The 144179-nt window shown below is 40.8% G+C and overlaps 1 protein-coding gene and 1 non-coding gene across 4 annotated transcripts; one reads left to right on the forward strand and one right to left on the reverse strand.

Moving 5' to 3' along the window:
* Positions 1 to 8867: 8867 nt before the first annotated feature.
* LOC124804632 lies at positions 8868 to 108883 on the reverse strand. Of its 3 annotated transcripts, XM_047264844.1 has the most exons (8): positions 108223 to 108883; positions 92620 to 93866; positions 73898 to 73981; positions 69824 to 69921; positions 58769 to 58795; positions 49742 to 50288; positions 18687 to 18868; positions 8868 to 12871 (listed from the first exon to the last, which is right to left on the reverse strand). In XM_047264844.1, exons 1-8 carry the CDS (start codon positions 108275 to 108277, stop codon positions 12694 to 12696), a joined length of 2418 nt encoding a protein of 805 aa, XP_047120800.1. In that variant the 5' UTR covers positions 108278 to 108883; the 3' UTR covers positions 8868 to 12693. The 3 variants fall into 3 exon arrangements, with proteins under 3 accessions (XP_047120800.1, XP_047120801.1, XP_047120799.1); XM_047264845.1 differs by lacking the exon at positions 58769 to 58795 and having other exon boundaries at positions 8869 to 12871; XM_047264843.1 differs by lacking the exon at positions 58769 to 58795 and having other exon boundaries at positions 8987 to 12871; positions 49742 to 50321; positions 108223 to 108882.
* A 23876-nt stretch (positions 108884 to 132759) lies between these two features.
* On the forward strand, positions 132760 to 132834 carry Trnas-cga. The gene has a single exon. It is a non-coding gene; the product is annotated as a tRNA-Ser (tRNA).
* The last annotated feature ends 11345 nt before the right edge of the window (positions 132835 to 144179 follow it).

Genomic DNA, 144179 nt, shown 5'->3' on the forward strand with positions numbered 1-144179 from the left:
GTTTCTACAGGTGTAGAATTTGTAAACTACTTTATCACTGTCAGATTGTTTTAGATATTCTTACAGAATATACTGTTGCTGATTAATTTCTCTTTGATGATTACTGCTGTGTTCAATAAACTAATGGAAAACTCAATTAAAATATTCACTGTACTATTAAAAGTTAAATTCAACTTATTACAGAAACATCACGACGGTAGTCTATCTTTATAAAGCATTAAGTGTCTGGAAGACCATTGTGCCTATTTTAACACGAATTAGTAGGATATTACCGACTTTTGACTTCGTAAAGGTCTGTATTTACGTCATGTCCAGTATCACACTCAAGTATCATGAAAATGTGGCAGTTCATAGATAAAATTATGTATTCACAACAACAAAAAATATGTCGGCAGAAAACAAAAGTGGCATTATGAATTTTGCAGTGCCATAAGGTTTTTGCTCTGACACTGAGGGGTACTGAAAGTAGCAAGACGAATTTTGCTGGAGTATTGTCTTACGATTCCCTTATTGAGTTTCTATCTGCCTGCTTGTAGCTCTGCCACAGAAGAATTAAAAATCTGGCTTTCAGCCAGTCTCAAAAGGCGGACGAAAGCAGCTTGCTGCTGTTAGGCAAGCACCTTACCTCGCAGCTAGCGAACAGGTGTGGCCTGTGTGAACTACTTGTTTGCCCAGTAGCCGCTATGACAGATGAATCACAACATCAGAGACAAGGTTAGTTTTATTTCCCGTGTGGAATGACTTCCGTGGATTCAAAAGCATTAACTGATATCCTTATATCAGATATGAGAAAATCACTCACATTATTCAACTTAAATGACACGATAATATCAAGTGAATTTAGCACGATAGTTCTTTGTCATCAAAGAAGTAACTCGTCAGTCACAGAGTGCCAAACATATTCTGCGTTGTTGCCGAATTCCTGTTATACTACCGGGAAGGATACCAGCTGATATGTTCTGTGAGTGACCTTGGAAGTGACCAACAAAGTTGTAGGTGGCAAAGGCCGGAAGATCCTCATTATGTGTCGACGTGTCTTATTCGCATTTCTGTAATTAGGTGTAGGGGCTGGAGTGAAATTACTTGCAATACATCGATGCACTGAGTGCAGACGAAGCGTCATCAATTAATAACTGCGACAATTTACTGTCTTAATCGGACCGAAACCTTGAAGACGCGATTCACAACTTTGGAGCTTCTCCCGTGGTTGAATTGGCAACGTGTCTTTGCTATACAATATTGTTATTGAGATCACTGTCATTAACACACCTGCCAGAGGACAGGCATGACCTGGCTTCTTGTCAGCTTTTTTAACGGATATTCTGTCGTTGCTCGAAACGTGAAGACTTAAGGTGAATTCGAATATTCCAAATGGCGAAAATCTGATGTTTCTATTCTGCCAGCTCTAACATTAAAAATAGTTACAATAAGCGGTATAGATGCGCGTGTGATCCAACAATTAATAATGCAGTAGTAATTGGTGGAATCTCTCAAACTACATCTGCCATATGATAATTGTGAAAAACTACTTTTTTCATCTGCATAGCTCCGCACTATAAATTCAAGGGTTTCGCAGCATTCATATACTTAATTTCGTTGTGATCGTTTTCAATGACAGTAGAGGAGGAACAAAACCATCTGACTTGAAATATACTTTTCCAGTGGGATCTGAATCCTTGGCTACAGTTGCAGTAGCACATCCAGTGAGGTTTCAAAAATGAAAGCATTCACTCATAGCTGTAGTATAGGCTAGGGCAGAAAGAAGCAGGTTTCCCACAAAATAAACGATGAGGGACACTAATTAACTTATGAAGTAACCATCCTGCAGACGTAAATTTTCCAAATCGCTGTCACTTATTAAACATGAATTGTTCCGAAAATTACAACTATATCTAGTGAAATGAGTAAGTTACTGCAGCTCCAGTCTGTCACTATCACTGAGTTGCCAAACATTCTCCGAATAGCACTTAAGATACAAATGTGTGTGTGTGTGGTCTGAAAGAAGAGACCCCACGATTCGAAACAGACAGCCTTCTTAATCGATTAAATATCGAAGGGCAGATGCCCAGGCTGTCACAGGGCGTTCAAATACAGCTACGCCGGCATATGAAAATTTGTGCCTGATTAGGTTCGAACCCGGATTCGTGATGTCTTTCCTTTCACACATGTCCAAAAGAACAGACACCACACATATATGTATATAAAGGGTGTTTCAGGAGGAATAATAGATATTTTAGCAGGTGATAGTATAGACGAATTGCATAAACAATTCCGTATAAATGTGTCCACATTTTATTGAGTACAGAGATACAGCTGTTAGTTTGTAACCCTAACAAACTCAAAGCAAAGGCAAATGAGGACGTTCAGAGTTGATTTTCAAAAATTCCCCCACCAACTTCAATGCGCTTCTGACTTCTCTTGATAACACCACGTGTAGCTATTCTGAGGTGGTCGTAGCGTTCTTTCATGAAGGCTGCGTTATTCATAATCCGAACGAACAAATCGGCTCTTGGATTTACTTTTTCTTCATAGACTTCGTCTTACAACCATCCCCACAGGCGAAAATCCAAAGGGATAAGGTCCGGGGACCTTGGTGGACAAGTAAAGTGCCCTTATCTACTGATGCATCTTCCAGGAAATGTTAGTTTTGGATTAGGTGTCACCTGACGACTAGAAAGTGCAGAAGCCACAGCATGATGGAGGAACATACGCATTCTTGTAGACAAAGGAACCTCTATCAATAATGCTGGAAGCTCATTTTCAAGCAAGTGTAGACAATGGAGTTCTGTAAGGGCCAACAAACTAAACGAAAATGCATTGAACCCAGTTGTATGTACTCAAAACTGGAGTATGTGGCAAAGATGGGAATTTGCGTCTGACGAGTAGGTACGTCCTCCAGGGCGTTTGGCCGTTGTGTCCCGATAGTGCTATGGTCAACGCGTCTGTCTTAGTAAGCAAGAGGTCCAAGTTCGAACCTCAGTTGGGCACAAATTTTCATCTGCCCCGTTGCTGTATTTCAAAGCCCTGTGACAGTATGGACGTCTGTCCTTCGATGTTTAAGATGCAGTTTTTTTTTTAGGCACTACAGGTGATTTGCAAACATTTGTCTTGCCATCAATGTAATGGGATTTCAACGGCATCCATTCCTTAGTCATTGCTTTATGATGGCGCTAACCCATGGCATATACATGTGAATCAGATTCTTTAGTCAAATAACATATGGTCAGTACATGCAGCAGTATGAAAGAGAAGATTCAAACTAACATCTAATTAAGCAGACCACAGAATGGATGGCAATGAGTAGAAATACTAATGATGTCAACGCCGACTGAAAAACATTGGGCTCTGAAAGTTAATTACGTCGAGCTCTTCAACTTCGTGTTACCTAGTGTTGACCTTTGATGTTTCACTTCATGACAGAAATCTACCAGGAACAGTACTTCTACTTACGGCACATATCGGTTAGAAAAATGCACCGATAATGACTGATATGTAGAAATCGATTTGCAAAGAGATAAATTATGTTTCCGCGACTGGTTGCTACATTCTTTATAATTTTATATTCCACGGTCGCTGCACAGAAAGGGAATCTTATGGTGCCCAACATTTTCTTTATTTGGCACATCTTCAATAACCTGATTTAGCGAAACTAGTACTCCATTCATGAGCTACTAATGGTACTGTATGACTACAGAGTTCATTGTGTGGGTATTACATTAATTCTGCAGTGAATTCCTTGACAAATATTACCGTCAGCTACGCAGCTGTAATAACTCATTATACAGGTACTCTTATGTTGCACTTGATTGAGTGATCAGCTCGCTGCACTCCTGCTTCTACTGTTCGTAAATACTTGGGTACTGACCATTCGTCACTCTGTGACTGACGAGTTACTTCCTTGATGGCACAGAACTATCCTGCTACATTCACTTGATATTATCGTGTCATTTCAGTTGAATAATGTGATTTTCTCTTGAAATGTGATATATCAGTTAATGCTTTTAGAGTCCACGAAAGTCATTCCATACGGGAAATATAATTAACCTTGTCTCTTATGTTGCGATTTATCTGTCATAGCGACTACTGGGCAATAAGTAAGACACATACGCCACACCTGTTCGCTAGCTGTGAGGTAACGAGCTTGCCTACCAACAGCAAGCTGCTTTCGTCGGCCTTTTGAGACTAGCTGAAGGCCAGATTTTTAATTCTTTTGTGGCAGAGCTACAAGGAGGCAGATAGAAACTCAATAAGGGAATCGTAAGACAACGCTCAAGCAAAATTCGTCTAGCTACTTTCAGTACCCCTTAGTGTCAGAGCGACAACCTCATGGTACTGCAAAATTCATAACAACACTTTTGTTTTCTGCCGCCATATTTTTTGTTATTGTGAATACAAAATTTTATCTTTGAACTGCCACATTTTCATAATATTTGAGGGTGATACTGTATGACGTAAATACAGACCTTTATAAAGTCAAAAGTCGGTAATATCATACGGTTAGGTTAGGTTATAGACACAATCGTCTTCCAGACACTTCATGCTTTGTAAAGATAGACTGCCTTCATGATGTTTCTGTAGTAAGTTGATTTTAACTTTTAATAGTACAGTGAATATTTTAATTGAGTTTTCCATTAGTTTATTGAACACAGCAGTTATCATCAAAGAGAAATTAATCAGCTACAGTATATTCTGTAACAATATCTAAAACAATCCGACAGTGCTAAGGTAGTTTACAAATTCTACGCCTGTAAAAACCTAATGGTTATAACGATGTCATTAAACCGGTGTAGTTTCAAGATCATTTACACTGTGACCGAACGGTGTCTCAATTGTTGGCAACAAATTCCAGCTGTGAAGGACACACCCTTGGGGAAGAATTCGTAGTGCAAAACACTTTTTTAGCCATCACATGGAAAATATTATGTTCAACTACTCTTTGCTCGAGTTTACATCTTTTGGTAGGGCCCAGGCTTTTCACTTCTACTTAGGAAGTTAACGATAAAGGCATCATAACTCGTCACCAGTAACAGTATTACATAGGAATGCTCAGTGAGCGACCTGATGACATTCAAGCAAAATTGCAGTAATAGTCACTCTATTAATTTTTGTTGTTTCGAACTTCAGCATGCAGTACTCCTACACCAGACTTCTGAACCTTGCCTGTTAAATGAAAATGTCATGATTGTTAAACGGTAACCCGTCACTTATATCAGTAGTCGAGACTTCCTTAATGTGGAAAATTGTTCATGCCAGAACAATCTTCATCGAAACAAGAATATCATTTTCTGGCGTATTTTTCCCAAAAGCACTCGCTACATACACTGATCACATCTATCGAGCTGACTCCTTTGCGTTCACCCCTCTAATACACTAAACATAAATATTGTGTTGCGGATGTTACACATTTTTCCACTTGCGACCCAATTTTACAATACTTAACCATAGTTCACGATTTTACAATGCTTAACCGCAAGATAATAACTAGAACATCGAAATCGAAATTGACAGTTGATATATACACTACAGCGTTGCACCACGTTCACCTGTTCGGCACCAGATTTCAGGTGGCGGGTGGCGTTTGGCTGCTGGCCACTGCAGCACGAGGAAACGCTCAATCGTAAGCTGTTCTGGTCACAAAGCAGCCACGAGCTGTCCTGCAGAATTGTGTCTGGAAGTATTTGTTGCTACTGGTGGGTAGAATGTAAAGCGATTTATCTTCGATGTTCAGTCAGATTCGTAACTTTAGACGAAGGATGAAATGTGGTAAAAAAAAAGACACAGTTTGATGCAAACAGGTGACTATATGTTTAGAATGCAAGACAACACTTCCTTCTGACACTTCTCTTACAGTGTTGCCAGATTGTGCAGATGAACTTAGCGATGTCACGGGTGGTTAGTTTTACTGGTCACTTTAAGTCGACTCGGACTTAAGTCCCTGTGGCAGCTGCCTGGCAGTCAATTTTTATGCCGAAGACTGTACATTCTACAGTTCCTCCACTGCAAGTGATACAAGTAAACTCACTCTCTTATATTACTGCTAAAATTACACTTTTGTTTTTGCATGATGAAACAGTACACATGAATCAGTACTACCAACAGTGCAAAACATGAACAATAAATAAACAAAGAATGTAGAGCAAGCTGTACTACTGGTACTATTGCGTTTATACACAGCGCAGTTTGAATTGCAAGCAAACACCCTGAACCCATGAAATAATTTAGCCAATCAGAATCACAATAAAGGACATTTCCTTGAGTGTCGACAGCTTTCAGGAAAGTGGAACATTTTGGACAGCAAAAAAGAAAACAGACTGTCCAAAGGAAAATGGGATGAATACACACTGGGGTTATGAAAGTCACGAGGTCTCATAAATGTTCAGTGGGATTCATGTTTTGCGATCTAGGTGGCATATCATTAATTTGAATCGTCCAGAATGTCTTCTACCAATAGCGAACGACTGTGGCCAGGTGACATGGTGCACTCTCATCCATAAAAATTCCATCATTGTTTGGGAACATGAATGACTCCAAATGGCCTCCTAATGGTTCAGCTGGACCAGAGGACCCAATCTATTTCACGTAAACACAGCCCACATCATTATGGAGCCACCACTGGCTTGCACAGTGCTTCGACGACTTGGGTCCATGGCTTCATGGAGTCTATGCCACACTCAAACCGTATCATCAGCTCTCACCAACTAAAATCAGGTTTTCCAGTCATCCAGGTTCCATCCAATATGGTCAAAAGGCTAGGAGAGGCACTGCAGGTGATGTCATGCTGTCAATAAAGGCACTCACGTCAATCGTCTGCTGCCATGGTCCACCAACACCAAATTTCGCCACACTGCCCTAATGGATACACTCATCATACGTCCCACATTGGTTTCTGTGTTTACTTCATGCAGTCTTGCTTGTCTGTTAGCACTGACAACTCTTCACAGACGATGCTGCTCTCAGTCGTTCAGTGAATGCAGTCAGCCAGTGTTGAGTGCGGTGAGAGGTAATGGCTGACATCTGGTTTTCTCAGCACATTCTTGACACTGCAGATCTCTGAATATCGAATTCTCTAACAATTTCTGAAATTCAAATGTTCCACGTGTCTACCTCCAACTGCCACTCTGCATTCAAAGTCTGTTAATTTCTGTTGAGCAGCCATTAACACATTGGAAACCTTTTCACATGAATCAACCGAGCACGTATGACAGCCCTGCCAATCCACTGCTCTTTTATGCCTTGTGTTTGGGATATTTCCGCCAACTGTATATGTGCGTATCGCCGTGCCACGAGTTTTGTCTCACTACTAATAATCTGACGCGTGTGTGTGTGTGTGTGACGGGGGCAGGGAGTGGGGAGGTAGGGGAGCACACACGACCTGTCACAGTATCCCTGTTGCTAAACCCAATCAGAACAGATTTCCATGTTTACAAGGGAAATGCCACTTAACATCGCATGGACTGTCAACCGTCATTGTTTAGCACCAGTACAGGAAGACAATAATTTTGCAAATGATAAGAACTTCTGTTAGATGAATTACACAATAAACATTCACAAAAAAATTAGAGTATTTTGTGAAAACATTGTGAACAAACTTTTCAGTTTTCTGCTGGTGAATTATATAATATATTCCCCAATGAATCTTTCACACTGTAGTGAGTGTGCACTGTTTCGTATCTCCAACAGATTAACTGTTGGCTTTGTGTGTACTGGGGATCACTGAAATCACACAATATTTATTTGTGGCTAAAAGATGTGCTAATGATGTATTTAATATTTAAAGTATCAATCATGAATATTTTGTACTTAACTATTTTTTGTCAGGCAATGTCCATTATGCTGGATCTTTTATTACACATCAAGACATTTTCATGTGAGGAGACTGTGTTTACGATGATCACAGAGGAGGAGTGTAAAATGGCTCTGAGCACTATGGGACTTAACATCTGTAGTCATCAGTCTCCTAGAACTTAGAACTACTTAAACCTAACTAACCTAAGGACATCACACACATCCATGCCCGAGGCAGGATTCGAACCTGCGACCGTAGCGGTCACGCGGTTCCAGACTCAAGCGCCTAGAACCACATGGCCACACCGGCCGGCTGAGGAGGAGTGTAGCTTTCACTATTAGGTGTGGATTACCTGGTCCTAAGTGGCAGTCACTCAATTGCAGGACTGACATACTCACTAAAGATAAAAGATGCTGCAAGTCTGGGGACACACACATGTGCATTGGTGGTAATTACAACCAAAAACCCTGGCAAGACAATGAAGTTGTCAATTTTCCTTTAGCAATAAAAAAGGAGCTTGTTTTTCTAGACACTAGCTTACACCCATCTCAAAATAGCAAACTTTGATTTCAAACACTCAAGGCTTTGCTTTCTCACACAATACCCTAAATATAGAAAGGCTGGAGTTTTCTCCTGGAATGTATAATTAACTGTCATTATAGGAGGGAAATTTAGTTCCCTTTGTATTGTTCAGTGTAAATACCATTATTGGAATGTATTCAATTCTGGAGACTTGTCAATGTGCACAACAGAGCTGTACTTTTTATGACTTGGTCCTGCTAACTGTCACGTTAAATATTGACATAAGATACCGTTAACCACATTCCTAAAATCTGAACACAAAATGAAAGACTGGTACAGGTAAACAAAATGTTTACCAATATTCATCACAATGGCAGTGCATGTATAAGAATCACTCTACACACAACTTTGCAGAGGAAACTACATTATGTAACACACATACTTCATTTTCCCTCCCACAACTTATTATTGCAACATAACAACTTATGTGACAAATAGAGCACAATGATCAATAAAGGAACAAGTAACACAATGCATTTTTCATAGCACTGTTTTTGGTGTGGTATCAGACTGAAAACAGTATTTCATTACCACCATAATAATATTCTTCATATTGTTACAAGTAACACAATTTTCTCAAGGATCGCCATATGATCCTGATAACTATTCTAATGGGTATAATTGAAATTAACAGTGTTCCAAATGAAATGAATTCACAATACAACTCCATACATTTGAATTCTTTTAATTATACAAAAAGGAATTTCACATGTAAGAGTTCTCCTACACTTACATCATTCTACTTTGTCTTGACAGTCCAAATATTTTGGTCATAATCAGGAACTTTACTTTCACTTTACAATACTTCTGTATAGTGAGAATGTTAATGGTTAAAATGAATTAAGCAGTCACTCATATTTATAAAGTAAACTACAAGTTTTATCTAGATTTTCCTCTGGCAGCAACTTTTACATTTGTTTTCCTGCTTCTCACTATGTGGGAAGAAGACTGGAGAGAGGAGAGGGGGAAGGGTTCTTTTCTCTTTCTTGTAACTATCCCGCAATTTCTCTGCAGAGCTGGAATGAACAATTTTCATAGAAAATTCAACTGTACATAAAAATCAGGAGGCCCACGCTCTACCCATACAAATGTAAAATTTTTCAATACATTAATATCCCTTGCTGCAGTTACAGGAAGCATCTAAGTTTTCACAATGATGCATTACAAAACACTTCAACAATAAAACAAAAACATTTTCTCTGAAGCACTCTGGCTTGATAATGGACTATCAGTTGGTGTTACTGTTACATATTCTGACAACAGACAACGAAATGCAATAAAGTGCTGTGACTTATAATAATGTACTGTTTTTATGACTACCATAGTAATCAACATCTAACAATCTGATTAGCATGCTATGTCAATTTATGTATTGAGCATAGCATCAGGAATTTTACAACACAAATGAAGTAACCTTTTCCTGTGGGGAGAAATGTGTCATCAGAAATAAACATATGGCAATGAGTTGTTTGCGTGTAATCAGTCCATAACTGATGTCATGAGAATATGAATACCATGTCTCACTTACAAGTAGCTACAACAAAAGATATTTCATAATATGTCAGAATTAATTATGTAAATGTTATTGGTGGGCAGACAGTTTTACACCCTATAAAATTATTTACTTTAACTGCAGGATAGTGGCCAGCATGCAAAAGTCACATCCGCAACAATGTTCTATCATAATTGATTATTTGGTACACACTTGCCTGAAAAAAATTAACAACACAGAAAAACAATAAAACAGCTGTTGATGTAGTACTGCAGAAAGTAACTTACTTCAGTGAATTATCCACACAAAATTCTAGCCCTGTAGCTTTTATAGAAACATGAGTAGGGTTATTAGCATACATCTCTTACTACTTACTGAAGTTGTTACATCTGACAAGAACTTTTTCCAATTTGTCCACGACTTTTGCTCACATTTTGTACTTTTTATCATCATTCTAGTTTGTAATTCTTCTCTTGCCATCATACGTTCATTACCATTCAGAGACTTTCAGGCCCCCATAATTTCAGTTGTCACTGTTTTTTTCGTATTCTACTTTTTTGATTCATTCACTATTAGCAATGACGTGGGTCAACTCTACAAATTTACCATTTTGCAAGTGAGGAAAGAGGGAAACAGAGACAGACAGACAAATAGCTCCAACATATTTCAATGGAGTGCATAATTAGCCAACACTCAAGTGCACAGGGGGAGAAAAATATGAAGTGTTTCATTATACAGGACAATTTTGGCTCCCTCCCTCCCACCACCATAAATGTATCAACCAACTAGCATTCTATATCTGTAAAAATTAATCTTTTGAGGCTTCACTGTACTTGCGAGTATGGGAAAAAATCTAGTACACTGGCACACTTACCACAACAAGGGCTACAAACTGATAAATGATGTGTTACATAAATTGACTGATGTTGCACTGTTTTATATAAATACATGGATCCAAACAGAAAGTAACTAAATTCTAAGCTGCATTGAGCCCATAAATGCTATCATTCCATGTTTTGGTTCGGTTCAAGTTTCTGTTTTTGGGGGCAAAGATAAACAGAACAAATAACCTTACTCTACAAGGTGCTAATGCTATCAGATCTTGCAAAACACATAACCAAATGAACATTTCAAGTAAATGTTGCGTCCCAACAGTATCCGGATGGAAACTGACCCTCTCCTCCTCTAACTGTGTGTGTGTGTGTGTGTGTGTGTGTGTGTGTGTGTGTGTGTGTGTGTGTGTGTGTGTGAGAGAGAGAGAGAGAGAGAGAGAGAGAGAGAGAGAGAGAGAGAGAGAGAGAAGAGGCGGGGGAAGGGAGGGGTTAGCAGGAGGAAAATCGTTAAAGAAACAAGGAGGACAAGGACAGAGCTACGGAAATATGATGTAATTAGCTTCCACATTACAATAAACTGTATCAGTGCTTGTGTCAGCTATACTTATTCGTGACCTGCTTCAGCTGCCTCGAGTCAGAATTACTGTTAGTAAAAAGTAAGCAATATTTACATTTTTGAAATTATTTATATATTCAATAAGAAGTATTGATTATCACATTTATGAATGATTTTGCATTTAATGCTGAATTAATTACATGTACTTATCTTGGTATGTACAAAGAATGAAAATAAATACATATATTACAAACAATGATTATCGGTTTTCTGTACAAGATAATATTACGCAATATGCAAAACAAAATGCAATTTTGTATTTGCACGGCCATAAGAATCAATCCGTATGGACATATATGTACAGAACGACCATATAAGTCGTCAACATTTTTTTCATGATGTGACATTTTCGCATTATGATGGCAGTAAATTAATGTGGAATGCACACGGTTTATCTACACCGCAATGTTACATTCCTCTGACTGTAAACAACAAGTCAGTCTATCACAGTAAAAAATACTCTACTACAGTAAACAAATCCACCAGTAACATCACCACCACATATGACTTACGATATACACTAGCCTGGCATCAGTACAAAAATTCAGTAATGAAATCAACATAGCTACATTTTCTGCAATTTGTGAAATTTGTCACTGTGATCAATGAAAAAGAAAGCTACAAATAGATAAAATACTCTTAACAGCTTCAGACAGCTATAAAAGCAAAAATGACTTCACACTAGCAACAAACAACAAACAATAATTCTATATGTTGTTACACTTCATTTCAAGTGTAACACATTTTCAGTCTTCGGTTATGTTTTATCCTCTGAAGTCATAGTGGTGGTTTATAGAAAATTGTGGCAGCTTTTCACGTAGGAAAATGTGATGCACATTATAAATGCAGGGAAGAGAAGTGATCCATAACTATTCTGACAGATGGGAAAGCTGGCTGGCAAACATTTAAAAAGCTATGCACCACATGTATCACTGCACCTCTGCATCAGGGAGAGAAGATATTGCACTTTGTAAGTCTCTCTGCCCACTGGAGAAGAACAAGGTGGTCGTATAGGTGTGTATCTGTAATGTCTCTTTAAATGAAGGACCAGCCCATTTTTCACTTCTCATTTTGCTTCAACTGTAGCGTCCACGTTCTCAGAAAAACAGACAGTGAAAACTTAACATTCATCTACAGACAAAAATCATCTTGTATCGTCAACGACAGGACACTTTTCAGTGGTGCTCAACTGCACATAACTTAAATGCCGAGTGTTAACAACGGACAACTGTACAGTCTAACACCACAGACGAATTGTACGGCATTTCCCACGTTGCGTGCAGGGCAGTGGGAACTAGAGGCCGTAGTGCTGAGGCCAGCCGAAGCCAGCAGCTGGCATCTGCCACGGCACTGACGGTGTGGCCACACAGGGCCACGCTGTGCCCTAGCTGGTGCGCTGCCGCTTGCTGGCGCTCTCCTCACTGCTGGGGTTGGCGTTCATGCGGCTGAACATGTACTTCATCTGGGGCATGTACTGTATCACGTCACGTAAATGCACCAGAGGCAGAATGTCGTTGACAGACTGGCACTTCCCAGCTTCACGAAGTATCATCATCTGTTGCCTGCAATTGAAATTGTGCTTTTGTCAATATACAATTAAAAAAATATTTTTTACGTGAAATGCAGAACATTTCTGATATTAATAAAATTTCACATTCTATTATCCCCACTACTCCCTCCCTTCACAGGTGAGGGATGACAGGAGAGAATAGGGGTAGGGACCTAGCAGCACTAACTAATCTTGATTCACCTCAGAAAGCCGTGTGCTGGACCGGGAATCGAATCTGCAGCCTTCCCCTAACATTTCAGAGACAATGTTCACCCACTGAATTTGGGTTTGAGGCTTGGATGGCCTAATGAGAATACCGAAGTTTCAACTCAGTTTTACTTTTAATTTTCATTCTACATGAATTACTTGTTTTAATTGAACTCTGTGTCATGTCTGACACATACTGAAAATTAAAAATAGCTGATTGGAATGATACAGGTCTGTTCCATTGTCAATAAAACTAAAATCGTCGAAGCTAATAACCAAAACATGGAGTTCAAGAAGGGAAACTACGAACTGGGACTGATACTTGTTTTACTGTAATCAGTTTTCTACATTCAAAATATGCAATATATGATATGGAGTGTTTCCTTTTACATAGTAATTGTGAAAATCAACAAGGGGCATAACTACAGACATTGCACGACACGTGCATTGAGAAACATGAACACTGGGAGGCAAAAACATTCTAAAAACCCTTCCAAAAGAAAGTCTACCAAGTTAAACACTGCATTAAAGAATTTGTTTTGTACTGATGTTTACTTTGTGCCCTCTTTCACAGCCATGTTGAAGTCTTTTTTAGAATTTTTTCTCAATCCTCTTTAATACATACAGTTATTCTAATTGTCCCACTTACTTCACTGACATTATTTGTTTAAGGGGTATCACACTGGCACTACAATTTACAGTTCAATAGTTATGCAACTTCTCACCAGTGCTTCAGCACCACATTGAATATACTTGTAATTGTATCTCCCTCATTGTAGATATCACTTACTGACCAAAAACATTCCAAATTTCATATCAATGTCCTCAAAATTACAACTCATTATGTCTCTGTGAAAGATAAATCTTTCCACAGCAAAAACGTTGGTTTGAACACAATACTTTACCAGGCATGGTTGTTCTATTGCTGGTGCTATGCCCTCATCTTACTCCAACGTTTGACTTTAATTATCCATCAGGTACAGGGGAACTGTACTTCAACGTGGACTCAAAACCCTGGTGGATTTGCACATTTTTCACACCTCTAGGACTGTTTGAAGATGCAACAACAGACCTTTGGATTTTGTCCGACATTTACCCACTTGGTCACAAACTACTGGTGAACAGTAACAGAAAACAACTGACATATACCACATAAGTTACATGAACTATAGAGAGTGCTTGTTGCAAAACACTTTTGAAAGTCACAACATGGAATTTCCTTCACAACATTTACTTCTATTTCTTCAAAAGTACATGTGGGCAGAGGAGGAGGAGGAGGAGGAGGAGGAGGAGATTGGTGTTTAACGTCCCGTCGACAACGAGGTCATTAGAGACGGAGCACAAGCTCGGGTTAGGGAAGGATGGGGAAGGAAATCGGCCGTGCCCTTTCAAAGGAACCATCCCGGCATTTGCCTGAAGTGATCTAGGGAAATCACGGAAAACCTAAATCAGGATGGCCGGACGCGGGATTGAACTGTCGTCCTCCCAAATGCGAGTCCAGTGATGTGGGCAGAGACAATCCATATTTTGACATGTATTATTTCAGAACTCCACTGAAAACTAGATTATACACCTGCAACTTGACATGTCTGTTGGGTCCTCTTTCAAAAAACGGAAAAACTTCAATTTCTCGAAGGAAGGAATATAGAGTTTGGAACCGCACTTGTCAACAAGGCCACTACAGACCGAGTATAAACTTGGACTGGAAAAGAATACTAGGTCCACCCTTTTCACAGGATTCTTCTTTTATTCTAGTTGTTAAGCAAATCCCCCCCCCCCCCCAATTTGATTCAGAACCTTCCCATTTGTTATTCAATCTGCTCATCCAATCTTCAGCATTCACCTATAGCACCACATTTAAAAACCTTCGGTTCTGTTGTCTGAACCGCTTATCATCCACATTTCACTTCCACTCTATCAGGCTACACCCCAATTACTTCAGGAAAGACTTCCAAACACTTAGTGATTCTTCTGTTTCAGCAATGCTTTTCTTCCTATTGCCAGTCTACATTTTACATCCCCTCTACTTCAACCCTCATTAGTTATTTTGCTCCCCAAATAGCAATACCTATCTACAGCTTTTAGTGTATCATTTCCTAAACTAATTCCCTCAGCACCATCTGATTTAATTCAACTATATTTCATTTCCATCGTTTTACTTTTGTTAAAGCTCATCTTATAATCTCTCCTCAAGACTTATTCCATCAAGACAATACTTATTTCATTGAACTGCTCTTCTGAATTCTTTCCTGTCCGACAGATTTACATCACTGGCAAATTTTAACCTTTTATTTCTTCTACTTGAACTTCAATTCCAGTTCCAAGTTCCTCCTTGGATTACATCATTGCTTCCTCGATGTACACACTGAATAATTCAGGGATACTCTACAATCATGTACCACTCCCTTCTCCACAAAGGCTTCCCTTTCATGTCCTTCAACTCTCAGAACTGGAGTGAGGCTCCTGTAGAAGTTATAAATAACCTTTTGCTCCCTCTGTTCATCCCTGCTTCCTTCCTAATGTCAAATAATGTTGTCCAGTCACATTTTCAAATCTTTATCTAAATTTACAAATGCAACGGATATAGGTTTGCCTTTCTTCAACTTATCTGCTACGATAGGTCACAGAGTCAGAACTGCCTTGTATATTCCTACATTTCTCTCGGGCCCAATCTGATCTTTCATAAAATTGGCATCTACCAGTTTTTCCATTCTGCTATAAACAATTCAATATTTCACAACAATGACTCAAACTAATGGTTCAGTAGTATTTAAACCTGTCAGTATCTGACTACTTTGAAAGTGTGATTATAATTCTTAATAAAGTTTGTGCATGTTTTGCTGTCTTCCACAGCTTCAACACCATGTGAAATAGTTTTGTCATGACCGACTCCCCCAATTATCTCAATAATCATCGAGGAATGTATTCTGTTCGATTGGGAGAAGAAAACATGAAGGACGGTGGAGCACAAAGAGATGAAATAGCACAAATGTGAGGTACTGGCATGGGCAAGGAAGAGAGTACCACAAGGGATAGGGGGCTTAGTATGGGGGAGAACAGTAGCACAGAGGCACGGAGAGTAGCAAAGGGGGGGAGGATGGAGCAATGGAGCAGCTTGGGGGAGAGGGAGGGTGAGAGAGAGAGAGAGAGAGAGAGCAGCAGGGGAGAGAGAGAGAGAGAGAGAGAGGGAGAGAGAGAGAGAGAGAGAGAGAGAGAGAGAGAGAGAGAGAGAGAGAGAGAGAGAGAGAGAGAGAGAGAGCAGCACGGGCGAGAGAGCAGCACGGGCGAGAGAGAGCATCACGGGCGAGAGAGAGCATCACGGGCGAGAGAGAGCAGCACGGGCGAGAGAGAGCAGCACGGGCGAGAGAGAGCAGCACGGGCGAGAGAGAGCAGCACGGGCGAGAGAGAGCAGCACGGGCGAGAGAGAGCAGCACGGGCGAGAGAGAGCAGCACGGGCGAGAGAGAGCAGCACGGGCGAGAGAGAGCAGCACGGGCGAGAGAGAGCAGCACGGGCGAGAGAGAGCAGCACGGGCGAGAGAGAGCAGCACGGGCGAGAGAGAGCAGCACAGGCGAGAGGGGGGGAGGCCGAGGGGGGGAGCGGGCCGAGGGGGGGTGGGCCGAGGGGGGGAGCGGGCCGAGGGGGGGTGGGCCGAGGGGGGGAGCGGGCCGAGGGGGGGAGCGGGCCGAGGGGGAAGCGGGCCGAGGGGGGGAGCGGGCCGAGGGGGAAGCGGGCCGAGGATGGGGGGGCGAGTGGGCCGAAGGGGGGGAGCGGGCCGAGGATGGGGGGGGCGAGTGGGCCGAAGGGGGGGGGAGCGCGCCGAAGGGGGGGCGGAGCGGGCCGAAGGGGGGGGGGGGGAGCGGGCCGAAGGGGGGGGAGCGGGCCGAAGGGGGGGGGAGCGGGCCGAAGGGGGGGGGAGCGGGCCGAGGGGTGGGGGGAGGAGAAGGCCGAGGGGTGGGGGGAGGAGCAGGCCGAGGGGCGGGGGGGAGCAGGCCGAGGGGCGGGGGGGAGCAGGCCGAGGGGCGGGGGGGAGCAGGCCGAGGGGGGTGGCGGGAGCAGGCCGAGGGGGGTGGCGGGAGCAGGCCGAGGGGGGGGGGAGCAGGCCGAGCGGTGGGTGGGGGGAGCAGGCCGAGCGGTGGGGGGGAGCAGGCCGAGCGGTGGGGGGGAGCAGGCCGAGCGGTGGGGGGGAGCAGGCCGAGCGGTGGGGGGGAGCAGGCCGAGCGGTGGGGGGGAGCAGGCCGAGCGGTGGGGGGGAGCAGGCCGAGCGGTGGGGGGGAGCAGGCCGAGCGGTGGGGGGGAGCAGGCCGAGCGGTGGGGGGGAGCAGGCCGAGCGGTGGGGGGGAGCAGGCCGAGCGGTGGGGGGAGCAGGCCGAGCGGGGGGTTGGAGCAGGCCGAGCGGTGGGGGGAGCAGGCCGAGCGGTGGGGGGAGCAGGCCGAGCGGTGGGGGGAGCAGGCCGAGCGGTGGGGGGAGCAGGCCGAGCGGTGGGGGGAGCAGGCCGATGGGGGGGGGGAGCAGGCCGATGTGGGGGGGGAGCAGGCCGATGGGGGGGGAGCAGGCCGATGGGGGGGGGAGCAGGCCGATGGGGGGGGAGCAGGCCGATGGGGGGTGGAGCAGGCCGATGGGGGGGGGGGGAGCAGGCCGATGGGGGGGGGGAGCAGGCCGATGGGGGGAGGAGCAGGCCGATGGGGGGGGGAGGAGCAGGCCGATGGGGGGGGGAGCAGGCCGATGGGGGGGGGAGCAGGCCGATGGGGGGGGGGAGCAGGCCGATGGGGGGGGGGAGCAGGCCGATGGGGGAGGAGCAGGCCGATGGGGGGGGAGCAAGCCGATGGGGGGAGAGCAGGCCGATGGGGGGAGAGCAGGCCGATGGGGGGGGGGAGCAGGCCGATGGGGGGGGGAGCAGGCCGATGGGGGGGGGAGCAGGCCGATGGGGGGGGAGCAGGCCGATGGGGGGGGAGCAGGCCGATGGGGGGGGGGAGCAGGCCGATGGGGGGGGGGAGCAGGCCGATGGGGGGGGGAGCAGGCCGAGGGGGATTGTTGGCCACAGTGGGGGGGAGTAGGCCAAGGTTGGTGTATATGATTCGGTGGAGGGAGTAGCTTGAATCAATGAAACTGGACCTAAACAAAGCAGTCAAAAATGCAAATAACAATAAAAACCTGAAAAACACAACACCGTTGGGTGTTAACACCTGACGTTCATAAGCAGACTGGTATACCATAGATTAAAATTACATAATACAGCACTACTGTAAACTGAACTGCAAGAAATGTGCTTGGCAATGTTGAACACAGTCATATCTTACAATGATGATAGTGGTGGTGATGTTACTGAACTGAAAGAGAAGAATTTGCTGAAAACATTATTTATGCTTCAGTATTCTCCGAAGTATATTTAATCTACGCACTGATTTACAATCATAAAGAAATTCATTTTACGTAATTTACCCATAAAAAGAACAGAGCGATGATATTCATACAACTACAACAAACAGTTCCCCCAATATTGTACAGGTATGCATTTGATGCTCAGATACAGTAGCTACTATTATCACTAAATTTTTTCTGTTATGTAGGTTTTGTCAGCCCTTTTGTGAACCACTCATTAGAAACAAAGGTAACATATACCTATTGCCACGATAGAGGTCCAATCCAAGTACATCTTGTAAGACCTGCCTGCAACTGGCCAGGGAAACAGTTGGGAAGAAATGAGCCACCAAGTCAGAAAGCGTCATTAGCAGCTCTGAGGATATGAATGGCTTTGAATTGATGCTGGGTACCATTTTATTCTCAACAAGTGCTCTGTGTACCTGCAGAATAATAAGCACAGATCAACAAAATGCACCAATAAATCTGCAAGAAACTGCAAAAGATGTTGATGATTTCAATGTTACATATAACCACAGAACAAACATAATACAAACTATTTTGTTTTAAATGCCTGGAGTGTCCACACATGGCTAGGAAAGCAGATGTACACATGCCACACCAAGCAAGAATGATGGCTGGTGGGTAAGATAATGTATGCTATTGTATTGCATATGATATATTCTTTGAGCTGTTGGACTGTAATTGAGTGTTCAGTGGCTTTCTGTGTGTTAACACTGTAATTCAATTGGTCACTGTTATATCAACAATATTAGGATAAGGATAGATTGCTACTCACTGTAAAGATGATACGTTGAGTTGCCGACATGCACAACAAAAAGACCATTACACATCATAGCTTTCGGCCAATACCTTCTTCACAAAATAAAAAGCGCTCTCTCTCTCTCTCTCTCTCTCTCACACACACACACACACACACACACACACACACACACAGGCAAGCACGCTTCACACACAAATGTCTTTTCATTGTGCCTTCTGCAACTCAACGTGTCATCCTTACGGCGAGTAGCAGTCTGCGCTATTCCTAACATTCCTAATATTCCTGACATTCCAACGTGGAGTTTCCAATGACTGTTATGTTTTGTGTGTTTAATATTTCAGTGGTAAGACTGACTTTCAAAGTGGAACATTTAATCTGATTTAACATCTACTAGTACATAAATTGGTTTTGGCTTCATCTCATCTCAGGAGCTGTCCTTGTAACTAAACTGTGGGGAAAACTTATTTGCTTACTGTAATCAAAGAATTGGTAGACGACCACCTTAAATTGTATGCTTTAAAAAACTAAATTTTTGATGACATACAATTATAAATAAATTCGATCTTATCTAAAAGCACACTTAATTCTATCACATTTTGAAAAGCTGAAGTTGTTAGTGGGTATTGTAGTTTTCTACAGGCCAATCAGAATTAAGAGCACTGCCTGCTTGTGGACAGATTATCATAAATAGGTGCACCTTGATTATATTATAACTGCACTTTGCTCAATGTCCTGTTTCTGAAGTACAATATAGTTTTCTTTGGAAATTAACAAAACTAATTACATTTTACAATGAATTCTTAACAATTCATCAGATGATCTGAGTACGTTACGAATTCAAATCATATGATAATGACTTGCTAAGCTAAGAATTCTAAACAGACATAATGTCACAGTCTGACCTGAGGCTGAAATGTATAATTAAAATACAGTTTACAAGATGGTCACTTAAGAAGGTGAACGCCAACAAAATATTTTTACACTCAGAGGAGAAAGTCTGTGATCGAAATTTCATGAAAAGTCCTCACCAGAATAAAAAACACCTTTGTTTTAACGACTGCCACCACAAGTCACGTATCCATGACAACTGCTCCTCCACTTTGTGACAATACAATACAAAAAGTCCTTCTTTGCACTTTTCTGATGTCCTCTGCCAATCTTATCAGATAAGGATCCTATAGCACACAGCAATACCCCAGAAGACAGATGAGCATAGTTTGGGCAATCTCTTCCATAAGTTTGTTCCATATTCCAAGTGTAGTCTTTGCTTTGTTTTCCTCACATTTCATAGATTGTTTTCTTTGAGCAAATTCATAAGGTTCGAACACAGTACATGATCCAAAATCATAATGCAAATTGGCATCCATATGAGTATGTAATTAAGCAGATTGCTCATTGCCCTTAGTCGTCTGAAAGTAGCCTAACTGAACCAGAGGCCATGTCAATTTTAAGTTGCTTTGGTAGCTGTTCCTGATTTGAATTCTGAAATATTTACTTTGTCATCTGCAACAATTTACAACGTTAATACCACTGGTTCTAGGTCTATGCTCATCTTGTGTTTGGCCTGCACCCTTTGACACTGACATTCTTTCTGTACTTTCCACATGACCTTCTAACCTAAAAAACTGCCCAGTACACCCCACACAAAACCCAATACCCATATAGGTGTCTCCTGTGTGTAATGGACCCCCCCGACATATTCAGCAGAGCCCGAAATTACACCACCCTATGGCACACGACACAGAACTACACCATTTGAGCTGGTGATTTAGATCCTGAACTCTGCTCTGCACCAAATGCCTGCAATTGGGCCTGTCGACAATGGTGCAGATGGTTAGTTGTGCACCTCACAAGCAAGACTGGCAGCATTTACCAATTCAATTAGCTGCTGGAAACCAGAATCTCTTCCAATTCAAAGCAATACACATAATTAATACTGATGTGATCCACCATCAGCAGTTGGCTGCACCCTGTGCTCTTCATGGTATCCAGAAGTACCTGTTCCACATCTGGGATGACTCTTCCCAGTATGCACACAGAGTGCACACTGGACTACTTCCCTTCCTTGATAGACATATCTCTAAGGAGACCAATTACCCAACTAACAATGGGGCTCCCAACTACCAGTAATGCCACCCTCCGTGAAAGACTGGATCTTGCTAGTCAAGGGCCATCCTCTGCAACAAGATAAATGCCTGCATCTGGCTCAGGATGTATATCATCCATAGCGCCTGAAACCTATTTTTCAGACGAACTGGGGAGGCCTTTCAATTGGTTCCCCTACTAAGTCCTTCACTACCTGCCACACCTTGGAAGAACCACCCACTTGACCACAGGTGACGGATCAACCTCAGTGCGGGCAGGGTGGTTGCAGTAGTGGACCAATCGAGTGACATGTGGGATGTACAGGAAGTTCCTTGGATCCCTTTGTCTGGCCTCCAACAGCGCTGCCCATTGGCAATAGTCTCAGGCTGCACGACAAAAGCTAGCGCCTTGTGGAGCTGTGAACGAAGGGTCACCAACTCAGCTTGCATCTGAACACAACAATCACAGCCAATTCCCATACTAAATACAGCAGAACTCTTCACTACACAGTTATTAAAATGCAGAGCTGTGCTTAGAAAATACACAAAAATTTAAGAACTAGACTACAAAGCATGCAGGTATAACCAAATTTGTCACACTTCTAATTAGAAGCTTGTAAAGTAATACACATCAGCATTGATATACATGGTACTTGAACAGAAGTTACACAGTTACAAATGCACACATCGACAGGAAGTGACAGGTTAATTCGGAAATAGGCTTCAGAGTGCCCACTGTCTGTTGCAACTGCTTGCACATCAGAACTTTGTGCCTACTTCATAAAGCTGTAGCTGCATATGAACTGTAAGCTGAAGAGAAACATGTATATTTAATTTACACACAATGCTTCTCCTTATCATTGCCTTAAACACATCCTGTGTAACGGTACTTGAATTACGTAAATATTTATGAGACAACATTCAGATTTGATTTCATTTGTGATACATCGATATGTTTATATTGCAATGATATTATTCTTATGTGTATTCTTTCTTTTGTCACTATGATCTTTGACGTACTTGTAACTCTGATTTTTGGGCGCGTAAGCAATTGTTAGTTACTTGTTAAGTTGTTATAGTGTCGGACCTTGAAAAAGTCAAGTGTTGGACGTCATGTTGGAAAGACGCATAACGTAGTCCGCTTATAAAATGTGAACTTTAACAGTGACTGTGAGGAAGATGTTATCACGTATGTTTTGTATTGTGAAGTGATGTTTTGTGTTTACGTGATATTGCAATTAAAAGGAAGTGTAACTTAAATTCGGGCTGCTGATTATTTTTTTACATCACCACTGTCCAGTAAAAGTGTAATCTTCAAGAATGGTTTGTGAAGCGCATCTACAAAACTTTTGAATATAGCAGAATAAAACCTAGGCCTCTTTGCATCTGAGCTTGGAATCATAACCACCTAGATTTTCAATGATTGAGCCATGATTGTATGACGAGACCTGAGTGGGAAACACAAAAAATGAGTGCCTAGTTTTTTCATTATTACATGAAATGAGTATTAACTGTGCTCTAATGACACCTGCCACATAATATGACTGTTGTTGCCCGAAAATGCAGTAGTTAGCAGCTTGAGCAATACCACAATCATTATTAAATTCTGACCTTTGTTGTGGTAGGGTTGTTAGACCTGTCCCTACTCACATACAATATATGTGCTTTTCAAAACAAACAATCCTATTTTGTTAATCTATGCTTAGAAATTGTGCTACATTATTCCACCCAACACACACACACACACACACACACACACACACACACACACATTCCACTGAAACATTATCTCCTGCACTGTAAAAGTTAATCAAATGCAAGAAGTGTGGTAATACAGCTTGATGTGTAGCACACTGACTTATCAAACAGGGATGCACATCAGACTTTGATCAAATGCTCATGTCAGATTCTCAATAACTTGTCTAGAACCCAACCTCACTGGAGCTTTCCGCAATTGTCTAGACAGTTATCCAGCTAGTTCCCAATCTTCATCCCCACAAAAAAAAGAACACAAACTGTTGTTGCAAACACACACAGAACACAGAATTCACAGACAGATTGCAAATGCTGGTTTCCTCCTGTGAGGTAAACAACATTTGTGGTGACAGGAAGGGAATCTACACAGGAGATATAAATATAAGTAATGTCTAATCACAATAGGCAACTGCCTATCACCAGCCAAATGTAATAAAAGGCAGGAAAATGTTAACTGTTCAATGAGGTTAAGGCTGCATGCTGTAGTCACCCCTCGGTTACTACACCTACAGCACACAGCAGACCTACGTCGGGCCACAACTGCAGGGTGTAGTGTGGGCCAACATTCCAACGGCATGCCTGCAACTACTGAGGTGGCCACCAGGAGCACGGGCACCTCAGTCACTGACCAGCATTACCAGGTCCACCAAGCGTGCACCGCATTACCCATCTGATGTGGATAACATGTTTATAAGGACATGGATGGGTCTCCAGGCCCTCAGTCATGAACTGTGTTTGAGGTGTGTAAACTAATTTCATTATATCCTACTTGAATTCATTCCGTGACCCAAAAAATTCTCTCTTTTTTACACCTGTATGTCTCCTTGTTAGAACGCAAGTGGCAACACTGAGGGACGAATTTTCATGAGCTTCAGATTCTGTGCTTTTCTGCCATTAGGCTCTTCCATGGTGGATTTACTCCACTCACTTCTGCAATAGCTGCAGGCACTTATGCCCTTATTGGAACAGTTGCTGGCTATGTTGAGCCAGGCTCAGTCACTGTTCCCGCCATATAAAATCCATGGAAGACTAGGACACTTATAAGAAGCAGTTTTGACAATATTTTGTGGTGTTACAGTTGGTCAACATGAAGATACGTAAGGCTTTCTGCTTATCGTGGATACCCCACTTCGCTCCTCTGTGAAATCCAGCGTTACTTTCTTTTGAACATATATGTTGTTTGCTGTCCTCTTTTATCACCAAAAGCATTTGCATGTGGTTGCAGCACACATTAAATTCTACCAATGTCCCAACTGTATCAAGCTTGGGTGGCCAAGCTTCACAGTCTCAGTTGGAAGTGTCAGTTTGTCACAGGTAAGTCTCGCGAGTCTAGTGTGGACACCATTGTCAGAGACACGATCATTCATTTGGTTCCAGATAAGGAGGTGCATCAATGTGCCCTTCAGTTTGAGGAGCCTAGATTAGCAGAGATTTCACATATGCACAGTCATTTGAGGTACCCCACACCGCAAGCCATCAGTTAGAGACTTGCAGTGATGTTGCCGTTGTTGGCTGCATGCAGACCTGGTGCATAGAGCCCTGCATACTGGGGGGGGGGGGGGGGGGGGGGGTCGAAGCAAAGGGAAGGGGTAAGAAGAGGAAGAAACAACAAAAGAAGGAAACTAAAGTGTCACATAGAAGCCACAGATCGATCTCTAACCCTCCCCCCCCCCCTCCCTCCCCGGAGTCACTGCAGGAATCAACGAACGTCAATATTCATACTGTTTTGCCATCATGTTCACCATTGTGTCAACACTGGAGCCGTCGTGCCCCTACTCGACTTACAAAAGTACGCCAGGCTTGACACCACACCATTGGCATGCGTTGAGTGTCATTTGTTACTTTTGGTTTTTCTATTGTGGATACAATGTGTCTCATGGCAGATTAAGTGCCCTATCACGAATTGAATTCCTTGTGTTCTGAGTTTTTGGATCTATCTGTCACTGGGCCTGGTTATGCAAACAGCACACATCACCCTCAAACCCTCCACCTGCCTTCGCTTTATTCAAGCACAACTAATACCAGTAACTTTATGTGACCAGTCGGAGCTTGATCACTTAATGCCACTGGAAATGATTAGACTGATTTCCTCAAGTGAATGGGCTATGCCTCTACTGATCAAAGGATGATGTTTGGTCAGCTTCGGTTCTGTGGCAACTTCCAGATCACTATTAATGTACTGTCAGTCAGAGAGACTAACCCTCTGCCTCACACAGGCAAGTTGCTCATGAAGTTGGCTGGGTGTCAATTTTTTTTAAAACTGACTTGGACAAAGCCCGCCTTCATATTCCATTGAACGAGGTATCAAAACACTTGTTTGTGGTTAATATGGCTTACATTTTCTGTCATCATAAACGGCTAAAGTTCAGGGTTGCTAGTGTACCACTCATCTTTCAACTTTTTTTAGAACAGGTTACAGCAGTTTGCTCGTTGTAGTACAGCAGTTTGCTCGTTGTAGTAAGTATCTTGATGATCTTTTTGTGATAGGTGTTACCATGGAGGATCACCTATGTAATCACTACTCTTTGTTTACTGTTCTACAAGCTCAGAGCCTCAAATGTAATCTCACTAACTCTTACTTTTTCCAGCCCTCCATTGTGTATTTGGGCCACGAAATTTCCCAGCAGAGTGCCACCCATGGAACAACATGTTGCCACCATTATGGCATTGCCCTGTCCATCTTATCTACATGAACTTCAGGCATTTCTTGGCAAAATTGTGTACTATCAGAAGATCATTTCCAAGGCAGCTACTACTGCCCACCCCTTGCATTGTTGCTTTGGAAAAGTGCCCCTTTTGTTTCGTCTGCAGCCTGCAAGTGTGCTTTTGAGAAGCTTAAGGATAAGTCTTTGCTCTGTGACGTGTATTGCAACATTTCAACCTGGCAAGCATCTGGTCCTGCTCACAGACGTGTCCCAGTACGGGGGTGGGGGCAACCCTGGACCATTGCCATTCAGATAACTCCAAACAGCAGTCCATTGAAAATACTCAACATGGCTAAGTAAAATTATTATCTGGCGAGAAACAACGCTCTTGCTGCTGTCTTTGCCTTTAAAAAAATCATGTGTTCTTGTATGGTGCAACATTTCATTTAATTACCCATCATAAGCCCTTGGTTTACCTGTTTAACCCATAGGTGTACTTACCGGGCAAAGCTGCTGCTCATAGTCGTCAGCATTGGGCTTTGCTCTTGTCCTGGTACAATTATGAGATTCATTTTCTTCGCACATTGCAACATATGAATGCAGAGGCTCTGTCCTGTCTCCCCATGGGCCCTGCCCTGACCCCCCACCCCCGAAACTGTATACAGAGGTAAGGCCACAGTGGATAGCTTCCCCATCACCAGTTCCTGTATTGCCTCTGCTGTGGCTGTGGATCTGATGCTCAGGCAGGTCATGTATGATACATTATGGATGACGTGACTATACGCAAGGTTGGACAGTCATGAAACACGTTTTGGAATTTTTGTGTGTTGCACCATCTCCTTTTCCTCTTGGATGGTGTTAGGCTCCTGTTAATGGAAAGGTTCACCCCTGGTTCATGGTTTTTTGCCACGACTGGGATAGGGAAAGAGTCCTCATTTATTGTGCTGGTCCTGTATACACACACTCTGGTTGTTGGCAATTTACTTTTCTTCATTTACCAAATATTGTGCATTGCAACTGTCAAGACCCTGCCACACATGTTCTCCATAGAATGCGTCCCTTGCACCGTGATTTTGGACAATAACTCTCAGTTCATGGTGCAATCTTTCGAGGCCTTTTGTACACACAATGGCATCTGCCACGACATGGAACCTCCCTTCCACTCCTAGTCGAACAGCAAGACAGAAAGCCTTATTCAAACATTTAAGATGCAGATGTGCAAGTATGTACAAGATTTCCCGACTGAGGAGACACTCACATTTTTTTAAGCTCTTACAAAATGATGCCCTCATCCCACTTACTTTGGTCTATACATCCAAGATCAGGCTAATTAGGAACTTCACCTGCCTTTGGCTGCTGCCCCCGGCACTGCCACAGACTTCTCTCCAGTCACAGACAGTGTTGTGGACGTCAACACCTGGTCTTTCCCCAACAAGGAAGGAGTAAGTCTAGTAGCCCACTGATTAATCCACATACCACCTACTGTGCACTGAAGTTTGGCCACTATGGCAAGTGAAGTGCATGCCGACATGCAAATGCTATGCCTGCAACTAACTGGGGCAGCCGCCACGGGCAGTCTGGTCACGGACAGCAGTCACCCAGTCCATTGTGCATGCTCAGCACTACACCAGTGACACCTGACATGAACAGCATCTTTGTAATGGCATGCACAGACCTCCAGGCCCTTGGTTGTGAAATATGTTCATAGGTTCAGTGACGTGTAAACTACTTACATTGTATTCTTGTTGATGTCACTCTGTGACCCAATAAATTGTATCTCTTTTATGACCGTGTGTTTCCTTGTGTTCCTAGTTAGAACACAAGCCATGTTTTTCAGTCCCCATTACCTTCCCTGCTGTATCCACTTCACATCATACCACTGCACTCGATTCAAAGTATGGTTCCAATAACATGAAGTCAGCAAAGGCTGTTGGGTGTTCTCAAGTTCATCGCTGTGAAGTATGCCTGAATTAGCGCATAGTGCCCAATGTTGCATACACTGAACAGCAGTTTTCAGTGAGTGTCTTTGTACAAAAAATTTTTTTGAGAAAGACATGGAAAGAAGCAGCAGGCATTTCAGTCCAAATTTCAAGACAACCACGAATTCTCAAAACCACATGTTTTAAATTTCTACGCATGACTGCTGTTTACACAGATATTTACCTATCACTTAGTTGAGTAGTGCTGAATATGAAAGTATTGTTTCCTGCACTGATGAAAAAGACATTTTACTTCAGAATTTCTGTCAGTAATTACAACATATGGGCTTTCTAACGGAATATAAAAATGAAAAATATGAGTACCAAAACGAATACACACAAAGTGTATGCATTCGGCAGTTTCCAAGGGTGATACTTATACAGTAATAATTTGCCTTACAATTTTTGAAACACGATTCTCTCTTAGTTGAAAGACCATTCATAGACCTACATTTTCCAACAAGACGGAATACTTATCAGCAATAGGGAATGACTCAAGCTTTTTCAGTGAAAATGTCTTACCAATGAACCTGATGGAACTAAGCTTAAAATCTTACACTCCATATACGCCTTCCGAGAAAATTAGATCACACTCCTGAGATAATACAGTATTGAGTGGACAAAGAATGTTTTTGTTTTGCCAGTACCTACAAGCCTGTACATGACCTTACTAAATCAAACTGTGATCATGTGTTAGCTCACTGGGTTACAATATTCTGCAACACATTTGGAAGTAATTATCACACTGCATTTGTGTGACCTGTGCTGCAGATGATATGGACAATCATGACTTTTAGCCCATCAGTATGAGTAGATTTTGTGGAGCTTGAGTGAAATTGTGTAATTAATTTCTCTCGATGAAATATAGCTCAGGGAAAGTAAATAGGACCAAGTATTACCACACTCCTACAGGGAACTAAAACTTGTTTATACTGTTGTACTAACTTTGATTTTTGCAATCTATTAATATTGTACGACCAAGATGTTTTTTCACCCCATTTCCTACGGATGAAAACTTTGATCTGCTTGTGTCAAACACATGGTTGCATCTCAGCAATTGTTTCTTCAATACTCCAAAGAGTCACAAGCACAAGTGAGGCGGTACAAAAAGACAACAGTGACTGCAGAGAACAAAATATAATGTAGATATTGTCTTTTCAGGGAAACTACATTTCAGACCTCATAAACATTACACAATAAAACAAATTACACGATAAAAATTGCAGCTATGAGATTGTCCTCATTGCAGCTATAAGCACCGTTTTACATTCAGTATTTTTCATTATGAATATTATGCTGGACAGCAGAAATTGATAACAATTAAACCACTGCAACAATCACACCTTACAGAGTATTAAATGAAAGCTGACAGCTTCAGCGAACACTACAGACTACATTTCGAATTCTACATGTATATGTAAAGTTATAGATGATTTTACAAAATATTCAAATGTGACACAGCCATTTATCCTGCATGAGCTGAACATAGTATGAAAGCTTCAAGAGTTACTTTGTTTCTCACCTAATCATCCCAGGTAGCTATTTGACATTCTTTAAATGATTGTTTATGTAAATGGTCATTAATAAAAAATATATTGAATCCCTATGAAAGCATAAATAATAATAAAAAACTAATGGAGGAGAGAAGTTTTGGAAAGACCTTTGATATGCAGCAACATATACGCTGCATATTTTCGTATTAAGAAAATATAAATCCGAATTGCACCAACACAGCACGTTAGTTTCCAGAGCGTTGAAATGGAGATTGCGATGTTCTTTTGTAAGCCAGTTGTATCTCATGCCACATGATCTTGCTAGCCGATGACAGCAGATATTCAGAGCATAGGACACATGTTATAGTCAGCCAATAGCAAGGTCACTGTTACGTAGCACCAACACACAAAGATCAAAAGTTAGTGGTTTACATTAATATGCATAGTACAGCTACAAGAAAAGCTAAGCTTTCACATGTAATATCGATCTTTTTTTGCTTGTGTTATACTTTTAAGATACATCACATAAATGTGCCAGTAAATTTAATATAATGACATAAATGTCTGGTCTTCTGGGCTTGAAATTCTTGTAAGTGGCTTGTCCTCAAAGTGTTCAGTTTTAAACACTCTGCGATTTAAGAAATTCATCCCGCTTTCTCACATGTAACATACTTCATCTTGCATAAAAAGAAATTTACTTTGAAAGTAATGCTTCTCGGACCACAATTTGCAATACTATCCTGAGACTGTTAGAAATAGGTTCGGTTTATCAGTTGCCAGAGAGCACCAGAAAACAGGCATTATTGCACGTGCACAGTTGCAGTGGTGTAGGAAGCACCACATGTTCGTATGTATAAAGCACCAAGAGAGCTTACGTTATGCCATGAAAGAAACAGGACATCAGAGGATACTCCAAGAAAGAGCATCGGAATTTCGTAAACCATACTAAAATGCGTAATTCGGCTTGAAATGCACATTGGTTTTTTCCAGATTCAGAATGAAGTAGGTCCCGTATTGTGGTTTTTGGGTTGTAAATTTTCTTGGAGTACTAGTACTGCACTATCTCATGTTTGGTTCTTTATTATGGCATAATGCCATTCATGGCAGAAGATGAAAATGTGAACTTGAAATTCAGCAAACAGTTGGAACTAGCGAGAAAAAATTTTCTCGTTAGCATCTGGCTGCTTGCTGATACTGCCGATACAGCAAACAGCCACATTTCATGCAGCGGGAAGTGGGAGAAGGTACTACTCATATGCAAGTAACTGTGCATGCACATAAGCCCACTGGCAACTGGTCAAACAAACCTAATGTAAACAGTTGTGACGTCACATTCATAAAAAGCAGTTTATTGTTATGAAGTATTACATAGTCTTCACCCTAAGGCCTTTGACATATTTTTGCTATTTGCAGACGCTTGTGCATGCATGGTGTTTCGTTGTTGTAAACGGCGCATTTCCTTTCCCACTTAAGTATTACTTTTTTCCCTCTCATTTATATTTTATTGGTGCAGTATCATTCTCCAGTAGCAGGATACAGTAACATCCTTTGCTAGAGAATAAATTCTTACCACTCAAAATTACAAAAATTTAACTGAAACCTAAAGCAATGAAAAATTCCTGGGTTTTCTCCGGATGAAAAAATTTCCGGGTTTTTCCCAGATTTCCCGGGCCATATACACCCTGGAAAATGAGATAGTTTTAGGTGTCATAAGTACAAAACTTACCTATAGAAATGTCGAAGTCTCATACTGTAAGAGTGTCAGAATTGAGCCTCCTGTTCTATTTAAATTCTGTATTTTTTATCAAGTGGAAATTATGAATAAACAAATATTGAATCATAATTTTCTAATGAAAATAAGATCATTATTTTCAGTTATGGGTCACATGAAGCAAATTAAATTGATACAGTCATGTGAAATGGCTTACATACATCAATAACACTCCAGAATGAATTTTCACTTTGCAGAGGAGTATGGGCTGAAAAACTCCTTTGCACGTTAAAACCAGCTTAATCTGTCAGGAAGTTTCATCAATAATACTGGTCCATTTTGTATGCTCGAAGATAAAAAGAAATTAGTGGGAATTAGCAGTAAGTAGAGGAGATATGGAATGCCCAGGAAAAGATGCATTTGCTGTTGACAAGGAGATCTTCTGGTAGATACAGTCCAGCATTTTGAATTTTAAGGTACTAGAATCTACTAGATGACTTCTGTGAGGGATGTATCACAATACTTGTCTGCTCTTTCACTTTGCTCACAGTGTCTCTCAAAGTTTTTAAGGTTTTACATGACTGTATTAGTTTATTTCTGGTACACATCATTCCACCATGTATGGAAATGAACAGATTTTTTGATGGACTATGTTTCTTTAAAATTTTGTGGATACAGCCACTGGACTTTATGAAGGCTGTATCTCCCAATCATTACTGGTAACAAAGTTTCAATATCAGTTTCATCATGATCCACAACACCAGGCTTTGATTTGTTTTCGCTGTTGACACTGATACTGTGAGCAAGTCCCCCACCATCCACCCACATTTGTAGCTTGTTTCTGTAGCAAAGCTCACTATAAACAAGCATCTGTTTGACAATATTTTTCTGAACAAATAACTTTGACAATACTTTGGACTGTAAAGTTTGTAGTCTCATGGCGTAGCACACATGCAGATTTACTTTCTAAATTACAACAGCGATATTTATAGGGCAGTTTTATCTTATCCGGCATGATGTGTGTTTCATGTTTAACATCTTGCATTTGACACTGAAAACAAATCTTAAAACATCTAAATTTGTAGTCTGTGTTCTTGTCAGATTAATAATTTGTCCAGTAAGCACACAATAGTTCAAAATACATTTACTGGCATATTTTCTGCAATTTCACCTTATGTTTTTGCCTCAGAGCCAGAGGTATAACAGTAGGCTTTGCACCCAGCTATCATCCATTTGTGCTTGCGACTGCAGTTAGGCAGAAACACAGTTAACCAAACAGTTGCAGTGTTCGATGAAGATGAATGACTAAGTGCGACACCTAGTGGGAGCACTATGTACCTGTGGCATGACATCACGAGCCGCGACCCCAGAAAGCTCAGGATTTAACACTGTCATGGCACCACACAACATTACTGAAGGAAACATCCACATTCTGAGTCTACAGATACTCTGCAAGCCACTGTACGGTGCATGGCAGAGGGTACCTTGTACTAACACTAGTTATTTCTTTTCCTGTTCCACTTGCAAACAGAACGAGGGAAAAATGACTATATTTCTCCTATCTTATCTCTGTGGTCCTTACACACATTGTATGTCTGAAGCAGTAGAACTGTTCTGCAGTCAGCTTCAAATGCCAGTTCTCTAAATTTTCGTAATAGTGTTCCTCGAGAAGAATGTCACATTCCCTATAGTGATTCCCATTTGAGTTCCCAAAGTATGTTGCTAAAAATTGCTTGCTGTTAGAACCGATCAGTAACAAATCTAGCAGCTCACATCTGAATTGCTTTGATGTCTTCCTTTAATCTGACCTTGTATGGATCCCAAACACTTGAGCAATGCTCAAGAACAGATCATACTAGTGTCCAAATGCGGACTCCTTTACAGATGAACCACTCTTTCCTAAAATTCACCCAAAAAACAGAAATCGACCATTCACAATCCCTACCACAGCCATCACACGGTCATTCCATTTCATATTGCTTTGCAATGTTATGCCCAGATATTTAACTGATGCGACTGTCCACAAGCAGGACTCTAAGGACACTTCTAATGCTATATCCAAACATTATGGGTTTGTTTTTCCTACTCATCCACATTAACTTACATTTTTCTATAATGAGAGCTAGCTGCCATTCATTACATCAAGAAGTTGTCAAAGTCGTCTTGTACCCTCCTACAGTCATTCAACTTTGACTCCTTACTGTACACAACAGCATCATCAGGAAACAACCATGGATTGCTGCCCCACTGTCGAGGACAACATGCTGTGTTTTATAACTTATGAAGTCTTCGAACCACTCTCATTCCTGTGAACCTATTCCATATGCTCATACCTTCCTTAACAGCCTCCAATGTGGCATCATGTCAAATGCTTTCCAGAAATCTAGAAATATGGAATCTGTCTGCTGCCTTTCATCCATAGTCTGCCATACATCAAGCAAGAAAAGGACAAGATGAGTTTCGTGCAAGTGATGCTTTCTACAACCATGCTGATTCACGGACATCAGCTTCTTGGTCTCAACAAAATTTATTCTATTCGAACTGAGAGTATGTTCAAGGATTCTGCAGCAAACCGCAAATATTTCTTTCCCAGCTGTGGATTTGCCAAAATCTTTCAATATAGGTTTGATTGCCTCGTTTACTGTCAAAGGAAGAGAGTATTTATGTATAAAGGCATCTATGTTACCAGAAAATTCAGCTTTCCTATACTTACACCAGGTACTACAGGGGGTGGTCATTTCAGAAAAATGACTGGTTATTTACATTTTCTTCACTGTTTGCACAGGTTTTCTATGACTTCAAACACAAATTTAGATGTCACATATCCATTATCCAGAAACTTAAGTCATTTTACAAAAGAACAATATATACAAATGCACTATGGACATCACTGGTTAATGCATTATTTTCTGACAAGCTAGTGCCAGAGACAAAGGACTGACTTGTTTATTTGTAACATCAACTTCTGAGACATTGGCATGACAATTCAAAGCATGACAATTCTTGACTGTGTGGTTTCCGAGATATGACTATGCAACTGTGGCAGTTATACGAGGCGGTAAAAATTATCAGCTACTTCTTGAATTTAAAAATATTATTTCGAGGTTTTAAAATGGCATTTTTTAGTGTATGATAAACCAAAGTGTTCAGGGCAGTCTAAAGCATACTAAACTTACTGTAAACAGAAAATGTCAAATTTTGACTTTGACATAATCTTCCTTTGAATACTTTAATTTATTGTTGGTTTTAGAATAGTTTTGGATGACAACAGACTCACATTCCAACTTACAAGTGCATGCAGAATATTTGATATTCATTTTCAATGACTGAGTCTGAGTGTAAATACAAACTTTATTTGTGGGACCTGAGGCATCCAAAACCTTAACTATTGTGCTGCAGTTAATATTGACACTCACATGTAATAGACAAAGTTTGATAGTTTCTGCCGTTATTATTTAGGCCAACAAACGTAAGTTGTATGTCAAGATCAATATTGAGAATCTCTGCATTTGCTTATGAACTCTGTGATGTTAAATGAACACACACGTATTCCATACAATTGTTCTACTGAACTATATTAAATATTATTTATCTTTGTTTGCATTTGAATCCACTATAATAACACAAGCCTTGGCAGGTGGGCTCAATGCCCTAAAGTGGGCCACATACAGCAATATGTTCAGCCAGAGCTCACCAGGCATAACCCGTCAGTCAGTGCCTGGAAGGTTACTTACTTTAAACAGGGCCAGTTTGGCATGTGGCATATTTGACTTCTGCAACCTCAACACAACACATTTTGGTACAAATAAATACTGGCAGTCTGAGCACGTGTTGAGGCAGTGGAGTCACTGAATTGTCAAACATCATAGTGTCGGGGCCTGTCGCTCTGTTGTCATTCTGACAGGACTGCCTGCTACGGGGATCCAACTGCCACCTAATGGGCCGAGGGGAGAACGAGTGGCTCCTAGTCACTAGAGCACTTGCCAGCGCTAGTCGCCGGTCCAGTGTTCACTCCCTGGACACCTGCCCCATCACTTGCTACGGCTGGGCAGGACACTGCATTCTGCACTCAGCAGGGCGCGTCAGCCATGATGTTGCTCGGCCACTGCCAGGATGGCAGACTACACAAGTTCACATCACGCCTGGGCGCACCACCGCACAAGCGGAGCAGCGGCTGTTTTAATACAACACTTGGCTGCTGCAGTCCATGGGATGATATCCACCTTCCAACATTGCCTGATACGGGCCTGAGTTGTACTATGAGCCACTACGCATAATACAGAGATTATACAGCTTCTGAGCAGCTTCTCATCCACTACAACCTGCTATCCTCCTCCAGAGCATACTGACATCCTCTAAGTGGTGTCAGAACTGCTGACGGAGACTGCAATGGTCTTTTGACGTTTGCAGCAACAAAGGGCAACCCAAGTAGCAGAGCAGCATGTGCATTTCATAACTGCTCGTGGAATCCTTGTATCGTTCTTGGATTTGTCCTCTTCCCAGTATCCTATTTTCCATTATGTCCGTTCTGTGGGGGCTTGGTAACCAGCCGTCCACCTAACCTTCGTAACCTCTTAGTTCATCCCTATGAAATCCCCAAACCACCTTCCCTACCCTCTGGCTCCTACCCTTGTAACCGCCCCCGGCGTAAAACCTGTCCCATGCACCCTCCCACCACCACCTACGCCAGTCCTGTAACCCGGAAGGTGTACACGATCAAAGGCAGAGCCACGTGTGAAAGCACCCACGTGATTTACCAACTGACCTGCCTACACTGTGAAGCTTTCTATGTGGGAATGACCAGCAACAAACTGTCCATTCGCATGAATGGACACAGGCAGACAGTGTTTGTTGGTAATGAGAATCGCCCTGTGGCTAAACATGCCTTGGTGCACGGCCAGCACATCTTGGCACAGTGTTACACCGTCCGGGTTATCTGGATACTTCCCACTAACACCAACCTGTCAGAACTCCGGAGATGGGAACTTGCCCTTCAGTATATACGCTCTTCTCGTTATCCACCAGGCCTCAATCTCCGCTAATTTCAATTTGCCACCGCTGATACCTCACCTGTCTTTCAACATCTTTGCCTCTGTACTTCCGCCTCGACTGACATCTCTGCCCAAACTCTTTGCCTTTACAAATGTGTGTGTGTGTGTGTGTGTGTGTGTGTGTGTGTGTGTGTGTGCGCGCGAGTGTGTGCCTGTCCTTTTTCCTCCTTAAGGTAAGTCTTTCCGCTCCCGGGATTGGAATGACTCCTTACTCTCTCCCTTAAAACCTACATCCTTTCGTCTTTCCCTCTTTCCTGATGAAGCAACCGTTGGTTGCGAAAGCTAGAATTTTGTGAGGATGTTTGTGTGTCTATCGATCTGCCAGCACTTTCGTTTGGTAAGTCACATCATCTTTGTTTTTAGATATATTTTTCCCACGTGGAATGTTTCCCTCTATTATACACACGCTAAAAATGTTGGCCTGAGCAGCAATATTTAATTTGCAAATATAAAGATGACCTCATATTTTTCAAGTGATGAATTTGGGAAAAAACCTCATCTTATAATCGGGTAAATACAGCACTTTGCATAGAATTTCAGGAAACTGTGAGGCAGATACACAGTCACAAGAACCTGCTTCTCCTTCAATGGTCGCTTGATAAATTCCAGGCTGACATTTCCATCTTGAACACTATCTGTTGAAAGCCTTAAAATCTTGGTTGGCAAGTACGAGTAAATAAAAGTGAAATTTTTCAGCTTGGGTTTTTATAATTGGCCCAGAAAGTGGCATACCTTCACTCATCTTTATTAAAAACCACCTAGAATGGCATTCGTTAAGTTCATATATGGGGGACATACTTCGTACTGCATTATATCTGAATCCGTAGTATATCTGGCTTCTACTGTATCACCTCTTCAAATAATCCGTTAGAAACCATACCACACAACAACTATACAACTGAAGGTGCTGAATAAGTGGATTAATTTTCCGCCAAAATTGTAACAATGGTAAGGTGAATTAGATCTAACACTCTATTTAATGAGGGAATCCATTTAGCCATGTCAATTTACAAAATATAAATACTGAATCAAATAAACCATCATGATATGATGAAAATATCAGGGAATGGTGTGATGTGTCCACTATGTGTAAAGTGGGTACAGAATTTAACACACAAGTCTAAGCAACACCCCCTAAGCCCGCCCCCCCCCCCCCCCCTCCCCCCGTTTTAATAAAAATGAAGAAACATGTTAGTAGTCGGCAGTTATATTACTGATTCTCAGTGTATACGGACATATCAGGGAACAACAGGCTACTTCCATAGTGTGCTTCTGGGTGTTCTACCGAGCTGTCATTTCCATTTCATGCAAAATATTTCTATGACCGATCCAGCCATTTTGTTCAGATGCTGTGAGTCATTCACTGCCTGGACTCAACCCAGACATTATGAATCTACCATGCCGAGAAAACTTGGGAAATCATAACACGCTATTCTCTTAGAGGCTATGTGGAGGTATATCTTCTGTACCAGAGTCTCCTACACTTCATGGCAACATCTCATTTCAAAAAACCCGTTTTTAGTTGAAAGTCAGAACAAATGGAAACATCTATAACAAACTGCAAATGAAATTTTCTACTATTTTGAAAAACCAATGTATATGAACTACTGATGTTCGACATTATACCATCTGAAAATAAAAGCAGACTATCTCCGCACAGAACTTAGCTAGTAGCTAAATGTGACAGTAACGAAATGTCTTGTACGATGGTGTGGAAGGGGATGATAATAGCAGCACCACAGAGTACTAAAAAAAAAAATCAATGGCAACACAAATGAGATCATACTTAGATAATGAATACAGTCTTTCTCTCTCTCTCTCCCTCTCTCTAAAAAAAAAAAAAAAAGAGGGGCTGATCAGATTCATTTTCACATGTGTGTAGCTCAGCAACAATTCCAAGTCTTGGAGTTTGGCAAAATTAGTAATAGAGGACAAAAAAACATGTGAAGTTCAAGAAAGAGAAATACAGTAAGTGGCAAATAAAAACAGATGACGCTGATGGTGGAACTGATAAAACTACAGTGCACATCATGATGGAAGGCAGCCCAGTTTTGTAGGTTCTGTAGATCTACCTCCACTAACAGCTGGAAATCAGTGAGATTTAGTCGGCTTCCATATGCCTTGTCTAATTAAATGTCCGACACAAATAACTTGTCTCTTCTACTTTGCAACACAGCTGTACTTCAGTGACAATGCAACTTTATTTGTTGTTGCCCGCTTGTTATTTTACAATTTTCGGCAACTGTAACATATGCGTTATGTAGGCGAGCTAATCCATCACCTAGAATTGATATGAGGTAAGGTGTATTTTTTGCATGGCTGAATACTACCGGGTATAGGTGTGCTGTGCCCAGACTAGCTAGTTGACTGTTTCCGTCACATGCGAGTTCAGGTGCAGAGCCATTGAGTGCATCGCTGGAAACAGCTGGAAATTTGGACAGCTGATGCTTGTATTGCCTTTGTGCACAATACGCTCCAGGAAATGGTGGAGTGTCAGACACACATAAAGATGGACAAGTTACAGAACTTTGAGCTTCAACATTAAAAGTTACAGCACTTCGAGATTCAACAATTGTTGTTGTTGTGGTCTTCAGTCCTGAGACTAATTTGATGCAGCTCTCCACGCTACTCTATCCTGTGCAAGCTTCTTCATCTCCCAGTACCTACTGCAACCTACATCCTTCTGTATCTGTTTAGTGTATTCATCTCTTGGTCTCCCTCTACGATTTTTACCCTCGACGCTGCCCTCCAATACCAAATTGGTGATCCCTTGATGCCTCAAAACATGTCCTACCAACCGATCCCTTCTTCTGGTCAAGTTGTGCCACAAACTTCTCTTCTCCCCAATCCTATTCAATACCTCCTCATTAGTTATATGATCTACCCATCTAATCTTCAGCATTCTTCTGTAGCACCACATTTCGAAAGCTTCTATTCTCTTCTTGTCCAAACTAGTTATCGTCCATGATTCACTTCCATACATGGCTACACTCCATACAAATACTTTCAGAAACGACTTCCTGACACTTAAATCAATACCCGATTTTAACAAATTTCTCTTCTTCAGAAACACTTTCCTTGCCGTTGCCAGTCTACATTTTATATCCTCTCTACTTCAACCATCATCAGTTATTTTGCTCCCCAAATAGCAGAAGTCCTTTACTACTGTAAGTGTCTCATTTCCTAATCTAATTCCCTCAGCATCATCCGACTTAGTTCGACGACATTCCACTATCCACGTTTTGCTTTTTTTGATGTTCATTTTATATCCTCCTTTCAAGACACTATCCATTTCGTTCAACTGCTCTTCCAAGTCCTTTGCTATCTCTAATAGAATTACAATGTCATCGGCGAACCTCAAAGTTTTTATTTCTTCTCAATGGATTTTAATACCTACTCCGAAATTTTCTTTTATTTCCTTCAATGCTTGCTCAATATACAGATTGAATAACATCAGTGAGAGGCTACAACCCAGTCTCACTCCCTTCCCAACCACTGCATCCCTTTCATGCCCCTCGACTCTTATAACTGCCATCTGGTTTCTGTACAAATTGTAAATAGCCTTTCGCTCCCTGTATTTTACCCCTGCCACCTTGAGAATTTGAAAGAGAGTATTCCAGTCAACACTGTCAAAACTTTCTCTAAGTCTACAAATGCTAGAAACGTAGGTTTGCCTTTCCTTAATCTAGCTTCTAAGGTAACTCGTAGGGTCAGTATTGCCTCACATGCTCCAATATTTTTACGGAATCCAAACTGATCTTCCCCGAGGTCGGCTTCTACCAGTTTTTCCATTCGTCTGTAGAGAATTCGCTTTAGTATTTTGCATCCGTGACTTATTAAACTGATTGTTCGGTAATTTTCACATTTGTCAGCACCTGCTTTCTTTGGGATTGGAATTATTATATTCTTAAAGTCTGAGGGTATTTTGCCTGTCTCATACATCGTGCTCACCAGACGGTAAAGTTTTGTCATGGCTGGCTCTCCCAAGGCCGTCAGTAGTTCTGATGGAATGTCATCTACTTCTGGGGCCTTGTTTCGACTTAGGTCTTTCAGTGCTCTATCAAACTCTTCACGCAGTATTGTATCTCCTATTTCATCTTCATCTACGTCCTCTTCCATTACCATAATATTGTCCTCGTGTGCATCGCCCTTGTATAGACCCTCTATATACTCCTTCCACCTTTCTGCTTTCCCTTCTTTGCTTAGAACTGGGTTTCCATCTGAGCTCTTGATGTTCATGCAAGTGGTTCTCTTATCTCCAAAGGTCTCTTTAATTTTCCTGTAGGCAGTATCTATCTTACCCCTAGTGAGATAAACCTCTACATCCTTACATTTGTCCTCTAGCCATCCCTGCTTAGCCATTTTACACTTCCTGTCAATCTCATTTTTGAGATGTTTGTATTCCTTTTTGCCTGCTTCATTTACTGCATTTTTATATTTTCTCCTTTCATCAATTACATTCAATATTTCTTCTGTTACCCAAGGATTTCTACTACCCCTCATGTTTTTACCTACTTGATCCTCTGCTGCCTTCACTACTTCATCTCTCAAAGCTACCCATTCTTCTTCTACCGTATTTCTTTCCCCCATTCCTGTCAATTGTTCCCTTACGCTCTCCTTGAAACTCTGTACAACCTCTGGTTCTTTCAGTTTATCCAGGTCCCATCTCCTTAAATCCCCACCTTTTTGCAGTTTCTTCAGTTTTAATCTACAGTTCATAACCAATAGATTGTGGTCAGAGTCCACATCTGCCCCTGGAAATGTCTTACAATTTAAAACCTGGTTCCGAAATCTCTGTCTTACCATTATATAATCTATCTGAAACCTTTTAGTACCTCCAGGGTTTTTCCATGTATACAACCTTTTTTTATGATTCTTGAACCAAGTGTTAGCTATGATTAAGTTGCGCTCTGTACAAAATTCTACCAGACGGCTTCCTCTTTCATTTCTCTCCCCCAATCCATATTTACCCACTATGTTTCCTTCTCTCCCTTTTCCTACTCTCGAATTCCAGTCACCCAAGACTATTAAATTTTCGTCTCCCTTCACTATCTGAATAATTTCTTTTATTTCATCATGCATTTCTTCAATTACTTCGTCATCTGCAGAGCTAGTTGGCATATAAACTTGTACTACTGTAGTAAGCGTGGGCTTCGTGTCTATCTTGGCTACAAAAGGTGTTCACTACGCTGTTTGTAGTAGTTTACCCGCACTCCTACTTTTTTATTCATTATTAAGCCGACTCCTCCATTACCCCTATTTGATTTTGTATTTATAGCCCTGTATTCGCCTGTTCCTCCTGCCACCGAACTTCACTAATTCCTACAATATCTAACTTTAACCTATCCATTTCCCTTTTTAAATTTTGAAACCTACCTGCTTAATTAAGGGATCTGACATTCCACACTCCGGTCCATAGAATGCCAGTTTTCTTTCTCCTGATAACGATGTCTTCCTGAGTAGTCCCCGCCCAGAGATCCGAATGGGGGATTATTTTACCTCCGGAATATTTTACCCACGAAGACGCCATCATTTAACCATACAGTAAAGCTGCATGCCCTCAGGAAAAATTACGGCTGTAGTTTCCCCTTGCTTTCAGCCGTTCGCAGTACCAGCACAGCAAGACCGTTTTGGTTAGTGTTACAAGGCCAGATCAGTCAATCATCCAGACCGTTGCCCCTGCAACTACTGAAAAGGCTGCTGTCCCTCTTCAGGAACCACACGTTTGTCTGGCCTCTCAACAGATACCCCTCTGTTCCGGTTGCACCTACGGTACGGCTATCTGTATCGGTGAGGCACGCAAGCCTCCCCACCAACGGCAAGGTCCATGGTTCTTGGTGGGGGGTGGGGGGATTCAACAATAACTCAAATTTGCGTTGATATTTGATTCAACAATAACCCACATCAAATATCAACGCAAATCTGAATACAACTGCAATCTCAGAAAAAATAGATGCATCCAATGACACGGTAAAAAACTGTGGAAGTTAATATCTCTCAGTGAATAAACATTTTCACAATGACCCTCTGCACCAAAAACTTAATCGCTTCATGCAATTTCAACAAATGTTATCTCAGATGACAGCACTGCGCTATTGCTGTGTGTGTGTGTGTGTGTGTGTGTGTGTGTGTGTGTATATACTTCATTAGAAGAAGACCTTTTGGCTGAAAGCTTACATGTACAGCAGTCTTTCTGTTATGCCTGTCTGTGACTCAATGTCTCTTTTTATATGGTGAGCAGCAATCTATCCTTTTTATGATATTGTCATTATTCCATCCACGACTTTCAACTTTTGGCTGAAAGCTTACATGTACAGCAGTCTTTCTGTTATGCCTGTCTGTGACTCAATGTCTCTTTTTATATGGTGAGCAGCAATCTACCCTTCTTATGATATTGTCATTATTCCATCCACGACTTTCAATTGTTTAATTTCGCTGGACCTTTCCACCACAAAAAAATTGAAGTAGCCATTGGGAGCAGAACCCTGGACCTCGGCACAGCTAGCAAAAAATGCCAGCCACTAGACCATGCGGTCAGTTCGTGTTCAATCCTGTACGTACGCTTTCACTGTTGTTAAGACTTGAAAGAAAATGTATCATGTCAATGTTTGTGATTAATGCTGAAGAAGAGGTATTCTGATGGATATGTAAACTGAGAATATAATACAATCAATAGTCATAGTGTTCCCTGTCCTTCAATTTGCACACAACTGACTGACGTAACTTTTACCCAGAAACATTTGCTTGCACCTCCCACTGCCTTCTTTGTTGGCATTATCACACCTTTCTCATTCTCACTATCAGTGACATTAACAATGTTAACAGCATATTGTTGTTGCTTGCCGCACAGGTATTTTTCACTGTAGTTTGTGATCACTTTTCACGCTCAACTGTGAGGGAAAAAAGTGCGCTATTTTGAACTGGAACACAACTGTACCTCTTATCAGTTAGTTCCTGCTATAGCCAGATTACCAAATCACCTTTCTGAGTAATAACACATGTAAATTTGCCAATCGATGCAATAGAATTTCATGCAGATGTAAAATGATAAATTATACTGTCTCCTTTTAATAATTATTACTTATATAGCCACCAGATTAAAAACGATAAAAAAGTTTAGCAGTACCACTCTATTCGCTTTCGTACATGACTTTTGGGATGTAATAAACAGCAAGCACCTCAGCCGCCATGCCTCGCTCGTCTCAGTGAACTGGTTACCTGGCCATAATGGGAACTAACCTGGTCATGTGATTACATACACTTGTGCTCCAGTTCAAAGCTGTGCACATTGTCACCTCATAGTGCAAGCACGAAAAATTATCAAAAAAAAAGCAAACACAGAAAATACCTTCACAGGAAGCTTCGGCAGCATGCTGTTAATTTCACTAACTTTACAGACAATTAGAACAAGAAAGGTGTGATAGTTCCCATAGAGAATGTGATGGAAGGCACAAGCAGATGTTGAACAGCAAAAGTCAAGTAAGCACGTCAACTGTGTGCAAATTACAGTGTGTGTGTGTGTGTGTGTGTGTGTGTGTGTGTGTGGGGGGGGGGGGGGGGATGCAATGTTAAGTGGAACAGGGTTCCAGTATCCGTCCCAAACTACAATAAGTAAAATGCAGACAACTAATATTTCACTGAAAGCGCTGATAAATATGCTATCACAACATACAACATACTTCCAAAATGAGCACTCTACAATAGTTTTTTTTTTTTTTTAATTACAAAATTTTATCAAACAAATCAAAACACTTTAACACCATAACATCACTAGACAACATGGTCAGATTGCTGATATTAGCTTTTACTGGTATGATATTAGACAACTAGAAAGACTGTGTATCATTCCAAAAATTTGTGTCATGATCATTGGTGGAGAGAAACTTTGACAGATGAAGACACTGAAAACATAATAAAATCAGTCGGCATAGATTTAAACAAAGGGTTGGCATTATCATCTGTTGCTGAAAAGCGGTCGACTAAACAGGCGCAGCCATGAAAACTAGCAACATCACTGGGGAAGGCAGTTTTACGGATGCTGCCAGCAAAGAATTGAGTGCATCCAATGAGAGATGAACTGTTTGTATTGTTTCTGTACATGTTTCAAGTGGGTACTTCACTCATGGGGGCACATAACGGACATGCGGAATGTGACTGTGTTCCACTTTGTAAAAGTATTTTAATGAATGCTGTTATTACCTCCCCATCCTGCTTCTCGGGCAAAAACACATTGCTACTACCACCCTGGACACGTAACCAGTTTGCTTCGCTAGAACTAAAAAGATTAAAAGGTAGACTTGACATAACAGATTAACAGGAGTGTTTATTGGTACCTGAAAGATTTACTTGCCATGAAAACAGCAAGAAAATGATCAATAACCAGAAGACCAACTACCATGAAATTTTAAAATTAATAAAATTTTGACTCCCAATAACAGGGGAAAAAGAAGATACTTAAGCTGCTTCTTCCATAACAAGTCCCAACAATAAGATATATTTCCAGATGGATCGCTGGAGAATAATCTCCTTCAATAACTGATTCTTGCAATAAAACATGAGGAATAACTCAAGAAGTGCCAGTGTAAACCACTGGCGGAGAGAGAAATACCTCGAGGAAGGGGGCACTAAAGATATCTTGAGCTACCTTTACTTTTACCACAATAAAAAATAATCAAGTCACATGCAAAGTTTAAGAAAGAGGGCCTATATAGTAACAATGCATTTTTAGGAATCTTCTCGAAAGTCACTATTACTGGGGATATATGTTATGAGTCTCATAACAATATTTTTACTGAGAAATTACTATCAATTACTATTATTAATACTTCACAATCAACTGATCACTCTCACTCTTGAGTGATCTTCACACTTGCACTTGTTACAACTAGAACTTTTTACTTATTCATTCTTCAGTCTTTAATATTTCTGCTTCTGAATGTAAACTAGCTTCCTATTCGGCAAATAGTCTGTATTTATAATACTACCTATCGGAGGTTCTCTGCATAAGAAAACAGTAGAATATTCGCGATTTTTCTCGAACAAATGCCGGACGGAATAACGTATCGACACCATTAGAATAGCTGTGACTTTTCTCAAAGGTATTTGTTAGCTGTCTATGTGCCAGATGCCAGACAGAAACAAATAAGATGCGATGACGCGAATGCGCATGCTACATAGGAAAGTACAACTACTCGATAGCCCGATCAAAAGAAACGAACGAATTGCGTCCAGGCTGACTGGCGGGGGCAACGCGGGTGGACCCGCACGGAAGGAGGGGGGGGGGGGGGGGGGTGCACCCCATATGTATCCACCACTGGTGTAAACACAGGCTTCCCGCGCATACAGAACTTATGGGGGATTGAGCCAAATAGCACTTCTACATATCTAGCTGAAAATGGTGGTTCTGATACTTAAAGAAATTTAATGAACTATTTATCATTCCTGTTGAGAACAGTTTGGGTTTCAGAGAAATGCAAGGAAATACTGTGACTATAACTTATCTTAGAAATATCGACTGAAGAAAGGCAAATCTACATTTATTCTTCTATCTGGCTTTCATGGTCGATTTTCCATCTCTAAGGCCCATCGTCAAAATATCCTTGTTGATGTCATCCTTCCATCTTGTCCATGGCCACTTCTGCCCTACACAGATGCTGAGAATGCTACTCATAATAGTCTTTTCCTCTTCCATCTTATTAAGGTGTCCAGCCCACAGCAATATTTTTTTCATCCTTTGGCCACTATTAGTTTTCGAGTGCAAGTCTGCCAGTCCCTGATTTTTTTTAACAATCTCCATTTCTGTGACTGGGTGCCCTCTTGGGACCAAATATTCACCTTAATATCATTCTCTCGAAGGCGAGCAGTTTTTGTTCACCTGCTTTAACGTAAATGTTTCACAATAATACAGAGCTCTTGGGAAAATTACACTGTGGTATAGTCTAATTGTAAAACTTCTCGAAACTGCTATAACGCTCACACTGTCCCATAAGCAAAAATATGTTTTATTTGCTGATGCAGCCATTACCTCGATCTCAATTTCCACTGTATTCTGCTTATTGAAAGTGTTTCCCTTACATTTACATGTGCCTATTCTTTTAAAAGTGACTTCATCAACTGTCAATGGGGACCATCATTGAGTATCCTTCCGAAGGCCTTGTACTCTGTTTTCTCCTCATTAATTTGTAACCCTGCCTTCCTTACAATATACCTGTAAGAACTTGTCATAACTTTTAAGTTTACTTAGCTATCAGTTACTAGAACAACCTCTTTCATACATGCAAGCCGATTTATTGTGTTATTTCCCAGTCTTATTCCAGACGGGTTTCTATCTTTTCACTCTGCCATAGGCTCCCTCTGAACACAACTGTGCTAGACATATTATTTTCTGTGCAAACAAACTGTTTCAAGACACTGATGATGTATGCTGTCAGAAGTATTTTATAAGTCTATAAAAAAAACTATACGAATAAGAATGTTATGTTTCCAATCTTACTCAGTTATCTGTACGAGTGTAAGAAGCTGATCTCTTCCTCCTGATACTACACTGAAAGCCCCTACATTTCTTTCTGCAATTGGCAACATTCTCTTTAGTATACAGAGACACACAATTTTGCAGCTTACATTAAGGATTACAACCCCTATATAATTATCACTTACCAGGGGGTGGTTGCTTTTTTTTATTACAGGGCAGATTACAGCCATTTTCCAGTCATCAAGCAGGCTCTCATACTCCTAAATATTCATTAGCAACTTTGGAACTATTTTAACACGTATCAGTTCTCCGTTCTTTATTAGCTCTCCCGCAATTTCATCTTTACCGAAAGCCTTGTGGTGTTTTAGGTTTTTTATTACTTGCTGCGTTTCTTCTTCACTGGGGGTCTCTACTTTGTTGTCTACGGTGTCCTGTACGTCACATGGAAGCGATTCAATGGGGCCATCACAGTTTAACAATTCTTTGAAGTACTCTACCCATCACTGTCTTTTTACTTGAGTGTTATTTGTGACTGTCTTCCCCTGTGTGTCATTAATAAATGCTTGTTTTATTTCTGATACTTCCTTTACTTTCGGTACATTCCCTTTGGCTTCTTCTATTAGTCCCTTAATATTTCTGTTCCTCCTGCCTTAGTGTAGTCGCCCTGTCCTTCCTTATTCTGATATAGATTTACATCCATACCCTGCGAACCACAGTCAAGTGCATGGTGGAAAGTACATCCCACAGTACCAGCTATTAGGGTTTCTTCCTGCTCCATTCACATATGGAGTGCGGACAGAATGATTGTTTCAATGCCTCTTTGCGTGTAGCAGTTATTCTAATTCTAGTACCTCCCGCCGCGGAAGTCAAACACGCGCCAGAACAAATGGATGTGGCCAGTCCATAGAGGGCTCCGCGTCCGCGGCGGCACTTCCGCGCAGCGGCTCTCGCGCAGCAAGGGCGCCATCATTACACCATGTGCAGACTGCGGCCAATAGCCGCTCCCTCTGGTTTCGTATATAGGGACCCTCTCTGCCCTAGTCCAGTTAGTCTGGTACTCGCTCTGGATTGCGTCTCTATCTCGGCGGTACTGCGTTCTGTCCATTACTCGTTGTTGCATTTGCCTGGCTCCGGTTCCGAGTGGATTTAATGTTGGTGTTTGGTGTTGTGGTTTCTACAAGCCTCCGTTGTTTATCTCTTCCTTGTTGTGTCGGTCATAGTTGGTTGTGGTCGGTTGTTGTCGGTTGTCGTTGGTCTGTCGTCCGACTCGTCCTTGTGTTTACCCGGTGGTGCGTGCTCCACCACCGGCGGTTTCCCCGCCTGGCGGCTCCAATCCACAGCCCAAGGCGTTCCCACAAATGGTTTTGGTTACCACACTAATCTTATCCTCACCAGCCCAATGTGAGCGACACACAGGGGATTGCAATACTTTCCTAGAATCATAATTTAAAGCCAGTTCTTGACACTTTGTTAATAGACTTACTTTGGATGTTTTATGTCTAACTAACTCCCTATCCACCCTATATTCTAGACACCTCTTCCTAGCCAGCCTTCTCTTTTCAATCTTTTACTGGCTCACACAACTGAACACATTTTATCTGACGTCTTTCATTCGTCTGGAATTTCCTAGGCCACACTATTTACAGTTTCCTTAATTTGATACCAGTTATGGTTGACATCAGTTTCCTAGGTTTCCTTCACATTTACTTAGGCGCGTTTATAGCATTTGTATACATAAAATGTAAACCCTGTCTACATGCCCTGGCTGGCTCATTGGTAACAACTGAACACTGTATCACCCTCCACCGACAGTATTGTAGGATACGATATGGAGAAGCTTGGGGTCAAACACACCAGTCTCCCAGTCCTTGTCACGTTCTATGAGCAGAAGCCACTACAACTGGGTCCTGTAGCTCCTCAATTGGCATCAAGAGACTTAGTGCATCCTGTTATAGCCTTCCCACGAAGGAAAAATCCTTGCAAGTACTGATAGAAAATTTTGGTGTCAAAGGAAAAAGGACGTGGCAGTTGAGAAAGGAGTGGGAGAAGGTAGTAGCCTACTACTGATGATATTCTAGCACTTAAAAATAAATAATTAATATGTGGTAATAAGATGATCATCAAATGTAAACAAACTACAGGCTTTGTTGACCCACATATTATCATGCTATTGTTTTCAAGTTGATTAAGAGTCTTGATTTGACATCAGGCTCTATGAGAATAAATAATTAAGTTGTCAAAGGAACTGCCCAAACATTACTCCCTAAGGGTCCGTTCATTTTTCTCGGTTGTAAATTCTCATTCAGTATCTTCCATACTGGTGCTGTTGCACACGGTAATGGGTGAAGTGTGATGTGTATCAGCATCATTGGCTGGCCTTCAAAATTGTAAATAGAGATGTGACAGCGTACAAGACATTTCACACTTCTGAATTTGTCAACAAGCTCTGAGGGGGCCTAAATATCAACCTGATGCTCCTCTGATGATTTTTATGAGGAATGGGAGGAAAGTTAGTCCAGCAGAATCAGTGCCTCTGGACGAAGGGACATGGTACAGATTAAATCAATTAGAGTGCGAAATGAGATATTAAAAGCAATAGATGAGTTTTGCTATTTAGGCACCAAGTAACTGATGATGACTGAAGTAGAAAATAAATACAGAATTGGGGCAACACGAGGACCTGGATCCAAAAATTACTCATAAGACTTACCTGATGATTCTTAGCAATGGACTTTATTGTAATAACAATAAAATCAAACAATGAAAAGCCCACGACAAGCAACTCAACATGTCATCTTTACGGTGATTAGCAATCTATTCATTTCATAATTTTGTTAATAATAACAGATTCTATTTAGTCTTTGAATGACAACATAAAAATCTACATCACTGTAACGAAACACTTAGTTTGAGGAGATAAAATGATGAACAATTTCTCCTCGATCATGCATTGTACAAGATGTGGTTAAAGAAATGTGTTGTGGAGGTACTATCGTCATAAGTAATTCAGAGATGAACGCAAGCCAAATCCAATAAAAGTACAGTCCAACACGATCTTTAAGGGCTCCCAACAAACTAAGGACTTATTGTATCAGGTTATTAAACCAGGCCAAACAAAACATATTAAGAATAGTTTCAAAATACTGTCTAGAAAACTTAACAATATGCTGTGCAACAATTCTTAAAACATAATCTACGTAGTGAAGGTAGAAGAGCTGCAGAGAAAATATGAAAAACAAAGACAATTTGCATTTAAAACTTACTTATACACTAAGAATATCTATGACAGTAATATGTTCTCAATTAGAATAAGCATCACAAGAATAAAAGAACGGATGTTTACCTTGTACGGTGACTGCGATCCCGATGAATTCGTATCAGGCACCTGGATAAGCTTCCGTGCAGTGCCATTCGGATCTGATAAATCTCGCACGCTGGCAGGAGTAACTGCAGCAGTTGTAACTGCAGGAGCGTGTTGCGGTGTAGTCCTATTTGCACTCACTGTAGCACCCACTTGAGCACTCCTCCTCGGTGACTGGGGAGGCGAGGATAAATCAATGACGTCGGCACCTGTCGTCGCTACACCGTACAAGTTTGTAGGAAAACGCGGTGGACCTGGTGTCCCATTCACCGGCACCAGAGGCGGCGGCGGGTACTTCGCAGTGGAAGCAGAGACGGGTGTCGGAACTACTTGTGCGGGAGCCGACGACACCTTGGGCTGGATCCGCACCTGCTGGGGCTGCGGCTGGGGGGCCACGGTGTAGTGTGGCGAGCACAGAGGAGATGCGGCAGGAGGCAACATCTGGTGCTGCGAGGGGTCAGCGAGCCCCATCAGATGCATGTTAGGCAGGCCCAGATTTGCCGAAGACGTGTAGGTGGCAGCTGTCGCCCTGCCGGAAATAACACCGTTCTGGCGTCGGCTCCTTCACGGTGTAGGAATACACATCATATACACATTAGTTAAAACTATGATAAAAAGATACTGTTTTACCCACCACCAAACCATTGCGCCAGCAAATTTGTTTTTTAAATACAGCCTGAATTTCGTGCTCTTAGCAATTAATTATCAATCTTTCAGAACTACTCCAACATGCACCACACTACTTTGTTAACACCTGTTAATTAAAAACTAATTTTTAAATCACCATTTGACTGCATTGTTGTTTATTTAATTACAACCCAGGTTTCAGCCTTTTATGCCGTTTTCAAGTGGTTGAATTCATGTCATTAACATATATTGCACGAAATCAAGCTCAAAATTGGCCATAACTAATTGTTGCAAATATTTATTATGTATATATTAAAACTGTAAGACTGCAATGATTAATAATTCATTGAAAAAAAAAAAAAAAAATCGATAAAGTAGGACCCTTTTTCAAAATTTTCGTTAAACAGCTTTTTCTGAAATTTGAGGCATAAATATTTTCAAGCAGAAATTAAAGCAGGCTTATGAGACACTCATCAGATGAAATCTCCCTCAGTCACTTTCTAAAGCTACATCAAAATCTTTGCAAATGCTCATAAATTAAGTTTTAGTTGAGAGCCAATTTGGCATATTTCTACATATTCTTAAAATACCTCACGGAAGATAGCAACTGGGATGGGTACCAAAAATTCTAGTCTATGAAACAAAACCCAGAGTTATTAGTGGAAACCTCTTGCCCTATATGAAACATTGTTTCCTTAAATATCTTTAAGCCTCATTTGGATTAAACTCCTACTGACATATTTGAAATTTTATGAAATGATATTTTTAACGTTCTGAATTATTTTAGATTAAAATTCAATAGTCAGTTGCACAACTAGGAAATTTATTTCACTTTACTGGTTTCCAACAGATTTAGCTGTCATCTTCAGAAGTCTGTATGAAATGGACCCAAATTCTAATGATTTATAATACCCCAAATCGTGTAGACTTCCGAAGCCAACAGCTTAATCCAGTGAAACTGGTAAAGCTAAATAAATTTTCACACTTTGCTATCAATGACCGGATTTTATTTCAGAATATATACCACAGTCGCAGAGAAAATAACAGCTATGAAAAGAATTATGCACAAAATTAATAACAAAGCAACACCTTACTGTTGCTATTCCCGTAAAAGCTCTTTTCCACTAATTTTATACCCTACACCACCAATCAGAAACTAGCAAACCGAGGTCCAGGTCCGGACTGCGGGAAGTCAAAAACTTGACCGCAAAAAATATTTTGAAAGTATACTGAAGAAAATAATTTAAAAACTATTTTTCTGTAGATAACAATACGTTTGAGTGCCACCCTCGCCACTTTTAACAGTATTTTACAAGTAACTGTGTGATTGATTTGAGTTCTTAATGGTTTGTAGGTAGACTGAAAACCTAGCTGCTGTACTGTGTAGTGTAGGAGAAAGTGCTCTGGAGAGCGAGGGTGCAGGGGAGCAAGCTGTGTTGTTCCACACAAGAGCTCTGCACACCGAAGGGCAACATTAGAATTTTATTTAACGAAAAAGGAAATTAAATCAATCTCTGGCTCTGGCAACCTATGAAGCCTCTTAATCAGAGCAGGCCTATTCATTTTAACACAATTTTTGTGTTCATAACTCGAATGCCACTTTATGAAACTTTGACGTGGAATGACAAGTTTGTCTGTCAGGAAGGTGTACACAGCAGCGGCGACCTGCGACATTGAAGCGGCTCCTCTGCACTGCATTGGCAAGTGGCTTTTGATGGACAGCGAGTAGTAGCTTTGTAATGAATCTAAATACAGCAGACCAATTTTATCATTACTTCATCAATAGTTGCTGCAAACCTCATACGGAGCTGCTATTAATTTCTCTTATAGTAATAAGAAGCTTCTAACCTTTTTTGCGTCAGTATGGATCTTAAATTTCGTAAAGATGATAGTGAAAATAGGAAGATTTTAAGTGAGTAGACTGAACATTTCTTTCCCTTTTCTTTTTAACGCTGTGTGACAGGCCTCGAGCTGTTCCAGTTTCCTTCACATGCAACAAAACTGTCGCTTGTGTTAAATGTGCCAATTTAAAGTGACACGACCAAACATCAAGTGACAGTACCAAACATTTTATCAACAGTTCCATAAAAATTTCCTCTTGATAATAAAGCTTGTCAAAAAAATCTCTACACATACCTACTGTCTTAAAAAAAATCACGGCCTTACAAAATCGCTCTATGTGAGTGCAAGCAAAATCTGCCGAAAAAGTATTGTGCGTTTGTTGGGCGCTTGATGGACATCAGAAGCCATTTTCAGGCTCAGAGAGACAGAGAGAGAGAGAGAGAGAGAGAGAGAGAGAGAGAGAGAGAGAGACAGGAGGTTGCAAGTGGCTGTGGCACTTTTTGAAGAGAAAAAAGTTCAAGGTATTCACTGATGGCAAAAAGAAATATAAGAAGAGCAGAAATGTTAGATTCTAACAGTAAAAGCAGTTTGCTCGAACTTATGCAGAAGATGCCTTGCCACGCCATAGCACTTGATGAATCATGTGGCATTTTTAACGAAGAACGCATGTCTACTTTTGTGCCGTTTTTTGATATAGAAAGTAAAGCGTTTAAGAAAGAATTGCTAGCAATATTGCTGTTTAAGACTAGACTCACAAAGAAGATTCATTCAAGACTTTTGACAACTTCGTGACAAAATGAAGCATTACTTACTATAAAATTACATGTCTCAACTGACAGGGGACCAGCGATGATTGGCAAAAAAAGGGACCAGTAAAGAAAATCGAGGATAATAATGCTGCACTACTATTTTATCAGTGCATAATTCACCAGGCAGCACTCTGTGGAAAACTTTGTGCCACTCTGAAAGAAGTAATGGACTGTTTGAACAAGTTGACCAGCTTTATGAGGTCTCTTTCTACTATTCAGCATAGACAGCTCAAAGAATTTCTACCCGAGTGTAATTTGTCGCGTTCTAACTCAATGCAGAACAAGTGATTAACGTTTTTGGTAAACAAAAGAAGTAACCTCCTTTGTAGACAACTTTGTGGATACACAACCAGCAACAAAGTATCTGGAGTTCCAAGCAAATGAATGCAATATTTTATCTGTGGCTTTCCTGGAAGACATGCTGAAACATTTAAATGTGTTCAATATCGAGCTGCAAGGAAATGGGAAATTAATGTGTGATATGATGCAAAATGTGTTTTCTCTGTTGCAAGCTGGATATCTTTGAAAAAGAATTGAAAGTCAAGAATTTATTCACTTTCCAAAAATTCCTGAATATCAAGGTAACTATGACATGGATGCTGCAGTATTTTCAAATTTTACATCAGATCTTAGGAGGAATCTGATATGTCTGCGTAAGCAGAAGAAACTAACGATCAAATTTCGAAACAATTTATTGGACTGTTCAATTAACCAAAACAAATTCTCCAAGTATAACACCAACATAAAACAGTGATCCATCTTCGAATCACAACTACATAGAAGAGCAAGATAGAAAACAACTGAAATAATTTCCTACTAGTCTCCACCAGAGACTTCTCCGATATACCAAGCCTAATCCAGAGATCAGCAAGAAGATCCAAGCCGGGCTGCCGGGGCGGCAGCTATCCAAGTCTGCTGGCGGTCGATGAACTCCCGATGTGCGGCCGAGCACTGGCCTTTATAGTGCTTCGGCGGATGAGTACCTCGGAGCTATTTTTCATCACGTGGTTGACGTGTGAAAATAGTTCCAGGATCTGCAGCGACCTCTTCCTTATGTTTATGTGGGCCGGTAGTGGCCCCTGGTGGCCGCCGGTGTCTTTGCTGTGGTGGTGGTGGTGGTGTTGTGGTTGCTGCTGTGGCCGTTCATCAATACTGCCTGTCGGTTGTGTGGTGCTTCGGTGTGCCTGCGAAGGCGGGCAACCCGCGGTTGCAGGCTGTCAGTTTGGTTGCTGATATTCTAGGCGCCATGATGTCTGGTGGAGAAGGCCACAGCAGAATCAGCAGCAAGACTCCAAGACTTCATGGAAACATAGTTGTCGTAATTCTTAAAATAGCCTTTTGAAGTTTCTCCAGCAGCAGAGGTTGCGAGGTTGTTCCATCTTTCAAAGCCTTTCCTCCAAATAGAGATAATGGACTTGAAAGAAGAGGCTTCCTTGCAAACGTATAAAACTGCAACCACCAAAGAATTTTGGAGTAAACATGTCGAAGAAAAATAAAAAAATTGCAAAAAATTAGCCGTTTCCTATGTTTAGCTCCACATGTTTGTGAAAGAAACTTCACGCTCTTCAGAAAATAATCAGGTAGCAATGTTAAAAAACGTTTACTATTTTCTATGAACTTCACTTGGTTAGATGCCTTAATTATTGAACAGCTATACAGAGAATTGTGTGTTCCTGTGACATTATTTGAGTAGAATAATGTAGTAAAAACACACAGGAGGAGGTAGACAAACATGTTTTAAGAAAAAAATGATTTGTTACAAGGCAAGTTGCTCTTCTGCACTACCTTTTTTTCCAATACAATGATTATATATTCTTGTTACTGGAACTATTTTCTAGTGCATTTTTTTCTGTTTAGTGTCAAGCTTCTTGTTTTTGAAATTCACAGTAGTACTGTAATTGTTCACATCAAACAGAAAAGACTATGAAGGGACGATGGATAACATGAAAGGCAGAAAGAAAAATCTTGCACTAATAGCGATACTGCAAATGTAGTAGCTGACACACAAATTAGCCTAGTGGCAACAATCTGAAGATAGCCACATGGAATGACATATGATTAGTTACCAGTATTATTTGATATTCTTAAAATTCAAGTAATTTATAGTTTGAACCAAGTCTGACTAAAATTAATCATTAAGAATTCTATAGTTTTAGGATGTCACACAGCAGCATTTCACTTTAAACAGAGAGTCAAGAAAGACACACAACTGAGTCTTCAATTACTGGGCTAGATACACACAACTGAGTCTCCACTTCCTGGGCTACTGAGCTACATAATTTGTGTTGCAATGCTTGTAACACCAAATGACTGTCCAACGAGAAAAATCTGAGGGCCCAGCAGTGGCTAGGCCAATGTGGGACACTCCCCCTAATGTTGGCAAGTAATAGTAGCATCTTTTTTTCGACTGTCTGCTGTTTCCTTACAGTGTGAATATTTATAAATAGAGACCTGAAAAAAATAAATGCAACTATAGATGCAAATTCTAAATGTGAAAACGCAAATTTACCTAACAGATGCTGTTTCACAGAGAATTGTATCCAGATGAACTATTTTATCCAATATTGTAGGAAATAGCTCTATTTTCTGTAAATAAAAATAAAAATGGAACCAATGTTTAGTGACTGGTATATCACATCATCCCCTGAAGCCTAATTTGGAAAACTGTAAAAACGCGTTTGCCAAATAAAAACTGCACAAGTGCAACAACATATGCTCTGGTGCCACTCCGGTTGCAGGCCACTGCATGGTCTGTATAAAACACAAGCACATGCCACGCAACGCAATGTTGTACCTAGCCACGGGACCTAGCATCTTAGAGAAAGGAATGACATATGTTTGCCTGTTGACTGAAGTTCAAATTTGGCATAATGTGGATACTTTAATGAGGCAGTTTTAGGAAGAGCGTGTTTTGAATGGTGGTGGTGTCAAGTACCGGTAGAGGGCAGGCCTGAACTATTTCATTTACGATATTGCCAACTCAGCAAATTATTTGCAGCAGCTGTTAGCAAATGCTGTGTTGTGCAGCACTTTTTTCTTCTTTTTCTTTTTGTGTTTTGAAATAAGTGAAGAGACTAACACTGGTCCATCACAGAGTTCAATTACAAGCCTCACAACACCGAAAGGGATTGGCGACCCTTTTTACCGGGTGTTGGCTGCTGCCCTGTGAGGGGAGTTGGGCTTGTTTGCCCACAACATTCCTCTCCCCTCTGGTGGTCTCAATTCTAGTTTCTCTACACTTGCGACTGACAGCTAGTTTATAGTGCCCGCACTCTGCACTACAGAGAAAAGAAAACAAAATCTTTCAACGTAATGTATTTCGACAGCACTTATATTCTTCCTGTAGTGTGCAAATGGAGTTATTTTCGGTTCTATTTCTACACTAAATGTGTTGTCAGTTCTATTTGTAGCACTGTCAAGTATGGGTTACACAACTACGAGTTTCCATCAAAGACATAAAATAATATTCTGAAGATTTTGTAACTATCGAATTGAGTGGGAAGAGAAAAGTAATGCCAAGAACTTCTAAAATCTGAGAAGCTTCTGCTTCTCAACAGAAAGTATCATTTTTTGAAAGGTTAAACAGAGCCAAAAGAAGAAAACTAGCAAATACCATTTTAGAAAAAACTTCTGAAGTTTTCGGAAAACAAACAGTTCAGCCAAAATTTCTCAAAAGAATTATTTTGATTTTAGTCTCATTCCTTTCTTGTGCTGATTTATCCAATGGCATGATCACTAAATGAAGGAAGAATTACATCTGTTATTTGCTAAGACATCTCATGTAGGAGCCCATCATCAGTTTAAGTGGTTTGTAAGAACTTCACAGTTTAGCAGAGATCTTTTTACTTTTTTGTGAAACAGACTGTCCCACCCCCAACAATAAACACATGATCTTTTCATCCACTACGCCCCTGTATTATAGCATTTCAGCTGATTGCAATCCATTTTGGTACCAACGTATTTTGGTGAAAACCTCCCTCAATCTCTGTTTTCAACAGATTTTATGTTATGCTAAAAACGATCCCCAATGTTTGTTTGTTAACATACTTACGAGCACCTCCCTCTATTGCTTGGTATTACACATACTTTTATAAATTAGGTCTTTTTTTGCTCTCTACTGCAAGCAAAGCATTCACTATGCCATATCAGATGCCAAACTATCAGCAATAGCTAACAGACTTCAAATGTCACAGCCCAGAAATAAACACACTAAGTCCATCAAACCATCTCCTTAAATTATATTACCAAATGAAAGACCATCACTTAAAAAGCACATGCTCCCCATTCACAATAAGCAAATAAATGGAAAGTACAATTTCCTTTCTCTACATACACAGTACACTTCAGTTTATGGAAACGAGAGAAATATAATACAGCTTCCAGGTTTGCCACTCCATCTCAACCTGGTTGTAGACTTGTGGCATTGGTTGAGGCAAATATGCACAACAAAAGAACATCAATTGATCTGGTGGAAGAGAAGTGGGGGGGGGGGGGGATTCTCTTCATCAAGTTGTGTGTGTGTGTGTGTGTGTGTGTGTGTGTGTGTGTGAGAGAGAGAGAGAGAGAGAGAGAGAGAGAGAGAGAGAGAGAGAGAGAGAGAGGGAGGGGGGGAGAGAGAGAGAGAGAGAGAGAGAGAGAGAGAGAGAGAGAGAGAGAGAGAGAGGGAGGGGGGGGGGGAGAGAGAGAGAGAGAGAGAGAGAGAGAGATTGGGGGGAGGGGGACTAAGGCTAGGGCTAACTTTCACACTAACCCATTTTACACAACACAATGCGCAAAAATGCAAAATGATATAATGTAGCATAGCTTCTGGCAATATAAGCTGCATTATATTTGCAACTCAAAGGCTTGTAAGTCGAATAAATAACTACACAAAAATTCTTACCATTGGAACTTAAATGAAAAACTGAATTTCTGTTCTCCACTTCATTAAAAGATAATTGCTCAAACCAAAAAATTACATACAATGATAAACAAATACTTGTTTATAAATGCCTATAACAACATTTCCCAATTTTTGGTGACAGGCAACAAATTCTGTACAATGACCACTGGAAAAAAAATGTATTTACAACAAATATTTCAGGTTGGTTTCACAATTGTTTTTTCAGGGTAGGGTACATACTTAGTTAATTAACAGGATATCATTCCAAATCTATTAACAAGCAACACTACAGAACTACTCTGTTTATAACTTTAAAACACCAACTGAGTCCAGTGGGATTAATAAGACCCAGACAAACCAAAATCAGATTCTAATTATCTAAAAAACTTTTATGGAAATCACTTATGCAGCAGAGTACACTCAGTCAGGACAGTATAGTCAACTGATTAAAAATACATAGTGTAACTGGATTGATTTTCAAGTTCACATTCACAATAATAGGCAGACAAAATGCACAAACAGTCTGCTAACACTGCCAAGTTTGAAGGGGGGGAGGGGGGGGGGGAGGGAGAGGGGGGGGGGGAGAGAGAGAGAGAGAGAGAGAGAGAGAGAGAGAGAGAGAGAGAGAGAGAAGAGAAGAGAGAGTGAGAGAGAGAGAGAGAGAGAGCATAAAAGTGACATCCCACAATCAGATTTATTATAAATGCGAAAGCTTCTATAAAAAATGCATTCACAAAGTGACTGGCAAAATGGGAAAGAGCATAATACCATGTAAATCAACTAAAACAGAACACGAAGTCCAGCTGTCTCATGCCTCTATAACATTTTTCTTGTAAATCAATGACTCACCAATCATCCTTCCCATACGTTGGATAACTAAAAGAAACAGTACACGACAGTGAGCTACGGCAAAGGTTATTGATGTAATGGATTACTGATAGCAAGTAATTACAACAGCATAATTAATTAAACATGCACCTTAAAGTGACATAATTTACAGGTCCAAGAAGTTAAGACCAGGTAAAGAACTATTTGTTATAAAAGATCCAGACAGATTAAACCTGTTTACCAGACCAAGACTCAACCTTGAACCATTTGTGGGCAATTCTCTACCTAAACACGTTATCCAATCAAGATTCACGACAAACTTTCACAGTTTCGATTTTCTCAGTGCCTCTCCCCTACCCACTATTGTGGGAAATTGCAGTAGCCAATCTTTAAAAGTGTCAGTTCACATCACAAATACACTGTTTGTGAAACTTTTCTACTCCATAATGTACTTTGGACTTTCCTGAACATTTTGGTATATGATACATTAAAATCAAACAATTGTGAGACCTTCAAATAATATTTTGAATGTTGACATGTGACTGTCAAATTTCGTGGCTACGCATATACTGCCACAGTTGAGCAGTCATATATTGGGAACTACACAGTCTAGAAGGCTGTGGATTGCTTTGTTTTGCGCCTTTTGCTATGTCCCAGAAGTTGGCATTATGAACAAACAAATCAGTCCTTTGTTTCTGACACTAGTTTTCGTTGAAAATATTGTGATTATCAGCTATTTTTGCAGTAAGCTAACTTCTATTGCTTTTTATATGTAAATAAAATGACTAAGGATAAAAGTAACTTCAAGAAACGCAGAAGAACAGATTAGTTCATAAGCAGCTGTGTATAAAAAATCATGAGGGGACAAATGAGGAATGACAGTAAAAGGAGCAGTTAACATTATCCAGCATTCAACATTATCCAGCATTCGCAGAAGGAGAGAGGTGTCAGATATGTGAATTACTTAGGTGATGGAGACAGCAAGGCTTTCACTGCAGTACAAAACAGTAAGCCATAAGATGTTCCTATACAAAAACTTGAGTGTGTAAGACACGTCAAGAAAAGGATGGGAACACGTCTATGTAACCTAAAAACCAAGCTGGGTAACACAAAACTGTCTGACGGCAAGACAACAAAATGTACTGGAAGACTAATGGGCAAAGTAATTGATGAATTACAGGAATATTATGGGAAGGCCATTAGAGATAACTGTGGCAATTTAGAGGAGATGAAAAGAGGTGTGTGGAACACTTTCTTTCATCAAATATCAACCAATGAAAAACCATGTCATGCTTTGTGTTGTGAGTTAACAAGCATTGTGCTCCCATTTAAATACATGGCCAAAAGAGTCAGCCTTCAGGTATTGTGAAACAAACCCTGTCGTCCAGAACGGCATGCCACGAAGGGCACAGATTCACCACAAGATGGGGAAACACACAAGCGTCTATTGAGGCCTAAGCGCTGTAGTGTGCGAGTGAGACAGACGAGAACCTACGTCAAAGGGAAATTCAGTAGAAGCCTTTTGTGGCCAAAGAGAGGTAGCAGTGTTAAATGTGGCAGACCTAAGTTTGGCCACAAGGAGAAACATTTATGGAAACTATTTAATTCTGTAGTAATTCAGGGAATTAAGCCACAGTAATTTTAATCTACCATCCTTCATAAATTTTCATGGCGATTCCAATAAAACTTGAATATTGATCATATCTATAAAAGTTTAGGATTTACTGTTAAAGTGAAATTCAAAAGTTTTTTAACAAAGACCTGAATGCTAAAATCTGAACACTTTAGGCGATCTTAACGATCGACATTTCATATAGAAGCGCATCACTAAAATGACAAACGTTGTTCGCATCAACTCTGTAACTTTATTTGTTTAAAAGATATAGTAAATTTAAATTATCAGTATTTTCAGTTAAGCATCGGATCATCATTTCCTCCACACAAAACACATTGAACGATGATAGCAAGACACCTTACTGAATCATTAAGTACCAGAATATTTGCTGTAAAGTTTAGTGCATAATTGTGTGAATCTATTTATTGCGCCTATCGCGACTCAGCATCTCTGCTATATGGTGAGGAGCAACTTTCCTTAATAGTTACTTTTGTTCTTTGTTTATCAGAAAGCACATTGGTGCAAGGCTACTGGCCGTGACATTCAAAGCTACGAAGGAAACTGTTTTGGTTTTATGTACCAGAATTTAACATTTATTATGTAATGGATATTATTGTTACTTTATTCAGAATGTGAAAGAGGTCAAGCTTTTATTATTTAAATATGTTAAAATGTAAAATAATGTATAATAAGCTGTAGCCAATCAGATGGACAGCCTCAGGAAATTGAACTGCCCTAGTCAGTTGAGCGGAGATGTTCAGCACGCGGGAAAATGCAGCCGGGGACGGGCAGAGAGATAGTTCTGGTCTAGACACCAAAGAGTACAGTTCAGCTGGACACAATAAAGTAAACAGTTCAGATTGAGACACGAAAGCGGACGATCTGTCTTTAGGCAGCTAGGAAGTGAAACGACTTTGAAAATTTTGCGTTGTGTGGTATCACAGGACTTAGTCTCTGAGTGGTAAGCAGCCATGCATCTGGTGTGAACTCTAACTTTCCGAGTAAATATCAAGGTGGAGTATTGGACTTGTGTTTCACAATGAGACTGTGAATGATCGAACTGTGTCAAATGGATATGCGCTTGAGTGTAACAGTAACTCTAAACATGACCACTTTTGCTATCAGTTTGCTTTCTGAATAAACATTATTCTAACCAAATCGCAACTGAATGGCCTACATCTTTTATGGGTCGTTAATTTAGTTCCCGATATTATTATTACTGTTTTTATATGCTATGTTAACTTTGTATTTCGCAAACTTGCCATCAGCCAGAGAATTTAACCAAAGGGTCACAAGTGTCTAATTTAGGGCGTATGATGCGACACGTGCGGTTCAACCCCTAGATGAGTTTGAGCGAAGACATTTCGACGAAGAGGAACCACATGTGAACCCGAAAATCTTTAGGATGTTAGCTTGCAGTGTCCACCTCCACCAAACACTTGGTGTAAATATAGGCAAGCTGAATTTTCTGGCACCCTGCATGAATTTACACATAAAACATTCTCTTCCTTTTGCAGTAATGGAGGCAATCAAACCTATTTACAGAGATTTGGCAAATCCTGAGCTACTAAAGAAGTGTTTACATGGAAAGACCCAGAAGGTGAATGAGTCCTTCAATAATGTTGTGTGGTGTTGTGTGCCTAAAAATGTATTTGTTCGCCGTATGACTCTAAAGTTACCACTGTCTTACGCTGCAATAACTTTTAATAGTGGGAACTATGAAAGACTTAAGGTTCTGGAGGAGTTATGGGTAAGATTTGGACAGAACAAAGTTAAAGGACTGCGGGAACTGGATGAGCTCCATGTATGCGAAGCAGAGTTAGCTGCACAGCAAATGATAAAAGAAGCAAGAAAGAAAAAGAGGAGGCAAGCACTGGGCTGTTGCGACACTGAATAAGAGACAGACTATGGACCAGGACAATTCTAGTACATAAAAGACGCAGAAATGTAAGTCAGTATAAGAAATTGTAATAGAAAATGTTTTAAACCTCAATATATCTGAACTTCATTTTTTGCAATATATGGCCCATTTTCAAAAAAATTCTGATGGTGGAGACATGAAATTTTCACAGCATGCCAAGTGAGAGATTCAACACATATGGAACTAAAATAATTAAAATAACCTGAGTTGTTATGTCAAAAAAACTGAGTGTTTGGGGAAAAACATGCCCCAGAATACAATTTAACTAATAATTGTAGTTCAGTGTATCTAGAAAGGTGCATTCAATAATTGTGGAAAACTGTTGGTGTCTTAAAAAGTTTCCAAGATAATAGGTCACAAAATTCGATAATTTAACAGGGCATATAATGCCCCTTAACAATAATTGTGTTACACAAAAGGTAGACTCAACTGCAGGTACTAATGCAACAGTGCCTGAACTTATGTTTGGTTACATATTAAGAAAATCGCAATATTAAACCAACAACAATTGTGAGAAATACACACAAAAAAGATGTCACTAAAATTTAGGTAATACAGTTTTATGTCTGCCACCTTTTAATCTCTTATGTGCTCTGGATAGGCACATACAAAGACCTTTAACACAGCCAAAAAGACATAAATAACAGCTACTTGCGTCACACAAGTGAAATAATTCAATACCAAAGCAAGTGCATTTCACTGGTATGTACTACTGACAGAGAACTGCCCTTTCCACAGTAACAGCAATTCATCATCAGGGGATAATTCATGTTCAGGAAATTAAATTTTTTTCTGTAGATGACCAACGACAGCAGGAATACCACAGTCTTTTGTATAATGAAGGAACTTCAAGAGAAGACTAAATCTGCTTTCCAACATAACTAAATCAGCTTTCCGACATAAATTTCAGGAGAATTAGTGTTTCAAGGTCTTCTTTCCTTGAATAATACACTTCGAAGTCCGGTTTTTGAATAATCCATTGGAGGTATAAAAAAACTACTTCTTCTTCTTCTGCTGCTTTTACAGCCTCACTGTACTCATCAATCAACATTTTATGGTCATTTTCAATAGACTTTCTTTCCAAATTACCCAGTATCTTTTCATTTGTTCTGATCTTTTTTGTTATTCCTTATCTGTAAATACCCATTTAAATGCTTGCCATTCATATATTTTTGATTTAAATCTTATTTTTATGTTTTCAGTTTCTTTAAATTTTCGATTTTGTTTTGCATATCATCCAGGATTAATTCTAGCTCTTCCGTATCCTCCCTGGTTTCCTCTACCCACCCTACTTGTGCTTAATGTTCTGAAGATTCTGGGTAATTTTTCTTGGTAATCTAATTCCTGGTGTCCCCATAAAGCGAAGAAAAAAAGAAGAGGAGGAACAGCAAGAGAAATCATTTTTTCCCTGTATAGCATCTAGAATGGGCTCCAGTTCGTTGTACACCACTTCACATGACACTATCCACCACTGTCCATCTTTTGGATATTTCTTATTGTTCTAGCTATTCTTCTCTCTCCTTTCACGATTTTGTCGATCCTGTTTTTTTGGACAATGCTGAAAAGCGTCTTACTTCTGTATGTCACCTTTGATTGACGTTTTTATTTAGTTTTGACTGACAGTCATTTTTTTTATTGCACGTATATCATGTTGATTTTAGAGGTTTTATCATTTTGTTAATTCTTTCTCGCCATGCAGGTTTCTAGCCCAAGTTGTACGTTATAATTTCTCCTAGGTATTTAAACTGTTTCACCACTCTTAATTTCTCATTATTTACTATTATGTGGCTGATTACTAGTAGATCTGCTCCATTACCTCAGTCTTTTCAAATGATATCTGGAGTCCTATCTTTTGTGGTATATTTTATTTGATATTCCTGGTTCCAATTCTAATGTTTTTAGGATTCTTCTCGAACAATTCCTGTTTCACGTACTCCAGAGCACAGTGGAAATGTAATGGCACTAGAACTATCTTCCCGTCTTAACCTTGTTTTAGACACAAACAGCTCACAATATTTCTCCTCTGAACTTTACTTTAGATTTGGTGCTTGTTACAGTTAAGTTTATCATTTTTAGTAATTAAGGACAGAGACTGATATCTTGTAGTATCTTCATCATTGAAGATCTGCGGATACAATCATAAGCTTTTCTGAAATCTACAAAGGTTATTAAAAGTTTTTGTGTCTGTTTGTAGTAATCCATTACCAATTTTAAAGTGATTATCTGTTCTGGGCAGCTTCTCCAGGGTCTAAATCCTTCATGGTATTCACCTATTTCCACTTCAGTTTAATTTTTAAGATTATAGAGACTTCTGGACATTTCTTTATAAGTGATCTCCGAAAGGAAAATTCCTCTACAGTTGTCTGGCAAAATCAAACAATGGAAAATCCAGGAAGGAATGTAACAATATTAGAGAAGGAAAGTTGCCGCTCATCGCATAGCACAGATGCGGAGTTTCAGATAAGTACGAGGTGCATTCAAGTTCTAAGGCCTCTGATTTTTTTTCTCCGGACTGGAAAGAGATAGAAACACGCGCATTGTTTTAAAATGAGGCCGCGTTTATTGTCAATACGTCCCAGAGATGGCAGCACCGTATGGCAGATGGAATTTTACCGCCAGCGGCGAGAATGAGAACTGTTTTAAATACTTAAAATGGCAACGTTTTCCTTACTTGAACAGCGTGCAATAATTCGTCTTCTGAACTTGTGAGGTGTGAAACCAATTGAAATTCATCGATAGTTGAAGGAGACATGTGGTGATGGAGTTACGGATGTGTCGAAAGTGCGTTCGTGGGTGTGACAGTTTAATGAAGGCAGAACATCATGTGACAACAAACCGAAACAACCTCGGGCTCGCACAAGCCGGTCTGACGACATGATCGAGAAAGTGGAGAGAATTGTTTTGGGGGATCGCCGAATGACTGTTGAACAGATCGCCTCCAGAGTTGGCATTTCTGTGGGTTCTGTGCACACAAGCCTGCATGACGACCTGAAAATGCGAAAAGTGTCATCCAGGTGGGTGCCACAAATGCTGACAGACGACCACATGGCTGCCCGTGTGGAATGTTGCCAAGCAATGTTGACGCGCAATGACAGCATGAATGGGACTTTCTTTTCGTCGGTTGTGACAATGGATGAGACGTGGACGCCATTTTTCAATCCAGAAACAAAGCGCCAGTCAGCTCAATGGAAGCACACAGATTCACCGCCACCAAAAAAATTTCGGGTAACCGCTAGTGCTGAAAAAATGATTGTGTCCATGTTTGGGACAGCGAGGGCGTAATCCTTACCCATTGCGTTCCAAAGGGCACTACGGTAACAGGTGCATCCTACGAAAATGTTTTGAAGAACAAATTCCTTTCTGCACTGCAACAAAAACGTCCAGGAAGGGCTGCGCGTGTGCTGTTTCACCAAGACAACGCACCCGCACATCGAGCTAACGTTACACAACAGTTTCTTCGTGATAACAACTTTGAAGTGATTCCTCATGCTCCCTACTCACCAGACCTGGCTCCTAGTGACTTTTGGCTTTTTCCAACAATGAAAGACACTCTCCGTGGCCACACATTAACCAGCCATGCTGCTATTGCCTCAGCGATTTTCCAGTGGTGAAAACAGACTCCTAAAGAAGCCTTCGCCGCTGCCATGGAATCATGGCGTCAGCGTTGTGAAAAATGTGTACGTCTGCAGGGCGATTACGTCGAGAAGTAACGCCAGTTTCATCGATTTCGAGTGAGTAGTTAATTAGAAAAAAAATCGGAGGCCTTAGAACTTGAATGCACCTCGTACAACAAAAAGATTCTCACAATTATAGCTTTCAGCCATTAACACTTCAGTGACCAAGCACGAGTATTGGTTGGGCCACAGAACTGCTTCGAAACGACCGCACCCGATTATAGGTTGGGTGGTTGTTGGATGCCGCTCACAGCCTATTAGCCGTCCGAAAGCAGGCCGGTTACTGTGGTAGTGCTGCACGGAATACCTGTCTATATGTCCCTTGACTGCCGCTCCCCTCTGTGTTCTGGTTTTAGAACTATGTCAAAAGAAATGGCAAGACACGCATAGCAGCTTCTGTGACACGCTGCGCCATTATGCATTGGTGTAACCGTGAGTTTCAAATGTTCTCGTTACTCTTTGCCGCTTTCTTGTTAATTTTTTAATTATTATTATTATTATTTTCAAATTATTATTATTAATTATTTTCAAATATGTCGCATTTTCTGAGTGAGAAAGAAATTTTAAAAGCCTTAGAAGAAGAATTGGATGATTCTGGTTCTGAGTGGGAAATATTTGAATGTGAAGTGAATGAAGAGGATTCAGATACAGGTAAGGAGCTGTCTAGTGCAGTTTTTCTTCAGTATTATTATTACGACTTATATTGCTCGAGTTGTTTCAGTTAGCAGAGAGTTTATTTCTGTTCGTCTTGTCTATCTTGCACAGGAATCTGATGAGGCTGCATCTGTGCAGCCCGTGTTTATTGAACAAAGTACATCCTCTGTACACAGGTGTTGGCTGCAACACAGCTGTCTGTACCTCCAACAAAGAGGCAACGAATTTCGCGAAAAAAACCCACTGATGCCAAATTAGGTCGGAAATTTGCTGACGATCAGCCTACTGTGCCACAATTTGTAGAGAAAAGTGGAGTAATGGTAGCTGTTCATGAGAATTCCACTCCTGTTGGTGTGTTTTCGATGTTTTCCCCCGATTCCATAACGAAACACAAAATCTGAAACAAATGGCTGTCCAAAGTCTGTTTATGACAAACTCAAAGCAACTTCCAGGGTAAAGCTTCACAGTTTTCGTAATTCATGGGTGGGAGTAAAGCTGCACAAAATTTATATGTTTTTTGGCATATTTATACACATGTGTCTTGTGAAAAAACCAAAACTGGCAGGTTACTGGTCTACCAACAATTTTATTTCAACCTCTTTCCCTGGTTCTGTTATGGTCAGAAACAGATTCAAGGCAATATTATCAATGCTGTATTTGAATAACAATGCAACTTACATTCCGAAAAGTCAACCTCAGCACGACCCCATGCATAAAACCATGCCAATCATGGATCATTTCTTATTAGAATCACAAAAATCATTTAACCCATCAGAAAACCTCGCTATTGACAAAGGCATGTGTGGTTTCCGTGGAAGAGAGGTATTTCAGGTTTACATAAAAAATAAACCTGACAAGTATGGAATCAAGATGTTTATTGTGTTATTGGTTATGTTCTTAGATTGGAGGTATATGCTGGGAAAGGAACACAAGACAAATCCATAATACCGTTATTTGAGATGTTGCTAGCGGATTACCTGGGAAAAGGCCACACTGTTTACATGGACAGATTTTGTAGTTCACCAGCAGTATTCGATTTTCTGTGGCAACATAAAACGAAAGCAGTAGATACATGCCTGACTAACTGGAAAGACCTACGAAACAACATTGTTTACAAAAAAAACTGAAAAGGTAAGAGTCTGTGTCAATGAGGAGGAATCATCTGCTTTGTTTGAAGTGGAAAGACCTAAGAGATGTGCTATGCCTGTCCACTGTGCACAAATTGCCCAGATGACACGTCTGTTCCTACAAAGGAAGGTATCAAAGCAAAATCAAAACCAGATGCCATTCTTGAAAGTAATATTTACGAAATGGAGGTCACTAGGTGTGATCAAATGATGCATTTAGGAGGAAACAGATGAAGTGGAAGAAATTGTTCTTCCACATGCTTTTAATGGCTGCAACAAATGCATTTGCCTTATACTGGGAAACCAGGACCCCTGCTCAAAGACAGAGCTGCCATTTCTCCACTTTTCTAAGACAAATTGGTGAAGGACTGATTCACAAAGGTACAAATTTGGCACTAGACAATGTTCCTAGTGAAATTCACAGTAACATACTTCTAGGACGGCACTTTGCAGAAAAATTATCAGCCACTGAGAAGGAGCGTCCAACTAGTGTGTGTAAAGTTTGCTCTGAGAAAACAAAAAAATCTAGTGGTCAAGCAGGTAGGAAGGAAATCAGCTGGTGGTGTCCAGACTGCAATGTACCACTCTGCATCCCAGAATGCTTCAAAATCTTTTGTGAAACCGAAATCATACATTTGATGTTTGTTGTTATTAATTCTGTCATCAACCAATATAATTAAAATAAACCTTAAAGACTTTTTTGTTCATAATATGTTTTCTGTTTCAAGAAATCTTGAATAGGAATGTGCCAGTGACGTTTCACAAAAACACTAAAAATGGCTGATTCACTGGGCCAAGAGTGTGTCCAAACACACATGAACGTAACTCGCACACACGACTGCAATCTCAGGCAACTGCGTCGTTTCAGCTGCCTGAGACTGCAGTCGTGTGTGTGAGTTGGGTTTGCACGAGCCTATCTGCAACTCAGCATCTCCGCTATATGGTGGGTGGCAACTTTCCTTGTCTACAGTTGTCTGGATTTGCTTTGTATCTTCTTTTGTGTAGTGGATGGAATACAGTTGTAGTCCAATGTTCTGGTAGCTGTCCTATGTCCATACCATCTCTACACATTGATGTAATGATACGATCAATGGTTCTGCAGTGCATTTCCAAAGCTTCGTAAATGTTTGATCTTCTCCACTTGCTTTGTAGTTTTTTAACTCTTTCAAAGCTTTGCAGACTTCATGGATTTCAGGTGGATTTATATCTCCTGTTAGTGTTTTAACAGATATATCTGGGTTTACTTGAAGTACAGCAGTTCTGGGAAATCACAACTTAGTAATTTGTTAAATGTTTCTGCTAAAATTTCTATGATTTTTCTACTGCTATGGGCCACCTTATTATTTTTATCTTAATGCTGGAGAGTCATGTCTTTGTAGTTGTCTCATATAAAATAAAGTGAAAATATTAAGAGGATATGGAGGCTCCCCAAAAGAACTTCGTACATCTGCAGTTACTGTGAAACGGAATGGACTTCTATCTACAACACAATTACCAGGCTACAATCCTGTAGAACCACAACTATTGTCAGTTGTCATCAGCTGTTCTTTGACACCCCTTTCACCACTTAATATTTCTGAGTCACTGTCATTAGCTATCATCATCACTGTTTTCACCACTACTCGAAACATTATTACTAGACCACTCACTATCACTTCTGTTCAATAACCTCCCAATGTTCTCTTCACAGAAAGACGAAGAATATTCATGCTTGGACAAGTTACACTTGTTCATCTTCTGCCTATCCTTGCTATCACTTAGCAGAAACTAGAATAATTAAAAATGGTTATATGTAAGGAAAAAACATACACAGAATTGATTGCAGAAAAGTAAGCAACCAAAGCCATCAACTCGTGGATCTAATATCTGAAGTTACTGTTTTCTTTTGCTGAAATAGGAAAGGGAAGAAATTGCGAAAGAATAAAGCTGGGAAATGTTACAAGTAGGGATGGAAGAAAAATCCCACAGCTAACTAGCCGGCGGTAGCCATCACGTGGCTATAGCCTTGTGCCCCAGGTACTATGCAAAAATAAGTTACTTGCATATAAAGAAGTGGTATGCAGTATAACTGAAAGAAATACCCACCCCATTGTAGGAGTGCTGACAGTTGCTCTGACTAGTGGTGGTGGCTGCTGCTGGGCTGCTGCCAGGTGGCTCGTCGTAGGGGACATGGCCAGCGACACCTGTAACAGCGGCAGTATGGAAAGTCTCTCTCTCTCTCTCTCTCTCTCTCTCTCTCTCTCTCTCTCTCACACACACACACACACACACACACACACACACACACACACACACACACACACACACAGGAACAAAATATGCATTTTTCATATATAGCACTACTGAAGCAATGGAAGTGAACTGACCAATTGCTGTGGCAGTTTGGCAACAGTGTACAGTTCATACATTGAGTGCTAAAGTGCGCGCCATTTATGATGGCAGCCGAGTTTAGGTTCGTTCTGCGCATCTGACGTCACAAAACACAGTCAGCCAATGAACAGAGAACGACGTTGCCAGAGCTCGACTGCAGTGCAGAGCATGGACGAGTGTCTTCAGTTTTAGAAACGTTCAGTCATAAGTAAAGTAATTGGACAAAAGCAATGTCTTGATAGCAGACTTTCTTTTATAGAAAGTTTGGAAAAAGCATTCTTTGTACCAATTGCTTCATATTCTATTAATTAATAAACCAAACAGGCAGTAAGCCTCCTAATTCAGGCGATAGCAAGGAAAGGTGTTTGTATCATTCTCACTAACCGCTTTCTCGCAATAAAGAACAGCGGTAATCGTTTATTTCCTATTGTACTTCGACAAAACATAAGTAATTCGTGTTTGTCGGTATTTTGCGTAATATTTTAAAGTAGTCCGGGAAAAATATCAGGCCATAAGTTGCGTTAGCGTAATGGATTAAGTGTATGGCCGCTAATCAAAAGGTCCTGAGTTCAAACCGTAATCGGTGTTTAGTATTTTCATTATTTTAAAAACAATATAGAAGTGTCCTACTTCATGAATTTTATTCTCTTGAATGTAATTTTTTGAAATTTCAGTGGCAACTAACAACGACAATATGGAAAGTATACACTATGGACTTTTACCTCTGCAAACTCTTCAAAATTTCATGCAATGGTTTACTACATCTAATGCTGCACAATAACTGCGTTGAACAGTGAAACAAAATTAAGTCATTTATGGGGGGAAGGAATCAGTCCAAAAGATGTGTAAAAATCAAATTTTTGGGCCAAATAGTTTTTGTGAAATTGAATGATAAAGCGTGTCAAAGCAGTCGAAACACCATGTGTCTGCACAGGCGAGCAGCGCAATGATGACAAAATCGCGCACATCGTGGAATGCGGGGAGCTCGTCTCTGCAGCAGCGAAAGGGTTAATGCGGCCGTGGTGGCTTCACTTCATAAACTGCGCGCTCCCCCCTAAACGTAAGTTCGTGAACTATACTATGCGCTGCTTCTCTTGGCGCATACAACTGGCAACGCAGCAATCTCCCGCGTCTGGGTGGGCATGCGCGAACCGCCAAGATAAAAGAATTGAACTATAGTGCTCTGGTTGGAGGAAATAGCTCCAATGCATGAAGTGTCAACCAACAAGTAATTTGAATCAGATTTTAGAATATCAGTTCAGATGAGCAACTTTGTGGGTGGGTGGGATGTTAAATATCCTTCACTTAAGTGTCGTTGGAGTGCACATTTTTCAGTCTCAAATACTGTGTATTGTCTTGAGACGTGAAATAAATGTGCAGGAAGAATACCTATGTGCACAACTTAACATTCACAGAGTCCATTTACTCTGCATAAAAGTAAGTACGAAGTTTGATGTATGTGCCTTATTTATTTCAGCAAGCATGAAATATGTTTTACAAACAACCAAAGTGGACACCTGCCTAAATCTTGTCAGATAACCTTGGCATTTATTATACCACTGGATCTACTAATTTATAACTCATACACCTTTGTTCCTCTTTTTCAGCCCCAATGTTCAATTTTATCTGAAGACTGATCAAAAGGTCTCCCCTCTTGAACTGCCCCCTTTCCTTAGCAATAAAATAACTAATATTTGTTGTTGCAAGTTCCAAATCCACTGACCATTAATGTGATTTGTACTGTAATGCACTTAACAGACTACTTTACAAAGTACTTGTAGATGACTGATTAATTTTATGTGTAAATGTTAGCGATTAGAAGATTAATGAATACAGCAAAGTGCACTTAAAAATATTATAGCAGAAATAAATAAGGTACAATAGTTTTCTACAGCAAACATATCAGTAGTGAAACATATTTAAATTTGACAACAAAACTAAACAATGGAAAATCCAGGATGGAAAGTAACAATACCAGAGAAGGAAAGTTGTTACTCACCATATAGCGGAGATGCTGAGTCACGATAGGCACAATAAAAAGATTCACACAATTAAAGCTTTCGGCCATTAAGGCCTTTGTCAGCAGTAGACACACACACACACACACACACACACACACACACACACACAAACGCAACTTGCACACGCATCTGCAGTCTCAGAGAGCTGGTGGTCTCAGCTCTCTGAGACTGCAGATGCGTGTGCAAGTTGCGTTTGTGTGTGTGTGTGTGTGTGTGTGTGTGTGTGTGTGTGTGTGTCTACTGCTGTGAAAGGCCTTAATGGCCGAAAGCTTTAATTGTGTGAATCTTTTTATTGTGCCTATCGTGACTCAGCATCTCTGCTATATGGTGAATAGCAACTTTCCTTCTCTGGTATTGTGAAAACAAAACTTAACATACTATTGTTCTACACTACACATGCTGCTACCTTTTAATAACAAATTAACCAATGCACTGGAAGAACCTTTAGTTTACTATTTAAGTTTTTGTTTTGTCTCTAATCAGAAATGTGGCATAACAGGTTAAATAATCAAAAACTGCTGTAGATGTGTAATGGATCACTTTTAGAGCCACAGTCAATTTTATGGAATTATAAATTTTTTTAAACTATTGTATGTGCAAGTTACTAGCCAATCAAAATTGTGCTAAATGTCATAGGTGAACACTCATGTTCTAAAGGACTTATCCAACTTCAATACATACAATTTTATGAAGGTTAAGTTATCCCAAATCTGATGTAAAATAAGTATAAAATTTTAATATTTTTTTTCTCTAACAATGATAAAAGTGCCACAAACTGTCGAAATTCCGGTGTCTTCGCAGCTTTTAAGACACATTCCATGCAAAACACTATTTAACATAATTTTTTTTGTTTTGTACAAAGACAATAAAAATACATGTACATGCAATAATACCCACGAAACATTCAAATTTCTTTGAAGTATGGACTCATACACACAGGATACAATACTCTGCGAATACATATAGCAATTCTCCACCATAAGGTACCGATGAAGTCATAAAGGTAGCTCCCAGTAATTGTGTTAATTCACACACTAGGCCTTAACTGCAATAATGAACAAGAGCGTTCAGGGATGTGGGATTACAGCTTCATCTATGCAATGGAAGGACATTTAATTTAGTATTAAAATTTTCCTTTTGCTGTCAATCAACTGGTTAAAAGAAAATTGCTCCACTGTGAGTGGACATTCATCCTAGAGCAACTGAACATCTTTATCACGAGCGGTGTGGAAGTTTTTTGAGACAGCGCAACAGGACTTCATAGTGAGCTGGACAATGTGACTGATTAGATGCTCTGTACTAGTGCTCTGTTAATAAAGAGGATTCTCATTATCCAGATGTGTTGTCTCTGTAGGTGGTTTACTACTGCTGTAGTATCCCACCTAACAACTGTGTTTTCTTCTCAGTAGTATTAAGGCTTTCTTTAATTTTTCGAACCTATTAAATTCAACACTAAAACAGAATTCAGTGTGTCGATGCTAACATCTTGCAGCAATTAGAACAATTACTGGCAGCTTCATTGTTACTGTTTTCTGTCTAATAATTACTTAACTGAAATGACCAAATTTCACTAAATCAAATACAGTGCTCAAGTGACACCTCAAATAATTTACTCTGTCATCTATTACTACTGGCAGTATGCAGATAAGTTTAGTATTGTAATTTAGATGGAGAATACCATCGGATAATGTGTAACAACGTTTTTTCTTCCCCCTCCCAGCAGATTGGTTAGATGCTATAGTCTCATTCCCTTTCACCATTTACTAACCTGAGGATAATACTGCGGAGCCATTCTAGGGCGAACAGGAGTGTAAGATCTATTACTGGCAGTTGTAGATGTGTTCATCTGCAACTAAACAACAAAAATTCAAATAATAAAAACCAATACAAGACCATGGTTCAGGCAACATACATAAAATATTCTTTCAGCAATTGTGATAGCAGCAGTTCGTACTAAATATCATAGAGGTTTCATACTGCAAACATTTCATCAATTCCGTGGTAAGTTATGCACAGCAATTTCTATAAGAGCCACTGAAATTTTCTTTTTCGCTACACTACAAAGGTTTAGAGCCTCACTGGTTTGAGTACTTGCCATTTGTTAACCTAGGTTAGCATGCAATGTGCCAAAATGATTTTCGCTCAATGGAACTTAAAAATTGAGGTGCATGCTTGAAGAAAACTGAAGCCTGAATATAATCTGATCATCGTAACTCCAAGAAGCTTAAAGAAAAACTTCAAGTATTCATATACATTTCAAATGTTTGGAACATCCCATCAATAACAATTGTCCAACTTATTTGGAGTAATGCACTGACAGTAATTAGATGTAGAATTTTTTTTAAATAGTATTTTTGGTTTATTGGTTGGTTGGTTTTGGGGAAAGAGACCAAACAGCGAGGTCATCGGTCTCATCGGATTAGGGAAGGACAGGGAAGGAAGTCGGCCGTGCCCTTTCAGAGGAACCATCCCGGCATTTGCCTGGAGCGATTTAGGGAAATCACGGAAAACGTAAATCAGGATGGCCGGACGCGGGATTGAACCGTCGTCCTCCCGAATGCGAGTCCAGTGTGCTAACCACTGCGCCACCTCGCTCGGTTTTGGTTTATATTTGAAGACATAGCAACTGGGGAGAATGATATACAAACATCAGCATACGCAAACAGAAAAATAGCTCTTTGAAACAGGAAAAAAGGAAGAATGTACACTGTTTATGCAAAAAAAGTCCACCACAAAATGGCACTACAAACTACTTTTACGATGAAATAAATTTACAAATACCATACCTCACCCAGCAGTTACACACATCTGAATTGCTGGATGTGTAACCAAAGCACAGTGAAATAGCACACATTAATCCATAGGTAAAACAAACACACACTATAGACCAGAGTCCTTCACAATATGGAATTCTCTACAATAGTGACATGTATAAGAAAAAGCCGTTATCACACAATGGAAGAGTCGAAAGACGGACATGTCAAAACAGTAGCCCATGATGGGCAGCATTGTTGTGCCCCTTGTCAACTCCTAATAAAGTTACATAATCAATTCCTTCCCTGCCTGCAGGTACACATACACAGTCATGGTATGCAATGAAATCCTGTCCCCGCAGTACCGTCGCACAATGCTGGAAGTGTCAAAACAAAAACCTATCACTTTATTGATGGGCTGCACCAAGTGTTTTTTTTTTTTTTTTGCTCTCCAGTGGTGTGCGAAGGTATCATGCCCATGTGTATCTTCAGGCAAAGAAGAAATTATATACCTAACTTTATTTTTCAAGTTTTAATTATAAGCTTTATACTATCCCACTTAAGCACTGAGAAGATTGTACTTTTGTTTTGGCAGTATGTTACATCGCTTCAGCACAAATTATGTAATGTGTAGGTAGAGAGAGTCCTGGCTGAAATGATCTCTGAATGTAAATAAACCAGTAATCTTCCCACCCCCTATTCTTTACAGAATTCAGTCCAGCTTCCAAAATTTGATTAAATGAGTTACGGTGTTAAATATTTGACCTTTAAGCTTGTACACAAGGAAGTGTCCAGGAAAAGTTTGAAATTATGTTCACAATTTGTTTAAAGTCACTAAGTGCTAACATTATCAAACATTGGTTGAGTGGAGTATGGGTAGTTTGCACTCTGTTTTGAGCAAAAGCTAATTTTTCACACACCTTAATGTTTATAATGCCATATTTCCTGAATAATGTTACAATTTTACACGTACATTCAATGGTATTGTGGATAATGTCTGCAAAATATGATGCGAACAGAGTTAGTAAAATAGTAATAAATTAAAATGTCATGCTTGGTGCAACAATTTTACAGCATGAACAGCAAAGTGAGAGAAAGTTTGTAATTATTTGAAATCATGTATAATGTTTGTTGAAGGTTGGTAATTGTTGTCATTCTCACATAGTGGATGAACCGAGACTGGGTAATTGACACACTGTGGGTTAGGCTATCTCAAGACATTTACAAACTTTCTAACTGTAAGAACTGCCTTACTGTGTTAAATCTTGGACTATACCTCTTATTGAGTAGATTAAGACAGAATTTTAAATTTAGTTAATAATTGTATGAAAATCAAATTTTTGTTGCCCTTAGAAGTTATTCAGATAGGCAACCTTTACTTTGAACCTTGCAATACAAAGCAGGTTTGCCGTTCAGTAGTATAGATTACTAACACTAAATAACCAACATCCTTCTGTTGACTAAATGTCTGTATCTTATTCCTGCATTTGTGTTAACATACAAAATTCCAGTGTTCCTACCCTGCTTTGATCAGAGCTGTCATCTTCAGAATAGATTTTATCGTATTATTCATCACTTTACTTTTTTTAAAAGATTTATTTATTTATTTCATGTTCCGCTGATCCAGAAAATGAGTGAATTGCAAGGATATGGAACATGTCAAACTGTATATAGTTCAAGATGTAACACACACAAAAAATAAAAGATACAATGCAAATAAAATCTCACATTGAGAACATGCACCCAATCAACAGAATATTGTGTTACACTGGGGAATCATCGGTAAAAATTGACCATAAAAAATAAATAAATAAATAAAACAATCTGTATTAGGTACTCTTTCAGAATATGTTTGAATTTTTGCAGTTGTTTCGGAGGGCATTGGATATGCACTGGAAGTGCTTAAAGCTGGAGTACAAAGCTCTTTTCTGAACCAGAGTTCGAATTTCAGTTCAATGTGCAAACACTTTTTGGTTCTTGTGTTGTTGTCGTCATGTTGTTTACTTTTGTCTTTGTACAGAGAAAAGTTTACAGCCAACAAGGAACAAATATACGTTAGGTAAAAAGTTGGTAAGGATATCTTCCTTTAGAAACAAGTAACTGCATGTGTGTATGATGGGCACCACTCATTCTGATAGCCATTTTTCGCACAGTGAATTTTTTTTTCCAAGACATTGGTTCCCACAGAATATAATAGCATACAACATTAATGAATGAATGTAGCCAAATTAGGAAGCCTTAATGGCATCTACTTTACACACAGAAGCAGTAATTCATAGTGCAAATATTGCAGAACATAGCGCAAATATTGCAGAACTAAGTCTTTTGAAAAGGTGAAAAATGTTGTGCATCCAGTAATTTTGTAACAACTTTCTGAATAGATTGATCTCTACACTTTACGTTAATTTCTTCAAGATTTCATTGTGGTGCATGGGACCCCAAATCATGGGTTTTATCTGAATTGAGCGAAAGACCATTGGAACAAAACCAACTTAAATTTTCACTAAAAACTTTGTTCGTAGTTTGTTCAAGACTGTTGCTACACAGTTCATCAATGAGAACTGCGGTATCATTTGCAAAAAGGGTAAAGTTACTCTTTGTATTGGAACAAAAAGGAATGTCATTAATGAAAATAACAAACTGCAGCAGAGGAGCCTTGTGGCACGCCACAATTTAAGCCTCCCTCTACATATAAGGCTGGCTCTCTGGATAAGCCTTTCAGAATTACAGTCTGCTTTCAGTCTAGGTATGACTGAAACCATAATATTCTGCCTTTTTCAAAAGGATTTGATGGTTTATACAATCACAACATTTTGAGAGAAAACAAAAAAATATCTACTGGTAACACTTTTTGGTAATGGCTTCCAGAATTTGATCTTGCATATTGTGGAAGTAGAAATGATTGACAATTAATCTGTACACAAGTTTATCAAGAATTTTTGAACAGATGATTAAAAGGGAGATTAGGCGATATTTTGTGATTTATTTTTATCACCTTTCTTAAAGAGCAGAATCACTACAGCCAATTGTAGTATATCAGGGACAATTCCTTCTCGGAGAGATGTACTGAATATATTGCATAAGGCTCGACTTGTATGTTTATAAAAATATTTAAATATGTTACTAGAAACACTGTCCACACCAACATACTTTTTATTCTTTAATGGCTTCGTTATTCTTTCAATCTCATTTAATGTAACAAATGGTAAGGATATCTGTGGGGTTCTGTTGCTGGTAGCTTTCTGTAGAAGAGCCATTGCTTCATCCACAGATCCTTTTCTACTGTTGTCGAAAAATGTTTGTTCAATATTTCTGCAACCATCTAATGTTCCTTTATAATATTATCTTCTTGTTAAATTTCTATCTATGTCATGTTTCTAGTCTTTTTCTGCTATTTCCCTCTTTTTCACATTCCAAATTGTTTTTGTTTTATTTTCTGATATGTGAATTCCAGTTTTCATGTACCTACTTTAGAGTGCTAAAGTAATGTTTGTTGTCTCTTTGGGCCATTACACGTTTTGAGAGAACTACATAGCATCCTCTTTGTTGTCCATGTTGTTTTATTCCCGCAGTGAGCCAATTCTGTCAGCGGTTACATGGGTGTTACTATTTTTTTTAACGGAAGATAGCATCAAAGAGACATGAATTCATTTAACAATGTATTACATTTTTCATTTAAATCTGTTTCACTGTAAACTGGACTCCAGTTTACCACTTTTGTAAATACAACCTTTTTTTTTTTGTTCGCTGCATCAATTCTGTTACTAAAGATTTATTGCAACCTCCTCACTTTATATCAAAAATAATTACAGCCGTGAAATCGACAATGCTAATTTTACAAACATATGGACCAGATTTATTCTCTGCAGGTATGGCAATAAGATAGTGAGAAAGTTTCAAAGCAGTACAGTAATGTAAGTAATTATTTACTAATTGCCAGCAATGCGAAGAAACATGTACGCAATGGTATTTGGATCCTGAAGGCCACTCCAAGTAACATAAAAATTTAAAAGTTGAAAATCTCCCTTCAAAATTTCTCAACAGATCTACACAATTCTGAAAAGCAGTAAATTGATGCAGTTAGTTATAAAATCGGGTATTTACTAACAAAACAGCTCCCTAGATTTATAACAAAAAATCATAAAATTATGTGCATGTGAGGGATAAGAATGAATTTAATTCACGTAGTGCAAATCACTTACTGCACTTGCACACGGGGTACACTGGACACTAGTAATGTCTCATCAAGTCAGGTTAGGGGTAGCAGATAGGATAATGTTATGGGGTAACCAATGTCAAGGTCTTAAACCAAATGACTCCTACATTTCAGCAAGTATGGACAGCTTGCATAGAGTGAACTGCCTGTTCTTCACTTTTCTCAGGCCCAACATCTCTGTATTCCTGTTGATATCATCCTTCCATCTTGTTCATGGCTACTTCTGCCCTCCACAGATCCTGAGAATGCTTCGTCTTCCTCTTCCATCATAATTAGGTGTCTAGCACACATCAATCTTCCCTTCATGCTTTGGCTAATAGCAGTTTGTAAGTATAGGTTTGCTACTCTGATTTTTTTAACATCCTCCATTTCTGCCACTGGGCATCCGTCGTGGGCCAAATATTTACCTTAATATCATTCCCTCTAAGACTAGCAGTTTTTGTTCATCTGTTTAGCTTCATGTAAATGGTCCAGAAACAAAGAGCTCCTGGGAGAATTACACTGTGCTACATTCCGATTCCAAAACTTCTCTCAAAACTGCTCTACTGCACAGAATGTCCACGAAAAAATATGTTCTGTTTGCTGGTGCAACCCTTGACTTTATCTCAAGTTCCATACATACAGCTGTACTAGACATATTAACTTTTGTGAAAACAAATTCCTTCATGATACTGGTGATTGCGTCCTTATGTACGCAGTCAGAAGATTTATTGAAATGAACAAAAACCACAAGAATATCAATGTCATGTTACCAACATTTCTCAGTTATCTGTTTGAGCATAAAGAGCTGATCTATAACTGATCTATTCCTTCTGAAGCCACAATGATAGTCCCTATAATTCCTTCTGCTATCAGGATAATTCTCTTCCATAAACACCGAGATAGAATCTTGCAGCTTACACTAGGGAGTGCAACCACTATATAATATTCACATAACAGGGGGTCATTCTGTTTTAGTACAGGACAGATTTTGGCCATTTTTCTGTCATCAGATAGGTTCTCATATTCTCAAACATTCTTTAATAGTTTCCTAATTATTTCAACAAGTACCAGTCCTCGATTGTTATCAGCTCTCCTATAATTTGGCCTTTGCCATCAGCCTTATTGTTTTTGTTTTAATTATTTGCCTTATTTCTTCTTCAACAGATGTCTTCTTTGTGTCTACAGTGTATGGTATTTCACACGGAAGAGATTCAATGCAGTTATCAAAGTTCAGTAATTCTGTGATGTACTCTGCCCATTGCCAACTACTTCCTTGTCATTCATGTAAAGATTTTTCCCTGGTTGCATTTGACAAATGTTTCTTCTTTTATTTCTGTGTTACTTTCTTGACTTTTTGGTACATACTTCCTGTCCTGTGATGGATACAGCCCTCTTTCGCTTCTTCTATTAGCTGGTTGTAATATTTCCACTTCTCCTGTCTTAGTATAGATTCCTTTTCCTTTCTTATCCTGATACACCTGTGTTTTAACTCCTGGTCTGCACTATTTTCTAACCCCATCTTCCTAGCCAGCTTTCTGTCTTCAATTTTTTGGTTGCGTACATAGCTGAATCACACCTTCCCTGATCTCTCTCATTTGCCTAGAGTTTTAGAGGTTACGCTGTTTTACAGGTTCCTTAATTTGAAAGCAACTGTGGTTGGTATCACAGTCTCCTATCTTTTCCTCACGTCTGCTTAAGTATTCCGCTAGTGTTGACTCATGTTCTTTTGATCCCTATCTCTTTTAAGGTATTTATATCGTAATACGTTGTCTCATTTCCTTAATGTCAGAATGCATAAAATGCTTCTGCACTTACTTGTTATTTTCTATCAATTATTAATGAATTTGTCTGTGATATAAATCTTAGGTGTGGTGACAAGCTTGGTTTGTCACAAAGCCACAGGTCAACGAAAGGTAGTAGGTGACATTCTCACTCATAATTGGTGAAACCCAAAAAATGTGGATGCAAAATTAAATGTCAATACAAAGTCTTGTTTCTCTAGTCTTCCACACTTGCTTGTTTAGTTGTGTAATTGTAACCTGTACTATATTACAAACCTAGTAAACATAGGATACTTCGTCATCGAAGCCACCAAAAATTGTGACGTTTCCTGTGAAATCTTCAAACACTCAAAGCAACTTTTCCTATGCCACTGTCGCTACTATACCTCGGCAGCTCAAAAATTCCGAGCGGCGCAGCTTACTTTCTCCTACACCCCCGTGTTTAAAATTTTGGTCTAAAATGTGCCCTGCACTGCACCTACCACTGACCATCAGTATCTCCTGTCTCTTTGGCTCTCACTGCTGTTGTCTTTGTCCATATCTTTTTCTCTTCCACTACCACTGTCTCTCTGCTACTCTTCATCAGCATAAAAAAAAGGGAAAATTTTTGGTGAGGAAGGTGAAATGAGGTTTGAGGAAGCTGGCTGCCCATTTTTTTGTCAAGATTCTTTTTAAGTTCAAAGACGAACATATCTGCCATTTTTGTGCTCCTACAGGAGTATTTTTCCATTGGTTCCCTTTTTATCCATTACAGCAGGGTATGCTGCTTGTGTAAAATGACCTCTACAGATCAGTAAAGTTTTGACAGTTTATTTGTATAATTTCCTTCTCATACCATCCATTGAGTCTCCCCTGACCAGGGTTATGGGTAACTTTTCCAAACTCTATCCCTTTTCCTAAACCTCTCCAGTCCTATTCTTTCCCCTTCAACCCTTCTGCCAGAAGAAGGAGCCAATGGCTCCAAAAGTTTGCACAAGTAAAACTTTTCTTTAGGTGGGTATTCTCCTGCAGCTACTTGGTAAGTAGATTATTTTATCTATTTAGTTAGATTATATTTATATAATTGGGCACATTTATACAGGGTGTTAAGAAGTGTCAAATACTTGGTAGTACTCATCGAAACAAGAAAAATAAGTCTAACAAACATGGGTACAAAAATACATACTTCCGAGATAAACACATATTTACAGAAAGTGTTGCGCGATGCTTGGTTACTGATATTGGTACAGTCTTGCATTGCCACTCCATCAAATGTGTCGGAAAGGCAGTATGATGTCTTACTCACAGTACTCTACCTACCATTAGATGGTGTGCAGTCAGTTGTGTGGTTCAAGTCATGTTGTAGACTACGTTACTTTCTGTCATGTTTGTGAGCCTTATAGTACAGTACTGTCAACCCTGGGCATATAACACGGTGTTTTACCTTCTTCCAAACATGGATTCACTTATGTGTTTTTAATGAGTTGTGGTGTTTGTATGTACAAATGGTGTGGTACGTCTACATTTTCTCTCTTCCAGCACTTGTTAGCAATGGAAACCTATTACCTAATAAGTGAAATGATGGATATGATATTCTGCTACGGTTTAACAAATGGACGTAGTCTATGAACCCTATTCACAGTGCAGTGTACCCTCGGATAAGCTGTTTGGTAGACTCTTCCAGTGTTTGGGGGAAACAGGTACCCCTGCACCTCAGAAAACTGCCAGTGAAAGCCTCAGCACAGTCCATATGCCTGACATGTGCTACGTTCGATAGACCAGTGTGCGACCAATGTGCGACCAATGTGCAACGATTAGCAGCAGCTGTAGGCATGTCTCACACTCTTATCTGGGGGGTGGGGGAGGGGGGAGGGTGGGTGTACTTCACAGACAATTGCTGTACCCATATCACCTATGGCCTATGGCGCATTCAGGCCCTAAGGCCACAGGAACATTTTGACAGATGGTGGTTCTGTCAATTGCTTTTGCAAAAGTGTGCTGCAGATCCACTGTTCACATTCAAGATTTAATTTACTGATGGGGTAGGGTTCACAAGAGATGGTGGTACGAATTTCCTTAACCAGCATGTATGGGCAGATGTAAATACCCAAGCAATTCAGGAGAAAGGGCAACAACACTGATTCTCAATCAATGTATGGGCAGGCGTACTTGGCAAAAGATTAATAGGAATACGTGCTATCTCAGAGATTAACTGGGGCACATTATCTAGACTTTCTCATTAATGTATCGCCTACCTTGCTAGAGGCTGGACCATTGCAGCAACAAATACAAATGTGGTTTATTCATGATGGCACACCAGCATACTTTCGACACAATGTGCATGGACATCTGATGCAGACATTTGAGGACCACTGGATTAATTAGGGGAAGGAGGGGGTCACACCTTGGCCTGCTCGTTCGCCAGACAGGGGGGCACTTGAAGGAATTGGTCTATGTCATGCCAATCAATGATGTGTTGACACTACAGGATCGTGTCTTCAATGCGTGCCAGCAGACAACAAAAACCGAGCGAGTGTACTTCAAAGGGTGCGTGGCTCCTTACGCCAGAGGGTGCTTTGTCATGAATGGGTGTGGCATTGAACGCCTCCTGTAAACGGTGTTTTATCACAGAAAGTATGCATTTCCAGACCTAGGTTTATTGGACTTACTTTTCTATTTCGATGTGTACTGCCACCTCTCAAAGCATTCGACACTTTTTTTGAACACCCTGTATACTTCATTTTCCTTCAATATCCATCACAGTTGCAATAACAGCCATTTCTTTGTGGTGACTAATTTTGGAGCATCACATCCATTGCAAACCAAGGCCTTAGACATTAAGTATAATGATACAGGTCCCACCACTGTACATGTGAGTAAGCAAATATTCACATTTTTCACCAGTAATCATTACACACATGCAAAATTATAAACTTTGTAAAAGCACACACTGTGACTTTTCAATCAAGTGCAGCAAATTCTGCTGTGTTCAACTGTAAAGAATTCAACTTTTTTGTATCTGGGCAATAATTACTGATGAGAAATAATGAATATTTGGTCACTCACATGTACATTGGTGAAAACTGTACAACTGCACTTCAGTCTAATGCAAAGATTTGAAAATGGACATGATGGTCCGAAACTACAATCCCATCCACGAATGGTGATGGTTTGCGGAGGTCGAGAAACATGCGGGGATTGCATTGTTGTCAGTTCCAAACAATAGTTGGGGTACACACATACACGTGCTTTGTACTTGAGGTAAGTGTATATCCAGCAAAATACGTCTCTCACTTGCTTTTCTGCTTACCACCACAATCTGCCATTACAACTCACAACACATGGAATAAAAATTCACTAAATAATGAAAACGATTCATCCTCGCATTGGATTCGACCTTAACAGCAGAGTGCTCAGAACACTGCTGAATAGTCACTGGCTATTGGAGAATGCTGGCCTTCGATACACAGAATGAGACTAAACTCAGCTACCATCGTTTGTAACTCCAACTATAGTTACCACAAAGAAATGACTGTTATTGCAACTGTGAGGGAAAATAAAGCTTTAATAGATTTAAGTTGCGATAGATTTAACAGTCGAAGTTGCTGGTCCTATCCCTCATCAGTATGTTGGAATGCCACACATTGTACAATTTGATAGATATAAACAACAAATAAGTATGCGTAATATACAGTTAATACGAAATCATGTAGGCCTAAGGATACTCTGCTCAATGATCGCAATTAATCGCTAATGCCCCAGCTTGATTTGTATTTTAAAAGATTAAAAATTATGTCAGAAATATTTTACTGAGTTTGTAATCTTTCCAGTTTTACACATTTTTTAGCATAATTTTCAGTTCTTTTTAGGCAGGTTATGACAATTTATAGTCCCTTTATTGTTGCTGCAGTAGCACTTTGGGAATATTTCTATAAGCATGAAGTGCCGTTTGTACAGTTTTTTGACCTCAAAACCCTTGGGATGACCTTAGAACCCTTGTCAAGTGCTCATTATATCAGTTAAAACCACATTTACATCTCAGACCAGATATTACGTGCTTGAGTACCATAACTTTAAATGGTTGGATCTTGGTAACGGATAATACTGATAAGCTTCAAGTTTCCTCCAGATCATCACCTCAAGAACATATGGTAAAAATTTTAACAACTTGCCATGAGTACAAATGCTAAAAGTGACAATCCCCAGAATATCTATACAAAAAAACAAGGTTTCTTACGGTTTTCTCAGGAACTACCTATGAACATGTAGTACTTTTATAAGCTGCCTAAGGTCCACTCTAGAACACACGTCACACAAAATAACCAACTGTACTAAATTTGCCTGCACTGGAGGAAGAGTTTCAATGTTTAAATTTTGACCCTGTACTGCAAGATAGCTACAAGATACCCTTTCTTCCAATATGCATACAAATAGTTGCTAAGCCAAGGGCTACCAAAAACCTTTGACACTATCTATGATCAATGGAACCCGCAATGCAACCCCCTTATTTTAATGAGCGTTTTTCGGTAAAGGTAGGCAGGGTTCATTGTCATGCACAGACTGATACATCAGGTTGAAAATAAGTCTTTTTGTTCTTGCTAGAGCAGTAAATGTGAAGCTGGTGGTAAACAAAAGAAAAGGTTAACATACAGCACTTACAAATAACCCTTCAGAAAGTTTCATTGGAAAGAAGGTAGAAAAGTATGTTATAGAACTTGGAAGCAATGTCTGTATTCACTATTTTCTCTGAACAGATCAAATGGTTCAAATGGCTCTGAGCACTAGGGGACTCAACTTCTGAGGTCATTAGTCCCCTAGAACTTAGAACTAGTTAAACCTAACTAACCTAAAGATATCACACACATCCATGCCCGAGGCAGGATTCGAACCTGTGACCGTAGCGGTCTCTTGGTTCCAGACTGCAGCACCTAGAACCGCACGGCCACTTCAGCCGGCTGAACAGATCATCCCAAAGAAAATAAAAATGGGTGCTAAACTTGGCGAGAGACTGGAGCATGAGAAAACAGCTCAGTAAGTGCATGAAACACTAACAGTTCAATGTCTACTTAAGTTATTTGCATACTGCACAGATCATGGATGTGATCTCTAGCTATGAAGTGGTAGCAGTCAGTTATAACAATTATAGGCCTAGTACGATCAACTGAAAGAACCAGAGGTTGTAGAGAGTTTCAGGGAGAGCATAAGGGAACAATTGACAGGAATGGGTGAAAGAAATACAATAGAAGAAGAATGGGTAGCTCTGAGGGATTAAGTAGTGAAGGCAGCAGACGATCAAGTAGATAAAAAGACGAGGGCTAATAGAAATCCTTGGGTAACAGAAGAAATATTGAATTTAATTGATGAAAGGAGAAAATATAAAAATGCAGTAAATGAAGCAGGCAAAAAGGAATACAAACGTCTCAAAAATGAGATCGACAGGAAGTGCAAAATGGTTCAGCAGGGGTGGCTAGAGGACAAATGTAAGGATGTAGAGGCTTGTCTCACTAGGGGTAAGATAGATACTGCCTACAGGAAAATTAGAGAGACCTTTGGAGAGAAGAGAACCACTTGTATGAATATCAAGAGCTCAGATGGAAACCCAGTTCTAAGCAAAGAAGGGAAGGCAGAAAGGTGGAAAGAGTATATAGAGGGTTTATACAAGGGCGATGTGCTTGAGGACAATATTATGGAAATGCAAGAGGACGTAGATGAAGACGAAATGGGAGATACGATACTCCGTGAAGAGTTTGACAGAGCACTGAAAGACCCGAGTCGAAACAAGGCCCCGGGAGTAGACAACATTCCATTAGAACTACTGATGGCCTTGGGAGAGCCAGTCATGACAAAACTCTACCATCTGGTAAGCAAGATGTATGAGACAGGCGAAATACCCTCAGACTTCAAGAAGAGTATAATAATTCCAATCCCAAAGAAAGCAGGTGTTGACAGATGTGAAAATTACCGAACTATCAGTTTAACAAGTCACAGCTGCAAAATACTAACGCGAATTCTCTACAGACGAATGGAAAAACTGGTAGAAGCCGACCTCGGGGAAGATCAGTTTGGATTCCGTAGAAAGGTTGGAACACGTGAGGCAATACTAACCTTACGACTTATCTTAGAAGAAAGATTAAGAAAAGGCAAACCTACGTTTCTAGCATTTGTAGACTTGGAGAAAGCTTTTGACAATGTTAACTGGAATACTCTCTTTCAAATTCTGAAGGTGGCAGGGGTAAAATACAGGGAGCGAAAGGCTATTTACAATTTGTACAGAAACCAGATGGCAGTTATAAGAGTCGAGGGGCATGAAAGGGAAGCAGTGGTTGGGAAAGGAGTGAGACAGGGTTGTAGCCTCTCCCCGACGTTATTCAATCTGTATATTGAGCAAGCAGTAAAGGAAACAAAAGAAAAATTCGGAGTAGGCATTAAAATTCATGGAGAAGAAGTAAAAACTTTGAGGTTCGCCGATGACATTGTAATTCTGTCAGAGACAGCAAAGGACTTGGAAGAGCAGTTGAACGGAATGGACAGTGTCTTGAAAGGAGGATATAAGATGAACATCAACAAAAGCAAAACGAGGATAATGGAATGTAGTCAAATTAAATCAGGTGATGCTGAGGGAATTAGATTAGGAAATGAGACACTTCAAGTAGTAAAGGAGTTTTGCTATTTAGGGAGTAAAATAACTGATGATGGTCGAAGTAGAGAGGATATAAAATGTAGACTGGCAATGGCAAGGAAATCGTTTCTGAAGAAGAGAAATTTGTTAACGTCGAGTATAGATTTAAGTGTCAGGAAGTCGTTTCTGAAAGTATTTGTATGGAGTGTAGCCATGTATGGAAGTGAAACATGGACAATAACTAGTTTGGACAAGAAGAGAATAGAAGCTTTCGAAATGTGGTGCTACAGAAGAATGCTGAAGATAAGGTGGGTAGATCACGTAACTAATGAGGAGGTATTGAATAGGATTGGGGAGAAGAGAAGTTTGTGGCACAACTTGACTAGAAGAAGGGATCGGTTGGTAGGACATGTTTTGAGGCATCAAGGGATCACAAATTTAGCATTGGAGGGCAGCGTGGAGGGTAAAAATCGTAGAGGGAGACCAAGAGATGAATACACTAAACAGATTCAGAAGGATGTAGGTTGCAGTAGGTACTGGGAGATGAAGAAGCTTGCACAGGATAGAGTAGCATGGACAGCTGCATCAAACCAGTCTCAGGACTGAAGACCACAACAACAACAACAGGCCTAGTACATTTTCTCAATTGAAAATGTTGCAACTTGGTAACAATGATTAAGTATTAAGTTCAATTGAAGTGTTTATAGTGGATCCCTAAGAATAAAGTGAAAATGAAAATTGGGCAATGAAATTCATCAAAATATGCTTTGAAATAAAAGTTGTATGAAGTTATTATAAACAGGTTACAAGTGCTGACTGCTTGGTGCCTGAAGACATGGAAACAATCAAAGTCAAAATACTAAAGAACATGATATGAGGAGTAAATATCAAAACAGACTAGAAGAAGAGCCGAAATTTATATAGAAGATGCATTCTGGTCAGGTATGGAATTGAAGTATTCACAAAACATTTACTGAATACAAGAAGATTGGAATAGTTCTGAACTTAGGGTGAATATATCACAAAGCCTCCAAGCGTGGACAACAAAGATCATTTCTATAAATAGAACTGAAAACAAAACTATATAGAATGCTCAACTCACATATGTATGTACCAAAAAATGCTTAAAACTGAATACATACTCAGAAAAATGTGTGTGAAAGTGAAGTGACTGATACACATTTCAGAGACATTGGAAGTTAAATTATAAGTTCACATTTGAAATACCACCAACCTGCATGGATAATTGTCCCTACATATTAAATTTATGGAATGCTGTTACCACATAACCGAATAGAGAGAGATGATGAGACTGGGGCACAAGCCACTGGACCACGGAATTCTGCACACTCAGTGCTTGCGAAGAACGAAGCTACTCTTTGCATGTAATAATGAAATGATATTTTGGCATGTGTATAACAATCTTAAAATGTAAAACTAACTGCACCTCAAACTTACTGTTGTAAATTATGTGTTATTAAAACGAAACTAAGATTTGTTGGTAAAATCTTTAAGAAAAATTTGGACAACTTCAAGCTGACAGGCGTACCTAGTATAGGCAACCTGGGTCAAGCATAGGCATATTTAGTATAGGCTACCTGGGTCAAGCAAAGTTTTCAGCACCAGTCTGCAATCAACCAACTGCACTAACTCATGACATACGTGTGTGGTGTCATGTCATGATGGTACAGTGTATTTGAAATGGATCATGTTTGCAGAGGGTGTGTTGGAGTAATGCACTGGCACTCTCTAGTGTGGGATGTTTATGTCTGTAAATTGTTTGAGAGTGCTGTTTAGTGATTCACTGGACTTCTTGAGTGCTATCTGTGATAATAATATCCAAAGATTTAGTTAGCAAGTTATTTTGATGCTGGCAGTTATGGGCAACAGATTCATTTTCCACTTTATGGCTGGCGATTCAATTTTCTGTTTAACTCATGGATATGACAACAAAGTTTGTGAGTAGGTCTCTGCAATCCACAATGGGTGATGATGTGCTGATCACAGTAAAATTCATACATATACTCAGTTTAACTGCAAAGTACATGGGGTGTTACTTTTGTGTGAGGCTGACCAAAGTTGCTGTATCTCTGACAAGATATATGTGGCATTGTCAGAATGGTGTTGTACCTCGAGGTGCTCCTGGTGAGAAGTCGACGCTGGCCATTTGAGAGATTGTACTGATGACATATTTGCTATTGTTAGATTTCTGTGTCAGCTTACCGGTTGGTATGTATGTTTTAATGGTTTTTGCTCTTTCTTTCTCTTAAAATATAGTACGTATGGTATGTGTGTTTATGTCCATAATTGTGTATTTACTGTATATCGAAATTGGTGTTAATACAATTTTAATGAATTTTTGGGTTGTGCTGTTAGTTGTTGGTAATTATGTTGGACTATGATTGGTAGGTTGTGTGGAGTTGTTTTACCAACACTGGTGATGTTAGGTTTTCGATACATTTTGGTTTTGTAGTACTGTGGAATTCATGTTAGGTGTTCAGGCCAAGTGCAGTGTTAGTTACTGGATTTGTGGTATCGTGGATTTAGTTTAAGCTATATTGGTCAAGCAAAATTCTAAACACCACATGGTTTTGTTGACTGATGAAGATTTTGTTTGCTCGACTTTTGTGTTAGTATCTGTTGTGGTATATGTTCATTATTAGGATTGTATTATATTTAGTCTGTCTCCACCCAAACACACTAATTCTTGCATCTGTCCCATCAGTTTCATGTTATTTCTGTAACTGAATGTTTTTCATAATATTCGTGTCTTTTTGCATGTGTAATGCCAAGACATCCTGCACAAAAGCTGTTGGGTGGTAACACAATCTTCAGCTCTACTGGCTACTTGGCAGACAACCCAAGTGCAAGCTCTCTATGCATATGTGAACCATTTGGTCACGAATAGTATGCTCCCATACGTTACATCCCCACTGCCCACAGACACCCAGCTGCCCATGGGCAGGCTCTTGAGCTGAAACATCCTAGCCTAGACAATATTATGAAAAGGATAGTTGCTATTCACCATGTAGAGGAGACACTGAATCGCAGATAGGCACGACAAAAAGACTTAGAAAGTGCTTTCAGCCAACATGGTCTTCGCCGGAAACACACACACACACACACACACACACACACACACACACACACACACACACAGAGAGAGAGAGAGAGAGAGAGAGAGAGTCTTGAGGTCAGACTGGCCTCAGCAGTCAGAGGCTGTTGTCCTGTGTGTGGGGGCAAGCACGTGTGTGCATGTGCATGTGGTCTATTTCCGACGAAGGCGTTGTTGGCTAGAAGCTCACTTTTGACAGTCTTTTTGTTGTGCCTACCCACGACCCGGCATCTCTGCTATATGATGAGTAGCAACTATCCTTTTCATAATATTGTTAGCCTAGACAAAATTAATATAAATTCTGCTGAAATCTTAAATAGTGTGACACACAGGTGTAGATGTTGTATTTCTTCTTTTGCAAAATACCTGTAAGTGACGTCTGAGACACGGTTAATGATATAAGAACGCTAAGCAGACCCTCCAATAGTTTGCAGAGTATTCTACATCATAACTTCTCAAAATATTTCTTACTGAAGCAGGGCTTATCCATGTTTCATAACATAAATATGGAAAGTGCATGTGTAAATGGTTTTGAAGAAAGTGAAAAATGGTTTTCTATTCAAGTAGTTGGAGTTGACGAGATACTTGCACAACTCATAAAGGCTGCTGGAGAATAGCTACATGAAGAACTGTACCATCCCATAAAAGTTACATATGAAACCAGAGAGCGCCCAACAGACTTTAAAAAAACAAATCACAGTGTCAATACCAAAGAAAGAATCTGCAAATAGATGTGAATAATACCGGACACTAGGTTTGGAAACACATGCCTCTAAGATCTTGACCTGCATCATTATAAAGCAGATACAAAGCAGGATAGATGCAATGACCACAGGTGACTGGTCCGGGTTTAGAAGAGGTGTAGTAGGCACACAAAAATCAATCTCTGCTTACGACTAATTCATGAGAAAAGACTTAAAAAAGGGTCAAGACACATAAATTGCCCCCACAGTCTTAGAAAAAGCATTTAATAGGATACACTGGTCACACTTTTTAAGATGCTGAGAGACATGGGCATAAAGTATGACGACAGAAGAGCAATAGAGAGAAGAGGTGATAATGTGTGAAGAACATCAAGAAGAAGCTACTATTAAGCAGAGTGTATGACAGGACTGCTCACTCTCTCCTGTCTTAATCAACGGATACATTCAGAAAGCAATATAGTGCATTCAATCTATGGATTCAAATGGTTAGGGATTTCAATATTGATGAGACATTAAATTGTAACAATGGGTCAGTTTTGGTGCCCTTCTTGTAGATTAGTAATCAAGACCATATAGGTGCAGCATTTTCTCCTCAGTTGCTGACACCAGTACTCCAGAATTAAAAATTATTTTCAGCATCTTATTTTTTACTTTACTCCCAACCAGTAATCATCAACAGAAAAACGATTCTGCCCATCATACATATTTAAAGGCTGCCACTGATGACATGGGCTACACATAATGCCATATGACCTGCACATGCCTGAATTATACAGCCGCCAATCAACTCAAGTTTTGTGTCTGAAATATTTTAGTGTCAAACATATTTTGCAAGTAAACTCTACACACTATAAGTGTGTCAAGACTGACAGGTGTATAATTTCAATTTAACCACACATCATGTACATAAAATACATGCCACCAAGAATTCAATTATCCACATGACATGAGATTTGTTGGCTTTGCCAATCAACTAGAACTCCACTTTTTTACCCAACCTAGACTTCAGACTATAAGAAAGATAAATATTGTCCATATTCCGTTCTATATCTGTTTGCACATGTAACATGTCACACACCATGTAAGCATTATGTCAGAGGTCAAATTATAACTGGTATCAGTATGTTCAAGCGAGACTGGAATCCAATTATGGTCAAACAAAACTTTCTATTTTTCATATGAATGTGAGAAAAAAAATTGATCAAAATGAATATCATCATATTATGTAAATCACAGTATGAACTCAATGAATCATTACTCATAACTTTTGAAGGGCAGCAATAAAAACCCTGTTGGCTTGATTAGAGTACAAAGTAATGAAGTCACTGCACTGAAACTCACATTTGGCATCGAAACAGGTGGTGTCATGCGCACAACACCAGCAGGCTGCGGCACTACAGTAGGCTGGTAGGTCGGTTGTCCACCCACCAGCCCTGTCCAACCGTTACACACGGCCTGGACTGCAGCAGTTAAGCCGACTGGCGGAGCAGCACGATGAGGCAGGGTGGTGATGGGAACATCCGGCTTGGTTGCAGCAACAGCGGGGGGTGCAGCTGGAGGGATGACAGGCGGTGGAGGAGGCGGTGGCTGCTTTGTCCACATGCCAGCGCCCGTAGCCGTAGCTCCGGCCTTGCTGCTTGCTAGTAGCAGCTGGGAATCCACCACTTTGTTAGGCCAGTAATCTTCGAACACGGTTCCGGGAGGAAAATAACTCTTGATGTCATTAAGGCTAATCACTGAACACGTCTCACTAGCAAACAGCTCATTACGAATGCCTTGGACCTTGCAGCAAAATTTAAGGTAGGCAAGATCCCAACCTTCTAGCTTTTCAGCCTTGAGTTTTAGGTTATCGGTTTCACCTTCGAAATAGAATAAGGGTACGTACTTGAAGCCATCACGCACGGTGTAGGGCACGACAGATTCACCATTGATACGAACAAATCCACACTTATCCTTAGGGTTGCTGGAACTGAGCAATAGCTTGTTGTAACACACGTCAAGAAAATTATAAAATTCTCCGGCATCTTGTAACCGTACGACCAGATCTTTGGTTGTAAAAAGATCTCTGCCAAACTGTCCCTCACAATGCCTCACATTTATTTCGTTAAGTAACCTCGCCTCTGCGTCCGTGATATAATAGCTGCGGATACACGTGCAGTTGTAAATGTCTGAATGGAGATATGTCAGGTACTTGTTTAAAAGTTTTGATTCCACCATGCGAACGGCACAATACTTCTCACCGTAACGAAATATGTAAGGTATGTGGCACTTTCCAAGGGTCACCCACCCAAATTTTCCTCTCACACTCTCCTCATCCAACGGGGGTTTCCTGTCCGGCTCGGGTGTCTTTTTGTCCTTGTCTCTTTCTTTGTCAGGGCACGGTGCAACGGGGGCAGGAGGTGCCCTCGTAAGGTAGTTGAGGATGCCTGGCTGGCCAGTTTGGACCATGTTGGGCGGTGGGGGTTGGCCGGCACCGGGCGGTCGGACACTCGCCATCTTCGCCTTATTTGCTTCCACCATTTTGGCTGCCAGCTCTCGGATTTCAGCTTCATCTGGACGTTCTTGTTTGATTGCAACTCCTTCAAAACCTAAATGATGGAAAATATTCACAATTTTAAGCAAAATTATGTATAGGCATATAACCATTTTTATGCATTTTGTGTGTCAGTATCCATCCCAACACAATTTTTATTTAGCACTATTTCCAAATATTTGTAATTAAGATTTGAGCACTTCAAATACCAACTTAGTTGTGGAGAAAATAGTGATTTACTAGTTATAAAATATGTTATGGAATGAGACTGAGATACAGTGCATAAAGTAGTACTTGCTATTTGAGTGTGTGTATCGCCCACCACCACACAACAGAATAATTATTTTGGGAAAATATATGTCATCCCCACCTGTCATTCCACACACCATTTGTATTGTTATAGAGTGTGTAGGAAAATGTATGTTAGGAAAGGCTGCCCGTGCTCTCCATACTTATTTAACTTGTAACACAAAATACAACAGAAACATCAAAATATGACACTACATGACATAATTTTAATGGTCATCCTGACACAGTATTTTGTTTGCCAACATCATCAAGATTCTTAAAGGGAAACGAACTGTGAGTTGGGACATCTGGCAGATGTTCTTCTCAAACTAAAGATAAATATAAAAAAGAAAAGCCATCACTAATAAAACTGGGACGAAACAGTGGATTGGAGGAAGCTGTATGTCATTTGCAGACTATTTCTCTGTACAATCTGAAAGTATAGTAGAGAACACAAAATTTATCAGTAATGGAAAAAATAGAAAAAGAAGAAAGATAATTTGTACTACAATTTTTTTAACAGACATTGGCAGAATAGAAAAGTTCAAAAAGTTGAAGTATCTAGGTGACATAATTCCAGAAATAGGTCAGAAAAATCTGCTGTAAACAAAAGGACACACAAGAAGCAGGAAACAGCATATGTAATATCAAAAACTATTTACGACAAAAAGCACATTTGAAGAAATTAAAAAAAGAAACACTGCACTAGGACACGGTAGTGAGACGAGACTGCTTCTATGCAAGTGAACGCCTAGCACTGATTTACCAATCACACAAACCAGGAATATACTGTGTCCAAGTAGAACCAAAGGACCCTAGTAATTAGGAAACAATAGTGTAATGCCAGATATAGAAAAGAAAGAAAATTAGTTATTTTTGGATGTTCATACTAGATGAATGACAACAAGTTCACAAAACAAATATTTGTACTTATGGGATAAGAAAATATCAACTAGCTGTACCCTAGAAGCAAAAAATATTAGAAATACACAACATGAAAGTGGCAGAAGCAGTGAAGTACAGATTTTCATGAGGGAAATGTTAAATTTCAGATTCCGAGGCAAAAGCAGCAAAGGAACAGATACAAAGTGGTCTGAAGATGGTAAAAAGACATGTGGTGGGAAGAAGAAAGAATACTGGAGGAAAAGGAAAGAGTAAACCTATGGAACTGAAAATGTCACTTGGTCCCTTGTATGAAAAAATAGAAAGGACGATCAAATTTAAAACTGCGCACACCTTTGTGCACGCGCGTGCACCCACCCGCGCGCGTGCGCGCGCGCCCACACACACACACACACACACACACACACACACACAGGCGCGCGCATGCATTACAAAGTGAACCTATAAATCACATGCATTACAAAGTGAACCTATAAATCATTTAAATAAATTCAGTTATGTGAATAGTAAAGCAAGCAGTGACTGCTGTCCTGTAAGGATATTAACTGGGGGGGGGAGGGGGGGGGGGGGAAGAAGAAGAAGAAGAAGAACGGCTGAGTACGCCCACAGAAACATAAATTAGGACTGACAGACAACCACCACTACCGAAAAAGTATAAAATGTGCCAAGACTTTTTTTATAGCATTGTAAATGGTGTACTCTTGGAAAATAAGGCACTGAAAAATTGGAAACAACAGATGTAAGTATGGAAATAAACAACAAAGTACAATCAAAATGACGAGTCCATGAATGAATGGGGTGGATTAAACCTTAGACCACGAATGGCAAAAATCGTCACCAGTAAAAAAAAAATTATCAACTAGAATTACCTGGAAAAAATAGGAACAGAAGAATGGCTACATCAACCAGGAACTACCACAAACAGAAAATGATATTCTGAAGCAGTTGTTTGAAGTTAATGTAGATAGGAAAATAACGAAACGTGTTTCCTGTTACGGAATTTAGACAGGAACATCACTACTTCTATCATATCATTATTTACTGTGTCTGTGTGCGAGAGAGAGAGAGAGAGAGAGAGAGAGAGAGAGAGAGAGATATATGGATGGGGACAGAGATTAATATCAACTATGTATTTGATTCCTGAAATTATCATGCATGTTACTTCGGGAAGCTACAAAGCATGTACGAAAAGGGGAAGACAGTTTACTGAGTACTCCAGGATGTAATGTTGTTATAACATAAATGAATGAAACACACACACACACACACACACACACACACACACACACACAGAAGTGCATGCATCGTGTGAAAGGAAGGGTGTAGAGAAAGCTGAAAAAAAAGGAGACGAGATTGGATGCTAAAAAGGGTAAGAGGAACAACCACCAACGAAAATTCGGCTGCATGAACAACAACTTTTTTCAATGAAATGCAAACATTAAATCCACTCGTACAAACATTTGAAAAATAAGTCAAAATTACACAGTTATTACAGCTTCAACTGGAGCATTAGTCAACTAACTGATGGAATGATTTATCTTTTCAGCCAATTGTTCTGTTGCATACTTTGCTATTCACTAACTCAATGAGGAAGACACAGTAGTAGTTTAAAATAGCTGTTGACGGACAACTTTGTTTTGTAATGAATGTATACTAGTCAGGGGAGGGAATGCAACACAGTGGTAAGACAATTCATGTTGGTGGGAATTATGATGCACACATTGCACTGAATGATAGTCAAGTGGATGAAACTGGGATAAAAAGCAAATTCGAAGAACAATTCCACAAACTGGCAGGGTACTGTGCGCATTGGGCTGAGGTACGATCGTAGTTTTCTAATGACTCATACATTATAAACATACAGTTTGATATTTTTTGCTCTGAGGGAGATTATTCTCCACAAGTCATCACAGCTCAGAGACAAAATACACTCCTGGAAATGGAAAAAAGAACACATTGACACCGGTGTGTCAGACCCACCATACTTGCTCCGGACACTGCGAGAGGGCTGTACAAGCAATGATCACACGCATGGCATAGCGGACACACCAGGAACCGCGGTGTTGGCCGTCGAATGGCGCTAGCTGCGCAGCATTTGTGCACCGCCGCCGTCAGTGTCAGCCAGTTTGCCGTGGCATACGGAGCTCCATCGCAGTCTTTAACACTGGTAGCATGCCGCGACAGCGTGGACGTGAACCGTATGTGCAGTTGACGGACTTTGAGCGAGGGCGTATGGTGGGCATGCGGGAGGCCGGGTGGACGTACCGCCGAATTGCTCAACACGTGGGGTGTGAGGTCTCCACAGTACATCGATGTTGTCGCCAGTGGTCGGCAGAAGGTGCACGTGCCCGTCGACCTGGGACCGGACCGCAGCGACGCACGGATGCACGCCAAGACCGTAGGATCCTACGCAGTGCCGTAGGGGACCGCACCGCCACTTCCCAGCAAATTAGGGACACTGTTGCTCCTGGGGTATCGGCGAGGACCATTCGCAACCATCTCCATGAAGCTGGTCTACGGTCCCACACACCGTTAGGTTGTCTTACGCTCACGCCCCAACATCGTGCAGCCCGCCTCCAGTGGTGTCGCGACAGGCGTGAATGGAGGGACGAATGGAGACGTGTCGTCTTCAGCGATGAGAGTCGCTTCTGCCTTGGTGCCAATGATGGTCGTATGCGTGTTTGGCGCCGTGCAGGTGAGCGCCACAATCAGGACTGCATACGACCGAGGCACACAGGGCCAACACCCGGCATCATGGTGTGGGGAGCGATCTCCTACACTGGCCGTACACCACTGGTGATCGTCGAGGGGACACTGAATAGTGCACGGTACATCCAAACCGTCATCGAACCCATCGTTCTACCATTCCTAGACCGGCAAGGGAACTTGCTGTTCCAACAGGACAATGCACGTCCGCATGTATCCCGTGCCACCCAACGTGCTCTAGAAGGTGTAAGTCAACTACCCTGGCCAGCAAGATCTCCGGATCTGTCCCCCATTGAGCATATTTGGGACTGGATGAAGCGTCGTCTCACGCGGTCTGCACGTCCAGCACGAACGCTGGTCCAACTGAGGCGCCAGGTGGAAATGGCATGGCAAGCCGTTCCACAGGACTACATCCAGCATCTCTACGATCGTCTCCATGGGAGAATAGCAGCCTGCATTGCTGCGAAAGGTGGATATACACTGTACTAGTGCCGACATTGTGCATGCTCTGTTGCCTGTGTCCATGTGCCTGTGGTTCTGTCAGTGTGATCATGTGATGTATCTGACCCCAGGAATGTGTCAATAAAGTTTCCCCTTCCTGGGACAATGAATTCACGGTGTTCTTATTTCAATTTCCAGGAGTGTATAACAGCTTAAAAAGTTTAGTATCTGACCATACTATATTTGTATTCTCTTGTTTGGTTAACTGAAAACAGGTTCTTGTATTCCAATAGCACAGTTATCAAACAATGGAAACACCAGGTAGGAATATCAACAATGTAGGAGAAGATTCCGGCCCGAGATGGTGGAGATGGCGTTGTGTGTGTGTGTGTGTGTGTGTGTGTGTGTGTGTGTGTGTTTTTGCTGACTACAGCTATGGCTGAAAGATATAGGTGAGTGTCTTAATTGTGCCTGTCTGCAGCTTGAAGTGTCTACTTTACGATAAATAGCACAGCTATTGTTTTCACTACTTCGCACTGTATCCACTTCTGAATAACTCATATTTTAATAACAACCCATTCAGAAATTAAATCTTAACACCAAAAACACAAATCGTAAAGAAGTTGTTCTGAACCCTTGCTTCAAATGGTGTACGAAACATTGAGCTACTTTCACCAATTAGATATCATCCACAAAAATGTGCTAATAGAAAAGCGGTACAATTATTTTTAATACTGCTGTAAACAATAAAAAATTATTTCATTGATAAATCTGCAATAGCAAAGTCCCATAACTTGAAAATGAAAAAATGAAGTCCCATGCTTCTTTACAGAGCGTAGGGGAACGATGCGGGAGACCCGCACCGCCTTACTAGGCAAGGTCCTAATGGATGTGGTTTGCCGTTGCCTTCCTCCGACCGTAATGGGGATGAATGATGATGATGAAGACGACACAACAACACCCAGTCATCTCGAGGCAGGACAAATCCCTGACCCCGCCGGGAATCGAACCCGGTACCCCGCGCTCGGGAAGCGAGAACGCTACCGCGAGACCACGAGGGCGGACATCATATAACTTACTGGGCATCATAAAGCCTACAAATGAAAAAGTGATCTAAACAAGGAAAGATCTGAACTGTAAATGATCATAACATTAATTGAGTGCTTTCGGGTGTTCAGTCAAATTGTTTATTCCACTTTCTTTATACCATATTATCACAACCGACCAAGTCATACAATCCCGGTGCAGTAAGCTGTATTCTTATGCATAATCGTTGCTCGAGTTCTAAAGAAATATGCCTGAATGGGTTGGAGTCCAGGTAGTGAGTATGCATAAGAAGGCAGCTCACAGCACCTGAAGAGGGCAACTGGGCTGATTGTCAAAATATTGTGTGTAAAAAATGGAATCATCAACTCTGCTAAAAACCTGAAAGCAAAACTTCAATCAATCATGCTGACACAACCTCAGGGCTGTAACTTGGTTTAACTGATCACAAACAATTACGTCACTTAAATAAAAATTTTAACTTCATCTGTAATCTGACATAAGACTGGAACGAATCAGCTTCTCTGTCTCTCCCTTAAATATAGCAATGAAAAATGACATTTTGAAATTATCCCCGTCCTTGTATATTTTGAAATTACTTGAAGTTCTGTAAATTAACACTTTCTTTTTTACTATAAATATTCTCAAGCACTAATCATGTGAAACAAGTCTCACTAATTAACAAAACTTAACTTATTTATGGCAAAAAAGTTAATAGAGTTCAAAATTTTTGTAACCTGTGTATCCCAAGCTCTTCCAGAAGACCACCAAAAACTGATATACAGCAGCATGTCAAACTGAATGAAAATTAAAACTATAGAACCACTATGGTTGCGGCAATAAATCATACACGTACAGAGGTAAAATTCTAACTAAATGAAAAAAAAAAAATACTCTGTTAAGACAGTAAAATGTTCTATTAATTGTGAACACCATACATAGAGCAATAAATGCATGGATTTAAGGATGCATGCCTCAAAGGCAAACTGGGAGGCGAGGACATACAGCTCCCAAGATTCGTGGAATATATTTCCCTTCTGTCTGACAGTGAGATAAAGCTGCACCTGTAAGGAATGGAATAAATATTACAGAGAGAACTATAATAAGCAATTAAATAATTACTGTGTGTGGCACAAACATGACTGAATGTGCTTAAACATGTGAGCACTTTCACCTAAAGTTTTTAACAAATAAGAAAGCTAAGATACCATTCATTAATAAAGATGGGCCACATATGTAAAATGTTATGGAAAATGGCTTATTCCAGGGTATGTACAGACTTAATCAAGTTACAGTGTGTACGCTAAAGTAAACAGCAAAAGGAAAGTGTGGAGAGAAGATATTTTTTTTTTTTTGACACACAGCGCAGCATAACACGAGGCAATGTGACATTCACTCACAATACTTTTCAAATATGAGGTTCTAGGTAACACAAATGAGAGAAGAACTATGCAGTGAAACTTTCAATTAGTACTGCTGTTCAGTATGGGATCCTTATCGTATTGATCACCAAGGTGCACTGATAGAAGTTCGAAGGACGGCAGCTCGTTTTGTATTATTGTGAAACAGGAGAGAAAATAGCAATATAATGTAAAGGATAGTTGCTACTCACCATATAGAGGAGATGCTGAGTCGCAGAAAGGCACAACAAAAAGACTGCCACAAAATTTGCTTTGGGCTAAAAAGGCCCATGTCAAAAGTAGACAATGTACACACGTATGCACACACACACACGCAAACGCATCTCACACACATGACTACAGTCTCTGGCAGCTGGAGCCACGCTCAACTAGCTGGCTGTCTGGCTCCAGCTGCCAAAGACTGGTGATGTGTGTGCAAATTGTGTTGGCGTGAGTGAGTGTGTGTGTGTGTGTGTGTGTGTGTGTGTGTGTGTGTGTGTGTGTGTGTGTTGTCTTATTTTGATAAAGGCCTTGTTGGCTGAATTGTGTGACAGTCTCTTTGTTGTGCTTTTCTGCATCTCAGCACCTCCGCTATATGGTGAGAAGCAACTATCCTCCTCATTGTATTGTTACATTCCATACTCAATTTCCCACTGTTTGAGGAGAGAGAGAGAGTCATAAATATGACATGGAACTTGGGGTGACAATAATTAAAACAAAGACGTATTCCATTGTGGCAAGATCTCTTAACAAAATTTCAATCACCAACTACTCAAAGCGAAAATATTTTGGCAACTATCACCGAGAAATAACCATCACAATAAAATAAGACAAAACAGAGCTTACATAGAAAGATTTAGATGTTCATTTTTCCCACATACTGTTCAAGATTGGAACCATTGAGAAATAATCGGACACTGGCTCTATGAATCCTCTGCCAAGCATGTAGGTATGAATTGCAGACTAATCATGTAGATGTATGGCACCTGGAAATTTACCAATGACACCAAACCGAAACATCAGTACATACTTTTTAAAACATTTTGACAACTGAATTAAATTTCCTAAAATGAAATGAATCAATGGGTTTCAGAAATGTTGAAGCTGCAATATAACGAATGTTGAAATAGGTGAAATCAAAGTCACAATGAATATTTGATCTGAAATTGGGGGTGCACACAGTTGGCTCAATGAATCCAGTGATTACTCACAAAGGTAAGTAGAAATGTAATGTTTCTAGTATACCTGTACAAGCATTAGGTATGATATATGAGACCCACTGTGACTTTACCATGGGTAGTTCATCAAGAAGAGTTCTTGCACCTTTTGTCATGAGAAATGCAGTCACAATTCTTCTGATTTATTGAAATAAAAATGGTCATATTAAGTCAGTGCAGAAATTGGGATCCTGTGGTGGTAGGCAAAAAATGCAATGAAGCTGAGGATGGAATGTTGGATGAACTGGAATCACTTGTGTCTGGTAGGGTATTGCAGTGCAACAATACAAACAAACACTGATAGGACATAGCTTATGTCAAGCAACATTAGCAATTGGGCATACCAGTATTCTAAAATACATGAAATATATAGAGTGACCATAAATGTATAAGCTATAGGTTCACAAATAAATACTTCCCTGCTGTGGAACGACAATCCCTGTAGCTATTACGATTATTAGTTGCTGGTTTGTGATGTGCTTTCTGTTAATTCAATTTTTATGCCCAAAATGCATAAAAATTAAATAAAAAAATTCAGCTGAGCACCCAGAATACACCCTAAACTGATAGTAAACTCAATCTACTGATGTGAATAAAAGGAGATCATAGGCTACTTTCAATTACAACCAAAAACATTAACTTCGTCTGCAAATAAGTTCAAACAAGAGTTATATAGTGCCTCCTAGATAAATTTACATTTCATGGGCTTGATGGTATAGCCAACCAATGCATAATGTCATATCCGACCAAAAGAATGCACGGTACTTAGTAATTCAAGCAATGTAGTCCAGTGACACAATTCTGACTGGGAAGAAATCAAGTATGGGGTTCCCAAAGGTCCACTGCTTTTCCTCATGCATGTAAATGATTTCCATCTAGATTACAACAAGCACAATTAGTTCTTTTTGTAGATGACACCAATATTGTAACAATCCAAGCATATGTACAAAAACACAAGAAATGATAAACAACAATCTTAAAAGCATCATTGGCTGGTTTTCTGCACATGGTCTCACCCTCAATTTTAAAAAGACACAACATATTCAATTCTGCACATACAGAGGTACTACACCAATGATAAGTGTAATACATGGTGAGGAAATAATAAATAGGGTGGAAACTTTAGACTTCTTAAGGGTTCGTATAGAAGGAAAAACACATTTTGGAACTCCTAAAACAACTTATTTCAGTCACATTTGTGCTTAGAATCATGCAAATCTTGGGGAGAGATAAATCATTAAGCTGACATACTTTGAATATTTGCATTCAATAATGTCATATGCAATGATGTTCTGAAGTAACTCATTTTTAAGGGAAAAAAGTCTTCATTGCACAAAAACTTGCTGTAAGGATAATATGTGGTGGCCACCCACAATCATCTTGTAGACATCAGTTTAAGGAGTTGGGCATTCTGACTACTGCTTCACAGTATATTTATTCCCTCATGAAGTTAGTTGTAAAAGTAATTCACTGCAGTTGAAAAGGAACTATGAGGTACATAATTAAAATAATAGAAGAAAAATGATATCCATTACACCACATTAAGGTTGTCTTTATTACAAAAGGAGTGCACAGTGCTGCAACAAAAATTTCTGATCACTTACCAGTGATATAAAATGTCTGACAGATGGCAAAGGAAAATTTGATAATGAACTGAGAAAGTGCCTCCTTGACAATTCCTCCCAAAGAGAGAGAGAGAGAGAGAGAGAGAGAGAGAGAGAGAGAGAGAGAGAGAGAGAGAAGTAACCATACATACTAATTGATTCATGATGTGAATGTAAAATGACTCATTACATTACATTATGATCTATTGTGCAAAATGATCCAATGGTCCATGGAACATGTAACTAACTAACTAGCCGCCCCCATCCCCAATCCTCATTTTTTCATATTTGATGTATAACACATGTACATTATTGTTGTTGTGTTTAGTCCCTAAGACTGGTCTGATGTACCTCTCTTCATTAGTCTATCCTGTAAAAACCTCTTCAGCTCCACTGGGCTACTGCAACCTGTATGCACTTGAACTTACATCCTGTATTGAAGCCTTGGCTTCTCTCTTCAATTTTAACCCAATTTTAGCAAACAATTCCTTGGTGCTTCAGGTAGTGTTCTATCGAACAATCCCCTCTTTTACTCAAATTGTGATGTACATTTCTTTTCAGGATGTCAAATTACACAGCCTTCAACTGTCTAGTTTCCAAACTTGTTTTATTTGGCTACCAGTTTCAGCATTTTCCTTTGCCACCTTCAGGCCACTGATCGATGTGTAGGAAGATTCTACCTCAGTTCTCATCAAAATAGGGGCCAGCAATACTGGTATTAGTAGATTTTTGCTATAGCAACCAATTCAACCATCATCTGTCATGTCAATAAGAGGCCTGGAGATGGCACAGTACAACACTGAAACTGGCATCCAAAGAAAACGATTTTGGAAACTAGATGGCGGAAAGGTGTTTAATTCGACACCCTGTAACAAACAACTGAGTCCCCCAACTATCTCTAAAAAGATGGACGCACAGTAATTTCTTTTTCCCAAATTCAATTAAGTACATCTTATTTGTAATCAGGTCTGCTAATCAAATCTTCAGCATTGTTCAACAGCACACATTTTGGTAGTTTCTATTCTCTTCTTGTCTGAACTGTTTACTGTCCAGATTTCACTGTCACACAAAGCTACACTGAAGACAAATGCATCCAGAAAAGGCTTTATATATGATATTATATAGATTAGCCTAAATGTACATAAAGAGCACCAAAATTTTCCTCGTATGTAATGTAGCTTCTCTAAATTTCTCACACAGCATTTGTTTTCACAATGAAAAGTATTGTCCTTGGCAAATGACGACCAAACGGTCACCTTTCAACTTCATTTACGTCTTGGGCTATGATGCAGATCGGTTTATCATTACAGCTAATTTCAGAAAGTGTAGATGAGAAATATGATTTTGTGTGTTCACAAACATAAACATCAATACTTCTGATACGCTCAACATGACTATCATGAAGAGACATTTATCTGAAGAGGATAGAAATATTGATTTTTTTCTTTTCCCATCACTACCACAAACTGAGGCAAGTATCCCTAGTAAATATAACAATGAATAGACCTATAGTGCACAGGATGGAATGTATGTTATCCAATTTGATAGCATCAGCAATCACAGATTAATAAGAATTGTACATGCATTAAACTAATGAGAATGGTTTGTGTATTAAACTGTCAGAAATGACACAAAAAAATAACTGATTTACTACTTCAGTCATCTTTATTTACAAGTACACTTACTGTTTCAGTCACACTACCATGGTTTTAGACTATGAAACATATTTCTGGCTTGTATATATGTTATGTATTTGGCAGTGATGTGACTAGAAGGTAGTGTCATTTGACACCTGCAGCACAATGAACAAAGAGTAATGCTGCCATACGGTACATCTCTGGTATAATAATATATGCAAAATACTGTGGTTTTCAAAAGTGCAGTGACAAATATATGTGTGCAATATGGTATCATGCAGCAAGAGCATGTATTATGTTACACTTATCTGATGACAGGTGCACACACATTTCACAGTGTAAAAACTATGAAATTCCTCTTAATTATATGGCATGACCACTGAAGAAGTGAATGTACGATTTTCTTTTGTGTATTAGACAGGCCATTATGGATGAAACATATTTTCCACTAGTAAGTAAATTAAACAAAAATACTTAAGAGACCAACACTATTATACAAAAGATTCCTAGGCCTAGTGTTGTACTGCATGATCACGAGAAATAACACTTTTCAATGGCAAAGCCTAAGTCCTTAAGGTGTAGTTTCACAAGTTCCATAGGAGAATCACTAATAAGAGCTGTCATAAATTTTGCTCAAATCTCATTAAAAATAATGTGAACAGTATTTTATGTCCTTCATAGAAACAAGACACATCTCATATTGGACTACAGTGCAAACTGTAGCACACATCTTGGGACTAGTGTAGCAGGGGATACAACCCGTCGGCTTTGGACAATGACGTCACAAGTCGCCAATCGAGAAGCGATTCTTCTTAGTGTTGTAGCTCCCTCCAGTGGCTGATAAGTGTTTTTTGGCTTTCTTAAAAAAAAAATCTCACGAGATAGAATAAACAGATCCACTTTATTAAGCAATCAGTAAAAAAACGAAACTGAAACATAACAGCAAAAGCGAAAATGGTAAACTGCTCTCTGGCGACTTGTGACGTCATTGTCCAAAGCCGACGGGTTGTATCCCCTGCTACACTAGACCCCACATCTTATTCCTCTAATTTCAAGTAATGAGCTTTCAAAAATGGAATTGATATGTATGCATAGGTCACTGTTGTACAACACCAGTGATTAGTCAAACACACTGCAACAAGCTTAAGAGCCTGGCTTGGGGGTATTCCTGTAAGTTATTTTTCAGTAAAAATAAATTTTTTTTACAGATTTTTCTGTAAAACAAAAAACTGGAAATAGTAGGTACTTCACTTTTTTAACAAATTTGTTTTCAATGACATGACTTCTTGTATGCCTACCATACGTACAGATATATGGTGATGGGCATTATAATAAATGACCACAAGACTAGTAGCACTGATATTAATAAGTACTGTAAGTTGGCAAGATACTGGTAGTCAATGAATGCCATATCACACAGTTGAATATGAAGTTTCCCTCAGCTGTTGTTCATTTCTTAATATAACTTATTCAGAGCCACATTGGTATATTAAACATCTACAAACACAATTATTGCCAAAGAAAGAGTAGTTACCTACAATATGGGCTACCATGTTTCAATTTTTCATTCTTTATAGTTAAAAGTAAATAAATAAATAAATTTTGAGACACTGAATCAATTAGACCAACAGTACTATCTACTGATCTAAAACATTTCAAACACAGCCTACATTTGTTGAGTCCAAGATGAAAAGCAGACTACTCATCAGTAGAAATAAATGGTAAGCATGTACATTTAGAGAACAGAAAGACCAAATTACTGTGCCTAGAAAAAACATTCCAAGAATGTGACAGCATGGCCTGCAATCTTATAGTGATGAGAAACGATTGTCTCAAACATACTAGAATTCATGATTATCCAGCAGTCTGTGAGTCTTGCTATTTTATTGGTAGGTAAGTACCATTAACTCAGAGAAAGAACTCAAAAGAAAATGGCACATATTATTCACTTTTAGTACTAACTTTGCAGGATATAAACTGAACTTTCACAACTGGTGGACTTTTAATAGAATACATGTATGTGAACACATGTTTGATATGCTTTTCAATAAGATTCCTAAAGCTCTGTAAATTTGCACATTATCCCTGCAAGTTTTAGATACAATAGTGGTAAACGTAAACCACATAAATTTATGGGAGGAAAGAAAATGGTTTTCAACTTCAACTATGCATAAAAAATGTAGCCTAGAGGAACTGAAAACTACTTTTTGTCCGTGTCACAAACCTGCTTCGCGACAAGAGCTACTGTACATACGAACATACAAATTCTGGTACAGATAGATAAATAACCCAAACAAATTTAGTGTCGGCTAATAAAATTTTTTGCATCTCAATACCAGATGTCAGAAAATTCAGTTTAAAACGATGCTAATTGAAAAATATTAATAATGTAAAACAGATTAAAAATACCTGACACAAAATAAATATCGGATTTAGTACACACATGAAGTGGCTTCTTACAAAAATATAGGTTTCTGCATACCAGTATCATTAGTTGATTGACAGGTTATAAATTACGGCTAAGAATAAAATGGTTTGCGTCTTACACGAAGAAATGTTTTATAGTTCGGAAAACAGTCTGAGTAGATCATTTATTTACATATGTAGGTAAAGAGGGCCAATATACAGTACGGGCTTGATAAAACGTCACTTTGTATTTTTAATATCGTCTAACGTATGTAACGGGTAGAAAATCTTTTAACGGCGTAATTATGGTATCTGTCAACTGATGACGTCTTACAATACGTGTTATGACAGCACGATGTGGTAAGGCTAAATTAATTTTACGGAGACCAAGGTAAAGCCATATGCCATTAAGAGGCTAAAACAAAATGTACAAGGGTTTTGCCACACTTCAGCAAACATATATAAGGCACTCCTGACTCTACATTGACATGCAATCTAAAGCAAATTAGGTCAACTATACTTTTACATGAAATTTCACATAACATTATCTGACAGCAATGACACATGTGAGCTGTGTACGTAGCATACTTGCAAACTTTCAAAAAATTAATTCCTATACAGGCAGACGTCTATAAACACAAAGTAAAACCACCTGCTTAAATTCAACAGTTCCACATACAGTGACATATGTAAGTGAAAGAAAAAAAAAAACAATCACGTCAACAGTTTTACTCATTTCCGCACGATACGTCAGTTCTCCCTTACCTCCTTTATTTGTATTTCCAGCGTTCGATAAGGCGGCAACCGAGGATAACGCCATTATAGCTCTCACGTTGTTTCAGCCATGTAACAATTGACGAAAGCACTGAGCAGACAGAATACGAAAACAAGGATCACTTGTGTGTAAATTGTATACAAATTTCACATTTCGTCATTATTATGACAACGCGCACACGCAGCACTTCGACTGGTAAACTTCATTCTTTCTGTTCGCGTTCAGAGCGTTACACATTTCTCCCCTTCGATTTGAAAGCCAAGGGAAATGCCCCGCCTAGCCTCGCATACAGGGTCCCTATTTTCTCAGCGCCAGTTTTTCTCCACCTGTGAGTCATTCTCGTCAAATGGCGGTCATCGAGGGGAACCAACCAATGGCAGCGCTCCATGCTGCAATAACAAAAAGACTACATCGTCATTCCTGTGACGTCACATCAAATTTCCAGGCCCCCGGCTCGAGGCTAGAGCTTAAATTTCCATGGTCCCTCAAGTACGGCACGGAGGAGAGTTGCAACATCTCATCTGCGGCAGTCTAATGAAAGCAGTATTATGTTCATAGACAAAATAAGATAATAAGAAATATCACTAGAAAATTATCGAAACTCTAGGGAAACCGAAATTGTGGCAGTATTCGATACCACAAGTTACATAAGTAAGTACAATTAAATTCAATTCATATATTTAGATACCGAACATAACCTCTAGAACTTATATTCTTTATGTTCATCAGCGTATATCTGGCGGCGTCAACAGTCCCGAAGGCCGCAGAGGAAAAAAAAACACACCCGGAGTGGGAATGTTGCCAAAGACATACAATTGTCGTCCTAATGCACAAGACCGTAAGGACGAGAATCATGACGGTGGCCAAGCGATTTTCAGCCTTACGGTGCGCAGCGAAGGACGGCTACCTCCCCTCCCGTCCCGTCACCCCTACATTGGCTGCTGTCTACAAAGTACACGAAACTCGAGAACGCAAACGTTTGTAAATTGTTTGGGAGGTCTTTCAAAAGATTCCTTTTGACAAACAAAAGTTATGCAAGTTGTATTTCTATATGGTTCGCTTCATTACTCGTTTTATCTTGCAGCCTACTTTCTCGTGAAGTTGCGATCGACAATTCTCACTCAGAACGTTGACCTTGGGATCCCTGGCGCAGAGGCAATGTTACCCGGTGCGGTACTGAACTAGTATCTACTGGAACTTGTTCCGCGGCGAAAGAATGTATCATCCTTAAATATACAACTGAATATTAGGACATTTGTCTACTGACGGCCAAGACCCGTCATCAGCTTTCTGATAGTTCGCCCTTCGATTTGTAATATTTCTTTCTGATGTGAAAACTTTTTAAAAAACGTATTAAAAGGGAACTGCGTATTGTGGCGTTAATTTAACTTCGCGGGTTATCCATTATAAAAGTTGAGGGCAAAAATGTAGCGTTTGACGTTGACGTTTCAGAACAATGTTTTCCATCTTCAGGACTGGTATATCGCATTCTCCTTCGTTCGTTTCTGAAGATGCTTGCCAGAACACTAGGTGAGTTAGACATTAGCTTATCTGAATTTCTCAAATCAAATTCCAAAAACTTCTGGTATCAAAGTTTGAAACTTTTACTGTCACAAACAACAAGGAGAAGAGAGTACTTGAAATACTCAAAGACATGTTCCCACAACTTGTTTAGCCACACAAATGAATGTATTTTCAAGCTTAAAATAAACTTTGATACTTTTTCTAATTTAGAGACTAACTGAACATTACAACTGTGTTGACAGGCTGTAAACGTTCTTGATAATACGTATTTTTCTCTGTTGTATGTTTCACTTGCTCTTACGCCTTAAGTAAAACTGAAAGTTAATAACATAATCACTACGCAGCGCATGAAGAAAAAGAAGAAATAACAAAAATTAAATTCAGTAGCTGGTGACACTCTTTATCTATGCATGGCCCAGATGGTCTGTGTGTGGCAATACAAGTCTCGACGCGTGTGTGCACTAGATCCACGTAATTCACGACTACAGGTGCATTATTTCCACAGTACATTGGCACAGTTATTGAGCTGCAGTCTACTGCCACGATACCATACGCTCTCAAAAATATTTGCATTTGTAGTTATTTTTCAATAGCTCAATTAAATCGGGAGCTATTTCTGTCAAAACTATACAATAATTATAAAGGGTTACAAATTGTCCGAGATATTCCGCAGCTGTTCATATATCTTTAACAACATTATTTCTATTTTACATTTATTTTTAAAAAGTAGTAATAACGCAAAAAAAACTCCTCTAAAGTACTTCCTCGGATTACAGTAACATTAAAACAGTACCGCACGTCAGAGGAATATATTGCAGATTATTGTATGTGCGCTATGTCATAACTTGACTAGGAGTTGGCAATACAGTGTCAGTTTACTGTGCCACGTTGCCTAGTCGCAGCTCGCGCTAGAGCGACTCTCGCTCACATCGTGTAGCATGGCCTGCGATGTTGTAAGCGGCGGAGAATAACAGCCTACCTCCCCTCCGCTCCTCCTTCCACCTCCACAGCCGCTGAGGGGAAGGGGTACGCGTGGCGGGAGGGGAATAGAGGGGCCGGCAGGCCGCTAGCCTCGTGCACAGGCCCTGATTCTGGAGGCAAGGCGCGGCGAGCGCTGGCGCGCGCGGCACCTCGTCCGTACTCGCGCCAAAGGATACGCATGCGCACCAGCGTTCCTACCCCCTCTCCTCCGGCGTTGCTGTTGGCTGGCGAGTTGGCTCAGTGCATAGCGACTGTTACTACTGCACTAACAATTCAGCCGGTGATGGAGAAACATCGGGCGGAGAAGTGGTCGTTGAACCAGCGTTCGCTGTCATTTCTTCATAAACTATTTGTCGTATTGCACATTATTAATATGAGTTTACGTCCTTATCGATATCACAAGAAATCAAAAAGGTTGCAGTAGTTGGAGTATAGTTATTCGCATCAGGTTAAATGAGAGCCATCATTTGTTTAGAGTTCGTAGCGACGCTTTGGAGTCTATGTGTATTGATCAGTGTACTATGTCTCGTACATTCTACATCAAATCTGGATGGGGTCTGACAGTGTAACTACACACCACATTAGGCAAAGTGTTAGTTAACTGTTAACAATTTCTCATAACATCCGACATTTTCACAATAGTGAACGTTCGCAGTCTTCTGTTAAGAGTATTTTCGCCCTTTTGCTATATTTGTTTATGTATTAAACATTCATATGTAAATTTTCGACAGGATAGCGTATTAACATCGTTGTAGGGCCCTCAAAATTTTGTTGTTGAATGTGCTCAAACTTAATGGTTCAAAATTATCTCGCAGCAATAATGAATGGATAAGGTGCAAGGATGGCGCAGTTTCTGGTCCTATGGAAGTAGAAATCAACTGTATAATTTAGGACGTTGTTTCAACTGTTGGAATGACTGAATGAATACGGTGATTAGATGCAATCACTCAGTGTAAAACAGTATTGAGCGCACAAATGTAATGGGGGCTATCACTTGGTATTTGTTGCAGTTGTCACTACACAAATAGGAATGTAAAGTTTTGGATTGTTTCTTCCTTGCTAGTACGTACCGTAATCTTTCAACCATGGAAACAGTTCTTGCAATGCATGAAAACTTGTGGTTTGTTAAGAAACCAGTAGTTTCACGAGAACAACTAGGTCGTGGCTTTCTGAGGGAGATAATCTACTGCGCTACTTCACGAGCCACCTTGCGCACTGTGGCGGAGGGTACAATATCATTACACCATTTCATTGTTCCACTCGCGGATGTGCCTCTAAATGAAAATGAGAGACACTAATTTGACCAAAGTGGTAAAACACGAAATGTTTGGCAGAACGAAATATATTACTTGACACGTAATAGAATAGCTGCTCTGAAAATTTGTAGGAGAAAATGCGCGTGACGCGGGTCTCCTCTGTTGCATCTGCCATTACGCATTGTTGATCGCTTGTCCGCCGCTCTCGCGCTAATGAACACGCGAAGAATCAAGCGCTTGCTGAATTTTCTCTGTTTTTCGTAATGAACTATCTTGATGACTAAATACAGCTGTAAGTAAAACTGTAACGAGCCACACGTTTTGAATGAATGATTTATTTCACCGTAACACCTTCTGATAGTGTACGTGAACACGTGTTCGCCATAATGTCTTTCGTCTAGATTACGCTTCAGCAGGTCGCATATCAGTAAAGCAGACGTAGATGCTGTAATGCATAAAGTCAACCTCATCCTCAAGACAAAAAAGCGAAATTTGAGCGAGAAATGTTCGCTGCCGTCTGATGATGAACCCAGGCCCAGCGCTATTTACAGTGACATGAATCCCTCATTTAGGAAGTGCGCCAGGTTCTGCGGTGTTCTCAGACCAGCGTAGATAAAACAATAACCTGATAACACTCGAGAGTTTTATGTTCTTGATTATTCCAGTGCGCCTCATTTAGAAATTGCTTTCCTCATCATCGTGTACAGAAAGTTTGTGCGATCCATTGCCACTACGCTGCCAAAACTGTTGCTGGGAAGTTCGACCAGTACGAGGATGCCGCGGAAATGCTCCTAGAGCTTAGATGGGAATCGCTGATGGGAAGAAGGCGCGATGTTCACCAAACGCTTTTCCGAAAATTTAGAGAATCAGCAAACTGTAGGGCAGTCCTGTTTCCTCCTAAGTTCATTTCGCTTAGCCGCTAGGGTAAAATAAGATATAGATTTGATTTTCTACACAGGCATAATGGAAGTCGTTTCTCCTTCTCTTTGAGAGTGGAGCACATAAGGGAATAACAAGCAGTGGTTCAAAGAACTACAGGCCAAATTTACTAATCCCAGTACCAGGAAAAGTCTTGGAAAGCATCATGTATAAATAAATGTGTGGGCACCTAGAAGTGAACAAGTTTGTGTACGTCACAACTTGGTTACAGGAAAGAAAGACCCAGGTACGCAAGCTGTAGAACTATTATAGATCTTTCATCAGAATTCGAGGACTGTGCTCACACATAGGTAACTTTATGAGATCCAAGTAAGGCCTTTGATTGTGTTGACCACCATCTTTTGCTCTCCAAACTAGAATGCCACAGAATTTGTGGTAAAAGCCTAAAACTAATTATATCAGCAAAAGAAAGCAGGTGGTGAGTTCAGGAGGTCAGTTACCAAACATGCTTGAGGTTCAACTGGAGTGCCACAGGGATCAAAATTAGGACCTTTTCTATTCCTGGTACAAATAAACGACTTACTGGATAATACAAATGTAAAGATTTATATGTCTGCAGATGATACTACTTTTTTGTCTGTAAACTATGTATTTGAAGACCTTGTCAAAAAATTAATTTTTTGAAAGAAAGTGCAGCATCCTGGTCCAATGCAAATGGTTTACTATGAAATGAAAATAAGACACAGAATGAGTGGTTCAGTCTATCAAAGACTGCAAAAATAGAAAAACAAAATGCAAAATTTCTAGGCATTACATTTGACTTCAAACTATCATGGAGTACCCATGTAGAACAAGTAACAGTTACGTTATCAAGAGTAATGTACTTGCTGAAGAGACTGATGTCATGTGTCACCTATGAATATGTAAGGACAACACACATTGCTATTTTTCAGTCTGTTTTAAGGTGTGGGTTAATACACTGTGGAAACAGCAAAAATTAAAAGAAATTCGTATAACTCAGAAGAAAGAAATTAGAGTAATGGCAAGTGCAGATAGCAGAACACATTGCAAGCCTTTGTTCATTAAGTATAAGATTTCAACTGTAATTCATTTAAATATTATAGAGAGTGTTAATTACACTCACCAACCTACCAAATTTAACAAATCAAAGACATGACTATAATACAAGAACGAGCACTACTCTGCTCTTACCATAAAACAGACTAGAAAAAACAAACACTAGTCATAGCTACATGACAGTAAAAATATGTAACAAACTGTGTAATCATGTCACAAGCATGCTGCATGCCAATCAAATCATTTAAGGAAAAACTGCACAGCTTCTTGTTAGCAACACGATTTTATTCTTTAGAAGAATTTTTAGACATTCCAAATAAACAATGTAAATAATATCAATAAATATATTTTGTAATACTAATAAGCAAATGTACTGATGAAGTCTGTAACATGTACAAATGCTGAATGACTAATAAAGAATCTGAATCATGCCTAGCACAGTGGCTTGCAGTATGTGGATGTAGGTCTAGGCTAAATCGTGCTCAAGTTAACTTTCTTGCTTGCCTTTGCTTTTATTGCTGTTACCGACGAAAATAGCACCTGTGATGTGTGGTGAATGGAAATGGCAATCTTAATTCTTTTGCTGATAATAATGGGGACTGGACAGCAACAATTTCACAAAATGTCGCCAACTAGTGTATTGTCTTGTGGAGCCCAAGAAACTTTATTTTGGCTCAAATTTCACTATATGATAAGTCGACCCAGGCATTTACTTGTCGAATTTTCCAAACTGATGATAGAATTCTTTTGCCAATGACTGGTGCTGACTATTATGACTATATGTAAAAGATATAAACAGAAGACAGAATCGTAGAAATAGCTTCAATTGTTACTAGTAATCTATATAGTTTTCAAAACAAAGCTTGCACTGGGCCTGAATTTGAAAGTTTACTATTGGTGTGTACTACAAGTTTTGGTTTATGGCACTGAGACAGGGACTTAACATGCAAAAAAACATTAAAATGGGTAGCCCAGTGAGAAACAGACAGATGCACAATGGGAATCACTAGGGGAGAGAGGAAAATAAATGGTTCAGGGGATGGATCTGAGTGGAAGATGTAATTATGACTGCAATAAAAATTGAACTTGGGTGGTTGGGACATGTAGGAAGGTGAGTGGTCAGTTGGTGGACCTAGGGACTGGTTTGCTCAGTCCAAGACATAAGGAAAGATTGAGACAATGCAGTGTGTGTAAATATCATTAGGATATAAGCAGGAGAAATATGCATACGAAATGTTGAAGGCTGTTACGCAGGGAGGGGTTTAGAGGAGACCTTTATCCTTTATGTATTACAGTCCAACCAAATAGCTAACACTTAAAGAATAGTGTCCTAAGGTGAATTCCAGTCCCTTCCACCTATTCAGTCGCTGAAGATGAGCTTCTGATCTATGGGGCAAGTGCTGTCAGTCTAAGAATCTACTTGAATTCTACAGATTTCTGATGAGGTGGAATGTCTGCAGAGAGAGCATTTAGATGTGAAGAACAGAACTTTTCTTTGCGATATACACTGTCTCCAATGTCTACATCTACAGCTACATACGCACTCTACAGACACTGAGAAGTGCATGGCGGAGGATATTTAGCATTCTTCTACATGTTAAGGCTTCTTCCCGTTTCAATCACGTATAGGATGCAGGAAGAATGCATCTGTGGTTAGTCTGGCTGTAGTGACGTAACAAGACTGTTACGCCACACGGTAGTAGCCAAAAGAAAGGCACGCTAGACTAAGGCTGTAGCCGAGAGTGCACGCATTAAGCAGACGGACGTGAAGTCTGGAACATGAGAACTTATGAATGAATACAAAGAAAAGTATGTAGATGCTTTTTACTTAACTTTTCTTTATTCCTTGGAATACATCTCTCTTGAATACTTGTAAGCTATAGTCACTGATACAACTGGCGCCTTGCAAGTTCGTAGCCATTAACTTAGCTGATGGCTATTCTGTCTCTCGGCTAATGAGAGAGAAAGGCTTCATACAACTGGGCGATAGCTAGGTTCGCGTACAACTCGGGTCGAGTCCACTCTCGTATCACGAGACCTGCCTTGGTGGTGGCGCTAGGTCTGCGATCACAGTGGCGACACGCGGGTCCGACATGTACTACATGGACCGCGGCCGATTTAAGTTACCACCTAACAAGTGTGGTGTCTGGCGGTGACACCACATTCCTCCCCCGCAAATCGGCGAACGGTCGTGAGATAAGGCTTCCGCCCGCCGTGGGGAGGACCACATGTTGACGTATGCGATGAGGTGGGGAGCCTAACAACAGGCGAGGCTGTGCCACCCGCACCCGGCCATCCGGTCCGAGGGGAGCTAGGAAACGCCTGCAAAACTAGTCCAGGGTGCACGTCAACATGCGGTGTATGCGCCCGTAAAGAGACAGGAGGGACTGAAGGATCAATTTCCATTGCGTCGGGGCAGCCGACGCGCGATGACGTCATGTGGTCCGGAGCGGGCTGGAGTTCCATGGCGGAGGACAGCTGGTCACGGGAAGCGATCGGCGGCGCGTGACCCTGGGAGGCGCTTGGCGGCTGCAACGAAGCGTCGAATGCGGTCGGCGGCGGCGGCGGCGGCTGCTGCTGCTGCTGCTGCTGCGGCGGCGGCGGCGCGTCGCCATGGGGCAAAATGGAAGGCATCGTCGGTAACACCTGGGGATGAGGCGAGCCAGTAGATGGGTCCCCAGGGCGCTGACCGGACGGCACCGTCGCTGAAAGCAGACGGGGAGCGGCAGAACCCGAGCGACGACAGAGGCGCAGCTGATTGAGATGCCGACGCACCTCACCAGAGGCCCCCAAAACCAAATACATCGCGCGGCCGAGGCAGCGAAGAATGCGCCCTGCGAGCCAACGCCGTGAACCTCGATAGTTGCGATAAAATACAACGTCGCCTGGAGCAAAAGCAGGAGTCTGCCGCTGCGCAGGAACCTGATGCGGCGGATGCAGCAAAGACATCAAGGTGCGATGAGGACGACCGTGGAGCAACTCAGCCGGCGAGCGACCATCTCGGGGCTGAGAGCGATACGAAGACAAAAAGAGCAACAATGCGTCCTCCCGAGAATGCGACTCTTTCAATTTCAACATCTGTGACTTGAAAGTCCGGACCAATCGTTCAGCGGCACCGTTAGACTGAGGCGAAAACGGCGCGGATGTCAGATGTTGAATACCATTGGCCTGGCAGAATGACTGAAATTCTGCGGACATGAATTGTGGGCCATTGTCGGAAACTATAGTCTGCGGAAGACCTTCAATGCAAAAGATAGCAGACAACGCTTGGATGGTGGCGGAGGACGTCGTGGAAGACATCCGAACAACAAAAGGAAAATTACTGAAGGCGTCGACCAGAACCAACCATCGAGCATTCCAGAATGGACCAGCAAAATCAATGTGCAAGCGTTGCCAAGGGGAAGTGGCTTTTGGCCACGCAAAGACTTTCCGCGGCGGTGCGGACTGTTGTTCGGCACACGCCGGGCACGAAGAACACATATTCGTAATCGCAGCATCGATTCCGAACCAAGTACAGTGCTGACGAGCAAGTTGTTTCGTTCGCACTATACCCCAATGTCCGTTATGAAGAAGCCGTAAAACAGAGGACTGTAACGAACGTGGGACCACGACTCTGGACTGATCATTATCAGAACGCAACAACAAAACACCACGTCGAACAAAAAGTCTCTCCTTGTGAGCAAAAAAATCGGCGAACCAACGGATCCTCGATCCGAGACTTTGACAAAGGCCATTGCGTAGCAACAAAACGTAAAACAGTAGCAAGGACAGGGTCAGCAGCTGTGGCTGTAGCGACACGACGAAAATCAATCGGAAACGATTCGACCACTTCATCGGTTTCCGAATCAATGAACATGCAAGCAAGTTCGGAAGAATCGAATGCTTTATCCTCAGCAACAGGCAAACGGGACAACGCATCGGCGTTTCCGTGCTTAGCAGTGGACCGATACAAGATATCGTAGCGGTACTGCGAGAGGAAAATAGACCAGCGAATGAATTTCTGCGCTGTACGTGGAGGTACAGGCTTGGTCGGATGAAAAAGCGACGTCAAAGGTTTGTGGTCTGTGATGATGGTAAAGTGACGACCATACAAGAAATCATGGAACTTAGTAACACCAAACACGAGAGCCAAAGCTTCTTTCTCTATCTGTGAATAATTTCTTTGCGCAGACGAGAGCAATTTGGACGCAAAGGCAATAGGGCGATCATGTGAGCCAACTTTGTGCGCAAGCACAGCACCGATCCCGAAATCCGATGCATCTACCATCAACAAAAGGGGTTTCTGGGGATCGAATGGCGTAAGGCAAGTATTAGAAAGCAACGCCGATTTCAACTGGCGAAAGGCGCGTTCGCATTCCGTCGTCCAGACGAACGGAACACCTTTACGGCGTAAGCGATGAAGCGGAGCTGAAATGGAAGAGGCATTGCGCACATATTTATGGTAATAATTAATTTTACCCAACACACTCTGTAGCTGTTTCAGATTTTGAGGGGAAGGCAAGTCGTGTATGGCACGGAGGTGCTCTGCACGCGTGGGTTCGTATCCCATCCTCGTCCCCAATCTGTAGTGACGTAACAAGACTGTTACGCCACACGGTAGTAGCCAAAAGAAAGGCACGCTAGACTAAGGCTGTAGCCGAGAGTGCACGCATTAAGCAGACGGACGTGAAGTCTGGAACATGAGAACTTATGAATGAATACGAAGAAAAGTATGTAGATGCTTTTTACTTAACTTTTCTTTATTCCTTGGAATACATCTCTCTTGAATACTTGTAAGCTATAGTCACTGATACAACTGGCGCCTTGCAAGTTCGTAGCCATTAACTTAGCTGATGGCTATTCTGTCTCTCGGCTAATGAGAGAGAAAGGCTTCATACAACTGGGCGATAGCTAGGTTCGCGTACAACTCGGGTCGAGTCCACTCTCGTATCACGAGACCTGCCTTGGTGGTGGCGCTAGGTCTGCGATCACAGTGGCGACACGCGGGTCCGACATGTACTACATGGACCGCGGCCGATTTAAGTTACCACCTAACAAGTGTGGTGTCTGGCGGTGACACCACACTGGCCTTGTCTTGGTGTTCGTTGCAGGAGTGATTGATGGGGGCTACAGCATATCTTTAGATTTTTAGTTGGACACTGCTTATTGAAACATTGTAAGCAGGTTTGCATGACAGTTGCCTTCATCTTCAGTGTCTACCAGTTTCAGGTTGCCTAGCATTACCAAAATGCTCTCTCATTGGATTACTCCTACATTGGATCCCTAATCTTCCAGAGCTGATCCCATCCGATCCGATCTGACATCGGCTGACAATCGGACAAACATTAAGGCAACAATGTAGGTGCCGACTATGGAAGCAAAAGCCTGATCCAACAACAAACGATGACGCCCGATTACAGACCGATCACACGTTTGTTTCCAATCCGTTATCGGAGGCTCGATAGCCCATAATTATGTCGAAGATTGACTATCTGTAGCTCATATTCAGTTACTCACTAACAATTAATTTGTTACTAATGCCCATATTACTGTGAAAGTGTTATTTAATGAAGTAAATTGCGCTCAGTTACTGTATTCAGATAGAAAATTTACGTCTGGATTGATACGTACCTTAAGTTAGGTTGACCAGCAAGACAAGTTTGAGAGCATTTCTGCCCACAAACGACATATAGTTTGGCGCCCACCTATCCTCCCACCTCCCTCAGAAATAAACTGTCTCTAACCTATTGATAAGAACATCAAAAATAAATTTAAATCCGGTTATGACAGAGTGGGTTATTATTTCTTTTAAAATAACTACTACATAGACTTCCCTGTGTAGCAGAAATCCAGTTTCTAAACTTTATTCCAATGTTTGTCCAATACAAGTTAATGTCTGAGATCTTTAAAAATACCTAGTGGAAAAAGCATTTTGTTGTTTAATATACAGGGTACAACACAATCCGTAGTGAAAACTTATACTACAAAATTATACAAAAACAGAAGCAAAAACGTTAGTAATGGCACTTTACCAGTTTCAGCGCAGACTACATTGTTGCCAGATTTTCCCCTGTCCCTTCTGCTCCTCTGTGACGTCATGCAATATTGTCAGATTTCCCCCTACTCCTCCTCCCACCAACCCTCTCATATACAATTGTTATAAGTGTAAAATAGCGACAAATTCAAAATTCCAAAATGGGGCATTGTCCTGTTGGTGGAAATAGGCTACTTATGTAATCTATAGAGTCCAAGATAGCTAACCCGAGATACAGAGCATGTCTGTATGATTGTCAGATTTCTTCAGCTCTTTGATGTCAGAAATCAGACTGGAAGACCCTAGGATACGAACCCAGGCAGCATTGTCTTCAGATTTCCCTAATCCTATGACCTCAGAATCCAAGGTGGCGACTTCATATAGCCATTTGGTTTCTTCCCAATGGGGAATATGGTTCCAACATTCATTGTTGTCAGATTTTATGTGTGTTCTAAGTTTGGAATCTTATCCTGGCAGGAAATTAAAAAAATGCTTGGTTTTCCCTCACTTCTAAGAGACTGCTGTTCATTTGCTTTGAGTTTCAAAACAGTGCAGTGTACAGCTTTAAACAACCTGCACTCTAATCTCACAGTTTGAATAATTGTCACCCTAAGTTTGGAGCTGACTTGCTGTAAGTTTAAGTTCACTTGTGCTGTCCACAAACAACTGTCACCACTGTGGGGATTGGATAGGATCAACTGTGTTTTTTCTATTTTGTCAGAAAGTGACATACTGAGCCTGTGGTTGTGTACAAAATATAGGTTGACTGTGTAAGAGTCAACCTGTAAACTGCATTTTTATTATTTAAAGAAACACCACACCAGGGAGAGCCTTCCTTCTGGTGTCGCAGGGGGGGGGGGGGGGGCAGTCTAGAAGTTCTTGCTGCTAGTTGGCTGCATCCATGCAGTGCTGGGACTGCAGCTGGCGATACCACTATTCAATGCTGGGCCGGATTGGGCCACTGAGGCGTTGCAAACTGTCTGGCGTTAAGTGTGAACAGGCTTGGTCAACATGACTACACTTTAAATGTAAATACATCTTTGCTTATAGAAAGAATACACACAATGAAGATGTAACTGCCTACTGTAAAACAGAACACTTCATACAGATCTTTGTCTGTCTACTGTAAAACTGAACACCTTTAATGGTGTAAATGTGTTTATTGGTCTAGAAAAAGATATACGCAATCCAGATGTAATCGCACTTTTGTACAACTGAACGTTTTTAATTAGATGTAGATGCATACCCCCAATGCAATGCTATTAACAGTTCAGTGTAGGAAATGGATTTCCAGAACTTGACATGCATTTGCCTTACAGGGTATTTCTGTATAGAACTCCACACGCTTCGATCACAAACTTAAAATAAATGAAACTACAGCATGAACATTTGTAGCTGCACCAGAATCACGATGACACAATCATTACATTGGAAGTATCACTGCCACATTTAATAAATCTCCCCAGTGTAAAGAAACACCCCACACTACAGCAGAATTGTAATTAACTGCCCCAAATATGGTAAAATTCTAACAGAAGACCTTTTTATAATAAAAAATGTAAGAAAACACCCTACGCTACATAAAAATTTTAAAAATCTTGTACTAACACCGGTAGAACATTACGTAGGAAATCAGCTTACATTGCACCATTTGGATTGCCATCGATAAAATGGGGGCCAATTATCCTTCCTCCTATAATGCTGCACCATACATTAACCCGCCAAGGTCGCTGATGTTCCACTTGTCGCAGCCATCGTGGGCTTTCCGTTGTCCAATAGTGCATATTGTACCGGTTTACGTTACCGCTGTTGGTGAATGACGCTTCGCCGCCAAGTAGAACGCGGGCAAAAAATCTGTAATCGTCCTGTAATTTCTCTTGTACCCAGTGGCAGGACTGTACACGACGTTCAAAGTCGTCGCCATGCAATTCCTGGTGCATAAAAATATGGTACGGATGCAATCGGTGTTGATGTAGCATTCTCAACACCGACGTTTTTGAGATTCCCGATTTTCGCGCAATTTGTCTGCTACTGATGTGTAGATTAACCACGACAGCAACTAAAACACCTACTTGGGCATCATCATTTGTTGCAGGTCGTGGCTGATGTTTCACATATGGCTGAGCACTTCCTGTTTCCTTAAATAACGTAACTACCCGGCGAACGGTCCGGACACTTGGATGATGTCGTCCAGGATACCGAGCAGCATACAGAGCACATGCATTTTGATCACAATAGCCACACATCAACACGATATCGACCTTTTCCACCGTTGGTAAACGGTCCATTTTAACACGGGTAATGTATCACGAAGCAAATACTGTCCGCACTGGCAGAATGTTACGTGATAGCATGTACTTATATGTTTGTGGCTATTACAGCGCCATCTATCACAAAGCAAAAAAAGTGGTCCAACTAAAACATTCATATTTCTTTACGTACTACACGAATATGTAATAAAAAATGGGGTTCCTATTTTTAAAAAAACGCAGTTGACATCCGTTTGACCGATGGCCATCTAGGGGGCAACTATAACGCCATCTGGTTTCCCCCTTCAAGCTAGACGAGTTTCGTTCTTTGTAGTTTTTTCGTTTGATGATTATTTAGTGAGATATTTGTCCCGATCACTGTCAATGGACCACCCTGCATATTCCTATTATATATAGTGTAAATCATTTTAACAACTCTCAGCACACCTTTATTGAGTCAGACGGTAACACTCACTACTCCACTCCCACAACCCTTAAGACCAACTCATGCTGACTGTCACGACACAGTCACATCATGGCACTGTCATGGCGAGGTGTATTCATGCTGTCCATCACATCACAGCACAATGAGTAAATTCAGGTAATGTGGTTTCAACTTGCACGGCTGTTCTCAACTACTTGTTTGCAGGAATTTCGATCTTTGCAAGACGATTCTCAACTGTTTCTCTGTGCAAAGTGCATGTACACATTGCAGTAGCTTATATACACGGATGCTGGAGTCCACATCTGTACAAAAATGATATTTATTGGACTCAAATGGTTTGCAGCTTGCAGGTATAGACTGTACGTTAGAGAAAGAAGACAGAACTGCAGACCAACACAAAAAACAACGTGGTTCCACCCATTGCACCCATAATTACTAAAAAGAACACAGTGTTACGAGCTGCCATCACATCTCATGAAAATTGGTTTGTTTAAGTTTAGTTACCAGTCCAGTGAAAATTTTTGTGCAATACTCATATCTCCCTCAATACCTTCGCCCTGAAGATTTATATGATTTCTTTATACGAGGGCTATCCACAAAGTACATTACGTTTTGGAATTAAAAGTAAATAGAGTATTGGAATTTTTTTTTATTATATACAGATGAAAGCCGCACTTATCGTAGCGATGGACGAGCTTGGAAATTCCTTCGTCGTAAAATTCGGCCGCCTGCGCCTTCAACCCCGTGGTTACCTCTTCTTGAAGGTGTGCGACTCATTACTCGATCGCATCGTTACTGGTGACGAAACATGGGTTAAGCATGTGAACTGCGAGACAAAATTGCAGTCAATGCAGTGGGGGCACACAAATTCCCCCCAAAAACCCAAGAAATGCATGCAGACAATGTCGGCGAGGAAGGTGATGGCGACTGTCTTTTGGGACAGAAAAGGTGTGATTTTTGTGGATTTCCTGGAAAGAGGCACTACAATAAACTCTCAAAGGTATTGCCAAACTCTGCACAACCTCAGAAGAGCAATACAAAACAAGCGCAGGCGAAAGTTGGGCTCAAAGACCTTGCTGATTCATGACAACGCCCGGTCCCACACGGCAAATGGCATTCGTGAAATTCTCGAATCTTTTAAGTGGAAGTTGTTTCCTCATCTGCCGTACAGTCCCGACCTGGCACCGAGCGACTTCCATTTATTCCCAGTAATGAAGAAGTGGTTGGCTATGCAGCGTTTTGATGACGACGCACAGCTTCAAGAAGAGGTAACCACGTGGTTGAAGGCGCAGGCGGCCGAATTTTACGACGAAGGAATTTCCAAGCTAGTCCATCGCTACGATAAGTGCCGTAATTTAAATGGCAACTATGTAGAAAAGTAGTATTTAAGTGTGGCTTTCATCTGTATATAATAAAAAAAAATTCCAATACTTTATTTATTTTTAATTCCAAAACGTAATGTACTTTGTGGATAGCTCTCGTATCTTGTATCTGACTTTTAATAGTTCAAGTGCCTTATATGCACTGGGGTGGAACCGTATAAATATTGACCACTGATACTTGCAAAACTATTTTACACACAATCTAGAGGGCTTCTTAACAATAAATAAGTCCTACAAACAAACATTTAAACAAAGAATTAGAAGACATTACTTGATGTAATTTCACAAAAAACATTTTGCCACTTTTGCAGTGTCTGAAGGTTTCAGTCCATTTCTTTATGAAACATTACAAAAAAATTCCACTTACTAATCAGTCTGAATCTACTCACTGTACTGTATACACTTCAAGTTGCAGCCATATTGCAATTTATTTTATTGTGGAATATTAAATAAGATACCAGTATGTATAAAAATCCATCTTATAAAATCAGTAGAGGGCGAGTAATTTAATATGCTCTTGTCATACAATTCAGACTGCTGCTCTCACTGCTTCAATTAATCTTTTGATACTGATTATAAAATTATAAATTTTACCAAAAGAAATATCAAAATGAGAGTTGATAACAAACTAGTTGTACTGAGTTGCCCCTCCACCTTTCTTTGTGCATCTTCTCCTTGTTCCCCCTCTCTCTGTCAGTCACCTCCTCCCCGTCTCTCTATCTCCTCCTCAGCCTCTCTCTCTCTCTCTCTCTCTCTCTCTGGCATCTCCTGCCCACTCTCTCTCCCCCTCTCTCAGTCCATCACCTCCTCCCCTTTCTCTGTCCATCTAATCCTCCCACCTCTCTCCATCTCCTCTTGCTGTTCCCTCTGTCCATCTCCTCCGTCTCATTTCCTATGTCGGTTGCCTCCCACGTCTCTGTCCACCTTCTCTTCCCTTAAGCCTTGTTTATTGTTATTGCAAATTCGGATTCTGTAGCAGTATTACAATTATAAACCAGTAAGCCGTAAATTCAACTTTCCTGTTTGCTAAAAACGTGCCATATTGTATGTATTATACATTGTGTTGTGGTCTTCAGTCCTGAGACTGGTTTGATACAGCTCTCCATGCTACTCTATCCTGTGCAAGCTTCTTCATCTCCCAGTACCTACTGCAGCCTACATCCTTCTGAATCTGCTTAGTGTATTCATCTCTTGGTCTCCCTCCACGATTTTTACCCTTCACGCTGCCCTCCAGTACTAAATTGGTGATCCCTCGATGTCTCAGAACATGTCCTATGTATTATATGTATATTGTATATTTTATGTATATATAGACTATATATATGTGTCTAAATTTTTATTGCAGTAACATGTAAATATTTGAAGTAAATCAAAAATGTACATTTTGATATTTTTGGTAAAAATGTTTTTCCTTTATGTATTACATTTATATATTAAATGTATTAAAATATAGTTACCAAATAACATACCCTTCTTATAATTCAATTATCAAAGCAATAGGTCAAGAACTTTTGGAGATTTACATTTTTGTAATCTTTTTCCTTTCATTACATATATATTACACATATACCAGATTACATTCCAGTAGGTATATAAAAATACCTGTCATGTCAAAATTTCAAAGGAATCCATGAAGTACTTTCAGAGATTTGAGATTTTGAAGAAATGAGCATCTACATTCACTTAAAATTTCTGCACTGATAGGCTGTGGACGATGTATAAAACTCTTCCCTGACATTTCATCTCTGACTGCAGGGGACATCCTCCAAGCTAAAGAGGCGAACCTCGGAAGATGTCTCCTGCAATTGGAGACGAAACTTCAGGGAAGAGTTTTATACATCACCCACCACCTATCAGCCTGGAAGTTTTAAGTGAAGACAATACCGGTTGTGAATGCCTACATTGTATGAACATCTATATCTGTCATTATATAGAAACTGTAATTGTTCCTAATCGCAAATCTCCAAAATTATTTGCCCAAATGCTTTGAAATTTTGAAAAAACGTTGCTCTGGAGTATGTAAGTGTTTTTTGTGCACCTATTTTTTAAATATGTGTAATATATAATTTTTTATAAATTTAATAATAGGGAAACATTGTTACAAAAATCTCAAATAGTTATATATATATGTATATATCATATATTAAAGAAATAAGTATCTAAAAAGATGCCTGTGTTAGAATGCAGTGTTATGCCAAAATTTCAAAGAACTTTTGGAGGTAGATGATTTTGAACAAATTAATATTTACATTTTTATTTATGTAAATAATAAAATCATAAACAACAAGGATATGGAATAACAACTGATATCAATCACAAAAACAATGATGAAACGAAATACAGAGACATATGCATGGCTGTGTTTCAGGAGGAATTAAGTTTGGGGTCACGTGATCAAAAAGAGATGATGATGTCAGCTGTCAATACTTTCTTCCCAAGAAACCTTGATGGTGATATGTGGTGACATGCCATGATGGCCAGTGTAGATACTGCCATTTGAAATGCACTGCAAAATGTTTTGATGGGAAGTCATGTGATGTGATGGCCACTGTGTATTTACCTTTATAAAGAATCAGGTTACAACCATACACTGAGCAGGCAACGCTTGCTCTAGTGTTCAGAATGGTTCATTTCCTCAACCCATAGCAGATGAGTTCAAGTCATACATGAAAAGCAAAACATATACAACATTCACACACACTATGATATAGTATAATGTTAGAGTGTTTCTAAGTTAAAAAAATACTGACATGTCTAACAAGTGTAAGTATTCACATAATGGTATTAGCAGTAACATATCACATCAGGTCATCAATCAAGATTATATTTTTCATGTGTATTCACATAATAACATAAGCAATACGTATCACAGAATGTCAGCTAAATCACATGCAAAATTCAAATTTCATCAGTATAGTCACTTGGTATGGAAAATAGTTACAGTGGGTGTATAGATGTTTAACATTATTAATGATTTATTTATGTAATTAATTAATCATATCTCATTGCTATCATCATTTGATCTGGCTGTTCATTGATCTCTACATCTACGTGATTACTCTGCTCTTCACAACAAAGTGCCTGGGAGAGGGTTCAATGAACCACCTTCATGCTGTCTCTCTACCGTTCCACTCTCGAACGGCACGCGGGAAAATCGAGCACTTAAACTTTTCCGTGTGAGCCCTGATTTTTCTTATTTTATCGTGATGATAATTTCTCCCCATGTATGTGGGCACTAACAGAATATTTTCGCAATCAGAGGAGAAAACTGGTGATTGAAATTTCATGATAAGATCCCGTCGCAACGAAAAACGCCTTTGTTTTAATGATTGCCACTCCAATTCACATATCATGTCTGTGACACTATCTCCCCTATTTCGCGATAATACAAAACGAGCTGCTCTTCTTTGTACTTTTTCGATGTCATCCGTCAGTCCCACCTGATGCAGATCCCACATGCACAGCGGTACTCCAGAATAGGGCGGACAAGTGTAGTGTAAGCAGTCTCTTTGGTAGACCCGTTGCGCCTCTAAGTGTTCTGCCAATGAATCTCAGTCTTTGGTTTGCTCTACCCACAATACTATCTATTTGATGGTTCCAATTTAGGTTATTTCCAATTGTAATCCCTAAGTATTTAGTTGAATTTACAGCCCTCAGATTTGTGTGACTTATTGCATAATCGAAATTTACCTGATTTCTTTTAGTACTCATATGTATAACTTCGCACTTTTCTTTATTCAGGGTCAATTGCCACTTTCCGCACCATACATATATCTTATCTAAATCATTTTGCAAGTCGTTTAGATCATCTGATGACTTTACAAGACGGAAAATGACAGCATCATGTGCAAACAATGTAAGACGGAATGAGATTTTCACTCTGCAGCGGAGTGTGCGCTGATATGAAACTTCCTGGCAGATTAAAACTGTGTGCCCGACCGAGACTCGAACTCGGGACCTTTGCCTTTCGCGGGCAAGTGCTCTACCAACTGAGCTACCGAAGCACGACTCACGCCCGGTACTCACAGCTTTACTTCTGCCAGTACCTCGTCTCCTACCTTCCAAACTTTACAGAAGCTCTCCTGCGAACCTTGCAGAACTAGCACTCCTGAAAGAAAGGATATTGCGGAGACATGGCTTAGCCACAGCCTGGGGGATGTTTCCAGAATGAGATTTTCACTCTGCAGCGGAGTGTGCGCTGATATGAAACTTCCTGGCAGATTAAAACTGTGTGCCCGACCGAGACTCGAACTCGGGACCTTTGCCTTTCGCGGGCAAGTGGTCTACCAACTGAGCTACCGAAGCACGACTCACGCCCGGTACTCACAGCTTTACTTCTGCCAGTACCTCGTCTCCTACCTTCCAAACTTTACAGAAGCTCTCCTGCGAACCTTGCAGAACTAGCACTCCTGAAAGAAAGGATATTGCGGAGACATGGCTTAGCCACAGCCTGGGGGATGTTTCCAGAATGAGATTTTCACTCTGCAGCGGAGTGTGCGCTGATATGAAACTTCCTGGCAGATTAAAACTGTGTGCCCGACCGAGACTCGAACTCGGGACCTTTGCCTTTCGCGGGCAAGTGCTCTACCAACTGAGCTACCGAAGCACGACTCACGTCCGGTACTCACAGCTTTACTTCTGCCAGTACCTCGTCTCCTACCTTCCAAACTTTACAGAAGCTCTGCTGCGAACCTTGCAGAACTAGCACTCCTGAAAGAAAGGATATTGCGGAGACATGGCTTAGCCACAGCCTGGGGGATGTTTCCAGAATGAGATTTTCACTCTGCAGCGGAGTGTGCGCTGATATGAAACTTCCTGGCAGATTAAAACTGTGTGCCCGACCGAGACTCGAACTCGGGACCTTTGCCTTTCGCGGGCAAGTGCTCTACCAACTGAGCTACCAAAGCACGACTCACGCCCAGTACTCACAGCTTTACTTCTGCCAGTACCTCGTCTCCTACCTTCCAAACTTTACAGAAGCTCTCCTGCGAACCTTGCAGAACTAGCACTCCTGAAAGAAAGGATATTGCGGAGACATGGCTTAGCCACAGCCTGGGGGATGTTTCCAGAATGAGATTTTCACTCTGCAGCGGAGTGTGCGCTGATATGAAACTTCCTGGCAGATTAAAACTGTGTGCCCGACCGAGACTCGAACTCGGGACCTTTGCCTCTCGCGGGCAAGTGGTCTACCAACTGAGCTACCGAAGCACGACTCACGCCCGGTACTCACAGCTTTACTTCTGCCAGTACCTCGTCTCCTACCTTCCAAACTTTACAGAAGCTCTCCTGCGAACCTTGCAGAACTAGCACTCCTGAAAGAAAGGATATTGCGGAGACATGGCTTAGCCACAGCCTGGGGGATGTTTCCAGAATGAGATTTTCACTCTGCAGCGGAGTGTGCGCTGATATGAAACTTCCTGGCAGATTAAAACTGTGTGCCCGACCGAGACTCGAACTCGGGACCTTTGCCTTTCGCGGGCAAGTGCTCTACCAACTGAGCTACCGAAGCACGACTCACGTCCGGTACTCACAGCTTTACTTCTGCCAGTACCTCGTCTCCTACCTTCCAAACTTTACAGAAGCTCTGCTGCGAACCTTGCAGAACTAGCACTCCTGAAAGAAAGGATATTGCGGAGACATGGCTTAGCCACAGCCTGGGGGATGTTTCCAGAATGAGATTTTCACTCTGCAGCGGAGTGTGCACTGATATGAAACTTCCTGGCAGATTAAAACTGTGTGCCCGACCGAGACTCGAACTCGGGACCTTTGCCTTTCGCGGGTAAGTGCTCTACCAACTGAGCTACCGAAGCACGACTCACGTCCGGTACTCACAGCTTTACTTCTGCCAGTACCTCGTCTCCTACCTTCCAAACTTTACAGAAGCTCTGCTGCGAACCTTGCAGAACTAGCACTCCTGAAAGAAAGGATATTGCGGAGACATGGCTTAGCCACAGCCTGGGGGATGTTTCCAGAATGAGATTTTCACTCTGCAGCGAAGTGTGCGCTGATATGAAACTTCCTGGCAGATTAAAACTGTGTGCCCGACCGAGACTCGAACTCGGGACCTTTGCCTTTCGCGGGCAAGTGCTCTACCAACTGAGCTACCAAAGCACGACTCACGCCCAGTACTCACAGCTTTACTTCTGCCAGTACCTCGTCTCCTACCTTCCAAACTTTACAGAAGCTCTCCTGCGAACCTTGCAGAACTAGCACTCCTGAAAGAAAGGATATTGCGGAGACATGGCTTAGCCACAGCCTGGGGGATGTTTCCAGAATGAGATTTTCACTCTGCAGCGGAGTGTGCGCTGATATGAAACTTCCTGGCAGATTAAAACTGTGTGCCCGACCGAGACTCGAACTCGGGACGTTTGCCTCTCGCGGGCAAGTGGTCTACCAACTGAGCTACCGAAGCACGACTCACGCCCGGTACTCACAGCTTTACTTCTGCCAGTACCTCGTCTCCTACCTTCCAAACTTTACAGAAGCTCTCCTGCGAACCTTGCAGAACTAGCACTCCTGAAAGAAAGGATATTGCGGAGACATGGCTTAGCCACAGCCTGGGGGATGTTTCCAGAATGAGATTTTCACTCTGCAGCGGAGTGTGCGCTGATATGAAACTTCCTGGCAGATTAAAACTGTGTGCCCGACCGAGACTCGAACTCGGGACCTTTGCCTTTCGCGGGCAAGTGCTCTACCAACTGAGCTACCGAAGCACGACTCACGTCCGGTACTCACAGCTTTACTTCTGCCAGTACCTCGTCTCCTACCTTCCAAACTTTACAGAAGCTCTGCTGCGAACCTTGCAGAACTAGCACTCCTGAAAGAAAGGATATTGCGGAGACATGGCTTAGCCACAGCCTGGGGGATGTTTCCAGAATGAGATTTTCACTCTGCAGCGGAGTGTGCGCTGATATGAAACTTCCTGGCAGATTAAAACTGTGTGCCCGACCGAGACTCGAACTCGGGATCTTTGCCTTTCGCGGGCAAGTGCTCTACCAACTGAGCTACCGAAGCACGACTCACGCCCGGTACTCACAGCTTTACTTCTGCCAGTACCTCGTCTCCTACCTTCCAAACTTTACAGAAGCTCTCCTGCGAACCTTGCAGAACTAGCACTTCTGAAAGAAAGGATTTTGCGGAGACATGGCTTAGCCACAGCCTGGGGGATGTTTCCAGAATGAGATTTTCACTCTGCAGCGGAGTGTGCGCTGATATGAAACTTCCTGGCAGATTAAAACTGTGTGCCCGACCGAGACTCGAACTCGGGACCTTTGCCTTTCGCGGGCAAGTGCTCTACCAACTGAGCTACCGAAGCACGACTCACGCCCGGTACTCACAGCTTTACTTCTGCCAGTACCTCGTCTCCTACCTTCCAAACTATACAGAAGCTCTCCTGCGAACCTTGCAGAACTAGCACTCCTGAAAGAAAGGATATTGCGGAGACATGGCTTAGCCACAGCCTGGGGGATGTTTCCAGAATGAGATTTTCACTCTGCAGCGGAGTGTGCGCTGATATGAAACTTCCTGGCAGATTAAAATTGTGTGCCCGACCGAGACCCGAACTCGGGACCTTTGCCTTTCGCGGGCAAGTGCTCTACCAACTGAGCTAGGAAGTTTCATATCAGCGCACACTCCGCTGCAGAGTGATAATCTCATTCTGGAAACATCCCCCAGGCTGTGGCTAAGTCATGTCTCCGCAATATCCTTTCTTTCAGGAGTGCTAGTTCTGCAAGGTTCGCAGGAGAGCTTCTGTAAAGTTTGGAAGGTAGGAGACGAGGTACTGGCAGAAGTAAAGCTGTGAGTACCGGGCATGAGTCGTGCTTCGGTAGCTCAGTTGGTAGAGCACTTGCCCGCGAAAGGCAAAGTTCCCGAGTTCGAGTCTCGGTCGGGCACACAGTTTTAATCTGCCAGGAAGTTTCATATCAGCGCACACTCCGCTGCAGAGTGAAAATCTCATTCTGGAAACATCCCCCAGGCTGTGGCTAAGCCCTGTCTCCGCAATATCCTTTCTTTCAGGAGTGCTAGTTCTGCAAGGTTCGCAGGAGAGCTTCTGTAAAGTTTGGAAGGTAGGAGACGAGGTACTGGCAGAAGTAAAGCTGTGAGTACCGGGCGTGAGTCGTGCTTCGGTAGCTCAGTTGGTAGAGCACTTGCCCGCGAAAGGCAAAGGTCCCGAGTTCGAGTCTCGGTCGGGCACACAGTTTTAATCTGCCAGGAAGTTTCATATCAGCGCACACTCCGCTGCAGAGTGAAAATCTCATTCTGGAAACATCCCCCAGGCTGTGGCTAAGCCATGTCTCCGCAATATCCTTTCTTTCAGGAGTGCTAGTTCTGCAAGGTTCGCAGGAGAGCTTCTGTAAAGTTTGGGAGGTAGGAGACGAGGTACTGGCAGAAGTAAGGCTGTGAGTACCGGGCGTGAGTCGTGCTTCGGTAGCTCAGTTGGTAGAGCACTTGCCCGCGAAAGGCAAAGGTCCCGAGTTCGAGTCTCGGTCGGGCACACAGTTTTAATCTGCCAGGAAGTTTCATATCAGCGCACACTCCGCTGCAGAGTGAAAATCTCATTCTGGAAACATCCCCCAGGCTGTGGCTAAGCCATGTCTCCGCAATATCCTTTCTTTCAGGAGTGCTAGTTCTGCAAGGTTCGCAGGAGAGCTTCTGTAAAGTTTGGAAGGTAGGAGACGAGGTACTGGCAGAAGTAAAGCTGTGAGTACCGGGCGTGAGTCGTGCTTCGGTAGCTCAGTTGGTAGAGCATTTGCCCGCGAAAGGCAAAGGTCCCGAGTTCGAGTCTCGGTCGGGCACACAGTTTTAATCTGTCAGGAAGTTTCATATCAGCGCACACTCCGCTGCAGAGTGAAAATCTCATTCTGGAAACATCCCCCAGGCTGTGGCTAAGCCATGTCTCCGCTATATCCTTTCTTTCAGGAGTGCTAGTTCTGCAAGGTTCGCAGGAGAGCTTCTGTAAAGTTTGGAAGGTAGGAGACGAGGTACTGGCAGAAGCAAAGCTGTGAGTACCGGGCGTGAGTCGTGCTTCGGTAGCTCAGTTGGTAGAGCACTTGCCCGCGAAAGGCAAAGGTCCCGAGTTCGAGTCTCGGTCGGGCACACAGTTTTAATCTGCCAGGAAGTTTCATATCAGCGCACACTCCGCTGCAGAGTGAAAATCTCATTCTGGAAACATCCCCCAGGCTGTGGCTAAGCCATGTCTCCGCAATATCCTTTCTTTCAGGAGTGCTAGTTCTGCAAGGTTCGCAGGAGAGCTTCTGTAAAGTTTGGAAGGTAGGAGACGAGGTACTGGCAGAAGCAAAGCTGTGAGTACCGGGCGTGAGTCGTGCTTCGGTAGCTCAGTTGGTAGAGCACTTGCCCGCGAAAGGCAAAGGTCCCGAGTTCGAGTCTCGGTCGGGCACACAGTTTTAATCTGCCAGGAAGTTTCATATCAGCGCACACTCCGCTGCAGATTGAAAATCTCATTCTGGAAACATCCCCCAGGCTGTGGCTAAGCCATGTCTCCGCAATATCCTTTCTTTCAGGAGTGCTAGTTCTGCAAGGTTCGCAGGAGAGCTTCTGTAAAGTTTGGAAGGTAGGAGACGAGGTACTGGCAGAAGTAAAGCTGTGAGTACCGGGCGTGAGTCGTGCTTCGGTAGCTCAGTTGGTAGAGCACTTGCCCGCGAAAGGCAAAGGTCCCGAGTTCGAGTCTCGGTCGGGCACACAGTTTTAATCTGCCAGGAAGTTTCATATCAGCGCACACTCCGCTGCAGAGTGAAAATCTCATTCTGGAAACATCCCCCAGGCTGTGGCTAAGCCATGTCTCCGCAATATCCTTTCTTTCAGGAGTGCTAGTTCTGCAAGGTTCGCAGGAGAGCTTCTGTAAAGTTTGGAAGGTAGGAGACGAGGTACTGGCAGAAGCAAAGCTGTGAGTACCGGGTGTGAGTCGTGCTTCGGTAGCTCAGTTGGTAGAGCACTTGCCCGCGAAAGGCAAAGGTCCCGAGTTCGAGTCTCGGTCGGGCACACAGTTTTAATCTGCCAGGAAGTTTCATATCAGCGCACACTCCGCTGCAGAGTGAAAATCTCATTCTGGAAACATCCCCCAGGCTGTGGCTAAGCCATGTCTCCGCAATATCCTTTCTTTCAGGAGTGCTAGTTCTGCAAGGTTCGCAGGAGAGCTTCTGTAAAGTTTGGAAGGTAGGAGACGAGGTACTGGCAGAAGTAAAGCTGTGAGTACCGGGCGTGAGTCGTGCTTCGGTAGCTCAGTTGGTAGAGCACTTGCCCGCGAAAGGCAAAGGTCCCGAGTTCGAGTCTCGGTCGGGCACACAGTTTTAATCTGCCAGGAAGTTTCATATCAGCGCACACTCCGCTGCAGAGTGAAAATCTCATTCTGGAAACATCCCCCAGGCTGTGGCTAAGCCATGTCTCCGCATTATCCTTTCTTTCAGGAGTGCTAGTTCTGCAAGGTTCGCAGGAGAGCTTCTGTAAAGTTTGGAAAGTAGGAGACGAGGTACTGGCAGAAGTAAAGCTGTGAGTACGGGGCGTGAGTCGTGCTTTGGTAGCTCAGTTGGTAGAGCACTTGCCCGCGAAAGGCAAAGGTCCCGAGTTCGAGTCTCGGTCGGGCACACAGTTTTAATCTGCCAGGAAGTTTCATATCAGCGCACACTCCGCTGCAGATTGAAAATCTCATTCTGGAAACATCCCCCAGGCTGTGGCTAAGCCATGTCTCCGCAATATCCTTTCTTTCAGGAGTGCTAGTTCTGCAAGGTTCGCAGGAGAGCTTCTGTAAAGTTTGGAAGGTAGGAGACGAGGTACTGGCAGAAGTAAAGCTGTGAGTACCGGGCGTGAGTCGTGCTTCGGTAGCTCAGTTGGTAGAGCACTTGCCCGCGAAAGGCAAAGGTCCCGAGTTCGAGTCTCGGTCGGGCACACAGTTTTAATCTGCCAGGAAGTTTCATATCAGCGCACACTCCGCTGCAGAGTGAAAATCTCATTCTGGAAACATCCCCCAGGCTGTGGCTAAGCCATGTCTCCGCAATATCCTTTCTTTCAGGAGTGCTAGTTCTGCAAGGTTCGCAGGAGAGCTTCTGTAAAGTTTGGAAGGTAGGAGACGAGGTACTGGCAGAAGCAAAGCTGTGAGTACCGGGCGTGAGTCGTGCTTCGGTAGCTCAGTTGGTAGAGCACTTGCCCGCGAAAGGCAAAGGTCCCGAGTTCGAGTCTCGGTCGGGCACACAGTTTTAATCTGCCAGGAAGTTTCATATCAGCGCACACTCCGCTGCAGAGTGAAAATCTCATTCTGGAAACATCCCCCAGGCTGTGGCTAAGCCATGTCTCCGCAATATCCTTTCTTTCAGGAGTGCTAGTTCTGCAAGGTTCGCAGGAGAGCTTCTGTAAAGTTTGGAAGGTAGGAGACGAGGTACTGGCAGAAGTAAAGCTGTGAGTACCGGGCGTGAGTCGTGCTTCGGTAGCTCAGTTGGTAGAGCACTTGCCCGCGAAAGGCAAAGGTCCCGAGTTCGAGTCTCGGTCGGGCACACAGTTTTAATCTGCCAGGAAGTTTCAATGTGAGACGGGTACTCTGATTGTCTCCTATGTCGTTAATGTAGATCAGGAACAATAGAGGGCCTATAACCTTTCCTTGTGGGACGCTGGATATTACTTCTGTCTTACTCGATGACTTCCTTCTATTACTACGAAGTGTGACCTTTCTGACAGGAAATTACAAGTCCAGTTCCACAACTGAGGCGATACTCCATAGGCATGCAGTTTGATTAGAAGACGCTTGTGAGGAACGGTGTCGAAAGCCTCCTGCAAATCTAAAAATATGGAATCAATTTGAATCCCCTGTCGATAGCACTTATTACTTCATTAGTACAAAGAGCTAGTTGTGTTTCACAAGAACGATATTTTCTGAATCTGTGCTGACTATATGTCAATAAATCATTTTCTTTGAGGTACTTCATAGTGTTCGAATACAGTATATGTTCTAAAATCCTACTGCAAATCGACGTTAGTGATACAGGCCTGTAATTCAGCGGATTACTCCTACTTCCCTTTTTAGGTATTGGTGTGACTTGAGCAATTTTCCAGTCCTTAGGTACGTATCTTTCTGTGAGCGAGTGGTTGTATATAATTGCTAAATATGGAGCTATTTTATCAGCATACTCTGAGAGGAATATGACTGGTATACAATCTGGACCGGAGGCCTTGCTTTTATTAAGTGATTTAAGCTGCTTTGTTACACCAAGGATATCTGCTTCTATGTTTCTCATCTTGGCAGTTGTTCTTGATTGGAATTCAGGAATATTTACTTCATCTTCTTTGGTGAAGGAGTTTCGGAAAACTGTGTTTAATTACTCTGATTTAGTGGCACTGTCATCAGTGACTTCACCGTTGTTATCGCGCAATGAAGGTATTGATTGTGTCTTGCCATTGGTGTGCTTTATGTATGACCAGAATATCTTAGGGTTTTCTGCCAGATTTCGAAACAGAATTTCGTTGTTCAAATTATTAAGGCTGCACTGAAGTACACGCCATATTTCGAACTTCTGTAAAACTTTGCCAATCTTGGGGATTTTGCTTTCTTTTAAATTTGGCATTCTCTTTTTGTTGCTTGTGGGACAATGATGTGACCCATTTTGTGTACCATGGGGGATCAGTACCATCACTTATTAATTTATGTGGTATATATCTCTCAATTGTTGTTGATACTATCTCTTTGAAAACATTCCACAACTTTTCTACGCTTACATGATCATATCGGAAGGAGCTGAGACCGTCTCTTTAGAAGAAGAATTTTTATCAGCTTTACAAAATATATGTACTTTGTGCTTCTTTTTGCTGGTTGTGGGTGTTATGGTATTCAGCCTAGCAGCAATTGCCTTTTGGTCGCTAATCCCTGTATTCGTCACGGTACTCTCTACTTGTCCAGGATTATTTTTTGCTAAGAGGTCAAGTATGCTTTCACAACCATTTACTCTTCGAGTGGTCTCATGAGCTAATTGTTCAAAATAATTTTCTGAGAAAGCATTCAGTACACTTTCGGATGATGTTTTATGCCTGCCGCCGGCTTTAAACATATAATTTTTCCATCATATCGAGGCTAGATTGAAGTCACCACCGACTGTAATTGTATGAGCGGTGTACTTATTTGAAATGAGACTCAAGTTTTCTTTGAACTGTTCAGTAACTATGTCTTCTGAGTCGGGGGTCAGTAAAACGATCCAATTAATAGTTTAGTCTGATTGTTAGGTATAACCTCTACCCATACTATTTCACATGAACTATCTACTTCAATTTCGTTACAAGGCAAACTACCTGTGACAGAAATAAATACTCCACCACCAACTGTATTTAATCTATCCTTTCTGAACATTGTTAGATCGTTTGAAAAAATCTCGGCCGAACTTATTTCCGTCTTTAGCAATCTCTCTGTACCTACAACTATTTGAGCTTCAGTGCTTTCTATTGGGGCTTGGAGCTCTGGTTCTTCTCCAACACAACTACGATAATTAACAACTACAATACCAATTGTTTCTACACCTACCTTACTGTCTTTTACCTGCCCACTTTTTGACGGACGCCCCTTTTGTGGTTCCCTGAGACCCTCTAACCTAAAAAACCGCCCAGTCCCTTCCCCATATCCCACGCTACCCGTGTAGCCGCCTCCTGTGTGTAGTGGACCCCTGACCTATTAAGCGGAACCCAGAAACCCACCACCCGGTGGCACAAGTGAAGGAATGTGCAGATTACACGGTCACAGAACCGCCTGAGCCTCTGATTCAGACCATCCACTCGACTCTGCACCAAAGGTTCTATCGACGATGCTGCAGATGGTGAGCTCCGCCTTAATCTCGGAAGCAAGACTGGCAGTCTTTACTACTTTGCTAGCCGTCCGAAACCAGACAGAATCTGCTTCAATCCAAAGCGACACACGTCATTGGTGCACACATGAGCCACCACCTGCAGTTGGCTGCACCCTGTACTCTTCATGGCATCCAGAAGCACTCTTTCCACATCCGGAATGACTCTCCCCGGAATGCACACAGAGTGCACACTGGCTTCCTTCCCCTCCTTGGCAGCCATGTTCCTTAAGGGGCCTTATTATGCGCCTAACGTTGGAGCTCCCAACCACCAGCAAACCCACCCTTTGTGAATACCCTGACCTTGCGGGCAGAGAAGCTTCCTCTGGAACAGGATGGATGACTGCATCCAGCTCAGAGATATCGTCAGCCACAGATAACGCCCAAAACCTGCTCATCAAACGAACCGGGGAGGCCCTACGATCGGCCCCACAGAAAGTTTTTCGCTGGCTGCCAGACTCTGGAACGATCTCCCACTCGACCATGGGTGAGGGGTCAACCTCAGCACAGGCAGTACCCGGGGAGGTCACAGCAGTGGACCAATCGGACGACACGTGGGACGTGCTCGACGTCCCTCACATCCCCGCGTACGATCCCCCACAGTGATGCCCCTTGGCAGCAGCCTCAAGCTGTGTGACGGAAGCCAATGCAGCCTGAAGCCGTGGGTTGCCAGCACAGCTCGCATCTGTACACAACAATCACAGTTCCTATCCATTATTACACTCCTCCTGTTTGAAGCTCGTAAAAATATCTAACAAGCGAACGGTATACTCGCCTTAGTAGTAGCAGGAACTAGCGGTGTGCTCTCGCTGGCGGTCTAACTGACACTGAGCTGTTCTAACCAAACAAACAAAAGCCTCCTCAATACGAGAGTCGATACAATGGTCGATAGCAACAGCAATACTGTACACTACACTGTTATTGAAATAAAAGGTTGTGCCTAGTAAGCACTCGAACACGCAAGAAATTACAAAAATAAACTAGTAACTACACAGATAACTGAAAATAAGTCGCTCCTGTTTGAAGCTCGTAAAAATATGTAAAAAGAGAATGGTGTACTCGTCTTAGTAGTAGCAGGAACTAGTGATGCGCTCTCGCTGACGGTCTAACTGACCTCAGCATCGAAACAACCACCTGCAATGAACCCAAATCATTTCACATGTTAAACCATACCAGAGCATGAATGTTAAAAATAAAATAGCACAGTACTCACTTGAGGCTAATGGTGAGCGTCCATCATCCTTTATGATGCACTGATTAGACCAGTTAGGTACTGCAAGACATTATAAAATCATGAAACGTTCAGCCTGCTCATATCGGAACTTGTCGTTATTAGTATCTGCATTGACACATGAAGCTATTAGATAAAGTCCATATCCACCTATAATACATATAAAGATAATAACTTTCGGATACTTCAGATATGGCTCAGTACTATCACTGCTGTGATTGGCAGCTGACATCTGTAGCATCTGACACTGTATCAAATGTATCACCAGCCACTGTGCTGTAATGAATATAGTCTCCCCACCTCCTGCAGACTTCTTATATTGTTCATCTGTTCATAATATTTGAGCCATCACATTCCACACACTTTTTGTCTCTTCTAATAGTTCTAACATTCTGTGTGGTGTCTGTTTGTTCTAAGTTGTGTCTTCCTACCACTTTCGTGCAACGACGCTCTGAGCATGTTTTTTAGGGAATTGACTAGTTTGAACCTGGGACCTGTTGCTGGTAAGGAGATGCCAGACTACACATGACATGTAGAGTTCAGAACAGTTCAGTGAGACTAGCGATGATATAATCAAATACTTAATGATTTCAGCGTCAGCTCCACTGCACTCCCTGTAAAAAAAAGAATGTTAATACTAACAAAATTTAGTGGAAGGGGTTAAAGGCTTTCCTATTTTTAGTTAGGTGGTAAAATAACGTCGAAAAATCAGTTAAGTTTACCATTGGAATTTTTATTTTACTCACAAAACATTGTTTATAAATTGAACTATTGATAAAAGGAAATATTTTAATACAGGATGATAAAAACCAACTGCGTTCAACAAAAATGTGAACGAATATTCCCTGAATGGGTTTCCAAGTTCTACAATGGATCAAAGGATGACCTATGCCATATCACATCTATAATCTCGGTTTAAATTAAGTTTCATAAAAGAGAAAACTATCAAAAATGGTCTACAGAGACTCTCAATTATCTTTAATTACTTATTTAACTAGTTGTAAATTACAGTGGCTGATGTGGCTTCTCAATAATTATATAACAGAAAAATCATCGCATTTCAGATTTTAGCTTCTAGTAGCAAATGTGAATACCACGAAGTTTAATTGACGATCGACACGAGTATTACGTAAAAAGGGTATGTAACAGATGAGACTCCTGCAGTTCTGAGTGAAGCCTTATGGCGGCATCGCGTGCATTCATTACCTTGTCGGTGTTTAGGCAGCGTCAGGGGGCGGCGGGCGGCACAGCTCCACGCACCTCGCCATCTCAGAAGCAACTCTCTCCTCGCTTTTCCTTACTCCATTTTACCAAAGTTGGTTTAAAAAAAAAGGTATCTGGCTGTGTTTTCAACTGACCAATCAGGGTTTCAATGTTAACCTTAAGCTGTGCCTACAAAAATTCTGTCTATCCAATGAGAAACGTTATACTTTTCGTGGTGGGGCAATGTTTTTAACGTTTGCAACGTAACAGAGACGCGTATAGTGTCACACTAAAAATCTCAGCTGGTGTGGTCCTTTTAGTCTTATCGTAAGAGCTATACTGTTCTTCTGTAGGGCTCTATCCTTTGACATGGGCTGGGGGTGGTCGTGGCGGTCGGCTGGCGACGTGGGTGTCCGTCCCTTATCATAGGGCCTCCTAGCCTACACGACTCTGCCCTCAGCTTCTGTTCTCGTTTCTTCCCGCGGAACTGCGTCTGTTTCATGATGGGAAGGTATGCATGCATTTAGGCGTTGTTGTGTTAGTCTGTGGTTTTCCATTTGCTCACTCGTGGATCATATTACTTTGGTTAATTTAACATCAGGATTTATTCGGAGCTATGTGGCATACTGCCGGATTTGCTATAATGTCAGGGTTTTCATGGAAGGTGTTGGATTTGCCTGACACCTTACATATCACCTCCCTTCGATCTTTATTTTTGCACTGAAGTTAGGCAATGATTGAATCGTTGTCTAAGTCAGTCAAAAATTATTCCTTTATCTAAATTTTGTTGCCTACTGTTCAGCCACGTTATTCTAGTTCAGTGCTAGTTTGTATTACTAATTTATATTTTAATATTCTTTGACGTTATTCTCAAAAATATGATTATATTGACAAGAGAAGAATATTTTTATGCTATTATCATTATTAATTTTTAATTATTTTCTTTCTTTATTTAAGTGTGAAGTTTGTTTTTTAAGAAGTTTGTTATCAAAAGTGAGGAGTCTTTCACATCGATTTTCTTAGAAATATTTTTTTTATAAATGTAGTAATTAAGTAAAATCTATTCCTAACACATTTTCTAAATATCATGTACAAGTAAAATGTTTTTGTTTCTAGACACTCATTTCAACATTGTTACACTAACAAATAAGAATTATTTCCAAGAATTGCTTTGACAAAGAAATATACATACATAAGTATTGAGATATTATCCTAACAAATGGTAAAAATGTTAAAAAAGGGAAAACATCCAACAAGATAATTTTTTATTCTTTGTTTTTATAAGGAGAAAATAAGTAAAATATAGTTATTCTTTTATTTTTATGACGAGGAAAGAAGTGGCATATAGTTTTAGTGTTTATTATGCCTTACTTTTGTTCTTTATATACTGTCCATTTCAGAACTATTGACTTATTTTTATCAATAGTCAATGACTGTTATTTTGTAGTTTATTAGCTGTCTGGTGTGCTTTACTTATTTAGTTTTTCACACGCGTCTTCTGCACAATTCCTACATCACATGCTTTCACACATTTTCATTATCCTATGAATGTTTATGCATAAGGTTGACGGATGTTTTTGTACAAAGTTGATGGACTTGAGCGAGATGGATATGGGCAAGTATTTGATGTACAGCCTCTTTCGTTATTCCTTGTTGGTTTTGCAACTGTGTGTTGCTGTTGTGGAGGTCCCATAATGGAATGGAGCTGTGAGTGCAGAATTTCGTGGTTTACTGGCTTTGTATGTGTGAAAGTCATCGTTATGTGTCGCTGAAAGCGGTCGGTTTTCGTTGTAATACATCGCAGGCGGCTAGTTTACAATAAGATAGGGATTTGGGAAGGTATGTCATCTATTCTTCACCCATCTTCTTTCTTGGTCTCAATCTTAATCTTCAACTTCTGTTCTTGCTGCTTTTTCTCTGCTTCTTACTTGATTCTTGGTTCTTCTCTGGGCAGGATATGGGAATATTTATTGATAACTAGTCGCTTTGAAGTTCTCCTCTTAGTAACAGTTTGATAAATTGTTTGGACGTGTCAGTTCTACTTTGTGGAAGTTTTCTTCAGTTTCGTGCATCAGCATACTGTGTAATAGCGGTAGTGTGACTTTTACACATATTTTTTGCCAGTGGTGGCTTGCCCAAGTGGTCTTCTCGTTGGGCCGTTTTTTGCTCGCTCCGCTGTGTTGGGGCGTCCCAGGACCTTTCTGGTCTTCCGTGTCATGTCGTGTCCACGCAGGGTTCGCCTTAGCTGTAGATTTACTGCCGACTTTGGATACAAGTGCCCTTTGTTGGTTTCGCTGTCCTTTCCCTCCTCTCAACACTTCTGCCTTGTAGGAATCGTGTCTTGCTAATTACGTCCTTTCCTTTCATCATACTTCTCTCATTGCAACTTGTGGGTCGTTGCATTTGCTTCTTGCTGGAGTTTTTACAATGGTTCTTACAAAAAGTTTTACTTATAATCGTCTAACATATGTCTAGTACCTACATTGTTTTACGCCTTTTTAAAAAGCTTTACAAATTTCGGCGCCCTTTCCATGTTACAATTCTAAGATATTTTGAGTCTTAACTTCTACAAGAATCCTCAAATTCGTTTTTTTATTTTTGTGTAGTGTTGTGGTGTATAACATTTTTGTATTTCATGCTGTTAGACTATCTATGCTTTATCCCTTCACCTTAATCTATGCTACTATTGGTGTTATTTTTGTTTTTGTTTTTGTTTTTATTGAAACTACTTTCTTGTCCCTTCCTTCCTCCCTCTTCATTCTTCTTTCTCCCAACGATCTTATCTGCAACATAAACTTGAAATATTTTGCTAATTATTTACTTGAACTTCTTGAAATATTTCATCAATTTCTTTATGGACTTCTAACATGAGTTGAGGCGATTCAACCTTTTGTGCATACCATTCTAATTCTTCATCCTCTTTATCTCGCATCATTCTTAATTGTATGTTTATAACTGATATTTCTTCTAATTTTAACTTTTGCTCCAAGAGAAGTGTGACGTTCCCGAATGTTGCGCTACCTTTCCCCATATCTATTATCGCTCGTCTCTCATTTAAAAAATCTGCACCTGTAATCAAATCTACAGTTAGTTTAGGTGTAATCACGAAGTTGGCTTCGATCTTTTGACCTTGGCACGAAAGAGTTAACCTTGTTTGTCTCGTAACTTCCGCAGCATTGTTTCTAATAGGACCTCTTACTTTAATCTTACGTGTTTTCAGAACTGGCAGTTCGTCATTGGCATTACACTACATGAATAAATTTTCTGAGATCGCAGTCAGTTCACTTCCGCTATCAATTACAATATTGACTGGGATATGCTTTACCATAGCCTTCACAATTGGTTGAATTTGAAAGGGTTGGTTCTGTTTTTCTTCTTCTTGCGTCAACGAATCCTCCACTGAATCATACATGAGTCTTTTCAGGAATTTCCCTTGTGAATTCGAACTTTCTGTAGGATGATACTCCTTTCTCTTTTATTTCATCTTCTCTATTTCTTCCTTCATTTACGCTTTCTTCAACATCCTCTACTTTTTCCTCATCCTCGTCTATCTTTTCCTTCTTCGTCGCTCCTTCCACATAATCGCATTTAAATGCTCTAATTATTGATTCATAACTTCCTTCATTATATACGTTGGGTTGTGTGCCCACTAGTAACTTATTTTCAACTTCTGTCGACTGCGCATTATCCTCATTGAATTCGCTTTCCCTGGTTTCCATCTCAAATAGCTCTGCAATACTCATTACTTCGTCCTTTCCTCCTACATTCGTTGTGCATGCCTCTGGTAATTCATCTTCCTCGTCAGTATTCTCCCAATTAATTTCGTCCCAACACGATATTGTTATTTTCCTGTCTTGGTTTTCATCTGGTCCCTG

The sequence above is a fragment of the Schistocerca piceifrons genome, chromosome 7 (assembly GCF_021461385.2).
Source record: "Schistocerca piceifrons isolate TAMUIC-IGC-003096 chromosome 7, iqSchPice1.1, whole genome shotgun sequence".
Classification (NCBI taxonomy): domain Eukaryota; kingdom Metazoa; phylum Arthropoda; class Insecta; order Orthoptera; family Acrididae; genus Schistocerca; species Schistocerca piceifrons.

Bases quoted from the DNA above. Each gene is read 5' to 3' on its own strand.
- LOC124804632 (XM_047264843.1), bottom strand. From the start codon at position 108,277: ATGGCGTTATCCTCGGTTGCCGCCTTATCGAACGCTGGAAATACAAAT. The intron at 93,867-108,222 runs GTAAGGGAGAAC...TCCATCATTTAG, and splicing joins TGGAAATACAAATAAAGGAG to GTTTTGAAGGAGTTGCAATC. The intron at 73,982-92,619 runs GTGAGTTTCAGT...TTTGTTGTTTAG, and splicing joins CACCTGTTTCGATGCCAAAT to TTGCAGATGAACACATCTAC.